This window comes from Macaca mulatta, chromosome X (genome assembly GCF_049350105.2).
Source record: "Macaca mulatta isolate MMU2019108-1 chromosome X, T2T-MMU8v2.0, whole genome shotgun sequence".
NCBI classification, from domain to species: domain Eukaryota; kingdom Metazoa; phylum Chordata; class Mammalia; order Primates; family Cercopithecidae; genus Macaca; species Macaca mulatta.
Window position 1 is genome coordinate 30657340 of NC_133426.1, and position 144179 is coordinate 30801518.

Below are 144179 nucleotides of genomic sequence, written 5' to 3' on the forward strand. Positions count from 1 at the left end.
TTTGTGTTGCCTTGCCTTGCCCTATGCCTTGCTTTGTGTCTTGCCCTGTGCCCTGCCTTGTATTGTTTTGTGCCTTGCCTTGCCTTGTGCCTCGCCTTGTCTTGCTTTGTGCTTTGCCTTTCCTTAGTTTGTGCCTTTGCTTGCCTTTTGCCTTGTCTTGTGCCTTGCCTTACTTTGCCTTGTCATGCCTTGTGCTTTGCCTTGCCTTGTGCCTTGCCTTGCCTTGTGCCTTGCCTTGCCTTGTACTTTGCTTTGGTTGCTTTGTGCTTTGCCTTCCCTTGACTTGTGCGTTAATTTTCATTACCTTGTTACTTGCCTTTCCTTGGCTTGTGCCTTTCCTTGGCTTGTGCCTTGCTTGTGCCTCGGTTTTCTTTGCCTTGTGCCTTGCCTTGTCTTGGCCTTGTTTTTCCTGACCTTGCCTTGCCTTGCCTTGTGCCTTGCCTAGCCTTACTTGTGCCTTGCTTTGCCTTGTGCCTTGCCTTCCCTTGACTTGTGCGTTAATTTTCATTACCTTGTTACTTGCCTTTCCTTGGCTTGTGCCTTTCCTTGGCTTGTGCCTTGCTTGTGCCTCGGTTTTCTTTGCCTTGTGCCTTGCCTTGTCTTGGCCTTGTTTTTCCTGGCTTTGCCTTGCCTTGTGCCTTGCCTAGCCTTACATGTGCCTTGCTTTGCCTTGTGCCTTCCCTTGCCTTGTGCCTTGGCTTGTGCCTTGTCTTGGCTTGTGCCTTGTCTTGCCTTGTACTTGCCTTGCCTTGCTTATGCCTTGTCTTGTGCCTTGCCTTGCCTTCTCTTGACTTGTGCTTTGCCTTACCTTGCCTTGGCTTGTGCCTTGCCTTGCCTTGTGCCTCTCCTTATGCTTTCCCTTGCCTTGCCTTGTGCCTTGATTTGCCTTACTTTGTGCCTTGCATTGCCTTGGCTTGTGCCTTGCCTTGCCATGCCTTGTCTTGCCTTCCCTAGTCTTTCTTTGTGCCTTGCCTTGCCTTGTGGCTTGCCTTGTGTTTTGGCTTGCCTTGCCTTGCCTTGCACTTTGCATTGCCTTGCCTTGCCCTATGCCTTGCCTTATGTCTTGCCTTGTGCCCTGCCCTGTATTCCTTTGTGCTTTGCCTTGCCTTGCCTTATGCTTTGCCTTGCCTTGCCTTAGTTTGTGCCTTTGCTTGCCTTGTGGCTTGTCTTGCCTTGTGCCTTGCCTTACTTTGCCTTGTCATGCCTTGTGCTTTGCCTTGCCTTGTGCCTTGTTTTGACTTATGCCTGCCTTCCCTTGACTTGTGCCTTCCCTTGCCTTTTTTTGTGCCTTGATTTGCCTTTCCTTGTTCCTTGCCTTGCCTTGTGCCTTGCCTTGCCATGTCTTGTCTGTCCTTGCCTTGCCTGGCCTTGTTTTGCCTTGTGCCTTGCCTTGCCTCGTGCCTTGTGCCTTGTGCCTTGCCTTGTGCTTTGCATTGCCCTGCCTTGTACCTTGACCTGCCTTGTGCCTTGCATTGCATTTTTCCTTGCTTTGTTCTGTGCCTTACCTTGCCTTGCCTCATGCCTTGCTTTGGCTTGCCTTTACTTGGGCCTTGCCTGACTGTGCTTTGCTTTCTGCCTTGCCTTGCCTTATTTTGCTTTGCCTTGCCATTCCCTTGTGCCTTGTCTTGACTTGCCTTGCACCTTGCCTTGCCTTGTATTTTGCCTTCCCTTGCCTTGCTTTGTGCCTTGATTGCCTTGCTGGTGCCTTGTCTTGCCTTTTGCCTTATCTTGCCTTGTGCTTGCCTTCCCTTCGCTTGCCTTCTTGCCTTGTGCCTTCCCGTGCCTTGACTTGTGCCATGATTTGCCTTGCCTTGTGACTTGCCTTGCCTTGCCTTGCATTGCCATACCTTGCGTTACCTTGCATTGGCATGCCTTGTCTTGCCTTCCCTTGTTTTGTCCCTTGCCTTGCCTTGCGTTGTGCCTTGTCTTGCCTTGCCTTGCCTTGTGCCTTTTCTTGCCTTGCCTTGACTTGGTTTGTGCCTTGCCTTGACTTGTGTCTTGCCTTGCATTGCCTTACCTTTTGCTTTGCATTGCCTTGCTTTGCCTATCATTGCCTTGTTCCTCACCTTCCCTTGCGTTCTGCCTTGCCTTGCATTGCCTGGTGCCTTAACTTGCCTTGTGCCTTGCCTTCTCTTCACTTGTGTTTTGCTTGCCTTGCCTTTCCTTTTGCCTATCCTTGCATTGCCTGACTTTGCCTAGCCTTTTGCCTTAGCTTTACTTGACTTGACTTGTGTCTTGCCTTGCATTGCCTTGCCTTGCCTTGCATTGCCTTGCCTTGTGCCTTACATTGCCTTACCTTATGCCTTGCCTTGCCTTGTGCCTTGCCTTTCCTTCTGCCTTGCCTTGTGCCTTGCCTTGCTGGGCCTTGCTTTCTGCCTTGCCTTGACTTGCCTTGGCTTGTGCCTTGCCTTGCCTTGCTTTTTGCTTTGCCTTGCCATTCCCTTGTGCCTTGACTTGACTAGACTTATGCCTTGCCTTGCCTTGCCTTTTGCTTTACTTGCCTTGCTTTGTGCCTTGCCTTGCCTTGCCTTGCATTGCCTGGTGCCTTGACTTGCCTTGTGCCTTGCCTTCCTTCACTTGTCTTTTGCTTGCCTTGCCTGGCTTTGCCTTGCCTTTTGCCTTGCTTTGCCCTGACTTGTGCCTTGCCTTGTCTTGCCTTGCCTTGCCTTGTGCCTTGCCCTCTGTTTTTCCTCACCTTTCCCTGTGCCTTCATTTGCCTTGCCTTGTGCCTTGGCTTGTCTTGCCTTGTGTCTTGGCTTGCCTTGCCTTGTGCTTTGCATTGCCTTGTGCCTTGCCTTGCCTTGTTTTCTGCCTTGGTTTGCCTTGTGCCTTGCCTTGCCTTGCTTTCTGCTTTGCTTTACCTTGTGCCTTGCCTTGTGTGTTGCCTTGTTTGGCCTTGTGCCTTGCCTTGCTTTCTGCCTTGCTTTTTCTTGTGCCTTGCCTTACCTTCCTTGTGCCTTGCCTTGCAACTTGCCTTGCCTTGTACCTTGCCTTTCTGTGCCTTGTCTTGCCTTCCCTTGCCTTGCCTTGTGCCTTGCTTTGCCTTGGCTTGCTTTGCCCTGTGCTTCGCATTGCCTTGCTTCGCCTTCTGCCTTGCCTTGTGCCTTGCCTTGCCTTGGCTTGTGCCTTGCCTTGTCTTGGCTTGTGCCTTGCCTTGCCTTGCCTTGCTTTGTCCTTTGCCTTGCCTTGTGCCGTGCCTTGCCTTGCCTTGCCTTGTGCCTTGCCTTGCCTTGCCTTGCCTTGTCCTTTGCCTTGCCTTGTGCCTTTCCTTGTCTTTCGGCTTCCCTTGCATAGCTTTGCCTTGCTTTGTGCCTTGCATTGCCTTGCATTGTGCCTTACCTTGCCATGACTTGACTTGTTTATTGATTTGCCTTTTCTTCTTACTTGCCTTTCCTTGCCTTGTGCCTTGCCTTGGTGTGTGCCTTGCTTGTGCCTTGGTTTCACTTGCCTTGTTCCTTACCTTGTCTTGTCTTGCCTTGCCTTGTACCTTGCATTGCCTTGCCTTGTGCCCTCCCTTGCCTGCCTTGTGCCTTGATTTGCCTTGCCTTGTATCTTGCCTTGCCTTGCCTTGTAACTTGCCTTGCCTTGCCTTGCCTTTCGCCTTGTCTTGCTTTGTGCCTTGCCTTGCCCTGTCTTGCCTTGCCTGTACTTTGCCTTGCCTTGCTTGTGCCTTGCCTTGCTTGTGCCTTCCCTTGCCTTCCCTTGTGCCTTGCCTTGCCTTGTTCTGTGCCTTACCTTGTTCTGTGCCTTACCATGCCATGCCTTGTACCTTGCTTTGGCTTGGGCCTTGCCTTGGTATGCCTTGCTTTCTGCCTTGTCTTGACTTACCTTGCCTTGCCTTAATTTTTGTTTTGTCTTGCCATTTCCTTGTGCCTTGCCTTGATTTGCCTTTTGCCTTCACTTGCCTTGCTTTGTGCCTTGCCTTGCCTTTTGCCTTGCCTTGTCTTTTGCCTTGCCTTGTCTTTTGCCTTGCCTTGCCTTGTTCCTTGCATTACATTGTTCCTTGTCTTGTTCTGTGCCTTACCTGGCCTTGCCTCATGCCTTGCTTTGGCTTGCCTTGACTTGGTCCTTGCCTGGCTGTGCCTTGCTTTCTGCCTTGCCTTGACTTGCCTTGTGCCTTGCCTTGCCTTGCTTCCTGCCTTGCTTTGCCTTGCTTCCTGCCTTGCTTTGCCTTGTGCCTTTCCTTGCTTTGTGCCTTGCCTTTCCTTCTGCCTTGCCTTGTCTTCCTTGTGCATTGCCTTGCCTTGTGCTTTCGCTTGCCTTGCCTTGTGCCTTGCCTTGGGCCTTGCCTTGGGCCTTGGTTTGTGCCTTGCCTTGCCCTTTGCATTGCCTTGCCTTACTTTGTGCCTTGCCTTGCTTTTTGCCTTGCTTTGCCTTGTGCCTTGCCTTATTCCTTGCTTTGTTCGGTGCCTTACCTTCCCGTGCCTCATGCCTTGCTTTGTCTTGCCTTGACTTGGGCCTTGCTTCTCTGTGCCTTGCTTTCTGCCTTGCCTTGCCTTGGCTTGCTTTTTGCTTTGTCTTGCCCTTCCTTTGTGCCTTGCTTTGCCTTGACTTGTGCCTTACCTTGCCTTTTGCCTTCACTTGCCTTGCTTTGTGCCTTGCCTTGCCTCGTGTTGCCTGGTGCCTTAACTTGCCTTGTGCCTTGTCTTCTCTTCACTTGTCTTTTGCTTGCCTTGCCTTTCCTTTTGCCTAGCCTTGTCTTGCCTGGCTTTGCCTAGCCTTTTGCCTTGCCTTGCCTTGGCTTGACTTGTGCCTTGCCTTGCATTGCCTTGCCTTGTGCTTTTCCTCACCTTGCCCTTTGCCTGGATTTGCCTTGCATTGTCTTGTGCCTTGCCTTGACTGGTACCTTGCCTTCCCTTGCCTTCTGCCTTGTGCCTTGGTTTGCCTTGCCTTGGCTTTGCATTGCCTTACACCTTGCCTTCTGCCTTACCTTGCCTTGTTCCTTGCCTTGCCTTATGCCTTGCCTTGTTTTCTGCCTTGGTTTGCCTTGTGCCTTGCCTTGCCTTGCTTTCTGCCTTTCTTTGCCTTGTGCCTTGCCTTGCTTTGCGCTATGCCTTGCTTTGCCTTGTGCCTTGTCTTGTCTTGCCTTGTCTTGTGCCTTGCCTTGCCTTGACGTGACTTGACGTGCCTTGTGCCTTGCCTTGATTCGTGCCTTACCTTGCATTGCCTTGTGTCGTGGCTTGCCTTGCGCCTTGGTTTGCCTTGCCTTGTGTTGCCTTGTGCCTTGGTTTGCCTTGCCTTGTCTTGCCTTGCTTTGTATTGCCTTGTCTTGCCTTGCTTTGCATTGCCTTGCCGTGCCTTCTGCCCTGACTTATACCTTGCCTTGCCTTGCCTTGCCTTGTGCCTTGCCTTACCTTGGTTTGTGCCTTGCCTTGTCATGTACCTTGCTTGCCTTTCTTTGTGCCTTGCCTTTTGTTGCCTTGGCTTGCCTTGTGCCTTGCCGTGCCTTGCCTTGTGTTGCCTTGTGCCTTGGCTTGCCTTGCCTTGTCTTGCGCTTTGCATTGCCTTGCCTTGCCTTGCCTTCTGCCCTGATTTATACCTTGCCTTGCTTTGTGCCTTGCCTTACCTTGGTTTGTGCCTTGCCTTGTGCGCCTTGCTTGCCTTGCTTTGTGTCTTGCCTTGCCTTTTCTTGCCTTTCCTTGCCTTGTTTTGCCTTGTGCCTTGCCGTACCTTGCCTTGCTTTGTCTTGCCATGCCATCTGCCTTGCCTTGCCTTGCACCTCTTTACCTTTCCTTGTGCCTTGCATTGTCTTTCCTTGTGCCTTGCCTTGCCTTGCCTTGCCTTGCTTTGACTTGTACATTGATTTGTCTTGTCTTGTTACTTGCCTTCCCTTGGCTTGTGCCTTGCCTTGCGTTGCCTTGTGCCCTGCTTTTGCCTTGGTTTGCCTTTCCTTGTTACTTGCCTTGCCTTGGCTTGTGCCTTGCCTTGGCTTTTTTCTTGCCTTAGCTTGTGCCTTGCCTTGCCTTGTGGCTTGCCTTGCCATGCCTTGTCTTTTCTTGTCTTGCCTTGCCTTGTGTCTTCCTTTGGGCTTTGCCTTTTGTTACTTTGTGTTTTACCTTGCCTTGACTTTTGCCTTACCTTCCTTTTCCTTGCCTTGTGCTTTGCCTTGCCTTGCTTTGTGCCTTGCCTTGCTTTGTGCCTTGCCTTGCCTTGTACCTTGCATTGCCTTTCCTTGTGCCTTGTCTTGCCTTGTTCCGCACTTCACCTTCTCTTGCCTCGTGCCTTGCTTTGGCTTGTCTTGACTTGGGCCTTGCCTTGCTGTGCCTGCATTCTGCCTGCCTTGCCTTGCCTTGTGCCTTGCCTTGCGTTTTGCTTTGCCTTGCCTTTCCCTTATGCCTTGCCTTGACTTGACTTGCGCCTTGCCTTGACTTGACTTGCACCTTGCCTTGCCATTTGCCTTCACTTGCCTTGCCTTGTGCCTTCCCTTCCCTTCCCTTGTGCCTTCCCTTCCCTTCCCTTGCCTTTTGCTTGCCTTGCCTTGCCTTATGCCTTGCCTTGCCTGGCTTTGCCGTGCCTTGTGCCTTGCCTTGACTTGTGCCTTGCCTTGACTTGTACCTGCCTTATCTTGCCTTGCCTTGTGCCTTGCATTGCCTTGCCTTGTGCCTTGCATTGCCTTGCCTTGCCTTGTGCCTTGCATTGCCTTGCCTTGCACTTTTCCTTGACTTGCCTTGTGCCTTGATTTGCCTTGCCTTGTTCCTTGCCTTGCCTTGGCTTGTGCCTTGCTCTGATTTGGCTTGCCTCGTAACTTGCCTTGTGCCTTGCCTTGCGATGCCTTGTCTTGTCTTCTCTTGCCTTTCCTTGTGCCTTACCTTGCCTTGTGCATTGCCTTGTGCCTTGACTTGACTTGCCTTGGCTTGCCCTATGCATTGCCTTGCCTTTCCTTGTAGCTTGCCTTTGCCTTGCCTTGTGCCTTGCCTTGCCTTGTGCCTTGCCTTGCCTTGCTTGTGCCTTGCCTTGCCTTGTCTCGTGCCTTGTCCTGCTTTGTGCCTTGCCTTGTGCCTTGCCTTGGTTTGCCTTGCCTTGTGCCTTGCCTTGGTTTGTCTTGCCATGCCTTGTGCCTTGCCTTGCTTTGTGCCTTGCCTTGTGCCTTGCCTTGGTTTTCCTTGCCATGCCTTGTGCCTTGGCCTACTTTGCATTGCTTTGCCTTCCCTTGTGCTTTGCATTGCCTTGCCTTGTGCCTTGCTTTGTGCCTTGCTTTGCCTTGGCTGGTGTGTTGATTTGCCTTCCCTTTGCTTGTGCCTTGCCTTGCCTTGCCTTGTGCCTTGCCTTGCCTTGCGCCTTGTCTTGTGTCTTGATTTGCCTTGTCTTGTGCCTTGATTTACCTTGGCTTGTGCCTTGATTTGCCTTGGCTTGTGCCCTGCCTTGCCTTGGCTTGTGCCTTGCCTTGCCTTGGCTTGTAACTTGACTTGCCTTTCCATGCCTTGTCTTTCATTACTTTGCCTTGTGCCTTTCCTTGCTTGTGCCTTGCCTTGTCTTATGCCTTGCTTTACCCTGTGCCTTGCCTTTCCTTGTGCCTTGCATTTGCTTGTGCCTTGCCTTTCCTTGTGCCTTGCCTTTCCTTGTCTTGCCTTGTACCTTGCCTTGCCTTGCTTTGTTTCTTGTCTTGTTCTGTGTCTTACCTTGCCTTGCCTCATGCCTTCCTTTGGCTTGCCTTACCTTGTACCTTGCCTTGCTGTGCCTTGCTATCTGCCTTGCCTTCATCGCCTTGCTCTGTGCCTTGCCTTGCCTTGATTTTTGCTTTGCTTTGCCATTCCCTTGTGCCTTGCCTTAACTTGCCTTGCGCCTTGCCTTCTTTGCCTTTTGCCTTGCCTTGCTTTGTGCCTTGCCTGGACTTGCCTTGCTGATGCCTTGACTTGCCTTGTTCCTTGCCTTCCCTTCACTTGCCTTTTGCTTGCCTTGCCTTGGCCTTGCCTTTCCTGGCTTAGCCTTGCCTTGCGCCTTACCTTGCCTTGATTGTTCTTTGCCTTGTGCCTTACCTTGCCTTGTGCCTTACCTTGCCTTGTGCCTTTCCTTATGCTTTCCCTTGCCTTGCCTTGTGCGTTGCCTTGCCTTGGTTTGTGCCTTGCCTTGTGCCTTGCTTTGCCATGCCTTGTCTTGCCTTCCCTTGCCTTGCTTTTTGCCTTTCCTTGTGCCTTGGCTTGCCTTGCACTTTGCATTGCCTTGCTTTTGCCTTGCCTTTGACTTGAATTCCCTTGCCTGTGCCTTGCCCTGCTCTGTGCCTTGATTTGCCTTGCTTTGTGCCTAGATTTGCCTGGCCTTGTGCCTTACCTTGTGCCTTGGCTTGCCTTGCACTTTGCATTGCCTTGCCTTGCCTCACGCTTTGCATTGCCTTGCCTCGCGCTTTGCATTGCCTTGCCTCGCGCTTTGCATTGCCTTGCCTCGCGCTTTGCATTGCCTTGCCTCGCGCTTTGCATTGCCTTGCCTCGCGCTTTGCATTGCCTTGCCTCGCGCTTTGCATTGCCTTGCCTCGCGCTTTGCATTGCCTTGCCTCGCGCTTTGCATTGCCTTGCCTTGTGCCTTGCCTTGCCTTGCATTGCTTTCTGCCTTGCCTTGCTTTGTGCCTTGCCTTGCCTTGTGCCTTGCCTTGTGGATTGCCTTGCCTTACCTTACCTTGTGTTGTCTTGCCTTGCCTTGTTCCTTGCCTTGCCTTGCGTTGTGCCTTGCTTTGCCTTGTTCCTTGTCTTGACTTGACTTGTCTTGTGCCTTGCCTTGCCTTGCCTTGACTTGTGCCATGCCTTGTATTGCCTTGCCTTTTGCTTTGCATTGCCTTGCCTAGTGCCTTGCCTTGTGCATTGCTTTGTGCCTTGCCTTGCTTTGCTTTTGTGTGTGTGTGTGTGTGTGCCTTGCCTTGCGCCTTGCCTTGTGCCTTGCCTTGACTTGACTTGCGCCCTGCCTTTCCTTGCCTTGCTTTGTGACTTGCCTTGTCTTGTGCATTGCCTTGTGACTTGCCTTGTCTTGTGACTTGCCTATCCTTGCCATGTTTTTGGCCTTGACTTGCCTTGAGCCTTGCCTTGCACCTTGCTTTGCCTTGTGCCTTGCCTTTCCTTGCCTTGCTTTGTGCCTTTCCTTGCCTTGTGCCTTGCCTCACCATGTCTTGCCTTGCGTTATGTATTGCCTTGCCTTGTGCCTTGCCTTGTGCATTGCCTTGTGACTTGCCTTGCCTCGTGACTTGCCTATCCTTGCCTTATTTTGTGCGTCGCCTTGTGCCTTGGCAAGAAAAGGGAAGGCAAGGTATGCCAAGAAAGGGCACAAGGCAAGGCACAAGGCAAGGCAAGTCACAAGACAAGACAAATCAACCCACAAGGAAAGGCAAGACGAGGCACAAGGCAAGGCAGTGCAAGGCACCAGGCAGGCAAAGCAAGACGAGGTAAGGCAAGGCACAAGACAAGGCAAAGCAAGGAAAAGCACAAAGCAAGGTGCAAGGCAAAGCAATGCAAAACACAAGGAAAGGCAAGGCAAGGCAAGACACAGGGCAAGCCAAGTCAAGGCACATGAAAAGGCAAGAAAAGGAAAGGCAAGGTGTGGTAAGAAAAGTCACAAGACAAAGCAAGTGACAAGCCAAGTCAAATCAACCCACAAAGAAAGGCAAGGCAAGGCACAAGGCAAGGCAATGTAAGGTACCAGGCAAGGCACAAGGCATGGCAAGGCAAAGTAAGGCAAGGCATGAGGCAAGGTACCAAGCAAGGCAAGGCAAGGAACAAGGTGTGTTAAGGCAAAGTAAGGCATGGTACAAGGCAAAGCAAAGCCAGGCACGAGGTAAGGCAAGGCAGAATACAAGGCAAGGCTAGATCAGGCAATGCAAAGCAAAGGGCAATGTGATGCAAGGCAAGGCAGAAGTCAAAGCAAGGCACAACGCAAGGCAAGGCAAGGCACAACGCAAGGCAAGGCAAGGAACAAGACATGGCAAGGCAAGGAACAAGACATGGCAAGGCAAGACAAGGCGCAAGGCAAGGCACAAGGCTAAGCACAGGCAAGGCACAATGCAAGGCAAGGCTAAGCCAGGCAATGCAAAGCAAAGTGCAAGTAAAGGCAAGTCAAGGCAAGGAACAAGGCAAGGCAAAAGGAAAGGCGCAAGCAAATGGAAGGCAAGTAACAAGGCAAGGGATATCAGCGCACAAGTCATGGCAAGGCAAGGCAAGGCAAGCCACAAGGCAAGGCGCAAGACATGGCAAAGCAAAGTAAGCAAGTCACAAAGCAAGGCAAGGCACAAAGCAAGGCAAGGAAAGGCAAGTCACAAGACAAGGCACAAGACAAGGCAATGGATAACGTAAGGTGAGGCAAGGCACAAGGCAAGGCACAAGCCATGCCTTGCCTTGTCTTGCCTTTCCTGGTATCTTGCCTTGCCTTGCCTTATGCCTTGATTTGCCTTCCCTTGTGCCTTGCCTTGTTTTGGCTTTTGCCTTGCTTCACCTTGTGCCTTGCTTTGTGCCTTGTCTTTTGCCTTGCCTTGCACTTTGCATTGCGTTGTGCCTTGCCTTTTGCCTTGCCTTGTGCCTTGTTTTGCCTTGCTTTGTGTGTTGCCTTGCCTTGCAGTGCTTTGTGCCTTGCCTTGCCTTGCCTTGCTTTGCTTTTTACCTTGCCTTGCCTTGCCTTGCCTTTTGCCTTGCCTTGCCTTTTGCCTTGCCTTGTGCCTTGTTTTGCCTTGCCTTGTGCATTGGCTTATGCTGTGCCTTGCCTTGTGCCTTGCCTTGCTTTGCCTTGCCATTCCTTGTGCCTTCCCTTTTGACTTGCCTTGCCTTGCGTTGCTTTGCCTTGCCTTGTGCCTTGCCTTGCTTTGCCTTGCCATTCCTTGTGCCTTGCCTTTTGACTTGCCTTGCCTTGCGTTGCTTTGCCTTGCCTTGTGCCTTGCCTTTCCTTGACTTGTGCATTGATTTCCCTTGCCTTGTTACTTGCCTTCCCTTGACTTGTGCCTTGCCTTGCCTTTTGTCTTGTGCCTTTCTTTTGCCTTGGTTTGCCTTGCCTTGCATTGCCTTGCCTTTTGCCTTGCATTGCCTTGCCTTGTGCCTTGCATTGCCTTACCTTGTGCCTTCCCTTGCCTTGGCTTGTGCCTTGCCTTGTCTTTTTTTTTTTTTTTTTGCCTTGCCTTGCCTTGTGCCTTGCCTTATTCTTTGCCTTGCACCTTGCCTCGCCTTGTTCTTTGCCTTGTCTTGACTTGAACTGTCTTGCCTTGACTTGCCTTGCCTTGTGCCTTGCCTTTCCTTTTGCATTGCCTTTTGTCTTGCCTTGTGTATTGCCTTGCATTGGCTTTGCCTTGCCTGTCTTCTCCTCTCCTTGTGCCTTGCCTTTTTCCTTGCCTTGCCTTTCGCCTTCCCTTGCCTTGCCTTGCCTTGCCTTTTGTTTTGCCTTGCATTGCGTTGTGCCGTGCCGTGCCTTGCCTTGCCTAGTGCCCAGCCTTGCCTTGCCTTTTGCCTTGCCTTGCCTCATCTTGTGTTTTGCCTTGCCTTACCTTGTGCCTCGCATTGCATTGCCTTGCTTGCACGATGCCTTGCTCTGCTTTGCCTTGTGCCTTCCTTGCCTTGCCTTGCGTTGTGCCATCCCTTGTTTTGCCTTGTGCCTTTCCTCACTTCTCCTTGTGCCTTGCGTTTCCTGGACTTATACCTTGCCAGGCCTTACCTTGAATTATGTTTGTGCCTTTCCTTGCCATGGCCTTGCCTTGCCTGGCCTTGTCTTGCCTCGTCCCTTGCCTTGCTCCTACTTGTTTTGTCCGATGCCTTGCCTTGTGCGTAGCCTTGTGCCTTGCCTTGCCTTTTGCCTTCACTTGTTTTGCTTTGTGCACTGCACTGCATTGCCTTGCCTTGCCTTGCCTGGTCCCTTGACTTGCCTTGTGCCTTGCCTTCCCTTCCCTTTGCTTGCCTTTTGCTTACCTCGCCTTTCCTTGCCTTGCCTTGTGCCTTAGCTTGCCTTGCTTGTGCCTTAGCATGCCTTGTGCCTTGCCTTGTCTTGTTCCTTGCCTTTTTCTGTGTCCTACCTTGCCTTGCTCCTTGCCTTTTTCTGTGCCCTACCTTGCCTTGCCTCGTGCCTTGCTTTGGCCTGCCTTGACTTTGGCCTTGCCTTGCTGTGCCTTGCCTTGTGCCTTGTCTTGCCTTGCCTTGCCCTGCCTTGCCTTGTGCCTTGCCTTGCCTTGCCTTGCCCTGTGCCTTGCCTTGCCTTGCCTTGTGCCTTGCCTTGCCTTGCCTTGTGCCTTGACTTGCCTTGTTTTGTGCCTTGTCTTGCCTTGTTCCTTGCCTTGTTCTGTGCCTTACCTGGCCTTGCCTCATGCCTTGCTTTGACTTGCCTTGCCTTGGGCCTTGCCTTGCTGTGCCTTGCTCTTTGCTTTGTTTAGACTTGCCTTGCCTTGTGCTTTGCATTGCCTTGTTCTTTTCTTTGCCTTGCCATTCCCTTGAGCTGTGCCTTGCCTTTTGCCTTCACTTGCCTTGCTTTGTGATTTGTGTTGCCTTGCCTGGTGCCTTGACTTGCCTTGTGTCTTGCGTTCCCTTGGCTTGCTTTTTGCTTGCCTTGCCTTGCACCTTGCCTTGCCTTGCCTTGACCTTGCCTTGCCTTGCCTGGCTTTGCCTTACCTTGTGTCTTGACTTGCCTTGACTTGAAACTTGCCATGCTTTGTAACTTGCCTTGCTTTGAGCATTCCCTTGCCATGCTTTGTTTTGCCTTCTCTTCCCTTGCCTTGCCTTGTGCTGTGCCTTGCCTTGCTTTGCCCTGTACTTTTCATTGCCTTGTGCCTTGCCTTGCTTTGTGCATTGCTTTGGCTTGCTTTGTGCCTTGCCTTGCCTTGTGCCTTGTGCCTTGTGCCTTGTGCCTTGCCTTGCTTTGCATTGCCGTGCCTTGTGCCTTGCCTTGCATTGCCTTGCATTGCCTTGCCTTGCCTTGTGCCTTGCCTTGCCTTGACTTGTGCATGAGTTGCCTTGCCTTGTTACTTCCCTTCCCTTGGCTTGTGCCTTGTCTTGCCTTGCCTTGTGCCTTGGTGTCCCTTACCTGCTGCCTTACCTTACCTTGCCTTGCCTTGCCTTGCCTTGTACCTTGCATTGCCTTGCCTTGTGCCTTGCCTTGTGCCTTGCCTTGCCTTGTACCTTGCATTGCCTTGCCTTGTGCCTTGTCTTGTGCCTTGCCTTGCCTTGCCTTGTACCTTGATTTGCTTTGCTTTGTGGCTTGCCTTGCCTTATAACTTGCCTTGTCCTGCCTTGCCTTTCCATGCCTTGTCTTGCTTTGCCTTTTGCCTTGCCTTGTATTGTGTCTTGCCTTGCCTTGTGCCTTGCCTTGCCTGGTGCCTTTCCTTGTTCTGTGCCTTACCTTGCCTTGCCTCATGCCTTGCTTTGGCCTGCCTTGACTTGGGTCTTGCCTTGCTGTGCCTTGCTTTCTGTCTTGCCTTGACTTGCCTTGCCTTGTGCCTTGATTTTTGCTTTGCTTGCCATGTGGCTTGCCTTGACTTGCCTTGCTGCTTGCGTTGCCTTTTACCTTCACTTGCCTTGCTTTGTGCCTTGCCTTGCCTGGTGCCTTGCCTTGCCTTGTGCCTTGCCTTCCCTTCACTTGCCTTTTGCTTGCCTTGCGTTGCCTTGTGCCTTGCCTTGCCTTGCCTGGCTTTGCTTTGCCTTGTGGCTTGACTTGCCTTGCCTTGTCTTGCCTTGCCTTGCCTTTGCTTGTGCCTTGCCTTGCCTTCTGCCTTCCCTTGCTGTGCCTTGTCTTGCCTTTTCTAGTCTTGCTTTGTGGCTTGCCTTGCCTTGCCTTGTGCCTTGCCTTGCCTCATCCTGTGCCTTGCCTTGCCTCACCCTGTGCCTTGCCTTGCTCCTTGCCTTCTGCCTTGCCTTGTATTGCTTTGTGCCTTACCTTGCCTTGTGCTTTGCCTTGCCATGTGCCTTGCCTTTCATTGTTTTGTGCCTTGGCTTGCCTTGTGCCTTGCCTTGCCTTGTGCCTTGCTTTGCATTGCTTTGCCTTCCCTTGACTTGTGCATTAATTTTCCTTACCTTGTTACCTGCCTTCCCTTGACTTGTGTCTTGTCTTGACTTGTGCCTTGCCTTGTGCCTTCGTTTTCTTTGCCTTGTGCCTTGCCTTGCCTTGGCCTAGTTCTGCCTGGCTTTACCTTACCTTGCCTTGTGCCTTCCTTTGCTTTGTTTTGTGCCTTGATTTGCCTTTCCTTGTGCCTTGATTTGCCTTGGCTTGTGCCTTGCCTTGCCATGCCTTGTCTCTCCTTATCTTGCCTGGCCTAGTTTTGCCTTGTGCCTTGCCTTGCCTTGTACCTTGCCTTACCTTGTGCCTTGCATTGCCTTGCCTTGTTCCTTGCCTTGCCTTGTCTTGTGCCTTGTCTTGTCTTGTGCCTTGCATTGCATTGTTGCTTGCTTTGTTCTGTGCCTTACCTTGCCTTGCCTCGTGCCTTGCTTTGGCTTGCCTTTTCTTGGGCCTTGCACGGCTGTGCCTTGCTTTCTGCCTTGCCTTGACTTGGCTTGCTTTGCCTTGCTTTTTGTTTTGCCTTGCCATTCTTTTGTGCCTTGCCCTGACTTGCCTTGCACCTTGCCTTGGCTTGCCTTTTGCCTTGCCTTGCCTTGCCTCGCTTTGTGCCTTGCCTTGCCTTGCTTTGTGCCTTGCCTTGCTTTGTGCCTTGCCTTGCTTTGTGCCTTGTCTTGCCTTGCTTTGTGCCTTGCCTTCCCTTCGCTTGCCTTCTGCTTGCCTTGCCTTCCCTTGTGCCTTCCCTTGCCTTGCCATGGCCTTGGCCTTGCCTTGCCTGGCTTTGCCTTGCTTTTGCCTCGCCTCACCTCACCTCGCCTTGCCTTGTGCCTTTAATTGCCTTGCCTTGTGCCTTGCCTTGTTCTTTCCCTTGCCTTGCTTTGTGCTGTGATTTGCCTTGCCTTGTGCCTTGCCTTGCCTCATGCCTTGCCTTGTGCCTTGCCTTGCCATGCCTTTTCTTGCCTTGCCTCATGCCTTGCCTTGTGCCTTGCCTTGTCTTGCTGTGCACTTTGCATTGCCTTGCCTTGCCTTATGCCTTGCCTTGCTTCCTGCCTTGCTTTGCCTTGTGCCTCACCCTGATTTGTGCCTTACCTTGATTTGTGCCTTACCTTTCCTCTGCCTTGCCTTGTGCCTTGTCTTGCCTTGCTTTGTGCCTTGCCTTGTGCTTTCCTTTGCCTTGCCTTGTGCTATGATTTGCCTTGCCTTTTGCTTTGCCTTGCTTTGGCTTGTGCCTTGCCTTGCCTTGCCTTGCCATGTGCCTAGCCTTGTCTTGTGTCTTACCTTGTGCCTGGCCTTGCTTTGCCTTGCCTTGCCTTGCCTTGCACTTTACGTTGCCTTGCCATGCCTTGTGCCTTGTCTTGTCTTGCACCTTGATTTCCCTTGCCTTGTGACTTGCTTTGCCTTGTGCCTTGATTTACCTTGCCTTTTGACTTGCCTTGCCTTGACTTGTGCCTCGCCTTGCCTTGACTTGTAACCTGCCTTACCCTGCCTTGTAACTTGCCTTGCCTTGTACCTTGTCTTGCCGTGCCTTGCCTTACCTTCCCTTGCCTTGCCTTGTGCCTTACCTTCCCTTGCCTTGCCTTGTGCCTTGCCTTGCCTTGCTGTGCCTTGCCTTGCACTTTGCATTGCCTTGCCTTGCCTTGTGCCTTGCCTTGCGCCTTGCCTTGCCTTGCTGTGCCTTGCCTTGCACTTTGCATTGCCTTGCCTTGCACTTTGCATTGCCTTGCCTTGCCTTATGCCTTGCCTTGCGCCTTGCCTTGCCTTGCGCCTTGCCTTGCCTTACTTCCTGCCTTGCTTTGCCTTGTGCCTTACCTTTCTTTGTGCCTTGCTTTTCGTTCTGCCTTGCCTTGCTGTGCCTTGTGCCTTGCCTTGTGCTTTCCCTTGCCTTGCTGTGCCTTGTGCCTTGCCTTGTGCTTTCCCTTGCCTTGCCTTATGCTTTGATTTACTTTGCCTTTTGCTTTGCCTTGCACCTTGCCTTGCCTTGCCATATGCCTGGCCTTGCCTTGTGCTTTACCTTGTGCCTGGCCTTACCTTGCCTTCCACTTTGCATTGCCTTGCCATGCCTTGTGCCTTGCCTTGCCTGTGCCTTGATTTCATTTGCCTTGTGGCTTGCCTTGCCTTGTGCCTTGATTTACCTTGCCTTGTGACTTTCCTTGCCTTGCCTTGTGCCTCGTCTTGCCTTGTGCCTCGCCTTGCCTTGCCTTGTAACCTGCCTTGCCTTGTGCCTTGCCTTGCCTTGCCTTGCCGTGCTATGCCATGCCTTGCCTTGTGCCTTGCCTTGCATTGCATTGTGCCTTGGCTTGCCTTGCCTTGTGCTTTGCATTGCCTTGCCTTGCCTTGTGCCTTGCCTTGTGCGTTGCCTTGCCTTGCCTTACCTAGGTTTGTGCCTTGCCTTGCTTTGTGCCTTACCTTGCCTTGTGCCTTGCCTTGCATTGCTTTGCCTTGCCTTTTACCTTGCATTGCCTTGCCTTGCGTTGACTTGTTCGTTGATTTGCCTTGCCTTGTTAGTTGCCTTCCCTTGCCTTGTGCCTAGCTTATGCCTTGGTTTGCCTTGTTTTGTGCCTTGCCTTGTCCTTTCCCTTGCCTTGCCTTGTAACTTGACTTTCCTTGTGCCTTTCCTTGCCATGTCTTGTCTTACCTTCCCTTGCATTGTGTTGTGCCTTGCCTTGCCTTGTGCCTTGCCTTGCCTTCTCTTGTCTTGCCCTTTGCATTGCCTTGTCTTGCCTTTTGCCTTGTTTTGTCCCTTGCCTTGTGCCTTGCCTTGCCTTTCGCCTTGCCTTGCTTTGCTTTGTGTCTTGCCTTGCCTTGTACCTTGCTTGCCTTGCTTTGTGCCTTGCCTTTTCTTGCCTTTCCTCACCTTGTCTTGTCTTGTGCCTTGCACCTTGCCTTGCCATGCCTTCTGCCTTGCCTTGCCTTGTGACTTGCCTTGCATTTCTTTGCCTTTCCTTGTGCCTTGCCTTGCCTTGCTTTGACTTGCTTTGACTTGTGCATTGATTTGCTTTGTCTTGTTACTTACCTTCCCTTGGCTTGTGCCTTGCCTTGCCTTGCCATGCCTTGTGCCTTGCCTGGCCTTGTGCCTTGCCATTCCTTGTGCCTTGCCTTGCCTTGCCTTGTGCCTTGCCTTGGTTTGCCTTGCCATGCCTTGTGCTTTGGCCTACTTTGCATTGCTTTGCCTTCCCTTGTGCTTTGTATCGCCTTGCCTCGTGCCTTGCTTTGCCTTGACTTATGTGTTGATTCGCCCTGCCATGTTACTTGCCTTCCCTTGGCTTGTGCTTTGCCTTGCCTTGTGCCTTGATTTGCCTTGGCTTGAGCCTTGCCTAGCCTTGCCTCGTACCTTGCCTTGCCTTGCCATGCCTTGTCTTTCATTGCCTTGCCTTGTCCCTTTCCTTCCCTCGCCTTGTGCCATGCTGTGCCTTGTGCCTTGCCTTTCCTTGTGCTTTGCCTTGCCTTGCCTTGTGCCTTGCCTTGCCTTGCCTTGTGCCTTGCCTTGCCTTGCCTTGCCTTGTGCCTTACCTTGTTCTGTGCCTTACTTTGTCTTGCCTCATGCCTTCCTTTGGCTTGCCTTGCCTTGTACCTTGCCTTGCTGTGCCTTGCTTTGATTGCCTTGCCCTTGTGCCTTGCCTTGCGTTGCTTTTTGCTTTCTCTTGCCATTCCATTGTGCCTTGCCTTGACTTGCCCCTTCCCTTGATTGCCATGCCTTGCTTTTTGCTTTGCCTTGCCATTCCATTGTGCCTTGCCTAGACTTGCCTTGCGCTTTCCCTTGCTTTGCCTTTTGCCTTCATTTCCTTGCTTTGTGCCTTGCCTTGAATTGCCTTGTGCCTTACCTTCCCTTCACTTGCCTTTTCTTGCCTTGCCTTGTCTTGGCCTTGCCTTGCCTGGCTTAGCCTTGCCTTTTGCCTTGCCTTGCCTCGATTGTTTGTTGCCTTGTCTTGCCTTGCCTTGGGCCGTGCTTTGCTTGTGCCTTTCCTTATGCATTCCCTTGCCTTTTGCGTTGCCTTGCCTTGGCTTGTGCCTTGCATTGCCTTGCCTTATGCATTGCCTTGCCTTGTGCATTGCCTTGCTTTGGCTTGTGCCTTGCATTGCCTTGCCTTGTGCCTTGCTTTGCCATGCCTTGCCTTGCCTTCCCTTGCCTTGCTTTGTGCCTTTCCTTGCCTTGCTTTGTGCCTTTCCTTGCCTTGTGACTTGCTGTGTGCCTTGGCTTGCCTTGCGCTTTGCATTGCCTTGCCTTGTGCCTTGCCTTGCCGTGTGCCTTGAATTCCCTTGCCATGTGCCTAGGCTTGTGCTTTCTCTTGCCTTGCGCTTTGATTTGCCTTGCCTTGCGCCTTGATTTGCCTTGGCTTGTGCCTTGCCTTGTGCATTGCCTTGCTTTGCTTTGTGCCTTGCCTTGTGCCTTGCATTGCTTTCTGCCTTGCTTTGCCTCATGCCTTGCCTTGCCTTTCTTTGTGCCTCACATTGCCTTGTGCCTTGCCTTGTGCATTTCCTTGCCTTACCTTGTGTGTTGCCTTGCCTTGGCAAGGCAAGGTTCAAGCCAAGGCAAGGCAAGTGACAAGCCAAGGCAAATCAACCCAGAAGGCAAGGCAAGACAGGGCACAAAGCAAGGCAATGTAAGGCACCAGGCAAGGCAAGGCACAAGGCAAGGCCAGGCAGAAGGCAAGGCATGGCAAGGTAAGGCATAAGGCATGGCAAGGCAAGGCGCAAGGCAAGGCACAAGACAAGGCAAAGCAAGGCATGGCACAAGGCAAAGCAAGGCCAGGCACAAGGCAAAGCAAGGCCAGGCACAAGGTAAGGCAGAACGCAAGGCAAGGCAAGGCACAAGGCAAGGCACAAGGCTAGGCCAGGCAATGCAAAGCAAACGGCAAGGCAATGGAAGGCAAGGCGGAAGTCAAGGCATGTCAAAGCAAGGCAGGAGACAAGGCATGGAAAAAGACAAGGCACAACGCAAGGCATGGCAAGGAACAAGACATGGCAAGGCAAGGAACAAGACATGGCAAGGCAAGGCAAGGAATAAAACATTGCAAGGCAAGACAAAGCACAACGCAAGGCAAGGAACAAGACATGGCAAGGCAAGACAAAGCACAATGTAAGGTAAGGCAAGGAACAAGGTAAGTCAAGGCAAGGCGCAAGGCAAGGCACAAAGCAAGGCTAGGCCAGGCAATGCAAAGCAAAGGGCAAGGCAATGCAAGGCAAGGCAAGGCAAGTCAAAGCAAGGCACAAGGCCTTAGCAAGATATGGCAAAGCAAGACAAGACACAACGCAAGGCAAGGCGTGAGGCAGAAGGCAAGGCGAGGCACAAGCAAAGGGAAGTCAAGTTAACAAGGCAAGGAATATCAACACAAAAGTCAAGGCAAGGCAATGCAAGGCACAAGGCAAGGCAAAGCAATGCAAGGCAAGCCACAAGGCAAAGCACAAGGCATGGCAAGGTAAAGCAAGCAAGGCACAAGGCAAGGCAGAAGGCAAGACAAGGCACAAAGCAAGGCAAGGAAAGGCAAGTCACAAGGCAATGCAAGGCAAGACACAAGGTGTAAGACAAGGCACAAGGCAAGGCAATATGTAGTGCAAGGTGAGGCAAGGTGCAAGGCAAGGCACAAGCCATGCCTTGCCTTGTCTTACCTTTCCTGATATCTTGCCTTGCCTTGCCTGGTGCCTTGCCTTGTGCTTTTCCTTGCCTTTTGCCTTGATTTGCTTTCCCTTGCGCCTTGCCTTGTTTTGGCTTTTGCCTTGCCTCACCTTGTGCCTTGCCTCACCTTGTGCCTTGCTTTGCCTTGCCTTGCCTTGCCATGTGCCTTGCCTTCTGCCTTGCTTTGCACCTTGCCTTGCCTTGCACCTTATTTTGCCTTGCCTTGCACCTTGTTTTGCCTTGCCTTGTGTGTTGCCTTGCCTTGCTGTGCTTTGTGCCTTGCTTTGCTGTGCTTTGTGCCTTGCCTTCTGCCTTGCCATTCCTAGTGCCTTGCCTTTTGATTTGCCTTGCCTTGCTTTGCCTTGCCTTATGCTTTGCCTTTCCTTAACTTGTGCATTGATTTTCCTTGCCTTGTTACCTGCCCTCCCTTGGCTTATGCCTTGCCTTGCCTTGGCTTATTCCTTGCCTTTTTCCTTTCCTTGCCTTTCCTTCCCTTTTGCCTTCCCTTTCCTTGCCTTGCCTTCCCTTTCCTTTCCTTGCCTTGCCTTCCCTTTCCTTGCCTTGCCTTGCCTTGTTTTGCCTTATCTTCCTTTTGTTTTTCCTTGCATTACCTTGTGCCTTGCCTTGCCTAGTGCCCAGCCTTGCCTTGCCTTTTGCCTTGCCTTGCCTTGCCTTGCCTTGTATTGCCTTGCTTGGGCATTGCCTTGCTTTGCCTTTTGCCTTGCCTTTCATTGCCTTATTTTGTGCTTTACCTTGCCTTGCCTTTTGTCTTGTCTTGCCTTACCTCATGCCTTACCTGGACTTGCCTTTTGCCTTGCCTTTTGCCTTGCCTTGCCTTGCCCCTTGCCTTGTGACTTGCCTTGCCTTAACTTATGCATTGATTTTCCTTGCCTCGTTACTTGCCTTGCGCCTTGCCTTGCCTTTTACCTTGGTTTGCCCTGCCTTGTGCCTTGCATTATCTTGCCTTGCCTTTTGCTTTGCATTGCCTTGCCTTGTGCCTTCTCTTGCCTTGCATTGTACCTTGATTCACCTTGCCTTGTGCCTTGCCTTGCCTTGGCTTATGCCTTGCCTTGCCTTGTGCCTTGCCTTACCATGCCTTGTCTTCTTTTGCCTTGCCATGCTTTGTGCCTTGCCTTGTCTTGTGTTGCCTTGCCTTGTGCCTTGCCTTGCATTGGCTTTGCCTTGCCTGGCTTCACCTCTCCATATGCTTTGCCTTGTGCCTTGCCTTTTTCCTTGCCTTGCCTTGCCTTTTGCCTTCCCTTTCCTTGCCTTGCCTTGCCTTTTGTTTTGCCTTAGATTGCCTTGTGCCTTGCCTTGCCTAGTACCCAGCCTTGCGTTGGCTTTTGCCTTCCCTTTCCTTGCCTTGCCTTGCCTTTTGTTTTGCCTTAGATTGCCTTGTGCCTTGCCTTGCCTAGTGCCCAGCCTTGCGTTGCCTTTTGCCTTGCCTTGTGTTTCGCCTTGCCTTGCCTTGTGCCTCGCCTTGCATTGCCTTGCTTCGGCGTTGCCTTGCTTTGCCTTTTGCCTTGCCTTTCATTGCCTTATTTTGTGCTTTGCCTTGCCTTGCGTTTTGACTTGTCTTGCCTTGCCTTGTGTTGTGCCTTACCTGGACTTGGCCTTTTCCCTTCCCTTCCCTTCCCTTGCCTTGTGCCTTGCCTTTGGCCTGGCCTTGTCGTGCTTTGCCTTGCCTTGCCTTGCTGTATGCCTTGCCTCACCTTGGCTTTGCCTTGCCTTTCCTTACATTGTGCCTTTTTTTGCGTTGTGCTTTGCCTTGCCTTGCCTTGTGCCTTGCCTGATTTGCCTTGTGCCTTTTCTTACCTTGCCTTGTGCCTTGCCTTGCCTTGCCTCGTGCCTTGGCTTGCCTTGCCTTGCCTTGCATTCCCTTGTGACTTGCGTTTCCTTGCCTTATGCTTTCCCGGCTTTTACCTTTGCCTTGCTGTGCCTTACTCCTTGCCTTGGCTTGTGCCTTGCCTTATGCCTTGTCATATTTTGTCTTATGAATTGCCTTGCCTTGTGTCTTGCCTTGCGTTACATTGCTTTTTGCTTTGCCTTGCCATTCCCTTGTGCCTTGCCTTCACTTGCCTTTGCCTTGACTTGCCTTGCTTTGTGCCTTGCTTAGCCTTGCATTGCCTGGTGCCTTGCCTTGCCTTATGCCTTGCCTTCCCTTCACTTGCCTTTTGATTGCCTTGCCTTGCCTTGGTCTTGCCTTGGTCTTGCCTTGCCTGGCTTTGCCTTGCCTTGCCTTGCCTTGTGCCTTGCCTTGCCTTGTGCCTTGCCTTGCCTTGCCTTGCCTTGTGCCTTGCCTTGCCTTGTGCCTTGCCTTGCCTTGCCTTGTCTTGCCTTGTCCCTTGCCTTGTGCTTTCCCTTGCCTTGCCTTGCACCTTGCCTTGCCTTGACTTGTGCCTTCCCTTCCCTTGCCTTGTGCATTGCCTTGCATTGCCTTAGTTTGTGCCTTGCCTTGTCTTGTAACTTGCCTTGCCTTGTACCTTGCCTCACCATGCCTTGTGTTGCCTTGCCTTGCTTGCCTTGTTTTGCTTCGCCTTATTACTTGCCGTCTCTTGACTTGTGCCTTGCCCTGCGCCTTGCATTGCCTTGCCCTGTGCCTTGCATTGCCTTGCCTTGTGCCTTCCTTTCCCTTGTGCATTGCCTTGCGTTGCCTTAGCTTGTGCCTTGCCTTGTCTTGTAACTTGCCTTGCCTTGCACCTTGCCTTGCCATGCCTTGTGTTGCCTTGCCTTTCCTTGTGCCTTGCCTTTCCTTGTGCCTTGCCTTGCCTTGCTTGTGCCTTACTTGTTTTGTGCCTTGCCTTGCATTGTGCCTTGCTTTGCCTTGCCTTGTGCCTTGCCTTACTTTGCCTTGCCTGGTGCCTTGCTTTGACTTGCCTTGACTTGGGTCTTGCCTTGCTGTGCCTTGCTTTCTGCTTTGCCTTGCCTTGTGCCTTGCCTTGCCTTGCTTTTTGCTTTACCTTGCCATTCCATTGTGCTTTGTCTTGCCTTGCACCTTGCCTTGCCTTGCATTTTGCCTTCACTTGCTTTGTGCCTTGCCTTCCCTGCTGCCTTGCCTTGCCTTGCCTTGTGCCTTGCCTTGCCTTGCCTTGTGCCTTACCTTGCTGAGCCTTGCCTTGCACTTGCCTTGCCTTATGCCTTGCCTTGCATTGTTCCTTGCCATGACTTGCCTTGCCTTCTGCCTTGCCTTGCCTTGGCTTCCCTCTGCCTTGCCTTGTGCCTTGTGTTGGATTTCCTTGCCTTGGCTATGCCTGGCCTTGCCTTGTTTTGTCTTGTGCCTTGTCTTGCCTTGTGCCTTGCCTTGCCCTGTGCCTTGTCTTGCCTTGACTTGTGCCTTGCCTTCCCTTGGGCCTTGCCTTGTGCCTTGCCTCTCCTTGCCTTGTGCCTTTCCTTGCATGGCCTTGGCTTGTGTCTTTCCTTGCCTTTTCTTGTCTTTCTTTTCCTGGCCTTGCATGCCTTGTGCCTTGCTGTGCATTGACTTTGGCCTTGCCTTCCCTTGCCTTTCTTTGTGCCTTGAGTTGCCCTGCTTTGTGCTTTGATTTGCCTTGCCTTGTGCCTTGCGTCTTGCGTTGACCTGCCTTGCCTTGTGCCTTGCCTTGCCTTGCTTGGTGCTTCGCCTTGTGTTGCCTAGTGTCTTTCCTTGCCTCACCTTGTTTTGTTCTTCCCCTTTTGTTGCCTTGTGCCTTGCCGTGTTTTGCCTTGCTGTGCTTGTTCTTTGTCTCACCTGGCCTTGTGCCTTTCTTTGCCTTGCACCTTACCTTGCCTTGCCATGACTTGCCTTGCCTTTGCTTTGCCTTGCCATGTACCTTGCCTTGCACCCACCCTTGCACTGCCTTTGACATTACCTTGTCTTGACTTGTGTTTTGCCTTGCGTTGCCTCACTTGTGCCTTTCCTTGCTTTGCCTTGTGCCTTTCCTTGCTTTGCCTTGTGCCTTTCCTTGGCGTGCCTTATCTTGTGCTTTGTCTTTCCTTGCTTGTGTCTTGACTTACCTTGCCTTGCCTACCCTTGTGCCTTGCTTTGCCTTGCCTGGTGCCTTGCCTGGACTTGCCTTGTGCCTTGCCTTTCCTTGTGCCTTGCGTTGCCTTGTGCCTTGCCTTGCCTAATTTGCAAGGCAAGGTACAAGACAAGCCAAGGCAAGGCACAAGGCAAAGCATTACAATTCAGAAGGCAAGGCACAAGCTATGGCAAGGCAAGGCCAGGCAAGGCACGAGGCAAGGCAAAACAGTGCTAGGGACAAGGCAAGGCACAAGGCAAGGCATTACAATTCAGAAGGCAAGTCAAAGCAAGCACAAGGCAAGGCACAATCCAAGGCGAGGCAAGGCACAAGGAAAGGCACAACTCAAGGCTTAAGGCAAGGCAAGGGAAGGAACAAGGCAAGGCACAAGGCAAGACTAGGCACATGGCAAGGTATGACAAGACACAAGTCAAGCCAAAAAAGGCAAGGGAAGGGAAGGCATGTCAAGCCAAGGCACAAGGCAAGTGTAGGCAAGTCATAAGACTTGCTTTGGCCTTGCCTTGTCCCTTCCCTTGCCTTGCCTTGTGCATTACACCTTGCCTTGCCTTGCCTTGCCTTGTGCTTTGCCTTGCCTTACATTGTGTCATGCCTTGTGTTGCCTTGTGTTTGCCTTGCCTTGTTTTGTGCTTTTCCTTGCCTGGCCTTGCCTTGCCTTGTAACTTGCATTGCATTGCCTTTGGCCTGGCCTTGCCTTGCTTTGTTTTGTGTCTTGCATTGCCTTGCCTTTTACCTTGCCTTGTGCCTTGCCTTGACTTGGCCTTTTGCCTTGCCTTCCCTTGTCTTGCCTTGTGCCTTGCCTTGCCTTGCCTGTGTTGCTTCGTGCCTTCCCTTGCCTTGCCTTGTGCCTTTTCTTGCCTTGCCTTGGACCTTGCCTTTGCTTTGTGCCTTGCCTTGCCTTGCCTTGCCTTTTGCATTGCCTATCCTTGCTTTGCCTTGCCTTGTGTCTTGCTTTTCCTTGCCTTGTGCCTTCCCTTCTTTTGCCTTGCCTTGCCTTGTGCCTTGGCTTGCTGAGCCTTTCCCATGTGGCTTGCCTTGCCGACCTTCCTTTGTGCCTCGCCTTGCCTTGCTTTGTGCCTTGACTTTCATTGGATTGTGCCTTGCCTTGACTTGGCTTGTGTCTTTTCATACATTGCCTTATGCCTTGTCTTGCCTTGAGCCTTGCTTTGCCTTGCCTCGTGCCTTGTCTTGCCTTGCCATGTTTTATACTTTGCCTTGGCTTGTGCCTTGCCTTGTTTTGCCTTATGCCTCATCATATTTTGCCTTATGCATTGCCTTGCCTTGTCCCTTGCCTTCCCTTGCCTTGTGCCTAGCCTTGCCTTGTGACTTGCCTTGCCATGGCCTTGCTTTGCCTGGCCTTTCCTTGCCTTATGCCTTGCCTTGCTTCAACTTGCTTTGTGCCTCGCCTTGCCTTGTCTTGTGCCTTGCTTTTTCTTGTGACTTTCTTCTCTTGCCTTGTGCCTTGACTTGCCTTGTGCCTTCCCTTGTTTTGCCTTGTGCTTTGCCTTCTCTTGTCTTGCCTTGGCCTTGCCTTGCCTTACCTTGCCTTGCCTTGTCTTGCCTTGCCTTGCCTTGCCTTGTGCCTTGCCTTGTTTTGTTCCTTTCCATGCCTTTCCTTGTCTTGTGCCTTGGCTTGTCTTGTGCCTTGCCTCGCCTTGCCATTTCTTGTGTTTTGTTTTGCTTTGTGTGTTGCCTTCTGCCTTGCCATGCCTTGTGTCTTGTCTTGCCTTGAGTGTTGCCTTGCCTTTCCTTGCTTTGTGCTTTGCCTTGCCTAGCCTTTCTTTGTGCCTTTCCTTGTCTTGTACCTTGTTTTGCCTTGCCCCTTGCCATGACTTGCCTTTGCTTTGCATTACCTTGTCTTGTGCCTTGCCTTGTGCCCAACCTTGATTTATCTTTCACCTTGCCTTGCTTTGTGTTTTGCCTTGCCTTGTGACTTGCCTTGCCTTGCCTTGCTTGTGCCTTGTTTTGCCTTGGCTTGCTGTGCCTTATCTTGTGTTTTGCCCTGCCTTATCTTGTGCTTTGCCTTACCTTGCTTTGCCTACCCTCGTGCCTTGCTTTGCCTTGCCTTGCGCCTTGCCTGGACTTGTCTTATGCCTTGCCTTGCCTTGCCTTGCCTTCTGCCTTGACTTTCGCCTTGACTTTCCTTGGCTTGTTCCTTGCTTTAAATTGCCTTGTGACATGTGTCTTGTCATACCTTGCCTGTGCCTTGCCTAGTGCCTTGCCTTGCCTTGCCTTGTGTGTAATCTTGCCTTGCCTTGCCTTGATTTGCTTTGTGCCTTGCCTTGCTTTGCCTTGGCTTCTGCCTTGCCTTGACTTCCCTTGCCTTGGTTTGTGCTTTCCCTTGCCTTGCCTTGTGCCTTGCCTTGCCTTGCCTTGCCTTGTGCCTTGACTTTCCTTGACTTGTTCCTTGCTTTAAATTGCCTTGTGCCATGTGTCTTGTCATACCTTGCCTGTGCCTTGCCTAGTGCCTTGCCTTGCCTTGTGCCTAACCTTGCCTTGTCTTGCCTTGATTTGCCCCGTGCCTTGCCTTGCTTTGCCTTGGCTTCTGCCTTGCCTTGGTTTGTGCTTTCCCTTGCCTTGTACCTTGCCTTGCCTTGCCTTGTGCCTTGCCTTGCCTTGTGCCCTGCCTTGCTTTGCCTTGCCTTGTGCCTTGCCTTGCCTTATGCCTTGCTTTGCCTTGCCTTGCTCTGTGCCTTACCATCCCTTCCCTTGCCTTGCCTTTTGCCTTGCCCTGCCTTACCTTGTGCCTTGCCTTGCCTTGTGCATTTGTGTTACCTTGTGTTGACTTGTGCCTTGCCTTGCTTTGTTTTGCCTCTTGCCTTGCCTTGCCTTGTGCCTTGATTTGTCTTGCCTTGGTTTCTGCTTTTCCATGCCTTGCCTGTGCCTTGCCTTGCCTTGTCTTGTGCCTTACCATGGCTTGACTTGTTTTTCTCCTTGCCTTGCCTTGTGCCTTGCCTTGTTTTGTGTTTTCCTTACCTTGCCTTTTCTTATGCCTTTGCTACACTTGCCTTGTGCCTTGGCTTGACTTGCCTTCCCTTCCCTTGTGCCTCACCTTACCTTGCCCTGCTTGTGCCTTGTCATAGCTGGCCTTGTGCCTTGACTTACCTTGCCTGTGCTTTGCCTTGCCTTGCCTTCCCTTGTGCCTAGCCTTGCCTTGCCTTGTGCCTTGCCTAACCTAGCCTTGCCTTGCTCCTTGTGTTGCTTTGCATGGAGCCTCACCTTGCCTTGCCTTGTGCCTTGCCTTGTTCCTTGCCTTGCCTTGACTTGTCCTTGCCTTGCCTTGCCTTGGCTTGCCTTGCCTTGCGACTTGCCTTGCCTTGGCTTGTTCCTTGTCTCGACTTGCCTTCTGAATTGTAATGCCTTGTGCCTTGCCTTGCCTTGCCTTGTGCTTTGCCTTACCTTGCTTTGTGCCTTACCTTGCCTTGCCTTGTTCCTTGCCTTGCCTTGCCTTGCCTTATTCCTTGCCTTGCCTTGTTCCTTGCCTTGCCTTGAGCCTTGTCTTGCCTTGTGCCTTGCGTTGTCCCTTGCCTTGCTTGTGCCGTGCGTTGCCTTGCCTGGCCTTGGCTTATGCTTTACCTTGTCTTGTAGTGCTTTGCCTTGTGCCTTGCGTCGTCTCTGCTTGTTTCTTGCCTTGATTTGCCTTCTGAATTGTGATGCCTTCCTTTGTGCCTTGCTTTGCCTTGTCTTGTACCTTGTCCTTGCCTTTCATTGCCTCCTGCCTTGCCCTGTCTTGTTTCTTGCCTTTCCTTGCTTTCTCTCTTGCCTTGACTTGCCTTGCCTTGTGCCTTACCTTGTTTTTCCTTGCCTTGTGTATTGCTTTGCATTGGCTTTGCCTTGCCTGGCTTTGCCGCGCCTTGTGCCTCGCCTTTCTTTTGCCTTGCCTTGCCTTTTGCTTTGCCTCGCCTTGCCTTGCCCTGCCTCACTTTGCCTTGCATTTCCTTGCCTTGTGTCTTTTGCCTTGTTTGCCTGGCTTTGTGTCTTGCCTGCCCTTGTGTCTTGCCTTGACTTGCTTTGCTTTGCCTGGCTTTGCCTTGCTTTGCTTTGCCTGGCTTTGCCTAGCCTTGCCTTGCTTTTTGCCTTGCCTTGTGCCTTATTTTGCCTTGCTTTGTGCCTTGTTTTGCCTTGTGCCTTGCCTTGGCTTGACTTTCCTTGTGCCCTTCCTTGACTTGCCTTGCTTTGCCTTGCCGTGTTCTGTGCCTGGCCTTACCCTTTGCCTTGCTTTCCCTTGCCTTGCCTTGCCTTGCCTTGCCTTGTGCCTTGCCTTGCCTTGCCCCTTGCCTTTCCTTGCAGTGCCTTGCCTTACCTTGACCTGCCTTGTGCCTTACCTTGTGCCTTGTCTTGCCGTGTGTGTTTTTGTTTTGTTTTGTTTTGTTTTGTTTGTTTGTTTTGAGACGAAGTCTTGCTCTGTCACCCAGGCTGGAGTGCAGTGGCGCAATCTTGGCTCACCTGCAAGCTCTACCTCCCAGGTTCACACCATTCTCCTGCCTCAGCCTCCCACGTAGCTGGGACTACAGGTGCCTGCCACCATGCCCTGCTAATTTTTATGTATTTTTTAGTAGAGATGGGGTTTCACTGTGTTAGCCAGGATGGCCATGCCTTTTGTAGTGTCTTGCCTTTCTTTCCTTGCTTTCCCTTGCCTTATGCCTTGAATTGACTTGCCTTGCCTTATGCCTAGCCTTTTCTTACCCTGTGACTTGCCTTGCCTTGTCTTGCATTGTGCCTTGCTGTGCCTTGCCATGCCTTGTGCCTAGACCTGCCTTGCCTTGTGCCTTTCCTTGCCTTGTTTCTCCCCTGCCTTGCCTTGTATCTTCCCTTGCCTTGCACTTTGCCTTGCCATGCCTCGCGCCTTGTTTTGCCATATGCCTTGTTTTCTGCCTTGCCTTACCTTGCCTTTTGCCTTGCCTTGCAATGCCTTCTGCCTTGTCTTGCCTTGAGTGTTGCCTTGCCTTTCCTTGCCTTATGCCTTCCCTAGACTTTCTTTGTGCCTTGACTTGTACCGTGTTTTGCATTGCCATGCCTTGCCATGCCTTGACTTGTGCCTTGCCGTGTGTTGACTTGTGCCTTGCCATGACTTGCCTTGCCTTTGCTTTGCATTGCATTGCCTTGCCTTTGCTTTACATTGAATTGCCTTGTGCCTTGCCTTGCCTTTCTTTATGCCCAATCTTGCCTTTCCTTCCACCTTGCCTTGTGTCTTGCCTTGCCTTGCCTTGTGCCTTGCCTTGCTTGTGCCTTACCTTGCTTTGTGCCTAACCTTGCCTAACCTTTCCTAGTGTCTTGCCTTGCCTCGTCTTGCCTTGCCGTACCTCGTCTTGCCTTGCCGTGCCTCGTCTTGCCTTGCCATGCCTCGTCTTGCCTTGCCGTGCCTCGTCTTGCCTTGTCTTGCTCCTTGCCTTGCCTTGTGTTGCCTCGCTTGGGCGTTGCCTTGCTTTGCCTTTTGCCTTGTCTTTCATTGTCTTATTTTGTGCTTTGCCTTGCCTTGCCTTGCCTTTTGTCTTTTCTTGTCTTGCCTTTTGTCTTTTCTTGTCTTGCCTTGTGCCTTGCCTGAACTTGCCTTTTTCCTTGCCTTGTGCCTTGCCTTGCCTTGCTTTGCCTTGTACCTTGTCTTGCTTTGCCTTGTACCTTGCCTTGCTCTGCTTTGCCTTGCTTTGCCTTGTGCCTTGTCTTGCTTTGTCTTGTACCTTGCCTTGCTCTGCCTTGCCTTGTGCTTTGTCTCTTGCCTTGCTTTGTTCCTTGCCTTGTTTTGCCTTGCCTTGTATCTTACCTTTCCTTTCCTTGACCTTGTTTGTGCCTTGCCTTGCCTTGTGTGTTTGTCTTGCCTTGTCTTTTGCCTTGCCTTCCTTTGTTTTGCCTTTTGCCTTGCCTTGCCTTGTGCCTTGACTTGCCCTGCCTTGGTTTGTGCTTTTCCTTGCCTTGCCTTGTGCCTTGCCTTGCCTTGCCTTGCAGTTTGCCTCACCTTGCCTTGCAGCTTGCCTCGCCTTACAGCTTGCCTCGCCTTGCCTTGTGCCTTGCCTTGCCTTGCCTTGTGCCTTTTCATGCCTTGCCTTGTTTCCCTCCTTGCATTGCCTTTTGTTTTGCCTTGTACCTTGCCTAGCCTCATGCCTTGCCTTGTCTTGTTTTCTTCCTTCCTTGCCTTGCCTTTTCTACATTTGCCTTGTGCCTTGGCTTGACTTGCCTTCCCTTCCCTTGTGCCTTGTCTTGGTGTGCCCTTCCTTGTGCCTTGCCTTGAGTTGCCTTACTTGGCCTTGCTGTGCACCGTGCCTGGCCTTGCCTTTTTCCTTGCCTTCCCTTGCCTTGTGCCTTGCCTTGCCTTGCCTTGCCTTGCCTTATGCCTTGTTTTGCCTTGCTTTGTGCCTTGTGCCTTGCCTTGCCTTGGTGTGCCTTCCCTTGTGCCTTGCCTTGGTGTGCCTTTCTTGTGCCTTGCCTTGAGTTGCCTCACTTTGCCTTGCTGTGTGCCATGCCTGGCCTTGCCTTTTTTCCTTGCCTTCCCTTGCCTTGTGCCTTGCCTTACCTTGCACCTTGCCTTTCCTTTTCATGCCTTACCTTACCTTGACCTGCCTTGTCCCTTGTCTTGCCGTGCCTTTACTTATGTCTTGCCTTTCTTGCCTTCCCTTGCTTTGTGCTTTGACTTGCCTTGTCTTGCTATATGCCTAGTCTTTCCTTGCCTTGTGATTTGCCTTGCCTTGTGCCTTGCCATGCCTTATGCTTAGACCTGCCTTGCCTTGTGCCTTGTTTTTTCCTTGCCTTACCTTGTGCCTTGCCTTGCCTTGTGCCTTACCTTGCCTTTGCTTGCCTTGTCATGCCTTGTGCCTTGCCTTGTGCCTTGCTTTGTGCCTTGCCTTCCCTTGCCTTCCCTTGCCTTGTACCTTGTCTTGCCTTGAGCATTGTCTTGCCTTTCCTTGCCTTGTGCATTGCCTTGCCTAGCCTTTTCTTGTGCCTTGCCTTACCTTGTACCTTGTCTTGCCTTGCCATGTCTTGCCTTGCGCCTTGCCTTGTTTTGCCGTGTGCCTTTCCTTATATTGCCTTGCCTTATGCCTTGGCTTGTTTTGCCATACCTTGCCTGGTGTTTTGCCTTGCATTACCTTGCCTTCCCTTGTGCCTTGCCTTGCCAGTTTTTTTGTTTTGTTTTGTTTTTTGTTTTGTTTGTTTGTTTGGTTGGTTGGTTGGTTTTATTTTGCTTTGCCTTGCCTTGCCTTGCCTTGCCTTTTGCCTTGCTTTGTGCCTTATATTTCTTTTCACCTTGTTTTCAGCCTTGCCTTGCCTTACCTTGCCTTACCTTGTACCTTGCCTTACCTTGCCCTGTTTCCTGGCTTTTCTTACCTTGTGTTCCATTTTGCCTTGCCTTGTTTTGTGCCTTGAGTGGCCTGGCCTTGTGCCGTACTTGCCTTTCCTTGAACCTTGCCTTGGCTTCTGCCTTGCGTTGACTTGCCTTTGCTCGTGCCTTGCATTGACTTGCCTTGTGCCTTGTCATACCTTGCCCAGTGCCTTGCCTTGCCTTGCCTTGTTTTTTGCCTTGCCTTGCCTTGTTTTTTGCCTTGCCTTTTGCCTTGCCTTGCCTTGCCTTTTGCCTTGCCTTGCCTTGCCTTTTGCCTTGCCTTGCCTTGCCTTGTCCTGTGCCTTGTATTGCCTCATCTTGTGCCTTGCTTTGCGTTGCCCATTGCCTTGGCTTCCCTGGCCTTGCCTTCTACCTTCATTGCTCTGCCTTGTTCCTTGCCTTTTGCCTTGCTTTGTGCCTTATCTTTCCTTTCACCTTGCTTTCAGCCTTGCCTTACCTTGTGCCTTGCCTTACCTTGTCCTGTGTCCTGGCTTTTCTTGCCTTCTGTTCCCTTTTACCTTGCCTTGTTTTGTGCCTTTAGTGGCCTAGCCTTGTGCCTTACTTGCCTTTCCTTGCACCTTGCCTTGGCTTCTGCCTTGCATTGACTTGCCTTGGCTCGTGCCTTGCGTTGACTTGCCTTGTGCCTTGTCATACCTTGCCCAGTGCCTTGCCTTGCCTTGCCTTGTGCCTAGCCTTGCTTTACCTTGTCTTGTGACTTGCCTTGCCTTGCCTTTTTCCTTGCCTTTCCTTACCTTGCCTTGCTTTGCCTTCCTTTGTCCCTTCTCTTCACTTGCCTTGCCTTGTGCCTTGCTTTGCCTTATGGTTTGCCTTGCCTTGCCTTGTGCCTTGTATTGCCTCGACTTTTGCCTTGCTTTGCATTGCCTATTACCTTGGCTTCCCTGGCCTTGCCTTCTACCTTGCCTTGCTCTGCCTTGTTCCTTGCTTTTTGCCTTGCCTTGCCTTGTGTCTTGCCTTGCCTTGCATCATGCCTTGTTTTTTGCTTTTCCCTGCCTTGTGCCTGGCCTTGCCTTGCCTTGTGCTTTGACTTGCCTTGCCTTGTGCATTGCCTTGCATTGCTTTGCCTTGTGGCTTGCCTTGACTTCTGCCTTGCCTTGCCTTGCATTGTCTTGCTTTGTGCCTTGCCTTGCCTTGTGCCTTGCCTTGCCTTGTCTTGCACATTTCCTGGAATTACCCTGCCTTGTGCCTTACATTGCCTTGCCTTGTGCCTTGCCTTTTCTTGCCTTACCTTATGTCTTGCCTTTCCTTGCCTTACCTTGTGTCTTGCCTTTGTCTTGTGCCTTGACTTGCTTTTTCTTGCCTTGTGCCTTGCCTTGCTTGTACCTTTTCTTAGGTCGCATTGCCTTGTGCCTTGGCATGCCTTGCCTTGTCACTTTCCTTGCCTCTTTTTGCTTTGCTTTACTTTGCATTGCCTTGCGCCTTGCCTTGTGTTGCCTTGCATCGTGCCTTGCCTTGTGCCTAGCTTTGCCTTGCTTTGTGCCTTGCCTTGTCTTGTGCTTTGCCTTGCCTTCCCTTGAGTTTTGCCTTAGCTTGCCTTTCCTTGTGCCTTGCCTTGACTTCCCTTGCTTCGTTTTGTCGTGTGCCTTGCCTTGCTTTTTCCTTGCTTGACCCTGCCTAGACTTGTCTTTATTGCCTTGCCTTGTTTCTTGTTTTGCCTTGTTCCTTGCCTTGCTTTTTGCCTTGCCTTCCCTTGTACCTTGCCTTGCCTTCCCTTGTATCTTGCCTTGCCTTCACCTTGACTTGCCTTGTGATGCCTTGCCTTGTGTCTTGGCTTGCCTTTCCTTGTTTCTTGCCTCTTTTGCCTTGCCTTGCATTTTACTTTGCATTGCCTTGCCTTGTGTTTAGCCTTTCCTAGCCTTGTAACTTGCCTCATCTTACCTTGCATTGTGTTTTGCCTTGCCTTGCCTTATGCCTTGCATTGCCTTTTGCCTTGCCTTGCGTTGTGCCTTTCCTTGCCTTGTGCCTTTCCTTGCCTTGTGCCTTGCCTTGCCATGTGCTTTGCCTTGCGTTGCCTTGTGCCTAGGCTTTCCTTACCTTGTGACTTGCCTTGCCTTATCTTGCATTGTGCCTTGCCTTGCCTTCTGCCTTCTCCCTTGCCTTGACTTGCCTTGCACCTTGCCTTTTTTTTTTTTTGCCTTTTTTCTGCCTTGTACCTTGCCTTTCCTTGCCTTGTGCCTTGCCTTACTGTGCCTTGTCTTGTGCCTTGCATTGACTTGCCATGCCTTGTGTCTTGCCTTGCCTTGCCCTGCCTTGCCTTGCCTTGTGCCTTGCCTTTCTTTTCCTTGTGCCTTATCTTGCCTTGTGCCTTGCCTTACCTTTCCTCATGCTTTCCCTTGACTTGCCTTGTGCCTTCCCTTCCCTTGCCTTGTGCCTTGTCTTGTGCCTTGTCTTGTGCCTTGCCTTGCGCCTTGTATTGACTCAGCTTGTGCCTTGCTTTACCTTACCTTTTGTTTTACCTTGCCTTGCCTTGCCTTCTACCTTGCCTTGCCTTGTGCCTTGCCTTGCCTTGCTTTGTACCTTGCTTTGCCTTGCCTCGTTTTGTCTTGAACCTTGCCTGACTTGCCTTGGGCCTTGCTTTGTGTTGCCTTGCTTTGTCTTGCCTTGGCTTGTCTTGCCTTGGCTTGCCTTGTGCCCTTGAATCGCCTTGCCTTGCCTTGGAATTGCCTTCTTTGGAGCCTTGCCTTATGCCTTGCCTTGCCTTGCCTTGCCTTGTGTCATGATTTGTTTTTTGCCTTGCCATGCTTTTTGCCTTGCCTTGCCTTGCCTTGTGCCTTGCCTTGCATTGCTTTGCCTTGTGCCTTGCCTTGATCTGCCTTGTGCCTTGCCTTGCCCTGCCTTGTGCCTTGCCTTGCCCTGCCTTCCCTTGTGCCTCATCTTGCCTTGCCTTATGCCTTGCTTTGATTTGCCTTGTGTTTTGTCATGCCTTGCCTTGCCATGTGCCTTGCGCCTTGCCTTGTGTTGCCTTGCCATGTGTTTTGCCTTGCCTCGTTTTGTTCTTTGCTTTTCCTGGCCGTGGCCTGCCTTCTGCCTTGATTTGTGTTGCCTTGGCCTTGCCTTGCATTGCCTTTCCTTCTGCCTTGCCTTTCCTTGCCTTGCCTACCTTGTCCCATTCCTTGCCTTGCCTTGTGCCTTGCCTTCTCTTGCCTTGCTTTGTGCCTTGACTTGCCTTGCCTTGCCTTGCCTTGCCTTGGTGCTTGCCTTGCCTTGCCTCGCCCTGTGTCTTACCTTACCTTGCCTAGTGTCTTGCCTTGCCTTGCCTTGCCTTGTGCTTTGCCTTGCCTTGTGCTTTGCCTTGCTTTGCCTTGTGTCATGGTTTGCCTGGCCTCGCCTCATTTTGAGCTTTGCTTTGCATTGCCTTTGGATTTGCCTTGCCTTGCCTTTTCTTGTGCTTTGCCTTCTGCCTTGCCTTGCCTTGACTTGTGCCTTGCGTTGCCTTGCCTAGTTTTTCTTTGTGTCTTGCCTTGCATTGTGTCTTGCCTTGCATTGTACCTTGCCTTGCCTAACCTTGCATTGTGCCTTGCGTTGGGACGTGCCTTGCGTTGCCTTCCCTTGTGCCATGCCTTGCCTTGCCTGGTCTTGCCTTGCCTTGTGCTTTGCTTTGCCTTGCCTTGCATTGCCTTACCTAGCCTTCCTTTGTGCCTTGCCTTGCCTTGTACCTTGCCTTGACTTGCCTTGCCTAGGCTTCCATTGTGCCTTGCCTTGCCTTGCCTTCTTCCTTGCCTTGTCTTGTCATTGCCTTGCCTTGCCTTGCCTTGCCTTGTGCCTTGCCTTGCCTTGTCCCTTGGCTTGCCTTGACATCCCTTGTCCCTTGTCTTGCCTTGACTTGTGCCTTGCATTGCATTGCCTTGCTTTGTGCCTTGCCTTGCCTCGTGCCTTGCCTTGCCTCGTGCCTTGCCTTGCCTCGTGCCTTGCCTTGCCTCATGCCTTGCCTTGCCTTGCCTTCTGCCTTGCCTTGCCTCACCTCGCCTCGTGTCTTGCCCTGCCTTGCCTTGCCTTGCCTTGCCTTGTGCCTTGCCCTGCCTTGCCTTGTGCCTTGCATTGCCTGGTTCTGCCTTTGCCCTTGCCTTTGCCCTTACCCTTGCCTTTGCCTTTGCCTTGCCCTTGCCTTGCATGTCATTCTATCACCCAGGCTGGAGTGCCTGGGTGGTGTCATCATGGCTTACTGCAGCTGAGCCTCCTGAACCCAAGCAATTCCCCCACCTCAGCCCCTGAAGTAGCCGGGGCTACAGTTGCATGCCACCACACCCAGTGAATTTTAAAATTTTTTGTAGAGACAGTGTCCCACTATGTTGCCAAGGCTGGCCTCAAACTCCTAGACTCAAGTGATTCTTGTGCCTTGGCCACCCAAAGTTCTGAGAGTACATGTGTAAGCCACCGCATTTGGCTTCCCTGTTGTTAATTAATTCATGACTGATAAGAATTTATCTGGTGCTGCTTAGAGGACAAAAAATTGTAGAACAATTCTATTTTTTATCTAAGATACTTGCATGTTGAGATGCTGTCCACATTTAGCCATTTAATACATAATATTGGTTTAACATTTTATCAAGGAAAGCCTGCCCTAGTACCAACAGAAAAAAATGAAACAACAAACAGATGGGCTGTTAGATCTTTCAAAACTGTTTATGGGCCAGGTGCAGTGGCTCAGGCCTATAATCCCAGCACTTTGGGAGGCTGAGGCAGGAGGACTGCTTGAGCAAGGAGTTCCAGACCAGCCTGGGCAACATAGCAAGATCTGCCTCTGCAAAAATAAAAAATTAAGGACAGAAAACCCTAGCTGGCCATGGTGGTGTGCACCTATAATTCTACCTGCTTGGGAGGCTGAGGTGGAAGGATTGAGCCCAGGAGTTTGAGGCTGCAGTGAGCTGTGATTGCACAGCTGCATTCCAGCCTGGGCAACAGAACCAGACCCAAACCCTGTCTCAAAAAAAAAAAAAAAATGCTTAGGGAATAATGCTCATATTGTTTTATCGTTATTTGCTTGAGAGAGAATTAAAACTGGGATATTTTTGAAGAGAAATGTTGAAGGTTCACAAAAACAAGTACTATTATTCTTCAATTTATTACTATTTTCTGGGTGGTAGAAAAATAACCCGATAAATATTTCAGAAATTTTCCTTCAAACTTATTCATTATTCATTAATTCAACATTCTTTCAGTAGATATTTATTGAATGCTTAGAATATGCCAAGCACTGTTTTAAACTCTCAGGACTCGTCAGTGCAGGGTGGACATCCTGATTGTAAAAGGCTGTCAGCCTCCCTTCACACGCCGCAGCAACTGTCTTTTAATTACTCTAGATTTTATTGTTCCTTTTGCCTCAGCATAATGATCCATGTGACACTGAAATGGTAAACATTTCCTGTCCCTAATGAGACTCCAATATCCAAGACTAAATCCTCCTTTTTAAAAAAGCAGAGTGTCTTCCTTAGCTGCTATGAGAAGGATTTTATAGCTCATCCTGGTGTTTTTGGTAGGAAGAGAGCACTTCTAGAATGATTATGACTTGGAATGGGTCTTCCTTATACTCTGTGATTTTTTTTTTCCTGAATCCCACCATCAAATATTCTCTGAGCTACAGCAATCTTAGTTAAAATTTTTCCTCTTCACCAAAAAACACAAGCTGTATATCAAGTTCAAAGTGAGCAAAACTGATTGGTAAGAAAGCAATGGTTACCCTTTCTGTAGAACTAACTCAGATGGGTAGCAAAAGAGCCTTCTGAGATGCCTGAAATATTCAATATCTTGATCTGGTTGAGTACATGGGTGTCTATATATGTAAAAATTTTCAGGCTGTACATTGAGGATGTGTGTACTTCTATATATCAGTAACTTAAATAAGGAAATAGATTCTTATTCTCTCTCATTAAAATAACTCATCTGTTGCTCTCTCTCCAGTTTTTCCATTTAATCTTTTCATTTTAATTTACATGTTTATTTTCAAATATCTCTTAAACATTAAACTCTTTAGTTTTGCAGCATAAATTATTAGTAATTAAAGTCCCTGGCATGAGAAAATGGTAGGGATTCTGGTCTAAGTTGTAATCATGTGGAGAATAAAATAACGGAAACTCACATATAGATCACAAACAGAAGCCATACTCTTATGTTCTGTAAACTAGAACTCAGAGATTTCTAGTACTAAAGGGAAGATGTGGAAAATGAATCCTGAAGGACAATTAAGGGCTATACCAGACGAAGTATTTCTGGGAATTCTCAAGATCCTTTACCTGTGTCCACAGTTCTGGTGGATAGAGTTACCATGGCCAGATAAGCTGGGATCCCACTGCTGAACCTCTCTGCCCCCCAAGCTGAAGTTCACATCTGTGTCTTCATGTCCATCTGTGATGATTTCAAAGTTTCTTCAGCATTTACACACACCGCTTTAAAAATAAGAGAGCATCGGGCACCCCCTCCGTCTTTCTCAGTAGTGTTAATAGAATGATCCTAGAACAGGGTACTCGGGCCTGGGAACACTGCAGAATGGGGTTTCTGCATGCAGGCTTTGCCCCGAGGGCATAGCACACTTCCTTAGTGGCCCGGGCCAGGGCTGCTCTGGCACTGTTGGACAACCTGTGTTGTCCTCATACTGGGATCAGAGCCATCACTGCCTCTCAATCCTCCACTGAGACTGGCTGGCTGTATTAAGCTTCTCTTTCCTTTGTGACAAAATATCTCAGTGGCACTACCATTCATTCATGAAATATGACTATTGTCAGCTCCCCATCCCCACCCCCAACAATCTTCTTGACTTATTGACCCAAGTATACCAGACATTCATTCAATCGAGTATTTGTTTTTTCTTCTTCTTTTGAGACAAGGTCTGGCTCTGTCACCCAGGCTGGAATGCAGTGGCACAATCTCGGTTCACTACAACGTCTGCCTCCTGGGCTCAAGCCATCTTCCCACCTCAGCCTCCCAAGTAACTGAGACCACAGGTGTATACCACCATGCCTGGCTAAATTTTGTAGAGATAGGGTTTTGCTGTGTTGCCCAGGCTAGTCTCAAATTCGTGAGCTCAAGTGATCTACCTGCCTCGTCCTCCCAAACTGCTGGGATTACAGATGTGAGCCACTGCACCCAGCCTCAATCAAGTCTTTATGCAGCTCCCATTATTTGCCAGGTGCTATGTACAACTGTATATATGTATAGAAAAACCTCATTTGGAGACATGAGGGTTTTTTTTGGTCTTAAATTGTTCCTCAGCCATGTGTAAAACAAGGGCTAGCATTAGGTAGAAAGATGTGACTTAAATCTACTTACCAGAAGATTCAAGTCCCAGCTCCATGTCAGAAAAAAAAATGCTCAACCACTAATTTTTTTGTTTGTTTGTTTGAGATGGAGTCTCACTCTTGTCGCCCAGGCTGGAGTGTAATGGCGCAATCTCGGCTCACTGCAACCTCAGCCTTCTGGGTTCAAGCTCAGCCACTTATTTTTTATGAGAGATAAACCTAGAATGTTCCAAGTGGAAAGCCTATCTGTTGACCAAAGGTAATGTGTTTATACTAGTCCAAATAACTGGTTATGAAAAAGCCAGAGTTCTAAAGTTAAAATGGAAAAGTAAGCTTGTGTATGTGAATTTTTTTCATTTGATCTCTCGTGTCAAAAGCACAAACAGCACAAAAGCTATCAAAATTTAAAGGGTTAATGATGTAAGAGTACTTTAAGCCAAATATATTTTGATGACCATGTGACTCAACCAAATCTACGACTCACTTTCAATGCAAATATACTTAAAAATCTCAAAAAAAGCCCCACTTTAGCGAAGTTGAATTTTCATGACAATTGCTTCACATCCATGGGATCTCAGGTATTTCACCAAAGTAGATGGTGTATGGCTGGTCATGGTGGCTCATGCCTGTAATCCCAGCACTTTGGAAGGCCGAGGCAAAGGGCTCTCTTGAGCCCAGGAGTTTGAGACCAGCCTGGGCAACATGGCGAAACCCTGTCTCTACCAAAAATACAACAAATTAGTTAAGTCTGGTGGTGTGTGCCTGTGGTCCCAGCTACTCGGGAGGCTGAGATGGGAGGATCCCTTGAGCCTGGGAGGTGGAGGTTTCAGTGAGCCGAGATTGCACCACTGCACTCCAGTCTGGGCGACAGAGTGAGACCCCCTATCATAAATAAATAAATAAATAATAAAGTAGGTGGTGTTATCAGGAGGTCAAAATCCTAGTCCTCAGACATTTTAAAGTAAAAACTTTTGCAACTCTAGTCCAGTGGTTCTAATCCCTGGCTGGAGATCAGAATTATTAGGGAGTTTTTAAAACATTGATTCCTGGGTCCCAACAGCTATTAACTTCTGAGTTAGGTGGCCTAGGGTGAGGTCTGAACAAGATCTAGTCATGTAAAGCATGACTGTACCTTCGATTGGGGAATAAAAATCTGCAGCTCACATTGGCTTAAAGATAATACAGGACATAAAACAACAATCCATCCATCAACTGAAATTGTATAACTCTAGCAATCTGAGGGGGCCCAATCATCAGGCAAACATCCTTAAAGATCACACTAAAGACAAAGATCACCTGCTCAAAACGGGTATAAAAATCTCAAGTTTCTGAGGCAGAGATAGGCATCTTCCATTCCACTGCTGGAGATGATACGTGGGACTCCCTCAGAGAAGACTTAGAGACCACAAATGAAATCAGTAGGTGCTTTTGTCCAAATACCCACTTGTAAGAGTTGCATAGAGCTCAGGAGCACAAAAAAGCGCTACAGGGTGGGTCCAGTGGCTCACGCCTGTAATCCCAGCCCTTTGGGAGGCCCAGGCGGGCAGATCACTTGAGCTCAGGAGTTCAAAACCAGCCTGGGTAACATAGTGAGACCTTGTCCTTACAAAAAATTAAAAAATTAGCTGGATGTGGTAGCATGTGCCTATAGTCCCAGCTACTCAGGAGGCTGAGGTGCCTGACTTCATAGAGTTAGGAAACTCATCTGCTGCCAAAACCTGCCTGATCCTTCTTTTGTAAACAATCATAATCATTTTTAGTGTGGTTTTAAAACCATGGACTTGGCCGGGCGCGGTGGCTCAAGCCTGTAATCCCAGCACTTTGGGAGGCCGAGACGGGTGGATCACAAGGTCAGGAGATCGAGACCATCCTGGCGAACCCGGTGAAACCCCGTCTCTACTAAAAAATACAAAAAACTAGCCAGGCGAGGTGGCGGGCGCCTGTAGTCCCAGCTACTCGGGAGGCTGAGGCAGGAGAATGGCTTGAACCTGGGAGGCGGAGCTTGCAGTGAGCTGAGATCCGGCCACTGCACTCCAGCCTGGGTGACAGAGCAAGACCCCGTCTCAAAAAAACAAAAAACAAAAAACAAAAAACAACAACAACAACAACAAAAAAAACCATGGACTTTTCCCATAGTTTAAAATTCAAAACCTATGTTTTTGGTGAAACAACTCAAAAGACCCAAAAAATCTGACACATTTTAATTAGTATTTCATTACTCCCTTCTGAATCATAAGAGTTTTTCAAAACTATGGCATTAAAACCGGGGTATGGTGGCTTCTGCCTATAGTCCCAGCTACTCAGGAGCCTGGGGTAGGAAGATTGCTTGAGCCCAGGAAGTTGAAGTTGCAGTGAGCTGAGATGGCACCACTGCACTCCAGCCTGAAGGACAGAGTGAGACCCCATCTCTTAAAAGACAAAACTAAAAATAAAATGATGGAGTTCAAGTTTATGGTTAAACTTCACCAGCATGGCCAACATGGTGAAACCCCGTCTCTACTGCAAATACAAAAATTAGCTGGGCATGGTAGCAGGCGCCTGTAATCCCAGCTGCTTGGGAGGCTGAGGCACAAGAATCTCTCAAACATGGGAGGCAGAGGTTGTAATGAGCCAAGATCACACCACTGTACTACAGCCTGCACCACAGAGTAAGATTCCATCTCAAAATAAAACAAAACGAAAAACAAACCCTGCCCTGTTAACAAATGTTAAGTATATAATACAGCATTGTTAGCACTATGCTCTATAGACCTCCAAAACTTAGTTTGCATAACTGAAACTTTGTACCCTTTAACCATCACTTCCCCATTTCCTTGTTCCCCTAGCCCTGGCAACTGCTAGTCTACTCTGTGCTCTATGAGTTGACTCTTGATTCCGCATACACATGAAATCATATAGTATTTGTCTTTCTGTGCCTGGCTTATTTCTCTTAACCTAGTACCCTCCAGGTTCATCTATATGGTTGCAAAGGGCAGGATTTCCTTTGTTTTTAAAGTAGAATAATATTCTGTTGCATGTACATGCCATAATTTCTTTGTAACATTAGAAAGCTATATTTCTTAATAGCATTTGCTACATGTGTGTCTATACACACCGTTTTACATCTTCAGTATACACTGCTTCATTCATTTGAGCTCCATGGGAGAGGGTATGTGGAAGAATTTATTTCCAATTGGAGAAGTGAGGCATTGTCTGTAAGAATTTTTGTCGGGGCACACATAATTCTGGAAAAAGTGGACGCCTTAGCAGACAGGGTCCATCTGCCTTGTGCTTTATATTTCTCTAAGAATGAGCAAAGATTCATATTCCTAACGGCACAAATACTTGCAAACTTGAACTCCATTGTTTTATTTTTAGGGTTTTTTTAAGAGATGGAGTCTCACTCTGTCGCTCAGGCTGGAGTGCAGTGGTGCATTCTCAGCTCACTGCAGGTTCAACCTCCTGGGCTCAATCAGTCCTTCCACCTCAGCCTCCCACGTAGCTGGGATTCTAGGCAGAAGCCACCACACCCAGGTTTTAATGCCACAGTCTTTAGAAACTCCTATGATTCAGAAAGGAGTAATGAAAGAGTTACTTTTGGTATGATGTTGAGGAAATTTCTGTAATTGGGTTTAGAAATCAAAGTAGAAATTAGATTATGATTCCATTGTATTAACACAAGTTTCATTTAGGTCTAATTTAGATTGTTGAGAGTCAGCATTACAGAGCACTTTTATATATATATACACACCACACATACATATATATATGTGTGTGTGTGTGTGTGTATGTGTGTATATATGCTTGTGTATGTATGTGTGTATGTATGTGTATATATATGTGTGTGTGTGTATGTATGTGTATATATATGTGTGTGTGTGTGTGTGTGTATGTATATATATATAAAGGTTTGTAACAGCAACATTGTGAAAACTAGAAGGCCTAGTCTGGATGCAATATTCAACATATCACTTTTGAGAACAGGATTAACGGTTTGGGTTGCCTAAGATAACTTGATGTCCTTACAAACTTTTGATATTTAAACTTTTATCTTTTAAAATAATTGTAGATTCACAGAAGATAGCAGACATAGCACATAGAGTCCTATGAACCCTTCACCCAGCTTCTCCCAGTGGTAACATCTTTTATGACTTTAGCATAACACCATGATACTTGATATTAAAAATGGTTTAAGTTCATTCCAGGTTTGTAGCAAAGGAAACAAACGGGCCAAGTAATTTCATCTGAGATGTAATTTCATCTGGCCTCCACTGTGGAAGATTGCATAGAAAAAGAATAGTGGTATATGCTCTTTTAAGATAAATAACCATTAGTCATGTAAAAGGTGGTAATTCGTGTATGCGAGAGAACCATTCATTAGTTAGAATATGGTGTAAGACTCATCTGCCTTACATTTAATGTAGTGCATGATGGTTACCGACCAAGCTGGAGTCCCCACAACTTCATATATCCTCAAAATTGTAATTTAAAGTTTTCTATATTCAGTTGCCTATAATTAATATGACAATCCTTAAGTCACATAATATGTTCAATTCTGTAGAATAAATTGCACTATTCTAAGAGATTGTGTGGCAGTTTAAAATCTAATGAGACTCCCACACATTAATATTTCAATATAAATAATCATTAGATTCACTATTTGATATCTGCTTAATTGAAATATATATAAATATTTTGACAAAGCAGCTTATCCATGTGGATGGATTTATAAGAGCTAAGATTTCCAGTATCTTTATTTTTTTTGACTGCCTTATTAAGGTATGATTGACATCTAAAAAGCTGCACATACTTAATCTTGATGAGTTTGGGGATAAATATATATCTGTGAAAGCATCACTGTCAAGGTCATCAATATATCCAAAAGTTTGTGTGTGTGTGTGTGTGTGTGTTTTATGAAACAGGGTCTCACTGTGCCACATAGGCTGGAGTGTAGTAGTGCAAACCATACTTCACTGAAACCTCAAACTCCCTGGGCTCAAGCAATTCTCCTGCCTCACCCTTCCGAGTTCATGGGACTACAGGCACACACCACCATACCTAGCTAGTTTAAACATTTTTTTGTAGAGACAGGATCTTACTATGTTGCCCAGGCTGATCTTGAACTTCTAGCCTCAAGCTATTCTCCTGCCTCAGCCTCCCAAAGTGCTGGGATTACCGGTGTGAGCCACCATTTCTGGTTGCTTGTTTTGTGGTAAGAACAAAATATAAGATCTGCCCTACAGATCACTTGAAGATAGGAGTTTGAGATCAGCCTGGCCAAGATGGTGAAACCCCATATCTACTAAAAGTGTGAAAATTAGCTGGGCATGGTGGTGGACGCCTGTAATCCCAGCTACCTGGGAGGATGAGGCATGAGAATCTCTTGAACCTGGCAGGCAGAGGTTGTAATGAACTGAGATTGTGCCACTGTACTCCAGCCTGTGGGACAGAGTGAGACTCCATCTCAAAAAGAAAAAAAAATAAAAAACTACCATTAACAAATGTTAAGTACACAATACAGTAGTACTATGCTCTATAGATTTCCAAAACTTAGTTTTGTATAACTGAAACTCTGTACCCTTTAACCATCACTTCCCCATTTCCTTGTTCCCCTACCCCTGGCAACTACTAATCTACTCTCTGATTCTATGAGCTTGACTCTTTTAGATTCCACATATAAATGAAATCATATAGTATTTGTCTTTCTGTATCTGGCTTATTTCTCTTAAGGTAATACCCTCCAGGTCCATCTACATTGTTGCAAAGAGCAGGGTTTTTTTTTTCTTTCTTTTTTTTTTTTTTTTTTTAAATTATAGTTTATTGAGACAGAGTTTCACTCTTGTCAGCCAGGCCAGAGCGCAATGGCAGGATCTCGGCTCGCTGCAACCTCTGCCTCCCGGGTTCAAGTTATTCTCCTGCCTCAGCTTCCCAAATAGCTGGGATTATAGGCGCCCACCACCACACCTGGCTAATTTTTGTAGTTTTAGTAGAGATGGGGTTTCACCATGTTGGCCAGGCAGGTCTCAAAGTCCTGACCTCAAGTGATCCGCCCACCGTGGCCTCCCAAAGTGCTGGGATTACAGGCATGAGCCACCGCTCTTGGCCCCAGATTTGGATATGCTAGTTTCCAATAGTAAACATGAACTGCTTTCAGGATTAACATTTAGGTACAAAGAAAAAATGTTTACTTTCTGAATGGGCACAATGAATGAAACACTATATTAACTCCTCCATTTGTGTTAAGCTCATTTTAAAAAAATACCCATATTTCTGCAAGCATAAGCATACACATATACTACATCTTTTTATGCCATATGAATTCCTATGATGGTGTTTTATTTTTGTTTTAGGGTATAGCCTAGACTATTAATGGTTAAGGATTCTATCTATGAAATCCTTGTTCCACCTACCACCTACTTGCTTTGTCATCTTCTACAAATTGCTTTATTTCTCTCAAATTCAGCCACCTCATTTTTAAAATGTAAATGATAATAGCACTCTGCCTCATTGAGTTGTGAAAATTAAATGAGTTATTACAGTCAAGGCACAAAGAATAGTGCCTAGCATATCCTAACTGCTAAAAAGCTGTTAGCTATTATTATCATTATGCTATAATTACTATTTTAAAACTATCATTATTACAAAACATGATGCAAACTGACAGAATTGATGGGCGAAATACAGTTATGCAATAATAGTTGGAAGCTTCAGTACAACACTTCAAATCTTGGATAAAACATCTAGACAAAAGACCAATAAAGAAATAGAGGCCTGAAACATTAAACCATCTAAGCCTAACAGACATATATAGAACATTCCATTCAACAACAGCAGAATGTACATTCTTATCCAGTGCACATGGAACATTCTTCAGGATAGACCATATATTAGGCTTTACAAGTCTCAATAGATTTAAAAAGAGTGAAATCATACAAGGTATCTTCTCTGACCATAATAGAATAAAATTAGAAATCAATAAAAGAAGGAAAACTGGAAAATTCCCAAATATGTGGCAATTAAACAACAAGAACAACCAACGGGTCAAAAAAGAAATCAAAAGAAAAATTAGAAAATACTTAGAGATGAATGAAAAGTAAATCACAACATATCAAAACTTATGGGATGCAGTGAAGGCGCCCTCAGAGGAAAATTTATAGCTGTAAGTGCCACTACTTGGCCCGATGTGGTGGCTCATGCCTGTAATCCTAGCACTTGGAGAGGCCAAGGTGGGTGGATCGCTTGTGGCCATGAGTTCAAGACCAGCCTGGCCAACATGATGAAACCCCATCTCTACTAAAAATACAAAAATTAGCCAGATGTGGTGGTGCATGCCTGTAATTCCAGCTACTCAAGAGGCGGAGGCATGAGAATCGCTTGAACCCAGGAGGCGAAGGTTAAAGTGAGAGCCAACATGGTACCACTGCACTCAGCCCAGGAGACAGTGAGATTCTGTCTCAAGAAACAATAGCAAAAACAAAACAAAACAAAAAAACAACCACACAACGAAAATCTTAATAGCTAACTTTACACCTTGAGGAACTAGAAAAAATAGTGAATTAAACCAAAAGCTGGCAGAAGGAAGGAAATAATGGTTAGAGCAGAGATAACTAAAATAGAGTATAGAAAAACAAGAGACAATAAAAACAAAAGTTGGTTCTTTGAAAAGGAAAAGAAAATGGACAAACCTTAAGCTAGACTGACAAGGAAAAGATATAAATATCTAAAATCAGAAATGAAGTTGGAGACATTATTACTAATATTACAGAAATAAAAAGGATTGTGAGAGAATACTATGGACAATTACACACCAAGAAATTAGATAACCTAAATGAAATGGACAAATTCCTAGAAACACACAAATTACCTAAAGGACTCAAGAAGAAATGTAATTTCTTAGACTTACAGCAGATTGAATGAGTAATCAAAAACCTTCTAAAAAGGAAACATCCAGGACTACATGGCTTTAGTGGTCAATTCTACCAAACATTTAAAGACAAATTTACACCAATTCTTCTCAAATTCTTCCAAAAAATAGAATTGAAGGGAACACCTCCTGTCTTATTCTGTGAGGCTAGCATTACCTTGATACCAAGCCAGACAAAGACATCACAAGGAAATTACTGACCAGTATCCTTATGAATATAGATGCAAGAATCCTCAACAAAATACTAGCAAATTGAGTCCAAGAGTGTGTTTAAAGGATTGTACACCATGACCAAGTGGGATTTATCCTAGGAATGTAAGGTCTCAGGTAGTTCTCTTTTTTTTTTCCCCCAAGTTGGGGGACTTTTTCACTAGAATCAATCTCTCTCTCTCTCTCTCTCTCTCTCTCTCTCTCTCTCTCTCTCTCTCTCTCTCTCTCTCTCTCTGTGTGTGTGTGTGTGTGTGTGTGTGTGTGTGTGTTTTAAATTTTTATTTCAATAGATTTTGGGAGAACAGGTAGTATTTAGTTACATAGATAAGTTCTTTAGTGGTGATTTCTGAGAGATTTTGGTGCACCCATCACACAAGCAGTGTACACTGTATCCAGTGTGTAGTCACCCCTCACAGCCTTTCCCCTGAGTCCCCAAAGTCCATTGTTTCATTCTTATGCCTTTGCATCCTCATAGCTTGGCTCCCAATTATGAGTGAGAACATACGGTGTTTGGTTTTCCATTCCTGAGTTACTTCATTTAGAATAATGGTCTCCGGCCGGGCGCGGTGGCTCAAGCCTGTAATCCCAGCACTTTGGGAGGCCGAGACGGGCGGATCACGAGGTCAGGAGATCGAGACCATCCTGGCTAACACAATGAAACCCCGTCTCCACTAAAAATACAAAAAAATTAGCCGGGCGTGGTGGCGGCGCCTGTAGTCCCAGCTACTCGGGAGGCTGAGGCAGGAGAATGGCGGGAACCCGGGAGGCGGAGCTTGCAGTGAGCCGAGATCGCGCCACTGCACTCCAGCCTGGGCGACAGAGCGAGACTCCGCCTCAAAAAAAAAAAAAAAAAAAAATAGAATAATGGTCTCCAATTCCATCCAGGTTGCTGTGAATACCATTATTTTGTTCCTTTTCTTGGCTGAGTAGTATTCCATGGTGTGTATGTGTATGTATGTGTGTGTGTGTGTGTATATATATATACCACAGTTACTTTATCCACCACAGTTTCTTTATCCACTCATTGATTGATGGGCATTTGGGCCGGTTCCATATTTTTGGAATTGCAAATTGTGTTCCTATAAACATGTGTGTGCAAGTATCTTTTTCACATAATGACTTCTTTTCCTCTGGGTAGATACCCACTAGTGTGATTGCTGAGTCAATGGTAGATCTACTTTTAGTTCTTTAAGGAATCTACACATTGTTTTCCATCATGGTTATACTAGTTTACACTCCCACCAGCAGTGTAAAAGTGTTCCCTTTTCACCACATCCATGCCTGCATCTATTATTTGATTTCTAGAAGTATGGCCATTCTTGCAGGAGTAAGGTGGTATTGCATTGTAGTTTTGATTTGCATCTCCCTCATATGTAGAAGCTAAAAAGGCAAATTCACAGAAGCAAAGCGAAGAATGTTGGTTATTTAGAGGCCGGGGAGTGGGAAGATTGGGGAGATGTTGGTCAAAGGATGCAACATTTCAGTTAGGAGAAATAAGTTCAAGAGATGTATTGCACCACCTGGTGACTGTAGTTAACAATATATTGTATTCTTGGCCAGGCGCAGTGGCTCATGGCTGTAATCCCAGCACTTTAGGAGGCAGAGGTGAAAGGATCACTTGAGGCCAGGAGTTCAAGACCAACCTGATCAGCATAGTGAGACCCCCCCCACCACCCATCTCAAAACAAAGCAATATATTGTGTTCTTGAAAAATGCTGGGAGAGTGGATGTAAAGTGTTCTCACCATAAAAATAATGATGTGAGGTAATGCATATGTTAATTAGCTCAATTTAGCCATTCCACAATGTATACATATTTCTAAGCATCATGTACATAAGACAATTTTTATCAATTTAATAATAAATTAGGGGAAATAGGATGCGGTATGAGGTGCTTTTACTTTGGTGAATGAAATTTTTACAAGAGATATTTATGTCTACTATCAGATATTTTAGTCATTTCATACTCCTCACAAAGTCAGTATAAGTTATTGCAAAAAAAAAAAAAAAATTATCTCTGGTTCCCAGCTAACCATGAGAAGGATCTGTTGTAAGAGCCTGATTATTGATAACAGGTCCTTAGTCCCAAGAGGAAGAGTCAGTGTTAAAGCCTTTTCAGAAACTTTCAAATCCATAGTTTCTGATTCAGGACTTTTCTGTATGGAATCTTATTCACTCCAAGCATGATATGATCCTCTATACTGAAATCTAGAGCTTTGTCTGTTCCAGAATGAACTTCTGTTTTATTCTTTATATTTTTTAATATCTTTGTAAGAATTTTTGCATCATAAATGGTCTGTCTTATTGATGGGATTCAAAGTGTTTGACTTCTGAAGAAATAGAAGTTTTCCCACAAATGCTTTGTATATGTTTTCACCTGTTTGTTTCAAGTATGCGTGATAAGAATTAGGGGCAGGAAATACCATCTTCTGGGTGTGACACACGTAAGGCTTCCTTTAATATGCATGCAAACCTGACAGGTCAGTTTGCTGCTAGGTTAGGCAAATCTCCGTCCACTCCTCTTTCTTAGGCATATGACTTCTCTCCACTAGGTGTCTGTATTAGTCTGTTTTCACACTGCTACAAAGAACTACCTGAGACTGGTTAATTTATGAAGGAAGGGTTTGATTGACTCACAGTTCCACAGGCTTAACCGGAAGCATGGCTGGGAGGCCTCAGGCAACTTACAATCATGGCGGAAGGCACAAAGGAAAGCAAGCACCTTCTTTACTTGGTGGCAGGAGAGAGAAGAGAGTAAATGGGGAAGTGCTACACACTTTTAAAACACATCAGATCTCTAAGAACTCACTAAATGAGAACAGCAAGGGGGAAATCCACCCTCATGATCTAATCACCTCCCACCAGGCCCCTCCTTCAACACATGGGGATTACAGTTTGACATGAGATTTGGTTGGGGATATAGAGCCAAACCATATCAGTGTGTTTGCGTGATACTGAGACTGCTAGCGGTTGCGAATTGTAAATCGCATATATCACATTTACAGGTTTTTTTTTTTTTTTCTTACCATGATACATGTGACTATGGGTGATTACCCGGCATGTTTGAGCTAAGCCTTTATCACATAATTCACATTTGTAAGGCTTCTCACCCGTATGAGTTCTTACATGCGTTTTCAGCTAGTTACAATGCATACATACCTTTCCACAGACGTGGCAGATACAGAGTTTGACTCCTTTATGTATACTCACATGCATTCTTAAGCTGATGGCTTCTAAAAACACTTTCTCACACATGTTACACATCAGCTTGGCCTTGGAATACTTCTGATCCAGCTCTTTCCCCAGGGCTCTCCAGTTCATGAGGATTCTTGACACCGGCCGTATTGACAGAGTGTTCTCTCAGACTATCGCTGGGCTGCAAATTTTGACATGATTTCATTTCATTGTTAGAGTTTGCATAGAGACATCTTGTGTTGGAAATGTATTTCCCACAAGTGACATCAGCTACGGTTCTGAATTATTGCTTTGTGCAACAGCTTCTATTATGAGTGTGGACAATTCATTTACATCTAGAAATAATTCAACATTTGCACAATATAAAACATCACTGGGATATGGCACTCTTTTATTTTCTCCTGTTCTTTGGGAGCTGAACATCTTTTTAGTCTATGAGATAATGTCTTTGCCACAGGCTCTTGTTGAGTCACCTGAACTAAATCTGACAATTATTTTTTATTCCATTTTTGAATTATTTGGAAGAGCTTTTTCTTTTCATTTTCAGGTGGCTTGATTTTAGTTATTTTTAGATTTGATGCCTTACAGTCAGAAAAATGTGGCCTGTATAATTCCGTTTTAGGAATTGAGGTTTTCTTGATTTTTTGGGGGGTAAATGTTTGGACATTTGAAAGAACAGTTGGTTATTGAGAGGTATAAAGTTTTATTATAGTAGATTTAACTAAACTGATAATATTCACTATTTGTCTATTTTGCACGTGAAAATCAGACAATTGTGTTCCTTTATTTGACCTTCATAGGTAAGATTTTTTCAGTCCTCCTGTCCCATGTTTCTTGTATCTTCATTGCTTCTCTCCTATCTGCTGTGTTTGTTTTTTCTGGTATTCCTTATTGCATCTCCTGAGTCTAGTTTCACGTTTATTTCTTCTCTATGTCAGCTCTTCATCTCAGTATCTCTTTCCTCCGAATTCTAGAATCTCTATTGACTCAGTTTTCTGAACTTCACTACCTGTATTTGTATTTTAGAGTTTTAGCAAAAATTAGTTTTCCTTTGAAGGAAACCTTTTTTGATCTGATTGTTCCTTTTTGAGAGATACAACATGGTTGTAAATTTTGTTTGGAATTCAATTTAGAAATTAAGGTTTTCTCTTTCCCTTCTGTAGAATGAGATTCTTTTTTCAGAATGCTACATCTTCATGTACATTTGATTTTTAAAGAATTGTAAATACCATGTGGGTCACATTGTTTAACTCTTTTAATATCTTAAGCAAAAATTTGTCTACTTCTGTAGTCTAATTTTTCTTGGTTGGAAATTACTAAAAGTATTAGAAAGATCGGGAAGTTCAGTGCTTTGCTAAGCATTTCTTTTCAGCCACTCAGTAACAGGCATCAATGGGTGCTGTTTTAAGTATTCATTGCGGGGTTGAAAACTGCTCCCTGGAATCCTCAGCTGGGCCAAGCAAGCTTTTCCTCTATGTTCATTGTGGCAGCTTGAAGTTACTTGGTGCCTTATGCCCCTTAACTAGGTGGCCAAACCACTCCCATTAAATGCTTTCTGTAGTGAACTGTGGTGCCAAGTGAGCCAGAAAGCAAATGCTGCAATCTACATGCTTCCTGTCCAGCACACAGATCCCTTCCCATTTGCCCACTGCTCAGAGTTTGGGGGTCTTCATGGGTTCTTTTGAGGAGTCCCATAGACTTGATGTGCAGGTTGACTTTCACTGATGGCTAGAATTGTGGGCTGGCTGACACTGGTTGCTACTGCCCTCCATACATCCCCATCTGCTTCCTGTAATTTCTGACCCTGAGAGCCTATTCTCTAGTCCTTGAAAATGCTTTTGTTAGTTACACCAGTGGAATTTGGGAAGAGAATCTCAAATCATAATCTTAAAATCAGAGTCTTCCTGCCACATGTGACCATTTGATTCACTGTCAAAGTGTATAGAGAATGCAAGCTATTTCCATATGCTAACCCAATTTTCTCCTCTCCCAACCCCAAATACCTTCCATATATCTTTTTTTGAATCTTGCACACCCAAATCAGACTAAATGATTTGAAAGAAAACAGAATTGGGGGATAGGATTTAGAAATTGCTGTAAATGTTAGCAGTTCTTGATCAAGGGAATGGAATTGCCTGAAAACTGCCTCAGTCCCCAGGAATAAATGCACAAGTCAGTCAAAAGAAAACAAAGTAATATAGAATGTAGTAACTGGCATTTTGTTCCCACCGCAGTGCAAAACTCTAGAGAGCTAGGCAGCACCACTTTTCTTGCACAATATATTATCACTGTCATGTTATGAAAGGGTGGTCAAAAGCACACCCACCAATGTTCACGAGGCAGGACAAGTGAGATGGTTTGACTGCTCTGAGAATAAGGAACTTGCAAAACAAAATCTCACTCACATATTCTATTAATATCTTTGAAATCTCCATCATAAAACATTACCTGGTCAATGTTCTAGAAAAAAGGCCAAGAGGACAAAGTCAAGTCAGGAAGTCTTCGGAGGAATGCAGGTGGGATACACACTGTGCATCTCCTACACAACAGTCCTCCAGTCTTCTGTGTGGAAAACTGAGCTGGGCAATACCTGAAATCATCATAGTGATAGTGGGATTAAAGACTAATTATGGGCCAGGTGCAGTGACTCACACCTATAATCCCAGCACTTTGGGAGGCTGAGGTGAGCAGATGGCATGAGCTCATGAGTTCGAGACCAGCCTGAGCAATATGGCAAATCCCTCTTTCTACTAAAAATACAAAAGTTAACTGGGCATGGTGTCACACGTATGCAATCCCAGCTACTTGGGAGGCTGAGGTGGGAGGATCATTTGAGCTTTGGAGTTTGAGGCTGCATACTCCAGCCTAGGTGAGAGTAAAACCCTGTCTCAAAAAAAAAAAAAAAAAAAAAAAAAAACCAGATATGTCTCTGAAAATGAGCACCACAGTGAACCATTGTTGTGGTAACCAAACAGATTTGAAGTACTTTTCTATTTAAAAATCAGTCGTTTAAAAGGGACAACCCAGGGTGCAGGAAGCAAGGGGAAGGGAATACTGCACACACTATTTAAAAAGTTGTCTTAAAAATTATCTTTCACATTCTATGCATAATTGAACTATAAGATGTGGTGGAGGATAACTCAATAGTAGATGAGGGAATTCCCCTGTAAAAATATTCCGAGACTGGGCAACATAGCAAGGCCCCATTTCCTAAAAAAAAAAAAAAAAAATAAGCTGGGCATGGTGACACCACTCAAGCCTGTGGTCCCAGCTACTGAGGAGGCTGAGGCAGGAGGATCACTTGAGCCCAGGGGTTGGAGGCTGCAGTGAGCTGTGATCGTGCCACTGCACTCCAGCCTGGGTGACACAGTGAGATCTTGTCTCAAAAAATCCAGTTAACACATGACTGGGCTTCTGACAGAGACTATGAGAATGCATATAGACTTAAAAGACATAATCAATTTCATGTACTCTATTTAGACCCTAATTTGGATAAGCTTGTTAAAAAATCTTTGAAACTGTTAGAGAAACTTACCACTGGATATTCAGTGTTTAAATTATTTTGTAAGGTGTGATGAGTGTACTTTGCTTATGTTGAAAGTTTATTTACCAGTGAATTGATATGATGTCTGGGATTTGTTTCAACATAATCTAGGGGGAGGTGGAATGAAAACATAGATGAAATAAGAACGCTTATACATAGATAATTTTGGAAGCTGGGTAGTAAATGGGGGATCATTATATCTCTACTTGCGTATGTTTGCAATTTTTCATGTATTAAAACAGTGTAGTGGAAATGCCTTTTTGAGACAGTTTCGCTCTGTTGCCCAGGCTGAAGTGCAGTGGCACAACCAGGGCTTACTGTAACCTTGACCTCCTGGGCTCAAGCGATCCTCCCACCTCAGCCTCCCGAGTAGCTGGGACTACAGGCCTATGCCACCATGACCAGCTAATTTGCATATTTTTTGAATGGACAAGAGTTTCACTATGTTGCCCAGACTGGTCTTGAACTCTGGGTTTAAGCCTTCCTCCCACCTCGACCTCCCAAAGTGTTGGGATTACAAGCATAAGCCATTGTGCCCAGCCTGGAAATGATTTTGAATTTAAATGTGCTTAATCACTGAAAGTGTTACCTACTATAATTCATTTGTGGTAATTTCTGTGTAAAAGTTGTAAAGGTTTACTACAGACCCTAACAAATTATCAGAACGTTATTTGCCTCTGAAATGACAAAGATTTTTTAAAAAAGAAAACTACGTATTCTTTTGTAAATAACATTCTAAAGTGGAATGAAAAGAAGTTCCTAACATATTCCAACTTTTATATAAAACCTGCTTATGTATAATTTTACCAATTTTTCCAATTGGAGTAATGTGCACTTAATACCCCAAATCTAACATTACATGTTCTAATAAAGGAAGACAAATGTGATGATTAGGTTTGTGAGACAGCATATTTCAGTCCAGACATATGAGTGCTGACACTAGAACTAATTTGATACTGTAAATTTCTAACTACACAGAAAAGATGCAGAATGTAGTGTTTGCTTTTAGTTTATTTATTTTGCAGGAATCTTTGACTTTCCGAATATGTACTGTTTGGAGGTACGATGCATGCAGAGCCTTTTAAAATGCCTTTGTACAATTTCATCTCAAAATGATTTCATTCACAGCATACACAGAAATCTAAAAGAGACATGGTATTTACAAGATTTAATAAGTTTTTGCTGCTTTAATGAAGAAACTGATCAATTCTTTTACAGTAGGGAAAGAAACATGGACATTTGGTATCATAAATAATTCAGAATTGTTCAGTCTTAAAGTAACTTTTCATGGCTTTAGAATTAAAATTGAGTCATCATTCTATTAATCTCTGAATGCCCAAGCCATGCAGAATCTACTTGTATTAAATATTTGGGGATGCAAATAATAGAGGAAAAGAAGTCTGGTGAATGTGAAAGCGTCATCAGAATTAACTTTTACAATAGGCAAATACTGTTAATTCTTTCGAAAAGATACAGTAGTGGCGCAACACAGGCAGTGCCCAATTTATTCCGATTTTAAAAAGTAACATTTCAGTTGTCATTTTTCTTTCTCTACAGATATACAGACACACACGGTAACATGGACTCATTCAAGGTCTAACAATGGTACAATATTAAAATAATTCGATTTTTAACTCTAAAGAGACATCTTCACATTCCAGGATACATCATTGATATTTTTAAAGGACAATTCGTCTATGCCTTATATTCTTTTTGTTTATACTGTCAGAAATACATTACAATTACCTCTTAAAAGACTATATAAAATTGAATTGCCACAGAAGGTTGGATATGAACCCTAGACAACTGTGACAAAGCAATGACAAAATTTAAGGAAACATTGATTTATTTGCATAATTAAAAAGTACTAAAATTGAGACCAGCTCCTTAAAAATTAAACTGCTTATCACACTTCCCATTTCTTCCAGGGAAATAAACAAATTAGCAACACTTTCCCCACCATCATTATTAATCTGCTCTAAAACTACATTTTTACAATGCATTTCTTTGTTTCTTTAAAACCCCCTGCCTCTACTCTCTTCCAAACAAAGTCAATATCAATTCAAAACATTTTACAATGCTTAGAAAGTTTCTGGCTCCTCTATTACCATTTTAAACTTTTAAAAACTACTCCAAAATTTAAGGGGCAATGTACTTTAACAAAATGGCAAACGTGCTTTCTAAAATCCCAGTTTACAAAATAGTGAAATAATGTAAAATGTATAGTCAGGTCTATATGTTACCAGATACATCAAACTAGTCATTTTAAAGAAGCAAACCTCTTACAGGAAACAAGAAGTGCACCAGCTGATCCAGAGAGCACAGGCACCTCAGCAGCCAGGCATCATCCGATTTATATCCTACCACTTTCATGCCAATTGTCTGTACATACCAACTGATTACAAGATCCTTTTGAAAAGGCACCTTGAAAGTTCGGTGAATTCTTGTTCAAACTGGTCATAGGCAAAAAGCAGTATACATACGGGACACAGTTAAATATATCAGATTTATCAGTGTCAAGTCATTTTGCCTGTTTTAAAACTGAATACAGCCTATGTTGGCATATGAAACTTATGCACAATTAAAAATTAACATGTACAAAACTTCCTTAAAATCAATCTGATACTGCATACCCCACCCTTTACACCTATCCAATAGACTGTTTGCTCTCTTTTCCTGGCAGGTGAAAACAATGATTGACTAGATATATCACCAAAGAATTGAAACCATGCATCTACTGTATAACAGCTAATTAACCTTGATGTATTTTCATGCAATAGTTTTAAAGTCATCTACGTGGTTTTATAAAGCATCAGACTGTTTTCAGACATGCTACTTTCATTCTCAACTGACAACTGCCAAGTTAATTGCCTCCACTTCAGCATATCACTATGAATACTGGTAAACCTTTTAGCTAGGACACCAAGCAGTATATATATATATTTTCCCCTAAATTGTAACTTAAAAACAAGTGGGGTTGACCATCACTAAAGAGATATGAAACCATACAAAGGCAAAGGCATATTACAGAACAGTAGGACGGCTAGACTGTTATTGGAGACAGAGACCAGTGTTACAAAAACCTTTAAAGAACATTGTTTTGGGGACCATGCTTTTGAGCCCATCTGCTTTCTCACCGTTATTTTCACAGTTTTGCCACAGTTGTTGTATGAGAGATGTTTTATCAGTGTAATTACCACGCTTCCTTTGGGAGACAAGTGGATATATTTTGGGGGAATTTTTCACATATGAAAAAATGTTTTCAAAGCTGTAGGCAGAGTGTGAAATGATGATTCTGATGGAAAACTATGATGAGTTATTACGCCTTTGGTTTCATTATGCTATTAAGAGCAGCTTGCTTTTCCAGGTCTGCCAGAGATTACTGCTAAATTAGAAGGGGGGTGTGTGTCTGTGTATGGGGGTTCGGGGAGATACCTGATGGGAGAGTCTATGGATATTCCTAAGATGATATCCTCAGGTAAAATCTTTTAGGATGGGAGAACCTACTAACTTTATTGCTGTTTATACTCACCAAAATGAGGGGAAGATTCCAAAACTCCAATTCTGAGCTAAGAAGGAACTCCAGCAATGGCAGAGACCTTAATGAAACGTGCTATTAAGTTTCCAGTGATGCGCCTTAGTGAGTCACATGATTTTATATCTCTTCACTTATCCACACCCTGAAGTTCTATTTCATAAATAAGGAGTGCTTTAAAATGACCTGAACTGCCTGTAGAAACTCAACTGACCTCTAGATACAGTTATGTTAAATTTTAAAAGTTCTGTTTCAAAGTCCTCTATATTCACCTTTCTCTTAATAATTTTTGACAATCCCTCTCGTTTCCCAAATAATGCAGTGTGCAACTTTGTCATTGGCCAACTGTAATTCCCCTCACATTGGTTTATTAACATGTGCAAGTAAGTTTTTATCCAACAGTTAATATTGATTTCTTTTCAGCTAAATTAGGATTATGGCACAAAGTTTTATCTGTGCTGTAAACATCATGAATTTATCACAAAATTGGAAGGAGGAAAAAAAAAAAGGCCCTATGGACTGCCAAAGTGTAAGAACCACAGCTGAGTTCAAGATTTCCAAATGGATTTTGGAATGGACTTGCATTTGGCATACATTCTCTGTGCTACTGGCAAAGCGCAGTGTTACGAGAATATCATTTATAAAATCATACTTTGTAAGGACTTGTTATTTTGAAAACCGGTGGCCTTAATAAAAACATGCAGTAACTTAAAAAATGCATCTCTTATGTGGCATAAGTAGGTCTTAGTTACCAGTGTTGATAGAGCTTGATGAATCGCTGTACAAGCCAAAGGCATCTTACCACCTCTGATTGTACTTTTAAACAAAGGCATGATATGCCTAGTTCCTGACTGCTACAAATCACATTTTAAAACATTTTGTTTGTGTGCATGTATGTGTGTTGGAAATAACCCCTGAAAAAAGCAGCAATTACAAATACCCTTAATTAATTTGCCCCCCGCCCCCCCAAAAAAATATTCTAGGTGCTTTTTCCTGTTGTCCTCTTTAGTAGGAAGCAACCGGAAGAAGCACGGGGAGCCTTGGTTTTCCAGAGAGCAGCGACCAGGTAAGTCTGCTCTGGGAATTCACAGTTTGCATAAACTGTAACATTTTATACTATGATTCAAAGTTCTAGTTTGAAAAATAAGGGCCACTCAGCAGTAACTTTAACAATTGGGATTCCACCACAGAAGAGCTCTTGACTTCTGTGTGTACATTCTTTCACAGAGTGAATCCTTTCCCAGTTTCAAGTATCCCTTCCTATCTCTCACACTGTAGTGAGTTAAGAAAGGAGAAAAAAAGACCTCCCCATTTTTCCTTTCGTGAGCACAACGACCACAAAGCCATTCCTCCTCCCCGCTGTGCAATCGAAAATGAAAAGGCTGGGTGGATGAATAGAGTCCCGAGGTTTCCTTTTCTTCTGGTGGTGCTCAAAGTTTCACTTTCAACCTGGCGCAGACTTTTCTGAATTCAAGTGTACCGTGGCATCTCGCACTGCTCACAGCGATTTAGTGCTGGGTGGTTAAGAAAGGTGCAGCTATCACAATTCCATGGAGCCCCTTCGTAGTCTTCATCTCGAGGTTGTGTCCGAGGACTTTGTGTGGAGCCGGTTCGATGCTCTGAGGGAGGTTAGGATTAAGGGGGGCGGGGGAAGGTAAATAGATTAACCTTTTTCCAAGTATAATCCCAAACTGAAAAGAAAAATACCACAAAAATCAAGGGAGTTAATTGCCTACTTTAATATGTAAGCCAATTAGTAAACATATCTACTGGAAATGCATAGTTGAACAGAAAGTTGATCTTTTACTTTGTTCTAATTACTTTTTTTTTTTTTTTTTGGCTATAAGAAGATGGATATATGTCCAGAATAGACTGCCTTCCTAGGTCATTACCTGTAAATAGTGGAGAGTTATGCTTTATTCCAGCCAAATGAAAAAAAAAAGAGAGAGAAATGTTTTATAGCATGTTAAATTCTGTCGCCTCTGTAAGTTTTCCCTGACGTTCAGCCCACCTTGACTTTTCCTCTCTATAGTATAATACTATCCATACTATATTAAACATCTGACTAAATGTGTGCCTTCTTCCATGACAACTTAAGTTCTACAATACGCATGTATTTTATATTAATGGTTCATAAATAGCAGTGGCAGTTCATACCAAAGTTTTCCCCAGAACAGTGAAAAGAGAAAGATTCTACAGTTCATTTTTCATAAAGCTAAATTCATTCAGTATAAAAGACTTTTATTCTCATATTCTTTCCTACATTTTTGGCATTAAAAATCCTTCATATATCAGTTTTTAAAAATGCCCATACCTGGCAACCTTATGTTGGTCCCCAGGATTTGATAAAGAAATCCAAATTTACATTCCTCGTAGGTCCTTAGTCCCTCTGGCTTTGTGCTCAAAAAAGCTCTTTGCATCTAGAGTTAACCTGTAATTTCTGTCTTTTAGGTCCCTATTGAGACTGAGGTCAATGAATAGGAGACTAAAGATCTCCAGATGGAATTCACCCTGGAATCTGGGGTAACTGGAAATGGTCACTATGAACTGGAAATGAGATTAAGATCTAAGGTAAGCAACACCTTTTTAAATAGGTAACAAAAGAAACAGATCTAGGGAAGCTTTGTCAGTTACTATTTTGGGCTAGGCATATCTTCCACTGGAAATTAACAAGCTGACTTCTAGTTTATCAATTTGCCTTATATGACAAATGTCATAACATTCCCCAAGAGGTAAAGAGAACTGAATTTTAGACCCTGAACCTTACCCCAAGGTATGATAATGCTCAGCCTCAAACAGGAAGGTGATCTTAGCCTTACGATGTAACAGAAAATTACTGGGTTCTTCAGTCGCTTTCTATGACTATAAATAGGAGATGGGCTTGTTTCTCTTGCTTCAACTATTGCTTTTTAACTGCCAATATCACCCACCTTGTGTCTTTTGTTTGGCTCATGACTCTAAAACATGTAGATTTAATACAGTTTTCTTTTTTGTCTCATATGGAGGAATAAAGCCTTCGGTTGGAGGAAAAATGTTTACTATGCCATTTTCTTGTTTTTTTTTTGTTTTTTTGAGACAGAGTCTCGCTCTGTCGCCCAGGCTGGAGTGCAGTGGCGCTATCTCGGCTCACTGCAAGCTCAGCCTCCCGGGTTCACGCCAGTCTCCTGCCTCAGTCTCCCAGGTAGCTGGGACTACAGGCGCCCGCCACCACGCTCGGCTAAATTTTTGTATTTTTAGTAGAGACGGGGTTTCACTGTCTTGATGGTCTTGATCTCCTGACCTCGTGATCCACCCTTCTCGGCCTCCCGAAGTGCTGGGATTACAGGCGTGAGCCACCACACCTGGCCTACTATGCCATTTTCAGAAAAGGACCTCTTTTGTCTTTACCTTTTAAAAGAACAATATGCCCAAAAACCTAACACTTAAAAAAATTTGTATCTTACTGTTGTTGGTTTTTAATAGACATGCTCTAAAAACTCAGTGTTGCTATAAGTGTAAAATATACACCAGATTTCAAAGATTTAGTATAAAAAGGATGTAAAACATCTCCCTGATAATTTTATATTGATTTCATATTGAAATAATAGTTTGTATATACTGAATTATATAAAATGTTAAAATTTCATCTTTGCTACTAGAAAATTTTAAATTATATATGTGGCTTACATTATATTTCTATTGGACAGCACAGCCTTAGAAACTTGGTAATTTTTTAAAGCAGAAAATAAAGGTATGGTTTTACTTATAATTCTACACAGATTAACATGTGTCTTTGGACATTCTGCACAAACTCTGGACACACAAGTACAAACCATCTGCAGCTGCTGCATGGGTGTCATGGATGTCTGCCTGTACTTTGGAGGTCACGCTAATTCTTCGGGCTTTTCTCTCAATTGTGCAGGGGTCTGAGGAGTCTGCATAAGAAGAAACAACGCCAGAAAGAAGTGATCCAGTCTTTCAACTCCAAGAGTGAACAGGCTCACAAGATCTTTCATGCAACCCACGCAGCTGAGTGCATTTACCCTTCCTATTACTTCATGTTACCTTTTTAGCAAGGGCAAGTACCATATTTAATACTGTTTTTACAACTTATACAGAGCAGTGGTTCTTACGACTTTTTCCATCTTCTCCAATTACATCTTGTCCCATTACTTAGAACAAATGCCCTATTTCACTGTTTTCTACTTTTTAATGGATTAAGGGTACAAACTCAGTGATAGCAAATATATGTCAATGTGAAAGCAAAATTTGGGAAAATATACTTTAGCAAGTATCTGATTAAGCAATAATTATTTAAAAATTATGGGTACTATCCATACAGTAAGGCTATTAGAATGATGAAATGTGATGAAAATGACAGTTTTTTTTTTTTTTTTTTTTTTTTTTTGAGACAGGGTCTTGTTCTGCTGTCCAGGCTGGAGTACAGTGGCACAATCATGGCTCACTGCAGCTTTGATCTCCTGGGCTGAAGTGCCTCAGCCTCCCAAGTAGCCAAGACTACAGGTGCATGCCACTACCACGCCCAGCTAATTTTTTTAATTTTATTTTTTGTAGAGACAGGGTCTCACTATGTTGCCCAGGCTGGTCTCAAACTCCTGGCCTCAAGTGATCCTCCCACCTCAGCCTCCCAAAGTGTTGGTATTACAGGCAACTGTGTCTGGTGGATTTTTTAAATATAGCAGTACTTGAAAAATCAGAACCAACTCGATATTATATACTGACAACCACGTGCTCCCAGATCATTTCCTGAATTCCAGTTACCTATGTGTGCAGAAGCCCAGCAGACACTTTGCAACACAGACAAGAACTGTAGGCATCCTAATATCTTGCTAGAATATTGTTTCTATAAATTTATAGTTTATTAGTAAGCAACCCTTTGTATTAAAAATGAAAAATGGCAGCCTTTATATTATTTGCCCTTAGGAACCAAAGAAAGATCTTGCATTTTCTAATCAATTCTGAGCTGACAGTACAACTCATCTTTGGAAATCACTGCTCCAGAATCCAAAGCATGGTGCTCAGGTACTTAAACACTCCATTGTCCAAGTAAACAAAAGCAGAGTTAATGTCTCCTTAGGCTCCAAAGAATAAAGTAAAGTTCTGTTTCTTAGATTTGCAAAGTACTTCTACAGAGTCACATACCTTATCTCACTAACTCTTCCAACCTTGGGAGTACTTGGCGGGATTGTCCCTCTGTGGTGCTCAGATTGAGTTTGAACAAGGTCAGGTGGCCAAGATGACCAGGACCAGTGCTCAGATTGTGGGACACCAAGGTCAGTGTGCTTGCTTGCTTACTGATGAGGATTGGGGGAACTTTCTAACTTTCTAAGCCCACTGAAGAGCACACATACCCACTGTATTGTTTAACTACAAAGTCCAATCTGCCACTGTTATGAGTTACTAATAAGGGTTGGGAGACTTTCTAAGCCCGCTGAAGAGCACGTACACACTGTATTGCTTAACTACAAAGTTCAATCCAAAAAGGCTTGTTCCTCTGTCTCTTTCTCTTTCCTTCTGTCTCCCTCATATTCTTTCTCTAATTATCACACTTACTATTCAGATCAACTATATTCCACTTGGATTTCTGCTATATATCTGTAATAACTCCAAGACATTTATTCAAACCAATAAACCTATTCTACCAGTAATTTGTGTTTTACTGGTTTATCTTTTTTTTTTTTTTTTTTTTTTGAGTGGTATTGCAAGCCAATCTGTGCTAAACTATATGTACTTTTAGAAAAGGCCGATTTAGTTTCAAATACAAAATGAGAATCTGCAAGTGCTTAATGGAAAACAAACTTGATTTTATGGAGAAAACTAAATAGCTTTTATAAATCTGATAAAAGCCTCACCAAAAAATTATAGAATTTAATCAAGTTCTACTGTTTCTAAGTTTTAGCAGAAAAAGATAAAAAAACGGGTTAAAGACAATTTGGCATATAACAGAACCATTTATACTTTTACCAATAATATATATTATTATAGAATTACAACTACTAAATTTCTAAAATAGAAATTCATTTATAGCAAAGAGGACTATTTGAGATGGCTTCCTAGTCTCCTTTTTATTAAAAGGGTATATATGTAGAGTATAAACTGCTTGGGGTAGGAGTCATGTTTTCCCTTTGTAACATCAAGCATCTATCTACATAATACATAATCGAGATACGCACTGAGCATTCAATACATATTTAAGAAATTGTAACCGAAATCCCATTATAACTAACTCTAAGGGACTATCAGTTTTAGCAAATTGTATTTGAGTCAAATGAGCCATAGAAGAGAGTCTTTCAGACCAGGAACAGTGACTTATGCCTGTAATCGCAGCACTTTGGGAGGCCAAGGCAGTAGGATCGCTTCAGCCCAGGAGTTCGAGACCAGCCTGGACAACATGGCGAAACCCTGTCTCCACAAAAAATACAAAAATTAGCCAGGTGTGGTGGTGTGCGTCTGTAGTCCCAGCTACTCGGGTGGCTGAGGCAGGAGGATGGCTTGAGCCTGGGAGGTCGAGGCTGCAATGAGCTATGATCATACCACTGCACTCCAGCCTGGGCGACAGAGCGGGACCCTGTCTCAAAACAAAAACAAACAAACAAAGTCTTTTTAGTGTAAAGGTACCTGTAGAGAGCTAGATGAAGCTTGATATTAATGGGACCACATCATGGAATATTAATGCAAGCCTTGTTCAATTCCCAGCTAAGGAGGATACCAAACAGGAACCTCCCACCTCGAATACATGGTGTTGGTCCCAAAGACAGAAGGCAAAATGACTTTTTTTTTTTTTTTTGGAGACAGCATCTCGCTCTGTCACCCAGGTTGGAGTGCAGTGGTGCGATCTCGGCTCACTGCAACCTCCACCTCCCAGGTTCAAGTGATTCTTCTGCCGCAGCCTCCCAAGTAGCTGAGATTACAGGTGCACGCCACCATGCCCAGCTAATTTTGGTATCTTTAGTAGACACGGGGTTTCACCCTGTTAGACAGGCTGGTCTCGAACTCCTGACCTCAAGTGATCCTCCCTCCCTGCTGGGCCTCCCAAAGTGCTGGGATTGCTGGCCTCAGAATGACATATTAACACGAACATCACCATTGCTAGAAAACCACAATCTGACTATACAGGATCCTGGCAGCAGATCCATTTCATAACCCCAGGAAAATTTCTTCATATTTCTTTTTTCATCGTCTTTCATATCTATTCCTTTGTCAAGTGTCTGTTCAAGTGTTTTACACTTTTTTTTATTGAGTTGTCTTTTTATTACTGTGTTGTAGAAATTCTTTATATAATCTGGATACCATCCTTCATCAGATACATATTTTACAAATACTTTCTCCCAGTCTGTGGTTTGCCTTTTCATTTTCTTAATAGTGTCACTTGATGAGCAGAAGTGTAAAACTTTAATGAAGACTAATCTATCAATTGTTTTTCTTATTGCTTCCTGCGACCTGTCTAAAAACTTTTATACCTATATTGCAAAGATATTCTGTTTTGGAAGCTTTATAGTTTAACTTTTATACTTAGGTGTATGATCTATCTCAAATTTGTGTGTATGATGTGAGGTAGAGATCAGACTGTGTGTTTCTTCCACATGGATATCCAGTTCTTCCCAGCTCTGCCTGTTGAAAAAATGTTCCTTTCTCTATTGGTTGCTTTGGTGCTTTTGTCAAATATCAAATGACAGTGTGACTGGGGGGTGTAAACCTGGGCTCCCTATTCTGTTCCAGTGATCTATGTCTTTATTCCTATACCAATATCACTCTAAGTCCTGAAGTTGGTTAGTCTAAGACTTTTTTTTTTTTTTTTTGAGACAGGGTCTTGCTCTGTCACCCAGGCTGGAGTATGGTGCTGCAATCACGGCTCACTGCAGCCTCAACCTCCTGGGCTCAAGCAATCCTACTGTCTCAGCCACCAGAATAGCTGGGACTATAAGTGAGGCTGCAGTGAGCTATTTTTAAATTAGCTCTACACTAATACACTTTTAATACACTTTTAATTATACCATGTCTGGCTAATTTTTAAATCTTTTTGTAGATGAGGTCTCATTATGTTGCCCAGGCTAGTCTCGGACTCCTGAGCTCAAGTGATCCTCCTGCCTTGGTCTCCCAAAATGCTAGGTTTACAGGTGTGAGCCATTGCACTGAGCCAGTCTAAGACTTCTGGCTGCTCTTTTTCGAGATTGTTTTGGATGTCCTAGGACTTTCTGTATTTCCATATGAATTTTATAATCAGTTTGTTAATTAAAAATGCACTACCACCTAATGGGGTTATCATTGGTATTACACTGTATCTATACATAACCTTGTAAGAACAGGTATCTCAAAAATATTGATTCAGTCAGTTATGAACATGGTATATCACTCCATTTACTTAGGTCTTCTTAAATATCCTTTGACAATGTTTTATAGTTTTCAATGTATACATCTCTGGATAAATTTATTCCTGTTACATGGTTTTTGATGGCATTGTAAATGAAATTCTCTTTTAAATTTTATTTTCTAAGTGTTTACTGATATTGTAAAAATGTTTATATATAGACTTTGCATCCTGAGGCCTTGTTAAATTCACTTATTAGTTCTAATAGTTGTTGTTAGTATCCTTAGGATTTTAAAAATAATTATGTCATCTGTAGTATATATAGTTTTATTTCTTCTTTTCCAATATTTATTTATTTATTTATTTATTTCTCTTACTGCATGGTCTTGGAACTCCAGGTACAACGTTGAATAAAGGTGGTGAGAATAGACATCCTTGCCTTGTTCCCAATGTTAGTAAGTTCAGGATTGCATTATTTAAGTAATAATGGTAGCTAAAGGTTTTTGAAAGATGCCCTTTATGAGACTAAAAGAGTTCTTTTCTATTCTTAATTTGTTAAAAGTTTTTGTCTGTCAGGAATGGCTGTTGAATTTTGTCAAATGTTTTTCCTGTATCTGGTGAAACGATCACATGCTTTTTCTCCCTTTGTTTAATATGGTAAATTACACTGGTTGGTTTTTTAATGCTTTTATACCAAGATTACATTCCTAAGCTAAACTCAACTTGATCATGATGTATTATTTTTTTTTAATATATTGTGACTATAAGTCAATGAGATAGAAAACAGAATTATGGATTTTTTGTTTCTATGTTCATGAGGGATATTGATCTGAAATTTTGTTTTCTTTTTGTGAGGGGCAGATACATAATGTCTTTACCAGGTTTTAGAATCAGAGTTCTGCTAGAGCCATAAAAAAAGATGGGGTACAACACCAACAGCGAACCCTAATGTAAACTATGCACTCTGAGTGATTATGAGGTGTCAATATAAGTTCATCAATGGTAACAAACGCACCACTCTGGTGTAGGATGCTGATAATGGGGCAGGCTTTGAATTTGGGGGGGCAGGAGGTATACGGAAAATCTCTGCAACTTCCTCTCAGTAATATGAAAAAAGAAAATGAAAAAACAAAAAAGAAATATGGGACGCATTCCCTCCTGTATTTTCTCAAAGCATTTGTGTAAGACTGGTATTTTTACTTTCTTAAATATTTGGTAGGATTTACCCACCAGTGAATCTATCTGGATCTGGAGTTTTCTTTGTGGGAAAAATTTTGATAGTAGATTCAGTTTCTTTTATATATATATATATATACACACACACACACACACACACACACACACATACACATACTTACTAATATTTACTGTTTTGTTTTCAGTTTGGGTAGATTATATGGTTCAGGAAATTTGTCCACTTTATCTAAGGTGTCAAGCTGACGGGCATAAAGATGTCCATCACTTTCCCTTATTATCATTATCATTGTAATGGATAACCCATCTTTCACTTTTGATTATCATAATTTGTGTTCTCTTTTTTTTTTTTTTTTACAGATCAGTCTACCTTGAAGTTTATTGATTTTGTTTACCTTTTCAAAGATCAAACTCTTGCTTTGTTATCCTTCCTTTCTTCTACTTTGGTTTTACTTTGTTCTTGTCTTGTTTCTTAAGGTAGAATTTTAGATCATTGATTTTGGATATTCCTGTCTTATATGAGCATTTAAAGCTATATGCTCCCTTCTAAGCACTGCTTTATTGCATAGGAAAGAATTCTGCCTTGCCCAAAAAGAGGTCTGGCTTTGTCCCTGGCTCAATACCTTGACATTTCCTGAGTAACGACAGTGTCTGTTATTTATGGTGGGTCCCTCAGACCACATGATATGGTTTGGCTGTGTCCTCACCCATATCTCATCTTGAATTCCCACGTGTTGTGGGAGGTAACTGAATCATGGGGGCAGGTCTTGTGATAGTAAGTCTCACGAGATCCGATGGTTATTATAAGGGAGAGTTTTCCTGCACAAGCTCTCTTTAAGATGTGACCTGCTCCTCCTTGCCTTAGGCCTCCCCAGCCATGTGGAATTGTAAGTTAATAAATCTCTTTCTTTTGTAAATTGCCGAGTCTTGGGTATGTCTTTATCAGCAGCGTGAAAACAGACTAATACACCACACCTATAGGGAGTTTATGCTGAGGGATGGCTCATGGTGCATGTGTATTCCACCATTTCTAATCAACTTGATCCTGTTTCCAGGGTAAAAACTTTCCAATGCACTCCCTTAGATAGGGCAATTCCTCTAAGACAGCTCCTTGAATCAATGAACTAAAGTTTGTCTGGCGATACTTCTTTAGTAGACATTCAGGCAAAATCAAGTTTAAAGACTCTGATTTTATGAACCCAGAAGACTAAATTGATCAATGATAACTATACACTTCAGTGACTTTCAGCAAGAAACTGCATATAATGCTGCCAAAGTGCCAAATCTGGCACTTGGCAGTCATCCACTAAGATGATTCTTTGTATCATTTTTAGAAATCAATAAAACCATTTTTTGGCCAGGTGCGGTGGCTCACACCTGTAATCCCAGCACTTTGGGAGGCTGTCACTTGAGGTCAAGAGTTCAAGACCAGCCTCGCCACCATGGTGAAACGCCGTCTCCACTAAAAATACAAAAATTAGCCGGGCATGGTGGTGGGTAATCCCAGCTACTCGGGAGGCTGAGACAGGAGAATCGCTTTAACCCGGGAGGTGGAGGTTGCAGTGAGCTGAGATCGCACCACTGCATTCCAGCCTAGGTGACGGAGTGAGTCTCCATCTCAAAAGAAATCAATAGACTGTTTTTAAATGCAGATCAGATGAAACAGCCATGGTAATATTAAACAAAAGAAGAACAGATACTGTGTTGCAACTTATAAATGAAAAAAAAAAAAAAAAACCACACTGTAATGAGCTTAATACACGTAGAAAACTATTCAACCAAAATTTAAATAATTAGGTCAGGTAGTATTTAGATAGAATTTATATATTCTTTAATTAAAAGTAAGTCTGATGAGATGTTAAATGTTATACTCTCTGGTAATTTTTTTTTTTAAAATAAGGCATTCTCCACTATTCTATGTGTCTTCACGATCAATCTACCTGGAGTTGCTTAAGGCAAAAAGAATTAAAATATTAAGAATGAGGCAGAAAGTTAATCTACATTCAATGACTACTTATTTATGAAAGAATGAATAAATGACAGGGTCTCTGTCACCTAGGCTGGAGTGCAGTGGCACGATCTTGGCTCACTGCAACCTCCGCCTCCCGGGTTCAAGTGATTCTCATGCCTCAGTCACCCGAGTAGCTGGGACTACAGGCGCGTGCTATCAGGCCTGGCTAATTTTTGAATTTTTAGTAGAGACGGGGTTCTGCCATGTTGGCCAGGCTAGTCTCAAACTCCTGACCTCATGTGATCCGTCCGTCTCGGCCTCCCAAAGTGCTGGGATTGCAGGCATGAGCCACTGCATCTGGCTTAAATGACTAAACGTGTAAGTTCAATTAAAATTAATTTTTTAAGATATGGAAATGCCAGTTAAACATTTGGTACATAAAAATAAGAAGAACACATTTGATATCTTTAATTTTAAATCATTTCTATGTAACAATTATCCGGAAATGATTCCTTCAAACCTTGGTTATGTAGGATTTCTTTTGTTCTTGATGGGAAAACACCTAGTCGCTACTAATTGCTATGCTCCCCTTTTGAGTACACAGGGATTCTTTTGTTGTCTGAAAAATAATCTTAAGTCTACTGCAAATCTAACTTTCTATTCTCACATTAGACCTTTAAAATCCTCATTATTTTATGAGAATTATCTTTTAGGGTTATAGTTTTTACAATGCTAAGTAAATTTATAATGTTAACTATGTAATACAGCGTTTCAACTTCTGTTTGTAAAAATTATATATTCCATCAAATTACCTCTGACAGTAATTCTAAGAGTTACTAATTTCAGTACTTTTTAAAAACTAAAGTTTGGGGACATTTCATTATTGCCACATTAACACCAATATGGTAAATTTGTTGAGACCAGTAAGCAACATGGTGACATCCCATCTCTACAAAAAATAAAAAAAATTAGCCGGGCATGGTGGTGTGTGCCTACAGTCCCAGCTACTTGGGAGGCTGAGGCAGAAGGATCGCTTGAACCCAGAAGGTCAAGGCTGTAATAAGCCAGGATCGCACCACTGCACTCTAGCTGGGCAGCAGAATGAGACCCTGTCTGAAAAAGAATAAAAATATGGTAACTTTATGGTGAATAAGTTAACCTCTAGTGGAAGTTTCTTCAGATATAAATGTGAAATCCCAAATTATTTTGATATTTATTTCTATCATATTTGTGACATTTTTCATACTCACCTTTTTTAGATGGCTTGGGTGGTACAATTGGGCCAGGTTCTATGTTGTCATAAAAATTATTCATGGCTTTTGGATCAAAGTTTCCTATAAAGGAATTAAATTCATCAGGCATTTAAGAACTCTTTTTTCCTGTTATTTGATTTTTTAAAAGAAAATATGTAAATAAAACACATAAGGGAAAAAATGTTTTCCAGGATTTCAGAACTCATTACATAATTCTATCCTCCCAATGAAATTGTGTTTTCATTGCTATGAGAAAAGAACCCAAGAAAACCACTACATAGATGTATGTCTACAATGTATTACACCTAAAGGAATATTTTTCTAATTGTAAGGCTAGTCTCCTTAGGCAGGATTAGGCGTGTGGGCATTTGGGGAGATAAATGAAGAGGAGAAATGAAAGGATGGTTGAACTGTTTTCTCTTTCTGCTTTTGATTTTTAATGAACAAACCGTGAGAAAGAACACTTAAATAATGAAAGCTTACTTTCATATTTTTCATAATTTACCTTAAAAATTCATTATAAATTGAACTATGGAAGAAGCCAAATATAAACATTTACAAGGATTAATCAAGTTATATTTTGAGACTACTGAACAACCTCAATACATCTGAAATAACATCAACAGTTTATGTATTCTTATTTTCAAGAAAAGGAGAATCATAAATGTTAAATGTTTCCTAAAGATTTATCAATGATAAAAGGTGCCAGTTTCAGAATAGATAGAACAATACCTGAGAATTTTGTCTTGCCACAAAATTTTCACCTGTCTTCAAATGTTCATTCCCTGGTCTAGTGTCTATTTCAGCCACATCTCCTGCCGTGTCTCCTCCAAGGCTGGTTTTGATCTAGTGCCAGTTTTGGGTGCTGCCTTCACTTCTGTGAACCTATCACTGTGCTCTGCTTGTTCTAAACAATTACGGTTAACTGTAGCCATACTTATTTATAGAAGATGCTGTATGGTACTAACACTGATAGTTTAAATATATGATATCTCTTGATTTCCAGATCTACTTTTTTTTTTCCCCAACACGTTTTCCTTACCAAAAATCACAAAAAAAGCTGGTTTTCATAAAATCATGCACTGATTTGCATCTATTCTAAATGCTTATTTCCCTGCCTCCCCCCTCACCACCAAAAAAGGTTTAGATTCCTTCCCTAGCTTAAAAGTTTAGATTGGGAACTCAGTATAAAAAGTTTTCTGCAGTGTGGAAGAGTAGAATTTAGTATAAAATGGATACATTTAGATTCGTTATGAAAAGAGATTTAGAAATGCCTAAGTATCCCAAAGAGCTCATTGTCCAATGCAGACAAAAAAAACACAGCTCTTTGCTTGTAAAACCTTAATAGTGGTTTCCCTTGCAGGCCCTTTCACAAATGTTTTATCCACTTGAATATGCTGTTTTAAGATAATTTTCTGAAAATAATTGCTGTGATAGCTCATAAAAGCCACAGTGCTATCTGATGTATTAATTGGATCTTTTTATGCTTTAAGAAGCTGCATATGTATTTCTTCAATTACTTGTTACAGCTCATGTTCTAATTTCTAGATCACAAAAGGCTTACTATAAGTATCCTAACCAAATGTTTCACTGTTTTGCTTCAAAGACCACACAAGTAGAAAAAATTGATGCAATCTTGTAAAATACAGTAGCAATAGTTTATGTAACCCCTACATCATGCATAGTCATTCTTTGATTGCTTCAAGTTAGTGGGCTAGAGAGTGACTAGGCTTCTGCAAATAACTTTAAGGGTACCTGACTAGATTGCTCAATTTTCACATTCAAATTTGCTTCTGTCTGTTCAGATAATGCCATGTCTTTTGGGTTCACCTGCCACTAATCTTTAATCTCTCTCTGTTTTTTAGACCAAGTCTCTTTCTGGTGCCTAGGCTGCAGTGCAGTGGTGCAATCATGGCTCACTGCAGCCTTGACCTCCTGGGCTCGGGTGATCCTCCTGCCTTAGCCTCCCACGTAGCTGGGATCACAGGCACATACCACCACACCTAGCTAATTTTTAAAAAACGATTTGTAGGGATGAGGTCTCCCTATGTTGCCCAGGCTGGTCTCTTAACTCTTAGGCTCAAGTGATCCTCTTGCCTTGGCCTCCCAAACTGCTGGGAATACATGCATGAGCCATTGTGCCCAGCCTACTGTTTGTTTAATCTTGCCTAAAAATGGCAATGAGATATTTTATTATATACTCTTAAAACACTGTAGAAACTCTTAGCTGCCATAATCAAGAAAAGTAAGTGTGGGGGATGGGGGGGCAGGAAAGCTGATTAATACACAGAATCGTTAAGAAAAATTACATGTCAACTTTAACGTAACAAAACACTTGTTTGTATATAGCTATATTTTAAAGTTAGACGAAGACCTACTTTTTATGTGTCTGTTGGCTGGGGTTCCATATTGTATTTCTTACATAAACCACACCCATGATGACCTACAGCAGAGGTTGGCAAACCTTTTCTGTCAAGGGCCAGATAATATTTTAGACTTTGTGGACCTGTGATATAGTCTCTGTTGCAAGCAGTCAACTGTGCTGTTGAAGCACAAAGGCAACCACAGACAATTTGTAAACAAATGGGCATGGCTATCGCTCCACTAAAACTTTTATTCACAGAAACAGGCAACAGGCCCTAGTTTGCTGAACCCTCATCTATAATTCTGATTGCTTTAGAATGGAGCAAGAAAGATATTAAGAACACTTATAATGCAATTTGAGTACAGAATCCTTTTAGACTTACATGATTTTCTCCCTTAACCTTTTTCAGTTGTTTTCACCAATATCTAATTCACAATCCCTATTTTTTGAGTGATCTGCCTTTGGCTTTCATAGAAAGAGCAACTTTCTCCTTCATGTCAGTTTATGAAACATTAAAATGCAGAAATACAATAACTGGTATAAACAGGTTTGGGGACAGAATCAACTCTTGGTAAGCAGACAATTAACCGATGGGAGCAATATTCATAGGCCTACCAGAATGCAGCCTACTAGTCAAAAGTATGCAGCAGCTGTGGACATCAGTCAGTATATTTTCCACAGAAAATGAAGACCATCTCTAATCTGGTGAGTTGGGTAAATGAAAGTTTAAGAGAGCTTCTGCTGTAGTATACTTCTGTAAAAAAATCCAAAAAACTAAAACTATGATTATAGTTGAATGTTTTCACATAACATAACATGAAAAATAACATATAGAGTTTATTTTAAAACTGAGAAATCTGATACTCTGATTTGGGATCCCTTTTTACAGATACTTTAGATGTCTATCACATAATATGAACTCTACTAAGTTTTAGAATTAAAACCCATCAATTTATAAAATATTCACAGTAAATGACAAAAAAAGGATAAATGCAAAGTAACAACAGAGAACAGTCTAAATGATAAGAACTTGATGAAATTGCCAAAGTAAAACTATTTTTTCATCCCCAAATCTGATCCATGACCATGGGACAGGGCGATCTCTTTACCAGGATTGTAATCTTATCATGGATAAAAACTGTCTCTTAAATCTACAAAACCAAAGTTATTGCTATTTAAGCAGCTTAAAATACCACACTATTACTTATGGTTTACCAAATAATCAAGTCTATACCTCTAGATTGAAGGAGGTCAACTTCTTTCAGTGTACAGTCAACATTTATCTGGAGTTGTCTGTTCATGCTTCTCAATCTTGTCATTTCCTCAGGCTAGTAAGAAAGGACCCAAAATAGCAATTGTGGGAAAGTCATTATCAAGCCCAACATTTAAGAACTGCGTTTCATGTTAATTGTAATGATTGGGTATTACCAAGAATATGGCCTTAGTCCATAAGAGGGCATGTTTAAGAAGTCCTATGTGTATGTTTTTAAAGGAATAGTCAGGTAAAATGGGGACATCAAAATGGCCACATATAAACAAAATCTGCATATAAAGTGGCGAGCTGCAACAGTGGACTGTGTTCTACCATACAAGATACTACCATTTTAATCACAGAGCACTGAGAATATTTTGTTTCTATGTTTTCATGGTAAGGGAAAATGTAAGAATCAACCTTTTAAATGAGTCATGTCCATGATCTTAGTCTTGTCCAGCCTGGTAAAAATTACAACAGTATGGTGTTTACCAGAATTCTCTCATTCCTTCTTCTTAACAATCTTTTAAGGTAGGTACTAATACTGTGCCCAATTTGTAGATGAGGAAACTGAGGCACAGAGAGGTTATATACTTCTCTTAAAGTTATAAAGCTAGTAATTGGTAGAGCCAGGATTTATATAAAAGACTCCTATATAAATTCATATATAAATATTTTTGTCATCTTTTTTTCTAGATTGAAGGAGGCAATTACTCTAGTGCATGAAAACTTCAGAAACAACTGAATTCCATTTTTTCCCCAACTTTGTTTTCTTCTGCCTCCACCTCTTCAGGCCAGCCCACTCCTTAGGCCTTTCAGGGGCACATATGAGGCACTGAAATGTGAAAAGAGTCCTAATCTTCCATTCAATAAAGCTTTTTGGAAGCCTTTACTTCCCATGCCATTCTTAATTTATTTTATACATACATGTGTATATATGTGTATATGTGTACATATATACACGTGTACATATGTACACGTGTATGTGTATATATATACACATGTGTACATGTATGTACAGTAAGAAAGTCAAAGTTTAGAATCTAGAGGCTGAAATACTGAAGCTTTCAGCACAGCCCAGTTATTAATGACTAGGGTGATTTTAACTATAACATATAAAGTGAAAAATTAAGTATCTGTTACTCTAGGAAGGCAGAACAAAATCCTATTCTGTTAAAAACATGTACTTTGCTGAACGCTAAATATGTTAATATGCCAGTGAAAGAAAAATGAGCAGAAAGGATATCTTAATTCATATGATGTTAGGAGGTATTATCAGAATAACTGAGAATGCCCATTAAATAAGCAGGTATCGAAGTTTAAAATAAGTGATAAAAGGCAGAATATAATAGCTACAATTCCACAGAATGCTAGAGGAACAAAAAAAGTCATTCAGAAATATTTATTATGGACTGCCTTTTCTAATTCCTATGGGCTAAAACTATGTGACATTAATGTGTAAAATGCTTTGTGCTTTGCCTATCAAGCAATATTCAAATAGTTTAAAATACATACTTGAACATTTAAATTAAAGATAATGTATTTAGTTAAGGGCTCCAGACAGTGATGCTGTCTTCCTAGGAACACATGGAAGAACCTATCAGGAAAGTCAAGCACCTGAAAAGGATGATCTTTTCCATAGGTTTTAGGGAGTTGGGGACAAGAGAGATGTTTCAGCCACAGTGGCCCTAAACAGTGAAGCGGCCACCACACATTTGCTCATAACAAAAAACATACTCTCATCAGGCCGGGCGCAATGGCTCACTCCTATAATCCCAGCACTTTGGGAGGCCGAGGCAGGTGGATCACTCGAGGTCAGGAGTTTGAGATCAGCCTGGCCAACATGGCGAAACCGTCTCTACCAAAAATACAAAAATTAGCTGGGCTTAGTGGCGCATGCCTGTAGTCCCAGCTACTCGGGAGGCTGAGGCAGGAGAATTGATTGCACCTGGGAGGTGGAGGTTGCAGTGAGCCCAGATTGCACCACTGCACTCCAGCCTGAGCAACAGAGCGAGACTCAGAAACAACAAAAAGTACTCTCATCAACAGGCTCATTTCCAAAGATAGTAGAAGCACTCGATCTTACTAAGGGTTTATCAGTAAGATTCCTATGTCCTTTTTCATATAGCTTCTGATTAAACTGAGGGGGGAAAAAAGCAGTTTCTGAGAAATTACCGCCATTTGTCAAAAGTAGTTTTTGTGGAGAAGGAATTTCAAAATTGGGTATGTATAATTCAAAGTTGTCTGTAAGATAACAGGATGTTTGTAGCTAACATTTCAAAATAAAAAACGGTAAGCTTTTTTTCCAAAGCTGGCATAGACCAGCGTCAGAGACCACTGATGTTCTTTTGTGGCTTGGCCTCAGTTATGCCTCTGGGACTCAAAGCTGTGGGAGAGTCCAAAAACCTAATCAGAACAGGAAGAATGGGGGGAAATAACTTGAGGGAGGGGGCAACTGGCAGCTTTCTGCATATTAAAATCTTATCTTTCAAGGTAAAACTTACATTTCCCCCTTCTCCTTGAAACTGTTTCATCTATAAACTTTATAGGCAAAAAGCTAACATTTCTATCTCAATACTTTGAAAGTACTTATATTTTCTCTCACACACAAATACATACAGACTCACAGATATACCTATCTCATTTCACATGCAGATCTAAGAGATGGCATCTTCATCAGCATTTAATACAATGCTTTGCAAATAACAGATTAAGGGAAATGACACCATCATGCATCTTACATGTACTTCTGCTCTCCTTAGAAAAAGATTATTTCACTGCTACTCTAAGTTTCTACAACTCCCCCTACCCCATAGCTGGTCACAAGTGTACACTGCAGTATCATTAGGCAAGCAGCTTTCTAATCAATTTTGTATACACTGCCTGATAAGCAATTTGTTTGAAAACTTGAAGGTAGCAATGTGTGCTTTAGTAGCAAAAACATCAGTTCTCTACTGGGTATTCCTATACACAAGTGGGACAATGATAAGGCTAGCCATCTACTGATTACCTACTTCATGCCAGGCTTATTACATACACTGTCTCTTTATCTTGACAATTATTATAATGTACCTGCTATAATTCTCTTTTACAGATAGGGAAAATCAGATGCAGAGAAGTCAGATATAGCCAGTGAGCACTTGAGCAATTCTGACTCCAAAGCCTATGTGGGCTCTCTTTCCACTATGTCATGGTTCTTCAAATGAGCCTTGATGAGCAAAATGGGCATTCTGACTAAATGATTTATTTCTTGATTAATTTCTTACATAAGAATAATCTTATATATGTTCCTCAAGTTCAAAGGAAGTCAAAGTACAAAATGCTTTAGATTTGTGTGTCTAAACCTCAAGCAAATTTTTCTAGTATTTTGCAACCAACACTTTTATAAGAACACTTACTATTTGTTGGGCATTGTGTAAACTGCTTCACATAAATTACCTCATATAATCCTAATAAAAATCCCGTAAGATGGGTACTATACCACACATTTTATAGATAACAAGCATAGAGAAAGTTACTTATCCAAGGATACATGAATGACACAAATAGAAGTAGGATTCAAACTGGCACCTGACTTGAAAGCCTACTCACTGTCTCAACCACCACGTACAACTGTCCCTCTGCCGTGTACTACAATTGTCCTCCATTTTACTCTAGGCTTGGCAACACATGGGAAACACACTTAAATGTCTTATCTCTCAGATGTTAGCACCCACATGAACTACCAATTTCTCAGTCTGGGGGATGGCTACATGGGGGTTCATTATACTATTTTATGTATCTTTGAAATTATAATAAAACTTTAAATTACAGCCCAGGGCAGCAGTTTCACCAACTTCTCTTTTTCCTTTCTCAAGAAGATAGACTGGGGACCAGGTGCAGTGGCTCATGCCTGTAATCCCAGCACTTTGGGAGGCCGAGGCGGGCAGATCACAAGGTCAGGAGTTCAAGACTAGCCTGGCCAACATGGTGAAGCCCCATCTCTACTAAAGATACAAAAAATTAGCCAGGCATGGTGGCGCACACCTGTAATCCCAGCTACTCGGGAGGCTGAAGCAGGAGAATCACTTGAACCTGGGAGGTGGAGGTTGCAGTGAGCCGAGATTGTACCACTGCACTCCAGCCTGGGTGACAGGGTGAGACACTCTGTCTCAAAAAAAAAAAAAAGAAAAAAAGAAAAAAAGATACGTCAATAAGAGCTCTGATATAAAATCTGGGGCTTTTTTTTTTTTTAAGTACTAACCTATGCTACATTAGACAGTTCTCCACTTCCAATGAAAAACAACAACAAAAAAAAACCCAGTATTTTATTTAGCAGGGATTATCACACAGCAAGTAGTTGCTAAATAAAATGTATATGATTAAAGAAAATTGGCCGGGTGCGGTGGCTCAAGCCTGTAATCCCAGCAGTTTGGGAGGCCGAGACGGGCGGATCACGAGGTCAGGAGATCGAGACCATCCTGGCTAACACGGTGAAACCCCATCTCTACTAAAAAATACAAAAAAAAAAAAAACCCAAAAAACTAGCCGGGCGAGGTGGCGGTGGCCTGTAGTCCCAGCTACTCGGGAGGCTGAGGCAGGAGAATGGCGTAAACCCAGGAGGCGGAGCTTGCAGTGAGCTGAGATCTGGCCACTGCACTCCAGCCTGGGCAACAGAGCAAGACTCCGTCTCAAAAAAAAAAAAAAAAAGAAAATTACTATACTAGGAAAATTCGTTTATGCTCTACAGGTACCTAAAGGTTTCCAAAGTATTCAATCACCATAGGTGGATTCCCATATGGGTTATGTTCTTCAATATCTTCCACAATCAGAGGATTCAATTAAGATTTCAAATGGAGAAAATGAGGCAGAAATTTGATTTGTAGTAACATCACCTTTCCATTAAAGATGGCTCTGTTATTTTTCCATTGCTTTAAGTAGTTAAAAATCTTCCTCCTCACTTCTAATATTGACTATACTGAGGACTATAGACGATATTACAAAAAAGTCATTAAATTAGTGAATATGACTATTTCTCAAGACTCTCTTTCTCAAAAACTCCCACTTGTTCCCTGTTACCAGCAGAATAAAGTTCAAGCACCTCGACCTAGCATTCAAGGTCAAAGCCCCACTTACCCTCTGTTAACTCTTCAGAAATCTCATGCTTATGCCAGGGAATTGTAGTCACTGTCTCCTAAAAGTCACTCTCCATCTTGACTTCAAGCCTTCATTACCTTATTATTGTTCTTTTCTAAAATGCCTTCCCCTTTTCTCTCTGCCTATTGTTTAGGGCAGTGGTTCCTCACTCTTTTTTTCCTTCAATATAATAATCTTATGAAAATCTGATGAAAGCTATAGACCCACTTCCCGTATTAGACACACTTATGAAACTCTGCATATAATTTCAGAGAATTCACAGATCCCCTTTGAAGCCAAGAACCTCAAGTAGAAACTTCTCTATGAGAGAGTGGCTGCAGACATGCTGACTGCAAGAGCCCTGACATATGCCCACTTCTCTAAACCTGTAAACTCAGAGATTGCCCTAAGTTTAGAGAGGGTAGGAAAATGAGGAAAGGCTTCATGGAAAAAGTAGAGGTTAAGTTGAGCCTTGAAGAACAGAACAGACAAGATTTACACGTGCAGAGCTTTTTAGACGGGCATTCCAGCAGGAGGATAATGTAAGAGCAGAGAAGTGCATTGAATCTGCACAGAAACGAGTTGATGTATGAATTCTCTCATTACCCATGAACATATAGAGCACTTACCACACTGTATTATAATTATCTGTTGATGTATCTATTTTTCCCACTGGTAGGTATGTACTAAGCATCTAGCATAGTATCACATTTCATAAACTATATGCACAAAACTGCTAAATGTTGAAAGGTAAAATGATAGGTTGGATCATAGCTTGTGAAGTCACAAGATTTTAAACATGTTTCAAAATTATCAGTTGCTTGGGATCGTTAGAACTCATATACATTAACCAACATGTTAAAAATATATTATCTGAATCTTTTCATTAGAGCAGTTCCCTTTAAGACTGCTATCAATCAATACTGTTACCTCAGTTTCTACAATTATTTATACTTAACAAAACTGCTCTGCCTTAAAATATTCTACAGTCAACACTTCCCCAAAACTCATATTGATCTATTCTAAATCATCTGAACTAATGTACTTATAAAAATAATTTTAAATGTTTAAAAATATATATATATCATACGCTTAGAATAATAAATGAATACACAAAGAATAATTCATCAAATTTTTGGTCAGTGTGCACTTTTCTATTTTGACAGAAAGCAATTTACAAATAAATGAGATGCTATACCTTGATTATTATCATCAGTGTTTGAAAATACTGATGAGCCTATGGAATTTGCATACATGAATTATTTTGACAAGAACTACTAAAGGAAAAAGTCCTTCATCTATTGTTTTAAAAAACAGCAACAACAACAACAACAAAAAACCCAGAACTCTGTCAGGAATAAAACCTAAAGAAAAATAAATGACCTGATAGCCAATATCCCGACCCACCTATTAACACATCTAACAGTTCACTTACCGTAGGGATCGCAGTGGTGCAGCTGACTCTTCTGAGCCGTCTCTGCATCAGGTCATGCTCCATACCGTTAACTTCAGACTTCAACCGCTCTAGCTCCTCTTTCTCAAGTTTCAATTGCTTTGCTAACCTCTCCATCCTTGCTCGTTGATGTAACAGCAAGGCTACAGCATTATAGATAACGTCATTGCAGAGAACAACACTGAACAAGTGACTGGAAAATTTCGATATGTATTACTAATGTATAAAAGACTCAATTCAACTTGGGGGTTGGCATTTACTCTCATGTCTTTATAATGCTATGCTGCCTCCATATCTGCTTCAATTTAGCTCTCTGAATGCTACCAAAGTGACATCACCTGAACATCCCTCTTGTTCTATTGTCCTAAGATTCTCTTTATACTTGTGTGTGTTTTGAACAGGCTGACTACCAGGCATACTTAATCATTACTTCCCTTCTTATATACTGAAAGAAAACTAAATTCTCAGGTATCTTGAAACAATCTGAATAGACGTTTTAAAAACTCTATATCTAATTTAGGTCTACTATTAGCTAATCCAATAATTCCACTTCTTATATATTATTTATATGTAAATATCATTATGCCCTCTGGGCCATCCTCTTTAGAAAAGATTCAAATTCTTTCATTTGATGAACTTTACTCCATTTTCCATGAATCTCTTTTTTCCTACTCTGTAGTTTGTACTTTTGACAATTTCCATTTCACTTGTATTTTTTGCTCTATGAATATTCTTTCTAAACTAAGCCTTATTAGGCCTACAATTTCATGTTTTAAAACAAAGTCTATAGATGACTCTGAAGCACTAACTTCATTCTTTTTGTTTGTTTCAGACAGTCTCCCTCTGTTGCCCAGGCTGGAGTGCAGTGACGTGATCTCGGCTCACTGCAACCTCTGCCTCCTGGCTTCAAGTGATTCTCCTGCCTTAGCCTCCCGAGTAGCTGGGATTACAGGCGTGCGCTACCACACTTTAGCAGAGGTGGGGTTTCTCCATGTTGGCCAGGCTGATCTCAAACTTCTGACCTCAGGTGATCCACCCGCCTCAGCCTCCCAAAGTGCTGGGATTATAGACGTGAGCCACCACACCCGACCACTAACTTTATTCTTAATAGCAATGCTACTGCCCAACATTTAATACTAAACATTTAATTAAAACTAAACAGCTAATATATTTGAATGGGAGATTGCTGCCTCACCACAGAAATGAAATTTCATAAAAGGGTTAAAGTTTACCTTGTGTGTAGGCATAGTCATCTGATCCAGAACTAGAACTCCTCTGATATTTATGGCTTCCCTTTTCTCCCCCAGAGCCTGGTATCACTGAAATGGGCTGAATAGGTTCTGGTGCTGCAGAGCGCTCTTCTTGGTCCACTAAATTTAAAAGATTTTCAGTCGTTGCTCGGCCTACGGTAATTTTAAAAACTGTAGTTGGGTTTGGTATCACTCGAGGAGATGGTGATGGAGTACACGAAGGTCCAGTTGGCTGTGTGTATGTAATATACACAGGATTAACACTAAACGGAGGTTTTGGTTGACTAGATATCCCTCTTGAAGGAGAACTTGAAGGTGGCGTGGTGGCTGTGTATAGTGAGTGTTGATTCCGTGGAGATGGTTGATTACTGATGGGTGAAGGACTCCTATTAATTGCTGTCCCAGGTCTTTGAGAAGGTTCAACTGTAATTTCTATCTTCTTCATGGAACCTTTGGATAAACTAGATGCTGTGTATGGAAGATAGGCTACTGAATGGCTTCCCTGTTTCTGATAGCTAGGAGGTCCTTGTTGATATGGATGGGGTGGAGTAGTTGAAGGACTAGGTGGCATAAAGATGTGGCCCAACTGGGAAGGTTGCACTTGATGCTGTGGAGAGCTGAAGGGTGAAGGACATTGAGAAGGAGGTGGTGAATGGTAAGCAGACTGAGGGATCTGCTGCTGTTTGGGAGAATACTGAGAAGGTTGATAGTTCTGTTGGTGTGGATAAACAGGTAAAGGACGCTGGCTATAGTGAGGCACTGGGCCCTGTGGTGAGGACTGCCACGGTGTATTCTGAGGAGTTTGTCTTCCTGATGAACTCTGAGATGTCTGTCTAATATAAATAGAACCAGGAGATCCATAGAGATTGCTTGGAATTTGTGGAAGAATTTGTAAAGCTCTTGGTACAGTCTGTCCAGAAGGGAGGTTCTGGGATACTGTAACAGTAATTGGATTTGTACTATACCGAGGTATGTGCATGTATGAAGGAGGTGGCGGTGGTGGTGAAGGCCCTTGCATAGCAGACGGATTCATTCCTGTTTGCATGGAAGATGGCTGTTGAGGTGGCTGTGAAGGAGGAGTAGCTGCACTTCTGTTCTGTTCATTCATAAAAAATGGATTGTAGTTGGGAGTAGCAGCAACAACAGCTGGAGCTGAGTGTGGTTCTTGAACTAAACATATCAGCTGTTTACCTGCTGCATGCTGTGGATCAATATGTCCATCACTTGAGCTATGTACCAGTGTTCGACCACCATTAAGTTGGGCTCCATCTCCTGGGTGATAGCTACTAGGAGAATGGACACCCAGGTTAATATGTAAAAGGCGATTTCTATTCATCCTATTGTCATCTGGACTATGGTACTCCATATATAAGTATTTGCTACTCTCCTGGGAAAGGGCTCGGCAACAGGCTTCAAGATTGTTGTTATTCTAGGGGAGAAAAATGGTAAAAGTAACATTGGCAACATTAACAAATTCTAATAGTGAAAGTCAGGCTTTGCCAGAGAGTTATGCAAATACTACTGTCACAGAATAAATAGAGAGCAGTATCTTAACCACAAAAAGCTTCATGGTCATCTATCCTGAAAAGGAGATACCAAACGATCCATATTACTTTACAAACATTTAGCTCACATTACTAGTACTACCACTACTGCTACTGCTACAGAAATGTAAAGTACCTACTAATGAACACTGTGACTCAACCCCAAGTTTTCTGACTCCAAATCCAGGACTCATTTTATACTTGTTGCATCTCAACAAATTAAAATGTTGGGCTTATCTCGGATTCACCACAATTGCTGCAATATAAGTATAAGTAATATCCATGATTAATATTTAAATCGATAAAAAACATAAAAATAACCATGCTTTAGTTTTTAAAAGGCACTAAAACCACAAAAGGAGAAAAAGAATTACAATAAAATTCCTCAAGAGTTAAAACAATAAAAATTCTAAAGCAGCCCTCATTTTTCTTTTACCTAAATTTATCCTTGAATAACTTCAACTGTCTGAACCATTATATAAGATTTAAGCAAAATGAATAAGTATTAAAAAAAATCCATAACTTAAACTATGGCTCCATGACTTTGCCCGAGTTAGGGTAATTTAATTAAAAACCTGGTGTCGACTGCCTTAATTAAATTCATTCATACCCTCACAGTCTCAAAAGTTTTTACCCGCTGAAAGGTGTCTTGGTATACTTTCAAAATCACTGAAAGATGTGAATTGTTTAGTTCTACACACTCACAAAGAAGGTAATAGCAAACTGACACTTTAGAAGTTCCAACTGACAGTAATCAGACTAATAAAAGGTTCCCTCTTTGTAAAATTTTAATATATCAAAAAGCAGTTTTCTATTGAAATACAGAATTCCAAACTATTTTACTAGTGTAAGACACATATTATCCACTGCTTTTGAAGTAATCCATAAAAGTTTCCCAATTATTGTGACTTTCTCTGTAGTTCATAAATATACACAGAGATATGCACATGCATAGATATTACTATATATTTTAGGAAAAATGTTTTATATAAAAACGAAAGGAAATAATTCACTTCTGCTGAGAACCAAATGAAGTTAAACCTAAAACAGGACCCATAATGTTGTAATTTTAGAGTTGGGAGAACTCCTATTAGAGTTCATCTGCTCCAATGCAACTCACATTTACAGATGAGGAAAGAGATGCCTGGGAAGTTACATTGCTTGACAACAGGCACGTAACTAGTTAACTGGAAAGTCAATTCTAGATTCTTACTCTCCTGAGTCCCAGTGCTCTTTCCACATGGTAATTTCAAGGGAAAGGATGTTTGGCCAAAAGGACATTATTAAACTAGAGCTTTAGGAAGTTTAAAAAAAAGTCAAGCAAATCTTTGCAAAATGAATTCTTAGAAATTTAATGAATTGGCTTTATTAAAACTCTATAGATCATTTTTAACCTTTTCTTTATATAAAGTTTTTGATACTAAAATTCAAATACTTTAAAAAATGAGATCATGCATGTAAAACATTAACATCCTACCCAGATGATAGTAACAAATAGTAATTATTATCAATATAGAAAATTTAAAATTCAAATACTTTTAAAAATACTTTGAGTCACAGAAAGATGTATTAATTGAAGAAGAAAATCATTACAACTCAAAGATCTGAATTATTTTTACCTTGCTTGAAAATCGTATTGAGCAAGGAAGGGAAGATATTAAAAGCAAATTTGGAGCCAAAGGATTCAAACTGATTGGCAACTAGAATGTGTCACTGACAGACATCTGAAGGAAAAAAAATATGGAAGGTGAAATAAAGTATTCTATTTTTTTTTTTTAATAGACCTATGGATTGGGGAAAACAAAAACTGGAGAGTTTTCTTTTAAACATAAAGTAGTCATGGATACTTCACCATCTGATATTTTTATTATTAATAACCCTGAAATTCCATGTTCTGTACGCTGAGTTAGATAGCCTATGTAGTATTGTCACAAAAAGTATCCAAATTCAAAATGATATAAAGTTGGAATTGTCAGCATGTCTATAGTGACAAGTTGAGTAAATTTTCCTATGAAGAAAATTTAAAAACCACAAAACCAAGATATTAAAGTATTATTATTACAGAAGTATTTTAAAAAGAAAACTACCAGAATAGATTATAATAAGGATAAAAAATGTATCAAACAGTAAACATGAAGAAGAAATCAAAATCATTTCAGAGGTAAGAATTTTTAAGACATATAATGAACACTTTTGAAAGGAATGAGGCAAAAAAGCATCATATTCCTAAAAAGTGATCCTAAATTGAGGATGATACCCCTGAGTGAGGCTCTAAGGCTTGCGCATTAAATGCAAACTACTGAGCCTCATACATTTTAATGTGAAAAAGTTTTCCAGAGCCAGTAGGTGGTAAATCTCCATACAATATATTTTATTAATCCCAAAGGAAGAAAAAAGTGGAAGACTTAGGACAGTGTAATTATCAACAAATGTTCACTGAGCTGAATGTAAAGTTCTATTCCTTCAGTTTAGTTAAATGGTCATGAGAAATGCAGGTAATAAAGGGCTAAATGAAATAAAACAAGGTCAGGGCTAGGTGGGGCCCTAAGATAGGTGAGGAAGGTGATTGCTAGGAAGTGGTTTAAACTAAAAGCTTCACCCTTACTTGGTTTCACTCTGGTGGGAAGTATCTTTGCTCTACCAGAAACCAAAATGGGGCTAAAGTAAAGAGCTGAGATTCAGGCTGGGAATGTGTGTGAGAAAAAGCAAAGGCAAGCTGTAACACAAAAACCATAAGCCCAAAGCTCTAGACTAGTAAAGGGCTTGCAAACAAAAGAAGCACCTCTGTTACCATCATTGTTCTGTGAGTCTCTATTTATAATTAACCACACCTGTATATAGGTTTAGGTTATATCCTGAGCTGCTCACACTGCCATAAGGTAGAGTTTGAACATGAGTACTGACTGTGTGTGAGGAAGACCAGTGAGCATGGTAGAAGTAGTGCTGCCCACAGTTAAGCAAATAGGTAAGTTCCATAACTCAAAACACTACGATCCTGTGAAGGATGACATAAAACACAACAAGGGGACAGTGGGACAGGGGAAGTGGTAGGCCTACTTCTCTGTTGTCCCCTGAGTGGGAAAGACACATTCTATCTTAGAGATGAGAGATTCAATGTAAGACACACAGCAAGACAAAGGTAATGTGAGTGAAAGTGGGCTTACATTTAAAGTGGGCTTACATTTAAATTAGATATCAGTAAGGATTTAGCATTAGAAAAACAAGGAGTGGATTATCTACAGACTTAAAAAAAAAAAAGACTCAAAAGTGTATAGTCTAAGAAGTTAAAACGATAAATTTGAGATTCAAAATTCAACTCTAAGGACTGAGGGACTGATAGTACAACCCAAAATCTTCAAAAAGTGAAACATAAGGAGAATCTGTTTTTCTTGTTGCTACCTGCTTTTACTCTCCAATCTGTGGTTCTCAATGGTGGGAGATTTTGCCTCCCATGAGACATCTGGCAATGTCTAAAGACATTTTCAGTTGTCACAACTGCGGGGAAGCTATTGGTATTTACTGGGTAGAGGCCTCGGATGCCTAGAATGTTTAGTAATTCTACAATGCACAAGGCAGACTCCCACAACAGAGAATTATCCAGGATAGACTGTCAACAGTGCCAAGGTTGAGGGGAAATCCTGCTCTAAATGTTCCCCCCGACCACACATACACACACACACAAAGAAAACATAACTGGGTTCTAATTACATCACACATCACCAGCTCTAATAGGAAAAACTAAAACTTAGTATCATTATCACTGGTAGGTAACTTACCTGTAACATGCACTGAGACACCACGCCCTCTGGAATTTCAGGGAAACGTTGTCGAAGATCATGGAGAACCTGAATATCAAGCTGTGGGCTGCTTTGCGCCATGCCAGAGCAAATGGTGGCCAAGTTTCTCTTAGGAAATGGATGTTAACTGGCTTTCCAAAAGTGATGATCTTCTAGCACCACAGTCATTTTCTATTTAAAAAAGAAAAAAAGTATGGTTAAGTCTAGTTACATATTTCACTTTATTCCTATTGATCCTGTACAACTCAGTAGTGGTGGCATCTCCTCTAAGGAGGCTTCCACTGACCCTCCCCGTCTTAGTCCTGCTGCCTTGCCTCTCCCCTCCATGATGCTGCCAAAGCAGGCTTTGCTTACCCTCACAGGAACACTAAACACACTATACTGAAACCATCTATGCACCTAAAGCTCTCACCTATTTAAAAAAAACCCAAAAAAACCTGAAGCCCCACCTGGAATATAGCTCATTATTACAGACAGTGAGGATGTACTCAAGAAGTGATGGGAACATATAAGGACCTGGAAGTCAACTTGAAGAGGTGCACTCACTGGCCACATTTGCAACAATTTGAATACCAAAATAATAGAAGACAGTAATGAGTTATAAACCTGTAGAAAAGAGGGAGCCGTGCATCCGTATCAATGAAGATAGCTAAATACATACATACAAAAATAGGGGAGAAGGGAAGTCCCTGCTTACAGTAAAATCCAATCGGTAAACATGCAGGAGTGCTGGAGCTGGAAAAATCATTTTGCAGTCATCATAGTATAGAGACTGCTTCAAGCAAGTATCATCAATGGATGCTAAATCTAGGGGAAAATCTGCACGAAGAGTAGGAAGTACACACAGTTTTATAATTGTGTACCCAAAGCTTATTAGTTGCAAAGGGGAAAAATTTAATTATACAGTGGACAAATTGAACAACATCTTGACTGGGTGATCAAAATGAACATCACCAATGAGGGCCAGATGGACTGCATAGGCCTCCAGATGTGACACCATGAGAAGAACACATCATTTTATAGTATTATAGTCAGGAATGCATAACCTGAAACTAATCATGAGGAAATAGAACATTTCTCATTTTGGGTTTTTCTATAAAAAAGGGTGGGGGGAGGAAATGTCATTTTAAGACAAAGGTTTGAAAAATGTCCCAGGTTAAAAAAGAGCCATGACAACTAAATCTTTTACCTGATCCTAGATTGGATCCTATACTAAAAGGGAAAACTGTTATAAAATAAATGAGTGGATCTATTAACCGAAGTGAAATGTTGACGGTAGATCAGAAGTATTCTGTATCAATAAATGTACTGAATTTCCTGTTTACTGAATTGATAACTGTGCTGTGGTTACATAAGAGAATATTCCTATTTTTAGGTATTAGACAATGAAGCATTCAGTGGTAAAGGGCATGCAACTTACTCCCAAATAGTTCAGAAAAAAAATATGTACGTGTGTGTACATACAAACGTGTACATGCACACATACCTGTGTGCACAGACAACTATAAAGCAAACAGGAAAATGTTAATAGGTGAATTTGGGTAAAGGGTATACAGTGTTCTTTCTCCTATTTTTATTCTCATAATTCCTGTCAGTTTAAAATTATTTCCAAATAAAAAGTAAAAATGAAAACAAAAACCAGCTAACCAAACAAAAGCCTGTAGCTCTACTCAAGGTCTGTGCCTTGTTCACCACTGTATTTCCAGAGCCCAACCCCATATCTACTCAAGTATCGTTAAATGATGAATCAATTTCACTATACTAAATCAATCTACCTAATAAGATAGATTTGGATAAAACAATATTCATACTCAAAAATATATAGACAAGCCTTTTAGATGAATCTTGTCCCCCCATCTCCTGCCATCCCCCACCCAGCAAATATCGAGGGAGTGGAGTCACCTATATAGGGTAACTTGTGAACGCTTAGGGAAAAAAAATTGGTTTAGGCTACTAAATCAATGGGTATATTTTTCCAGTTTGTCCCTGTTGAAAATCCCAAATCTGAAATACTAAGAGATTCTACCAGATTAACAATCCAGGATTTAAAATGTTTCAAAGTCCTTAGTGTTAATTTAACTTTTTTCTGAATGGGGTTTGAATTATCTATCTTCCATTTTCACAGTAAAGCAATTTCTAATTTCCACTGGCCAAAGGAGCCCTAGCTAGATGTATAATCTTACCAAGTCACTGAGGCTCTAAGGCAGCGTTGTCCAGTAAAAATATGTGAGTCATATGTATAATTTGAAATGTTCTAGTGGCCAACTTAAACAGGTGAAATTAATTGTAACATTTAACCTATGTCAAAAATATTGTTTTAAATGTAACCTACATAAAATCATTGTTATTTTATATATATATTTCAAATGATATCTTTGAAATCCAGTGTATATTTTATACTTACAGCACATCTTAATTCACACTGGTCCCATTTCCAGTGCTCAGTAGCCACCTGTAGTTAGTGGCTACTTTACTGGACAGTGCAGCTCTAAGGCTTTAGGATCTTCATTTAAATAATAGGCAACAACCTAGAACTCTTAGATTCCTTAATTCAGCATCTCCTTTTAGGGTATACAATCAAGTAGGCACACGGCCTAGCACAGGCTAGGTGTTCAATAAATATTTATTAGGAGAAATGGGGAGAAAAAAGGAATTCACTGAATTTAATGGTAGGGATGACCTTAACTCATCAAATCTGCTTGTATTTACAGAAATAACAGTTTTCCTAACAGGAAGTGATCCCAATATTTGAGGTGCTAAACTACATTCAGAACAGTTCATGGCTATTTAATCAAACCTTCAATAAAGAGCTTCTGAAGCAGCCAAAGGCCTAACTCCAGCTTTCCCAGTGGCTCCCAAAAACGGTTTTATTCATTTCCCAACCTTACTTACAAGCCTTTAAAATACAAGGGCAATACCATTGTCTTTTTTATGAGATAGAAGAAAAGGCAAGAAGGATCAAAACAAGGACAGACAGGCTTCACGTGTCAAAAGCATAGGCTCCATATACTTCAGAGATCTTGAGAGCGGCCAGCTCTCACCTAGCTTTGTCAGAGCCTTCAGAAACCTCAGATGCTACTGAATCCAAGGTTACCATTATTTTTATCACTATTATTAGCTACCATTTATTGGTAGCTAATAATATGCCCTCAAAGGTAGTTATGATTATCTCCATTTTACAAATAAGAAAATGAACTCAAAGAATGAACATACGGCAGAATCATGACTCAAATCCATGCCTGCCTTCTCCAAAGTCTGTGTTCTTTCTACTGTGTCACTAGTAGGTATCAGAGCATTTCTAATTATGAGTGCCTTTCTCTGACTGGCTAAGGAGCAAACCCTCATTAAGTTTATCATTCAAATAGGGAGCTAAAGGTGTGTGGTGAGGTGGACGACTGAGAGGGAAGGAAAAAATTCTTGTACAAATAAGTTAGCTGTTTAAACACACAAGAAGAAAATGCCTTTTGAAAAAATGGTTATAAATACTTGCCTTTGAAGAAACATGTGAAAGCATCTTTCAAATGGAAGCCAACAGCTTACAAAAATGGCTACCATCTGAAAAGATGATTAATAGACTGACTTTTCACAACAAATAGGAATCTAAACTGGTAAACACATATCCTCCCTTAAGGGATTATGTATGTAATCTTAATAGTGGTTAGCACTCTGCCCTGTACAAACATTCACTCACATAAGCACTAATTGACATGAATAATCATTTAGTATTTCACTGTAATATATAACACTCAAACTTAATTTTTTGATAACTATATCATGTTAAAATACTTTAAAAAAGCAATTTCCATTTTGCTCACTGGGAGGCTTTCTGTTTACAAATAGAAAATATTCCAGCCAATAAATTAAGTCAGTGATACAGTTTAGATGTTTGTCCCCTCCAAATCTCATGTTGAAATGTGATTCCCAACATTGGAGGTGGGGCCTGATGGGAGGTGACTGGATGATAGGGGCAGATCCCTTGTGAATGGTTTAGCACCATCCTAGGTGAGTCCTTGTTCCATTCACTCAAGATCTGATTGTTTAAAACTCTAGGACCTCTCCCCCACCCGCCTTGCTCCCGCTCTCGCCATGTTACATGCCTGCTCTTGCTTCACCATCTGCCATGATTGTTAAGCTTCCTGAGGCTCTCACCAGAAGCTGGGCAGATACTGGTGCCATGCTTATGCAGCCTGTAGAATCCTGAACCAATTAAACCTCTTTTCTTTAGAAATGACCCTACCTTGGGTGTTTCTTTACAGTGATGTAAGAATGGCCTAATATAGTCAGTTTCCTTTAAAAACACAAAGTTTTACAGTAAAGTATTACACTGTACTTTTATATTTAATCCAATTGAAAACACTGTCATATAGTGTCATATTATAGATGTGGCTACCATGCAGATCAAAGCATATAATCTATTCTTGTCCATATATATCAATGTAGGCAACAACTACTAAGCAAAATACACATTGAGTTTATTTCTTAACATTATAATGGGCTTAATACAATAAGCGCTGAATGATGATTTGTCACTTTAAAACCAGACAGAGGACTCAAGCAGTATCTAAACTGTACAGGCTAGGCTCAGGCATGACCAAACTCCTGGGATACCCTTGAAACACTCCCACTAAAGTCCAGATGGCCACAGCTGTGGATTGTGGAGCTGTGTAGGCGGTAACCCTAGATCAAGAAAGAAGAAATACTAAAGACATAAACCCTATGATCATCACACAGTTCAGGGGCCACATGAACCAAGAGATTCTGCAGAGTTTTAAGCCTTTAATGCATGTCAGCTTTGTGAGGATTTTTTTCTTAAAGGCAGGACACACTATGGGGCCCAGATGCTATGCTTAGCAGTGGAATCAGAGGCTTCCTTCAGTGGTGCAGCTACCTCCCTAATTCAAGACTGCTGGTAACACAAGGCACAGTGGTTTCTGTTCCTGAAAAAGCAGTTGCTAGGATGTCTCCCAACAGAATTGCTTCTCCCAATCAGAGAGGAAGCTCCCCCAGAGCTCTGCTCTAATGCCACAATTCCCCACACTCTAGAAAATGATGTCGACATCTAGTGCTTTGTTTCCACAGTTTTTTTCTGAGCTCAGCAAATAAACAGGGTGGTGCCATTATGGCCCAGAGTGTTTTACCTCTGTCAGAATTTTAGGTCACTTCCTAAAACAGTTGTATCAGAGGTAGTAAAACCAATGGTCTGTGCAATGAATTCAGCCCACAGATTTGCCTGGTTTGGCCGCCGCAGTGTTGTTTTAAGTTGAGCTACATTTAAAACTGGGAGACTGGCCTGGTGCGGTGGCTCAAGCTTGTAATCCCAGCACTTTGGGAGGCCGAGGCGGGCAGATCACGAGGTCAGGAGATCGAGACCATCCTGGCTAACATGGTGAAACCCTGTCTCTACTAAAAAAATACAAAACAAACTAGCTGGGCAAGGTGGCGGGCACCTGTAGTCCCAGCTACTCGGGAGGCTGAGGCAGGAGAATGGCGTAAACCCGGGAGGCGGAGCTTGCAGTGAGCTGATATCTGGCCACTGCACTCCAGCCTGGGCAACAGAGCGAGACTCCATCTCAAAAAAAAAAAAGCTGGGAGATTTCACATAAAAATTTACATATCTAGCTTTTCTCTGAAAAATCACATGATCTAGCAACTGCAGGCAACAACTGGCTGAAGCTAAGGTACCACTCCCCTTTTAGAAAGGACAGTTTGCCTAGTTCCTATACTCCCTAGCTGGTCCCAAGCACTGCAGCCTGGCCTTGCTTCACCCATCTAGGTATCTCCTGGGTTTGTGACACCCAAAATGTGTTCTGCAGAAAGGTTCAAAGATACAACGGTAAGTATCAGTGTACTCTAGTGTGTCTCAACGGCATACTATTGATGCAATAATTTGGGGCACAAGAATTCCTTGTCATGCAAGACTATTCCAGGCAATGAAAGGTATTTAGCATCCTGGCCCCTCCCATAAAATCTCAGTAGCACCCCCAAGTGGCCTCTAGAGAGGTAATACTTTCGTGGGCTGACAGCCACTGCTAGCATATTAAGGTAATGAGGTGAGTGAGCATTTCCCAGGTTTGAAGAAAAGTTAGCCTTGTCTTGAGAGGAATTTTAGGATTGCAAAATAAAAGAATCATTAATTTTTCTGGTTGGTCTGGCCCAGTAATAATTGTTGAACAAAACACAGTATGTATATGAGTATAAAGCTTTCAAGCTTTCACCCATTTTTTTGCTGCTTTGGAGGTTTTGATTTTAGATCACATTTATTGAGCCGTATCTGTGTACCAAGTACTGTGCTAAGTGCTTTACCTCATTTAATCCCCAAAATACTTCCATGAGAGGTAATATTATCATCCACATTTTACAAATAAGTAAACTTGAAGTTCAGAGAGGGCAAATAAATTGCCTGTGGTTACACAGTCAGCCAGCAGCAAAACTAAGATACAAATTTAAGGTTATGCTCTTAACCATTATTCTTCTGTACTACTGGCTACCTGGTAAGACTCTGATGATGTCATAACTCTTAACAACAGTTTAAACCAAACCTTGCTTTTAAAACAGAAGTTTTTATACTAGAGTGTGAATTATTCAAGTTAAACAGTAATAAAAAGTGGCTAATATTGAGGCATAACAAATGATATTTTACTGGCAGAGATAAGAGTTCCATTTTTCAAGATTTTTAATGCATACATGTAAAGGTGCTACCAAATAACAAGGGAGAGAGGAATACGATAGTTATTATTTCCCCTAAATTAAGCCTTCTAAATAATTTATGAAACAGTCATCCTATAGGATTTTTATTACAATAGAAACCATTTTGAAATAGTCACATATTCACTGCATCTATCTCATATTCTGTTATAGTCTCAAGAGATATACTATAAGACTGAAATATTTATATTAAAATAATCCTCAAAAACATTTTCAATTTAAATATGGCCTCCAGAAACAATATATTCATATTTAATTTAAACTTAACAGCTCCCACAAAGAATGTTTGTTAGCTGCCACATTAAACTTATACACAAGAATATTTATAAATATGCATAAATATATAGAGACTACATACGCAGAAATTTCAGCTGAGAGGACACAGAGGCAACAATACCCCAGGAGTAATGAGCACACCCAGAATCCAGATCTTGATTTCTAATTGCATTCTCTCTTTAATAAAGGGAACCAAGGCCCTGTGGAGAAATGGATGATTCTAAAACTGGGGCAGGGAATATATAGGATGAGCCTGGAGCATCTTGTAGTACCAGAAAGTAAGGAAGTACTAAAAAATCAAAATCCCATGATGATGAGGGCATGTCAAAATGACACAGGAGCCAACTGAAGGCGCTCCCAATGGTCAAAGCTGGAAAATTTTGAACACCAAAATAAAGTAGTATTGTATTATAACCCAACGTATAAATTAAATAGCCATGAGCCCATGCTGATATAAAGAAATGACTGAATAAATGAATGAATGATAAATAAATGAGGGTTGGGGGGAGCCTCCCACGCAGAAATCCCAAACAATTTACATAGATAATTCACCTCAAGGAGGTGGAGCATAACCTCCCACCTCTTCAGTGTGGACTGCACACAGTGACTGCTTTCCAAAGAGCACAATACAGGAAAGAGGTGTTTAAAAAAAAAAAAAAGATTACAGTGAAGAAACCTAACAAACACGTTCTCAGCCAGGTGATCAAGGTCAACATCAACAGTGATAAGTCAAGTTGATAGTATGGACTGTTTGCATGGTGTGATGAGAATGTGAGAGTGGCACTTTATCTTTGTGGTCTTCCTCCTCAAAACCCATAACCCCATTCTACCCACGAGAAAACCATCTGACACATCCCAATTGAGTGATAGTCTACAAAATACCTCATCAGTACTCCTCAAAAACAAAAGTCTGAGAAACTGTCACAGCCCAGAGGAGTCTAAGGAGACATAACAACCAACTGTGATGGGGTTTCCTGGATGGAATCCTGAAAGAGAGAAAAACATGTTTAGTAAAAGTTAAGGAAATCTGAATAAAGTACAGACTTCAGTTAATAATAATGTTTCAATATTGGTTCACTAATTGTAACAAATGTACCATGTTAATGTAAGCTGTTAATAATAGGGGAAACGGAGTGCAGGGTATATGGGGACTCCCTGTACCATCTTCTCAATTTTTCTGTAAAACTAAAACTGTTCTAAAAAATATAGTTATTTAAAAATAGAAAAAAATATACCTCAAGATGGTTTATCAACCCTGGCACAGAAATTTTATTCACATCTCCAGCTCTGAAAGCAACTTCTTTTCAGTAGTCTATAAAATCTGAGAAAACGAAAAGATGGTTATCTTTTTGCTAACTTCCCAACTCAATATGGAAAGTAACAAAAACTAGTAGACTTCTGGTGCCTCAAAGTAACAGCAGACAGGATGCTAGACCACACTTTCAGGGCAGGTTGGCTTCCCAAGTATCCTTACAAGCTGAATCTTCTTTTCTTTAAATATCTTCTACAGCAAGTAAATTCTACATTATCCCACAGAAGACAGCAGAAGTTCAAAAAGAAAAACAAGTCCACTACTTATTTTCTTAAGTCAACACCTGGTTCTGACTTAGCATCCTGAGCCTCCATTCTATTTAGAAAAGAGAGGATTAAGCCCAGGCCTATGAAGCATGCATATAATTTTTTTTTTTTTTTTTTTTTTTTTTTTTTTTTTTTTTTTTGAGACAGGCTAGAGTATAGTGGCAAACTCACGGCTCACTGCAGCCTCAACCTCCCAAGCTCAAGTGATCCTCCCATCTCAGCTGCCCAAGTAGCTGGGACTATAGGTGTACACCACCACACCTGGCTAATTTTTTTTATTTTTTATAGAGACAGGGTTTCACCATATTGCCCACGCTGGTCTCAAAGTCCTGGGCTCGAGCAATCCGCCCACCTGGGCCTCCCAAAGTGTTGGGATTACAGGTGTGAGCCACCATGCCCAGCCTATATGATTTTTAATTGCATAGCATACAGTGTGTATAACTTTTTGAAAAATGCTACCTCTATTATAAATCCTGTTTCTGGTCTGTGAAAAACTACATATATATATATATATATATATATATAGAGAGAGAGAGAGAGAGAGAGAGAGAGAGAGAGAGAGAGAAATAGTAACCTTATTCACTTATTTTGACAGATGAGCACTCTCCCCATTTAGAGATTATCTGCATTCTCAGTAAACCTAGTAATTCAATGTTAATATTATCATTTTAGGGCATATATTGGCTTTTATCAGAGCTATCATACACACAAGTTTCTAATTGAGCTCCTGAGTAAACTTCATTTTACAACCACAGTAGAGCTAAAATAACATACCCTGTTTATATCATATATTTAATTTAGCAGTTTACCAAACTTTCTTATTTTTTAATTTCTCAGTTACTTTATCAAAAAAAAAATGAACTTCAAGTATGAGCAAGAAGCACTGTGCACTGACATGAATGCTGCTTCTACCATGTGTAATTTTTTTTCTACTTTCTGATACAACAATGCAAAATCCACCCCACATTTTTTTTTTCCTTTGAGATGGAGTTTCGCTCTGTCGCCCAGGCTGGAGTGCAGTGGTACGATCTCGGCTCACTGCAACCTCCGCCTCCTGGGTTCAAGTGATTCTCCTGCCTCAGCCTCCCGAGTGGCTAGGATTACAGGCACCCTCCATCATGCCTGGCTAATTTTTGTATTTTTGTAGAGATGGGGTTTCACCATTTTGGCCAGGCTGGTCTTAAACTCCTGACTTCAGGTGATCTGCCCACCTTGGCCTCCCAAAGCACCGGGATTACAGGCGTGAGCCACTGCGCCCGGCCTTTTGTTTGTTTTTTGCCATCCCACATTTATGTTAACCCCTTCCTACATGCCTATAAAGTTTTCTCCCTTTCGTAAATGCCTATAAAAGTCACTGTGTGTGGATTATCACTTTCAACATTTAGTATATTAACTTTTTAGTCTCCTCTAGGATTTTTCACTATAAATCTTGAGAACAAGAACCAAACATGCTCTTTTGGCTACAGTGCCTTATACACACTAAATATTCAATATAAATGAGAAAATATAGGCCTTGAAAATAACTGGAAATCTAATATGCTCTGGTTAAGGTGTTTTAAGGTCTTGGTTGCATCAATTCCTAAATGACGTTATTTTAAAAGAAAGACAGAATAACGTATTGGTGACATATGCCAGAGGCAGATCATCTGCACATTTTATTACTTAAAGAGATTACTTAGAACAGTGTATTTTAAATGGTGGGTTCTGACCTATTAATGAATTGTATAACAAATGTACTAGGTGATGACTATCAGGGAAAAGAAAAAGAACAGAAAATATCAAAGTGTTTCACACACAGTAATGGCAAATACTAATTCAAAAAACTTGTTTCAGGTATGTGCATATGTACTAGATCACGATTAAAATGTATTTCTTACTGTGGGTTTGAGAAATAGTGACTTCAAATATGGTGATATATTTTAGGTTATATAAGGAAAAATATTACTACTTTCCTTGTTACCTTTTTCTGAATAGATGGAAGCTTTCTGATTAAGAAGCAAAGTGGAGGTACTGGAGAAACCCTCTAGATATGAAAGTTGAAATGACTTAACTCTTCACGTTATGAATTTCTGTGTGATTTCTCTCAAGTGTAGCCTAGATGTGTTCATGTAGCATCCTCACATACATATAGGAGGCTCCTGCCTTATAATATATTTAAAAGATTTTTTTAAAAAATGAATAATCAGTCTCATTAACCCTGAAATCCAAGATCACAACTATGGGAATTTCCTAGTGGAAGAGTTTGAAAGATTAACAGAAATGCCATTTATAATCATTAACTAAACAATTTCTAATGCATTGCCCATTCATTTAATACAATCTAAGCTTGGCGATACTGAAGACCCATGTCCTCGTAGTGAGAGAAACACACTGGCAGTTATAATAGAGTGGGGTGAGTTCCATAATTAGTAGTCAGAAAAAGAAACAATGAAGGTAGAACAAAGAGAAGGAGAGCTGAGGAAAGCTTCAGGGAAGAGACGACATTTAAGCTTGATTACAAAAAATAGGTTTTTTTGTTTAAAATAAAAACTATAGAATAATAAAGCTGGAAGAAACTCCACATCATCTAACCCAGTAGTTCCCAACCAGGGGTGACTTTGCTCTGCAAGGGACATTTGGCAACGTCTGAAGATATTTTTGGTTGTCATACTGAGGAAAGGTGCTATTGACATCTGACAGGCAGAGTCCAGAGATGCTGCTAAACATCCTACACTGCACAGGACAGCCCCTGACAACAGAAAATTATCCAGCCCAAGATGCCAATAGTGCCAAATCCGAGAAACCCTGAACTCAACCCAAATACAAACACTTCACACAAGAAGATAACTAAAGGCTGGAGGGATTTTAAAACTTGTTAAAAGCCAAGATTATTAAACAGGTGTCACAACATCTTGCCTAAGTACTTAATTCACAGCACATACCCGTGTGTGTTATTATACTAGGAAACAGATGTTAAAAAAAGTGGGAACATTTTCATAAGGTAGAAAGATAAACTGTCTAGAAATCACAACTGATACTGTTATGTAGTCTTTCCTGATACAGATCTACCAATGGTTCAAAGCAAGAATTATGGTTACAATACCACTAACAAAATTATACCCTTATTTGTTCATAATATTGTATTTACCATCTGCTTAATTCAGTTATTCAACATGGATTTGAGAATAAGAAAGATTACAAAAACTAGGAAGTTGGAAGATTTGTATATCCCACACACATCTTGTTATTTCTTGGGGCAGATCTTTCAATCTCCACCAGCTCTAATGCTGGGGATCTGGCACCTGAGTAGGATTAGCCCCTTTTATTCAAAATAAACTGCTAAATTACCCTTCTATTTTCTGGTGAAGTTTCTAATAGCAAATGAATTGTCCAAAGAATTTATAACTCCCACTAGCAGCAGTAGTAGTACTAGCACTAGTAGTAGCAGTAGCAGCTGCTGCTCTTAGGGTCTTGACTTAGGGCCTAAATCTAAGCACATGAAATCACTTGGACATCTTTTGTCATCCTTGCTCTTAAATACACAAAGGACACGGAATATAAATGGAGGGGAGGGTGTAAACATGTTAACAGTAATATAGACTCAATTTCAAAAAAGAAATATACTCCTTACCTCCAATTTTCAACTGGTAAAAATTCAACTAAGATAATTCATCCAGTTTGACACAACACAATTCACGGTTAGAAACTTGAAGAAAAGGCTGAAGACAGTATCCTAAAAAATAAAAGGCTAATGAGGTAAGATTCAAACTGTGAAAGCTTTAAATACAACAGTGTGAGCAAGTGATACAGTGTATGAACAAAAGGTCATGAAAAAGCAGGCAGCCATTTTACTACATGAAATTTCAGTGAATGAAATTTATGTTTAATTGACACTAAGAGATAGTTTTCCTGACTGTCTGAGCCACCCTGCTCCTCTCTCATCACCTCGAGTGCCTAAGGCAGAGCTTTACAACAGCAGAGGGGATGAACAAAGCTTTCCTGAGATTTTAGCTTCAGAGAAAGCTAGCAAGAAGAGCTTTAGCTGCATCCCTGGAAAACCATCAGGAGTCCCTGCAGCTTCCCAAGATGTACTAGTCATTAAAATTAAATGAATTTGATTGCAAAACTGTGCTGAGGCCCTTTTAGGGCCATAGGTCTTTAAAATTTAAAGGACTCCGTGGTGAGTCTGATTTAGTCTCTGGTAAAGTAAAGGAACTTTTTAAAATTCCCATACCCCAAGTAAGCACCACACTCGCACTGCAAGCCCACAACAATGACCAGAGTATACAATCTTTTCTTCTGTTTTGTTGTTTGTTTGTTTTTCCCTGTTACCTTACCTCTTCTCAATAGGATTAGAACTGTTCACTCAGGATTAGAAGGCCTTCCCCATGACCCAACCCACAAAAATCACTAATCTAACATTCAGGAATAGCTTTAACTTCTTCAAGTTATCAAGTTTTCATAAACCTTAGTAAAATAATAGAGTTATACATTTAACAACTCAATAAATGACTACATATTTCAGGTTAATCAAATAGCTCTTGTGAATGAGAAAACAGTTTGTCCATATATAAATATTTCAGCTAATAATAGCAGAAGTGACCAAATTGAACAATCACAATTTTGCAACCTTTAATTACATAACTAAATTCATGCACTGGTAATCAATGGATGGTAAAAGCATTAGGTAAAAGGTTGGGCTTCACAAAGGGATCAAGCTGTCACCACTTGAACCCTCTGATGAACCTTCACAACACTTAAGGTGAAATGACCAGACAATATATGCCTCCAGGTGTAATGTAATATGAAGTGACCACAAGCACTCTTGCCCACCCCTCCAAGAAAATATATTCTGAACCTAATTAAGTACATAGATCTAATTTCCAGTCCATATGAAATAAGAGGATAAAGAAACAAGTTAAACAATACTTCACCAGAATGGGATAGTCTGAGGATGAAAAAAAGCAGACAGGATTGTTATAAATTATAAGAGAATTAAGAGACTTAAGGGGCATAACCAAATACAATGAGTAGATCCTGTTGCAAAGAAACCAACTATAAAAAAAGAATTTTTTTTAGACGATTAGGGAAATTTAAGGATGGGCTAAGTACAGGTGGCCCTTGAATGGCACAGGTTTGAAGTATGTGGGTCTACTTATATGTGGATTTTTTTCAATAAAAAAAAGTTACATCAAGTGTGCCTGTCTCTCCTTCCACCTCCTCCCCTTTTTCTGCCTCTGCCATGCCTGAGACAGCAAGACCAACCCCTCCTTTTCTTCCACCTCCTCAGTCTCTTCAACATAAAAATGACAACGATGAAGACCTTTATGATGATCTACTTCCACTTAATGAGTAGGAAATATATTTTTCTATGATTTTTAACATTTTCTTTTCTCTAGCTTACTTTATTGTAAGAATACAATAATATATGTAACATACAAAACATGTGTTAATTGTTTATATTACTGATAAGGCTTCTGTTCAACACTAGGCTAGTAGTAGTTAAGTTTTGGGGGAGTCAAAAGAAGCTCACGCCGGTAATCCTAGCACTTTGGGAAGGCAAGGCGGGAGGATCCCTTGATCCCAGGAGTTCAAGACTGGCCTGGGCAACATGAGGAGACCGTATCTCCACAAAACAACATAAAAAAGTAGTCAGGTGTGGTGGTGCATGCTCATGGTCCCAGCTATTCAGGAGGCTGAGGTGGAAGGATCACTTGAGCCCAGGGGATTGAGGCTGCAGTGAGCCATGATCATGCCACTGCACTCCAGCCTGGGGGACAAAGTGAGACCCTATCTCAAAACAACAACAACAACAACAAAAGTGCAGGTGGATTTTTGACTCTGCAGGCAGTCAGCACTCCTAATTTTGGCTTTGTTCATGGGTCAACTGTATTGTATATGCTATTAAGAATTCTTATTAGGTGTGCTGTATAAGATAATAACATTGTAGCTATATAAGAAAATGTGTTGTTTCAGATATATTAAATTATTGAGGAGTGAAATTATGTGTTGGCTATGCCTTAAATTCTTGGAAAAAAGAGAAGTAAGGAGATGAAACTAGTATGGTAAAACGTACATAACTGTAGCATCAGAGGTTCATTGGACTTTTCATTTGTGTACATTTAGAAATGTTCAAATAAAACGTTCAAATGTCAAGTACCTACAAATGAACAAGGGTATTTGACATTCACAGGCCTAACGTAAGATAATTGTTCAAGGCTATCATTATAAGTGAGTAGCAAGGATGTTGCTGGATGCTGAAAACAATGATTTGAAAATGAGATATGAGGGGGATTCAGAAGCAGAATCACCACTAGAAGTATCGGAGCACTGACTCTATTGCTGGGAAAGAAGTACAAGGCAGATAAGCTTTTTGCCCTTCTTAAGATTCAGAAGGATAAGGCAAACACAACTGGCTAGGATTTCATCAAGAGTGACTGGAGAAGCAACAAAGGAAGCCTTGAGTGCCAAGAAAGACGGCAAATGAACTGGAAAGCAAAGACGCATCTTTTTAGAACTGGAAAAATTGAGGCATGTCTAAAAAGAGATAAAGGGACTGTATGTGTAGGGATGAGAAAGGACTAGTGACACAGCAAGCTTTCTAACAGGGCAGAGAGGTTGCTAAATTTCAGAGCTGGTGGTACCATGTTCTAGAAATGGGGTGGGAGGCGGTGAGGATGAGATATGAAGGAGTAATCTCCTAATTGTCTCAATCTTCAGGACATGAGTCATGGGGTCAGGATATTATATGACTTACAGAAGGAAGAAAGCATAACATGATAAAACTGGGAAGTCAGTGAACATCTGCAGGCAAGAGTTACCTGGCCATTATAGCTGAAACACAATGTTGTAATAGTAACAGACAAAGAACATATGCCATTCACCAGGTGTGGGACTACCGACAAGTTACTTAACCTCTTGGGCCCTGTTTCCTAATCCTTTGCTTAGTATCACACCTAACTATCACATACTTACCTCACAAGGCTGCTGTGGGTTATTAATTTACATAGAAGGAAAAAAGTTAGTAAAACACAATGTTCATTGATTAGGTTGTTTGAGGGTTCTCATATGGCAGAAATCTAAGAATCTCAGCAGAATTGCCTTTTTTTTTTTTTTCCTATTTCACAAGGCAGATACATATTATACCAACATACAGGTATGCTAAGACAGAAGTTGTGACTGCAAAAGTGTAACTAGAAAAGTATTCTCTTCCATGACAGGAAAAAACTTTAGTTGGTATTATGCATGCTAATTTCAATAGCAATTAAGAGGGATTTCATATTTTGAGCCATTCCAGACATAGCTGAAATTTAAATAAACCTGTCCATTGTCAAGGTCTAGCAACTGACCAAGGTTGAAGAAACTTAAAATATTGTTGAGTGTTTAGTAAACAATTTACTTATATTTACGCACATACAATGTAACCTTTCAATTTAAAAATGTATATAATTATACAAGTGAGTACAGCTATATAAAACAAAGCTTAAACAGAACTAGGGCTGAGTCTGAAGTCTTAGAGAAAATGATAGTCTCTGCCACTTCTAAGAAAATCCTGCCCATAAAGAGCCAACAAAACACCTCCCTATCTGAAGGCAAGTAATAGGGTTGGTTAAAATATAAGAAATGGCTTTCTTAAAAGGGTCAAAGAGCTAAAACAGAAGGACAAAAGGGAAAATCCTCTTCACCCACTTTCGGGCTGGGACCCTGAAGGGGCTACACCTTAGAAATAAGGGTGAACCACAATAAATCAGTTCATACACTGAATGCAGTGTGGCCTTGAGTCATCTGGTTGGCCCAGGAAGGTCTCCAAAGCTGAGATTTGATTAAGCAACTCTGGATTTTCTGGATTCCCTTAAGCAGATGTACACACACACATATACTCCTTTCTGAAAAACTATCATCCTTGGTCTCAAATGATTTTTCAAATAATTTTTCAAATACAATGCCCAGCATGCAATTAAAGACAATCAGGTACACGAGGAAACAAGATAAGATGACCACAACGATTCAGAAGGACTCCAAGTATTGGAATTATCAGACATGGATTTTAAATTATGCTTGTTATGTTCAAGGAGATGAAAGCCAAACTTAAAAACCTCAGCAATGACCCAGAAATCATAAAATGTGACACAGCAGAATTTGGGTGTTTTTGAGACCAGGTCTCACTCTGTCACCCAGGCTGGAATGTGGTGGCGTGATCACAGTTCACTGCAGCCTTGACCTCTGGGGCTCAGGTGATCTTCCCACCTCAGTCTCCTGAGTGGCTGAGACTACAGGCATGCACCAGCATGCCCAGCTCATTTTTGTTTTTTTTGTGTGTTTTTTTTTTTTTTTTTTGTAGACATGGGGTTTTGCCATGTTGCCTGGGCTACACAGCAGATTTTTAAAAGAAGCAAAGAATAATTTTATTACTGACAAATGCAAAAACCGAAATTAAGAATTCAATAAACAGGTCTAACAGCCAATAGACACCGTTGAGATAGTGAACCAAAAGATAGGTCGGGGAAAATAAAACGCTCAGAATGAAGAGAGGGTAAGAAACCTGGAAGATACAGTGAGAAAGGTCTAATATCCAAGAGTTAATCAGAATCTCAGAAGGAAAAGAGACAGAATGGGGCAGAGGCAATATTTGAATAAATGTTCCAAAAATGATGAAACCTGTCAAACCACATGTGTAACAATCTTAATGAATTCCCACCAGACAAAGGAAAGTTTTAAAGCATCCTGATGGAGGGGCAGCGGGGGCAGGGGTGGGGAGATTACTTTCAAAGAAGCAACTGTTAGATTGACAGCTTAGTTTTCAACAACAAAAATGGCAGCTAAAAGACCGTGTATCTCCAAGGAGCATGAAGAAAACAACTGCCAACCTAGTATAGGAGAAAATATCCTTCAAGAAAAAAATTAAAATACAGACTCAGACAAATAAAAACAGAGTTCATCTCCAGCAAACCCTCACTACGAATGAAGCAAAAGAAAACTGCCTCAGGATGGAAGGTCACAGATAGAGAAAGGAATGAAGACCCATGAAGTTCAAATAAGCATGTGAAATCTAAAGGAATATTGACTGTATAAAATAATAATGTCTTGTAAGGTTTCAAATACATACAGAAAATTAAATTACAGGACAACAATATGTATGTTACAAGGTAGGTAAATGGAACTAAGGTGCTTTAATATTCTTGCTTCAACTAGGAGGAAGGTAGAAGTATCAGTTAACACTAGACTTTGATAAGTGAAGAATACATGCTATAAATGCTAGGGTAATCACAAAAAGAATACAAATGAATAAGTGATATCTGAAGTAATAAAGGAAAAACGATATAAAAATACTCAGTCAAATAAAAGAAAAATACAGGGGGAAAAAGAAATACAGAGTTAGTAGAATAAAAATGTGATGTTGTACTTAACCCCAAAATGTCAATAATTATATTAATATAATATAATATAATTATATTAATATAAATGAATCAAATGTTTCAAAAAACAACGATTATCAGATTGGGTTAAAAAATAAATCTACAAATATATGTTGCTTTCAAGAGACCCATCTAAAACATGAGAATACAGAAAGGTTAAAAGTAAAAGGATAAACATATATCATGCAAACATTAGCTAAAATAAAGATGGTATTGCTATATTAAAGATGGTGTTGCCGTATTCGTTTCAGACAAAACAGAATCAAAGAAAAAGGATCACTAGAGTTAAAAAGAGTCCCTTCATAGTGATGAAATGCTTAATTCACCAGAACAATATAAAGAACTAAATCTGTATGCACTTGATAACATGGACTCAAATTATATATAAAGCAAAAGTTGACAAAACTTCTCAGAGAATTAGACATGCATTAGTATCTCAGGGGTAAATTTTAAGATATCTCTTGGCTGGGCGTGGTGGCTCACGCCTGTAATCCCAGCACTTTGGGAGGCCAAGGCAGGTGAATCACTTGAGGTCAGGAGTTCGAGACCAGTCTGGTTAACATAGTGAAACCCCGTCTCTACTAAAAATACAAAAATTACAAAAACTAGCCAGGAGTGGTGGTACGTGCCTGTAGTCCCAGCTATGTGGGAGGCTGAGGCAGGAGAATTGCTTGAATCCAGGAGGCAGAGGTTGCAGTGAGCTGAGATTGCACCACTGCACACTCCAGCCTGGGCAACAGGGCAAGACTCCAGCTCAAAAAAAAAAAAAAAAAAGAAAGAAAGAAAGGATATCTCTCTCAGTAGTTAAAAGAATAAGAAGACAAAAAAGTTAGTAGGGACAGAGATACAATATGATTACCAAACTTGATCAATGGGCATATATAGAATGCTATATCCAATAACTGCAGAATATATACTTTTCAAGTGCTTACATATTTGCAAAAACTGACCACAAGCTGAACCATAAAGTAAGTCCCAGGGCATTTTAAAAGATTGAAATCACTCAAAGAAAATTCTCTAAGGAAAATGTGTTAAAGCCAGAAACAAAATACAAAAAATACACAGAAAATTCTCATATTACTGGAAATTAAGAAATATACTTGTAAAAAACCCATGGATCAAAAAAAGAAATTACAGTGAGAATTTAAAAATATTGTCAAATAATTAAAATATTACATCTCAAAAATGATGGGATGCAGGTAAAGCAATACTTGAAAATGAAATGTATAGCTTTAAATATGTATGTCAGGAAGGAAACAAGGGTATAAACACCTACCTACCCATCCCAAGAAGTTAGAAAAAGAGCAAAATAATTCCTTAAAAGGTATATAAAATATAATGAATATAAAGGCAGAGATTAACAAAATAGAAACACTTGAAGAATACTATTAGTATTTTTAAAACTGCATCTGTAATTAAAAGCTTTCCCACAAAGAAAATTCTAGGCCTAAATGGCTTCACTGCTAAATTCTATCATGCATTTAAAGAAAAAATAAAACCAAATTTAACCTAAACTCTTCCAGAGAATCAAAAAGCAGGTATCTTCCTTAGCTCATTTTACAAGGCTACTAAAGCCTGACAAGGACAGCACAAGAAAAACAAAATTTCAGGCCAACCCCACTCACGAACAAAGATCTAAAATTCCAAAGTAAAATTAGAGGAAAATGTGATGTTGACCAAGCTGGGTTTATTTCTGGAATGCAGTTTATTTAGCATTAGGAAATCAATCAATATAATGTAACTTGAGGAATATCCCATGGCTATATTAACAGTAGGAAAAACATTTGATAAAATCCAGTATCTATTCATGATGTAAGCTCCTAACAAACTAAGGACAGAATAAAACTTCCTTAATCTGATGATAGCTAGAAAAAAATTAAACTAAACATCATATTTAATGGAGAAATGTTCAAAGTTTTCCTTTCAAGAAAGGAAACAAGACAATAGCGCCACTATTACTACTTCTCTTCAACATTATAATCGAAATACTAGCCAGTACAGTAAGATAAGAAACAAAAGTATAACATTTCAAAAGGAAGAAACAAGACTTTATTTGCAGATAAGACTGAATACATAGTAAAAGATCGAATACATACTCTAAAGATACATAACTAAAAGTTTAGCAAAACTGTTAGATACAAGGTCACTATAAAGATATAAACAAACAAAATAATGGCTATAAAAAACATTTACGATATCAAAAATATCAAATATCTACAAATAAAACTCTCAAAAGTTGTGAACAATCTTCTGGAGAAAATCACAACCATTACTGAAAGAAATTAAAGACCTAAATAAATGGAGTAGTGTATCATGTTCATGAATCAGAAAATGATAAAGATGTCAGTTCTTCCCAAATTGCTCTCTAGATTCCATGCAGCTCCAATCAGAGTAGCAACAGGTTTTGTGGGTGTGTGTGGAAAATGACAAGATGACACTAAAATCAAAGAAATGTGCGAAGGGTCAAGAATAGCGAAGATGCTTTCGAAGGACAATGTGGAAGAACTTGTTCTACTAGGTATCAAGTTTTATGATAAAACTATAATAAACAAGACAATGTGGCATCAGTACAAGTAGAGACAAACAGACCAAAGGAACAGAACAGAGAGCACAGAAACAGAACCACAGATATATGGACATTTGATTCCTGAAAATAGCAGGGAAATAGTGTGCTGGGACAATTAGCTATCCATATAAGAAAAAACAGTATTATCCCCTACCTCACACAATATACCAAAATCAATTTCAGGTATATGCTAGATCTATATGTGAAAGCCAAAACAATAAAGCTTCTAGAAGATGAGAGAATACCTTGAAGTAATCTTATGAGAATACCATGAAATAGAAAAAGCATGCCACACAGTGGGAGAAGATATTTACAACCAGCAAGGGCTCATTTCCAGCATATAGTAAAAAACTCCTACAAATCGGCAAGTCAAAAAGACAAGGAAGTACATGACACATTTTTGAAGGAATTCCTCCCAAAATAGTCATGAAAGCACAAACCTGTTACCTGGAAGATTTAGTTAAAAATACTAACATTCTCCCTGAGATTTAGAGAGTATTTTTAACTATACATTAACATTAAAAAAAAAATTAACTGCTCATATTTCAATAAACCAGTTCTCCCATTCCTTATCCAATCTAAACTGTAAAAGAAATAATTACTCTTGAAAAGTCCTGTTGAAGAAATCTTTGCCTACTCCAAGGTCACAAAGACATTCTCCACAAAATGAGATCTACCTACATATCCATCAACAATGATATATAATGATCTATTCATACAGTGGAATGATATACAGTAATGAGAATGAACAGTCTACAACTACATACAATATAAATACATCTCAAATTCACAATGTTGCATAAAGGAAGTCAGAGACAAAAGAGTCCATTTAGATAAAGTATAAAAGTAGGCAAAACTAACCTGTGGTGTTAAAAGTTAGGAAAATATGCGGAGGTGGGGCTGGAGGGGGGTAAGGTGGTAAGAATTTCTTGATCTGGGTGCTAGTACACAAGTGTGCTCAGGTGGTGAAAATTCACTGAGTTGTTCACTACCATACTTTCTGCGTACTTTCTGCATATTAAACTTCAGTAAAAGGTTATTTGGGTTTTTTTTAAGTGTAAAGGAGTACATTTTTCACAATTGTTTAGGGAATATGAGAACAAAAATGTTTGAAGTTCATTGCTTCAGGGTAAAGCACAAAAATCAGATAATAAAATTTTAAAAAGCAACATACTAATTACCAAAAATATATAAGAGGTGTCAAACCAACTAGTGACTCTCAAACTTACAGTAATATTGGTTTGAAACTATTTGAACCCAACTGATAAACTGACTTATATCTAGACTTAGTGACTCGTGTTGATTCATAAAGATTTCAGATAAGCAACTTGATCTTGCAGGTTTTTGTTAAACAAGAGGGTTTTTACATCTTAGAAGTTAACTAACAACTAGATTTACACATCTAGTCAAACTCCCTAATTTTACAAATGAAGAAACCAAGGTCCTTTGAAGTTGGGTGATTTGTTCAAGGTCATAAGAAGCTCTGAATACGTCTAAACAATTCAAGTTATTTAATTAAGTTAACCTCCTCCCAATTTTCTGTAACTTCTAGGGGATTTCCACCTACCAAGAGTTTGTTTACTGGCAGTGTCCCTCAATACACACTATAGTCAACTGAAACATTTTTATCCAAACAACTCAAAATTAATTTCTTTGCCATCCATGACTAATAGCCAAATGCTATTTCTGTGGCATAAAAGATAAGACTTTCTAAAAGTAAAGTTCATGATGTGCAGCCTAACAGATAACTTGCTGTTTACATTAAATGACTTTGACATCAAACTGAAGGCATGTGCAAAAAGTTAGAGTAACAATGGCACCTATTACATATGGTATCCCTGAAAAAAACAAAAAGACTCTATTGTTATCACAAATTGAAACCAAGGATTTTCTAAAAGCGCATATAAACAAATGTTCTAAATTACTGAAATTTAATTATACTAACTTAATATTAATTTATTAAGTCAATCATAACTATGATGAGTACTAAAAAATTAAATTCTCCAATTCATTTCAATTAGCTTCTATATCCAAGAAGTATGCTTAACACTTTTGAAATCAAATCCATCAAAAGTGAATAGTGCATAAACGAACTCATTTAGTCCCATGAAAACACAGTTTTAAATTATAAAAATGCTTTAGCCTAAACTCCATCACCATAGTGTTCTTTCCACTATAATAGGACTCTCTCCTTTTATTTCAACCTATAAAGTTCAGTGCCAAGATAAATCCCTGGACTTGCCATCCCTAGAGGAAACACCTAGCCCTCGAGTATGTGCAGAAAACTTCAAACTAAAACAGAGAATGGTTTTATAGCCACAGAAATCTATTCACTAAAGAACTGGCGGTCTCCATGATATAAATACAAATAATTAAAAATGACTTAACAACTAAGTGCAACATGGTATTCTGGAACAGAAAAAGGACATTAGTGAGATTCTGGTAAAATCGAGTAAAATCTACAGTTTCGCTAACAATAATGTACCAATGTTAATGTCTTAGTTTAGACAAATGTACCAGGGTTATATATACTTGGGTATATGGGAATTCTGTATAATCTTTGCAACTTCATTGTAAGTCTAAAATTATTGCAAAATAAAAAGCTTATTTAAAAAGAAATGACTTAGCAAAAACTACTAAAAGTTGAGAAATTTGTAACTCAATTCTGACTCAATTAAATGCCCGCAGTCAATATCTTTCTTAAAATAATGGTCTCCATCAACACAAGGCCTAAATGGGGAAACAGAGTGGGTTCTCAGAAGGGACTCTTTAAATGCTATTTCTCCAACATTAAAAAATAAAATAAATCCCCCAAAACTCCTTAAAAAATACTTCAGGCAGGAATGAAAAGTCTGAAACCATTCCAAAGTGGAAAGGAAAGAGAAGAATCCTGTTTAGTGCAGAAGATGTGGGCAGTGGACAGCCAAGCAGACAAAGGTATTCTAGAAATCCTAGACCAGTAAAGCTTAATAATTAAAAAATACATAACATTTCTTATGCACTCACTTATGGGTCAGGTGCTATTTTAAGTGCTACACACGTATTAACACATTTAATCCTCTTAAGAACCCCATAAGGGAGGCACTACTTTTACCTACATTTTACAGATGGGAAGTTCTGTAAGTAATGGAACAGAGATTTGAAGATAAGCACTCTGAGTGGACAGTCCATGCGTTTAACCACTATACTATACAGCCTTTTGAGGAGCCAAGCCAGAAAAAAGCTACTGCCTTCTAGAGACCAGTCTCCACTACTTACCCTCGGCCTCTACCAGAGGAAAAAGTTCTCTTCCCGAGGCTTGACGGTCCTTGCTAGAACTGCAAAGGAAGATAGCCCTACTGCCATATCTGCAAGATTGTGGTCATAATCTTTCAGTACTTGATGTACTCAGTGCATGTTCCTGCTGAGACACTGTTACACATAAAAGTTAGTTTTTATAATACTATCAGTATTCAAATTCATATATGTTGGGCTGGCTTGGGAATATGAACACTATTACGTGACATTTTTCTGTGGGAAAATGATGCTGCTTAAAAAAAGTCTTACCAATGGATCATTTAGAAATTGAGGCTCCCCCTACACAGACTCTAGCCTGTAGATACCAAGATAACTGAATTTTAATAAAGACATTGCAATCACTCAAATAATCTAGTTTTGCTCAAACATCAAAAAGGCATAGTTCTTTATACCTAAAAAAAGGAATGGTGTAACTGAAAAAAATAAGCTTAATATTCTATGAATTTCCTGCACTATGGCCAATTGTGGATGTATCCAGCAGTTAACATACTGCTCTCTCCCTGAACCTCTCAAATAAACTCTGCATTAAAAAATTGCTACCAGGTAAACAAATATATCTTTCATGCCCACACCGCAGAACAGAAGGCATATCATCTTAGAAAGTAGCTAAAGTAATAACAGTAATAGTAGTAATGATGATGACAATGTAATAATAAGAACTACCTCTTTTTGAATATTCACCATTGCTAGGCATGTTTTAAATATGATACATCCTCTGGCTCATTTAATCCTTATATGAGGTAGATACCACATTATCCCCACTTCAAAAATGGGGGAAAAGGTCAGAGATTAATTTGCCCACGAACACAGAGCTAGTTAGTGTCAGATCTGAACATCTGAGCATTTTACCGCTAGAGATCATATTTTTAACCTCCGCACTCTGTGTGTAATTAAATAACTTGGTAAACGCTAAAATGTCTTAAAATGAACAGAGCATGCTTACTGAAAGTCATTTTTCAAACAGAAGAGTGGTTTGGAAACTAAAAAAAAAAAAAAAACCCATCTTGCCTTTTATTAGGAGTATTTCCTTCAACCAAGATAAGACTGAACACATTTATGGAAAACAAATTTAAAATGTACTTAGTTTTGTTTTTATCACCTTCAAATCCCTCACTTAATTGTCTGAACATCACAAACAGTGGTAACAGTATGTAACCTCAACACACTCTTTATTTTAAAATCTTGAAGTAAAACAAACACACTGTCCCATGTTATTTACTCACTAAATAAACGAGGGTAAAATAACTGCAAGAGATCCAATACTTTTGAAAAGTTTCAAATCAGCAGTAATTCACGGTGGGAACGAGATATTCCTTTTATGAAAAACCAAAACTATGCTCTTTCAACAAAACTTCAAGATATGCCTGCTTTAATGACAATATTAGGCTGAGAGGGACTAACTTAAATTTTATTTCAAAACATGTGCCTAAATTTAGAAATTCTTCATTGACAATCTAAAAAGCCTATCAGTTTATCTCCCAGAAGAGTCATCTGATCCACATAAATCTAATTCCGGACAGCTAAAGGTGTACTATTAATACCTACCATTTCAGTGAATAATTAACAAAAAGCAGGCAGCCCTCAACAATTTCTGGAGCACAAGCTGATTTTTAAAATCATCTATTTGAAACTCAGATTTTGCCTTTCCAGGAGACAGTGATCAATATGCTAGGTTTCCAAGCCGGCTCACAAAAGCCTAAATGTCCAAAAGGTTACAGAAGTATAACAAAACACAGAACCCGTGCAGGCAATGTTTCTACAGGAAAATCAATTTAGCATTCCAACTGAGGATAACAGCAACTACTCCTGACCCATTTAGCCCTGGAGGTAGAAAAAGGAAATCTTCCCTTCCATAACTGGAAGTCTGAGGTTCTCTAGGACCATAGACTTCGGCTTCCACTATGAAGGAGGGCAAAAAGGCAGAGCTGGGGTGGGAGGAGATCCAGGGATGAGGAAGGCAAGACCAACTGGGAAAGAAGGATGGAGGGGGGGATGGCAGCTGAAAGGAGTGAGGAAACAGTGCGAAGATGGTGGGCTGCTGAAGAGGATGAGTGTACAGTGCCTGTTCCTGCAGCACGTGGGCTTTTACCAACTTTCCTCCTTGATGCTTAAGGAGAGGGAAGAGGAGGAGAAACCATTGGAGGGTCTTGACAGTGCCTCCCTCACTCTGGCTATTCTCGTTCTCCTTTTCAAGAAAGAACAGGGTGGGTTAAGAGGTCTTATCCACATCCCTCTTGACCTCCTAGAGCACGGGAATGTGGAGAAGGGACTTGGAGGAGTTTTGGTGCCTTCCTTGTTAGTATCCACCCTATCAAAGACTTCAATGTCAACGGAAAACTAAGGGTGCCAGGTAAATGGCAGGAACAGCATCAGAAGGAGAGGATGGAAAGTAGAGAAATTTGAAGCAGGGAGGGAAGTAGGATGTTAGAGTTGGACAAATAGAACTGTCCATGAATTAAACTATAATAAATGTTCTTATTTAGGATTAATTCAGTTCGATAGTTCCAAATATTTCGTCAGGTCCATTTCACTTTTAGAGAAATAAATATTTGTGGCCATGGTAATCATTTGAGGTTACTATATAGAAGGTATGAAAATAAACTTATAAGTCGATATGAGGCAATTTCCCAATGTTTTATCTTTATACAGTGGCAATATAAATCATTTCAGAAAGGCTTTGTTTACTTGGTAAGCATTCAGTTACATTATCATTTGTTGATTTTTTTCGCCCTAATAAACAGCCCAAATACCATGAGTAATTACTTTCACAAGTAAGGAAGTATATTTTATTTAACTCTTTCTTGGGAGTATAACTATATTTAAAAACTTATTCAGATCAAAGATTGCCCATCAAGATGCCAAGGGATTATTTAAAACAGTCTCTAAAGCCACATAATACACACACATGCTGATGTGTACTGAGGAACACAAGACTTCTTTTTCTGTTTCCATGAAGACAGGACTACTTAACTGAAGGCCCCCGAACAATGTACTTCTTAAATGAAGCAGCAAATCCCAAATTTCATAACTTTTCTAGAACTTTCAGCCAGAGATAATTAACTAGGCAGCTAAACCTGACCAAATGACTTGGTGGAGGATGAGTACCAGATATTTAGTATCTTTTTCTCTTTTTTTATGATTTCTGTGGCTGTTCTTCCACTTCAACTCTACTCAGATGTGGAGCCCTTCTCTTGAGCAGAGATAAGGGCCAGGATGGCAGGCTCTGCAGCACATAAGAAATGCAACAGCAGAGACAGTGGGAGATAAAAGTGACCACCGGCAAGATGTTCACGCTGTTTCACCAACACCTCAGATACTGCCTGGGAACCTGTTAAGGTCTTTTCATTCCCTTGCCCCATAGCAGATTATGGTAGATCCCAGAAGAGCTGCCGTCTTTTCTGCAAATCATGAATAGGGTCCAAAACCTTTGTATCAAATTTTTAAAGAGAAGAAAAACAGGGTCAGCTGTCAAGTACTCCACTTGCTGGAGAAGGCTGGGATGTGTATGCGTACCTCCAGGCTCTGATAAAGCAAATTCAAATCCCTATAGATAGTTGCCATTTTAATAATGTAATTTGAAATACTATTCAGGACCAGAATAAACAAAATATTTGTTCTTTGAAGTATCTTGGGCATGCTGACGCAAGAGGCAAAGTTGCTGAAAATATCTGAATTTCAGATAGGTCACTACCAGCTATTAGGAATCTTTACAGATTAGCAGACTTCTAACTCAAATATTACCTCTGGCTAGAAAATGGACACATCCGAAAAGAAAAAAAAAAAAAACCTTGAGATTATCTGGAGCCAAGGACACTGAAAGCTTTCAAGATTACCAACAGAACTGAAAGGTTTCTTTGTAACACAAATTTCCATTTTCATAAAGTTTGTATCAGTCAGCACAAAAACTTATGCAGAGTACGGTGAAAGAACACACGCTCTAGAATCAGACCTACATGGGTCTGAGTTCTAGCTCTGCAATTTAAGGGCTATATAATCTCCTCAGGGAAGTCACCAAAGAATATTCGAGGTTAGTATTGTTCTGTGCAATCGGGATAACATTATCTTTTTAACACGGGGTGGCTGTGAGGATCTACAGTGCCTGAATATAATCGACGTTAGCTCTGTTTGCTCCAACAAACTGTACACAGTGTGGTATCTATAACTGAAGAGAAGACTCCATCAAATAAACATATGGAAGAAAATTCAGGGTGATTGAATGCAGATTATGTTCTTTCGGATGTGAAGATGAAAATCACATATTTAATATTTACCTTCACTGAAGTCTAACTTTCCCTTGATTAAGCCAGTTGTAAGCAAATGGGGGCGGGGGCTGTCCCTAAGGTTGTAAAGATTCATATCACACACTGACTAAAAAGCATGTATATGTATATGCCTGCATTCTTCCGGTGTTCATAAAAACATACCATCACAAAATTTGCCATGGGTGATGAGGCCCCTTATAATTTAACACTGTGCAAAATTAAACTCTCATCTCAAAAAACCCTTTCTTTCTTCTTCCACGTGTTCTTGTATACTACTGCAAATCATTGCTAAAGCAAAGAAAAAAGTAAATTCTCTTATCCTTTCAAAATGAAAAAGTGCGCAAAGAAAGCTCAGTTTGCCAAACCGTTCCCTTTTCTCATTCATTCTTGTTCTTTTAGAAACCAGAAGTAAATATACTGTAGGCCAAAATGACTGCCTGATTGACAAACGTCACTGAAGAAACACACCGAACTGACAAGCCCGGTCTGGACCAAAGGTGGCAAGTTTTCTTAAATAATTCAAGTAAGTTACATTTCAGTAGAAACAGAAGGCTTTACATTTTAACACATTAACAGTGTTAATTTTAACACATTAACAAACTTCGGATTTTTTTAATGCAGCTTACTTTATGCCTCACCTGTCCCTCACCGTTCAAATCCTGCTTTTACGCACTTTATGAACTGGCACACGGTAGGAAGCTACAGAACTCCAACTGGGAATAACTAATCTGATGTTGGACCTCAGAGGACTGCTTGTGTGATCTTTAAAGGAAAGCAATATTGTCTCCTTACTCAACACCTACCAACAGTCATCTGTAAACCTTCTCTCCAACAATTCTTACTATACTGCTACTAACCTTCACATCTCTCAACACCCTCAACGGCCCCTACGCTGGTGCTGCTAGTCCTCATCCTCAAACACCTTCCTGGGGGCTTAAAGCCGGTCCACAGAGGCTCACTCTCCGCAATGCCTAGGGTCCGGCGAGGAAGGGCATCTTCCCCTCCGTTGGGGGGACCAAGGCCAATAAAGTCGACACCCCACCCCAGCCACTCCCTCTCCCCTCGGCCTCTCAGGGCGTCTGGGGCGGGCGCGGACGCGCCAGGCCCTGCGCAAACCTCCCGCAGCCCAGCAGTTCCCGCTGTCAGCCGCAGTCCCGGGCCGAGCTGAGTCCCCGGGACACCAGCAGTTGCGCACACGCCCACTGTCTCAGGCACAGGGTCACTGGGACGATCCCGGGGGCGCCTCCGACGTCCCAGCTCCGGCAGGTGCCGGGCCTCCCCGCGGACACTCACCAAGCGGCTGCTGCTCTCTGGTCGCCGCCGCCGCCGCCTCGCCCTCACGCCCGTTGCCTGCTCCCGCGGGGGGTCCGGGCCGGCGCCGCTTCCCCGCCCGAACCCCCAGGGTGCGCGCCGTGCGGGGCCGGGATCCGGTGTGAGCCGCCGCCGCCCCCTTTCCTCCCTCCTCCCTCAGTGCGTCCCTCCCACCGAGGCCCGCCTCGTATTTCCTAGATCCGGTCTGAGCGAGAGCTTGGCAAGCAAGCTCTGGCTTCAGGGCTTCCGTCGGGCGCCGTCGCTCGCCAGGTACAAAGATGGCGCCGCCGGGTACCGCCAAGGGCGATCTCGCGAGGCTTCCCCCACAGGAACAGGAGGGCGGGGGCCCAAAGGAAAGGTGATAAATTAGGGAAGCCTGAGCAAACACTTCCCATATCGGAAATGGGCAGTACCAGTTACCGAGGAAGTTACTGCGCCTGCGTGCGCGGGTAATGACGCATGCCCGGAACGGCCCCTAAAGTAGGACCTGGTTCTCCAGGTTTTACCTGTTTCCACTAGTGGCGCGGGGCGGGGTAATGAAACCCAGTCAAGAAACCCAGTAAAGGGCTTGGCAGGACCAGGCACCAAGTGAGAGGCGTCCCTTAAGGTTTGGTCATCCCTCAGGAGCCCGAATGGCCAACACACTTTTGCGTCCTCGGGAGTCTTCCAACCCTTTGCTTGTCCTTATGGGTTCTGTCACCGAGTATTCTTTGCAAAGCCTCAGCTGCACCTTCTTCATCCTGTTATGAGTTCACATTATTGATCAAGAGCTTCTTGCTGTGTGCTTGCAGATGGCCTCACAGCTGGCAGCCACAGTCCTGTCTCCCACATCACCATCTAACTTTCTCTTTCATTTTTAGTGCTACATGAGCCATCTGATACGAATAATTCTTTTTCCTATTTTATTTTTTCTTGCTCATTCATTCAAACGTGTGTTGTTCAGTTTCCTATGTGCTAGCTACTGAGGAAATGCTGTAACCTCAGGGAGCTATTGGCCTGGGATGGAGATGAATGAGAAAAAACAATGATGACACTTGAGCACAGTAAGTTCTGTGATAGAAATGAGTACAGAGAGGAGTGACAGATATGGGGGGAGGATATCATAAAATACATCAAAGAGGAAATCCCTTTTTTTTTTTTTTGAGACCGAGTCTTCCTCTGTTGCCTAGGCTGGAGTGCAGCTGTGTGATCTCGGCTCACTCCAACCTCTGCCTCCCGGGTTCAAGCAATTCTCGTGCCTCAGCCTCCTGAGTGGCTGGGACACTGAGTAGTGTGTACCTGTAGTCCAGCTGATTAGTTTTGGTAGAGACAGGGTTTCACCATGTTGACCAGACTGGTCTCGAACTCCTGACCTCAGGTGATCCACCCGCCTCGGCCTCCCAAAGTGCTGGGATTACAGGTGGTGAGCCACCGCGCCCAGCCAAAGAGAAAATTCTTGAGAGGTGTCTAACAGGCATAAGATTTAGTCCAGTGAATCACTCGGGGTGATAGTAGGAAACAAACCACCCCAATTATTTCAACCAATAGAATTTAATATCAAGAATTGATTATTAGGCAACTGGTAAGGTCAGAGAGAACTGTTAATGTACCACAGAGGTAGCAACTGCAGGAAGCAGCTACTATGCCTAGAGCTAGAAGGAGGACGGGAAGAGGTTGGGATTATTACAATTTATACATTTAGAGGAGTTGCCTTGTGGAGGTAAAACTCAGACCTCTGAGAAAGGAACAGCATCCGCTGGTGTTATGTCTCTGGGCAGGGCTCAAGGCGTTGCCTCTGCAAGTGTGGACAAACTGCAAACGATCCAACTGCTGCTATGGGAAGGAAGTTCTCCTGTCCCTCTGGGAGCTTCCAATCTCCCTCTAGCCTGGGGATGAGAATGTAACAGCTGGACTGGAGCTGAATTTGACCCACATCCTGAAGTAGAGCAGCTGCAGTGTCAAGAGCCACTCATTTTGGAAGCTGGATGTGGTCAGAAAGGGGTTCATTCACTCCTATCACACACCCCACACAGTGGGGCCCATCGTGCTGAAACATTTGTAGAAAACCTGCTTCAAGTTCAGGTTTCGGACCAAGGAGAGCAGCCCCAGCCAAATCACAAAACCATGAGTGAGAAAAAAAGTCTCGGTAGCATGGCACTGAGACTTTTGCTTATTACGTGGCAAAAGTGGACTAACACAGCAGCTCTGTTCTACAAACTGAGCCATGGTTTAGTCTCCCTATGTCTTCTTGCTCCACCATTCCTAGACTGTTGTCCTAGTCTACATGGTCCAGAATGGCTCAGCACCACATCACATTTCAGTCATCAAGGGGGAGAAAGCCTACCCATTTCCTTTAAGAGCATGACCCAGAAGTTGTTAGCATCAACTTATGTTCACAACCCATTGGTCAGATCTTAATTACGTTACTGCATCTACCTGCAAGGGAGACTGTGAAACGTGGTCTTATTCTAAGCAGTCCTGTAACTAGCTAAACATTCCATGACTTTGGAAAAAACATTGAGGGGACAACCAGAAGACCCATAAAATAATCAAAACTCGGACCTTATTTGAAATTATATCTTGTCCTCTCTCCCAGTTGGATCCTGCCACCGATGAGGGGCTTCGAGTCAAGGAAGCAGGTGTAACCCTTCTCTTTCTGTCCCTTAGGCTTCTACTTCTCCTACCCCATCTTGCTAACCATAGCTGTATCTCCTCCGGGGGTGATAGAAATGGAGGTGGCAAGGTGTTGCTTTACTGATCCTTTCATAACATGGCTTTGTCTTTTCTGGACATGGAAAATGCTGAAAATTGGCTCTCTGTTGATTTCTTCTGTGACTTCTTCTTAGGGTCCCACTGGGAAGATTCAGGAGTACCTGTCAGGACACAAATGAAGCCCTTTCTTCCATCTAGCCTCTCTTTTCTCAGCCCTTTGTCTCTCTTACTTTTCAGTGCTGCTGTAAGTCCTCTCTTGGTTGTCAATGCCTTCTATATGACTGGCATCCGAATGCTGGCTCTTATAGGGTGAGTATGATTGTTCAGGACCCCCTTCACTGCACATTTCTTAAATATGGACTCAATCCTTTTAAACTTCTCCTCAGCCCCTGTCTCTTGTGGAATACCCATAGTTTCTTACTGCCAGTGTTACTTCAACAACTGGCAAGCCCTTTGGCAGGCACAAGCAAATAGCTCAAGCTATTTTGCCTTCTGAGACACTCACCTGATCCATGAGAAGTTCACATGTCCTTGCCTTACTGAACAACAGACATGCTGCCTTGTCATTGCTGCTCCAGCAAGTTTTCTGCCTTTAGAATTCTGACAAGAGGCAGTGTCAGTGTCTATACTGACATGGGCCTCCAAACTCCAGGGATACATAGCAGGCTCTCCCTAAAACTTTCTCTCTGGGTTGGACCTACAGATAGCTTCAGTTCAGTGACCAACCATCTGGAGGGTGATATGTCTTGAAGACATTCTTAATCAGCTCTCAGAGGCCACCTCACTCTCATTTTTCTCATTGGCTTCCCCCTTTTCAGTGGGAGAGAAAATCTACAACACCCCCTTGAAGATAATAACTAAGATACCTCTCCCTTGTAGTCTTCTCTTATTTAGGCTGGAGGAAGTGTTTGAGTGAGGTCATAGAACCGGTTTTGTCACCTCTGCAGTGAGTCCTGTAGAGAAGTGCCTAGGAGCTCTCTTTGGAATGTGGTAGTACTTAGTATGCATTCTTTTCACCTGTATCAGACACATCTTATGTATCATTTCAGATATTTCAGATATTTTTGGCCTCACCTGTTGTATCAATATTCTATTGTCCTGCAACAAACCACTTCAAAACATCAATAGTCTAAAATCATAATCATGTTATTTGCTCATTATGCTGTGGGTCAACAAATTGGGGTGGGCTCAACTGGGCAGTTTTTCTTCTGGTCTCACATGGGGTCACTCATGGTAAAAAGAATAGAGGCTATTCATGGGACCAACGACATTCGGTGTCACTTCCAACTCCACAAGGTATGGTCTAAAAGCTAAAAAGTTAGCTGGGCCTTTCATGGACCATTTCATGAGGCCGTCTGCTTTTACATGATGAGGTATATGATGCCAGCAGTTCTCATTGTCATATGCAACTCCTTTGCAGCAAAATGGGTCCATTGGTTTAAGGCAATACTTTGTGGGATACCATGTTACTATATGACCATTTGTAAACTTCTGAATGGTGGTGCTCATGGGAAAACTGTGGATAGGTAAGCCAAACTCATATTCAGAGTATGAATCAGCTCTGGCAAGAATGAACTGCATGCCCCACACCCCATGTGGAAAGGATCCAAAGTAATCAATCTGCCAAAGTGGCTGGTCTCCTTGAGAAATGGTGCTGTACTGTGGGCTCACTGTTGATCTCTGCTGCTGGTAGATCAGGCCAGTAATAGCTAATTGAGCCTTCGTAAGAGGGAGCCCTTGCTGGGCCTGAAGGGTAACACTGGGTTCAGTTGAGAGAATCCCTTGCCCCTTTGCTTTCCCTTCTTATAGTGCAAGTCTAAGAGAAGCCTTGTCAGTGATGGACTACTCAGGCTGCTTGATGCCAGGCAATCTGAAGTTGCGGTGCCAACTGTTTATAGGCATTGTCTGGGACCTTGGGGTTAATTAGATATTACAATTCTTCTATGAGGGGAAGAAGTCCTATGGGAAGCTGAAATTGGGTGCAGCTTTTCTCTTTGGTAAAAGGGCAGATCCCTGGTTCCAGTTAGCTTTTTGCCTGTAACCCAACATGAGTTCTCAGGATCACATTTAGACAAATCTGCTCTTTGTACTAAAATACCCTATTTAAACTATGTTAATGTTCTGTGTAGACCCCTTGATTTTTACTTCGTGATTTAGTGATTCTCAATGGAAAAGTGGTTTCTTATAATCTAATTTTTTTTCTGTATATTCTACCCCCTACTCTGCTTCCCACCTAACCTTCATTTAGTACTTGCCCCTGTACTGGCCAGTACCTTAAATAACAAGTGTAAGAATGCCTTCTGAGCTTGCTAGAGGAATTCAGAGCAACCTACTCTAATTTTCCCTATCATAAGCACAAGAAACAACTGAATTGAGCCCTCTTATACCAAGACACTGAAAGAGGGAATATAAAATTATTAATTAGTTCTATATCATGACTATAGTGGGGACTCTGTCTAAAGAACAGTACCAACCCAAAGGTAATGAACTGAGGGATAAAGAGAGAGACAGAAGAACTAGATTTGGGGGATATCATTTGTACTCCTGCATCATGCAGTACTTAAAACCAGTCCTATCTTCTATACTATTAGTTACATGATCTCTTTTCCTTTTGCATAAGCCTGTTTGGGATATGTTTTCTGTCACTTGCAAAGAAAAGATTCTAAATGAATATATCATGAATGAAAGAGTTTAAGAAATGAATGGTTTGAATACTCAAGATCATGACTGAGTATAGGGAAGGTGATAAGGTTTGGCTCGATGTCCCCACCCAAATCTCATCTTGAATTGTACTACTATAATTCCCATGTGTTGTGGGAGGGACCCAGTGGGGGATCATTGAATCATGGGGGCGGTTTCCCCCATAATGTATTCCTGGTAGTGAATAAGTCTTCCGAGATCTGATGGTTTGATAAGGGGAAACTGTTTCGCTTGGCTCTCATTCTCTCTCTTGCCGCCACCATGTGAGATGTGCCTTTTACCTTCCACCATGATTGTGAGGCCTCCACAGCGATGTGGACCAGTAAGTCCAATAAACCTCTTTCTTTTGTAAATTGTTCAGTCTTGGGTATCTCTTTATTAGCAGCCTGGAAATGGACTAATACAGAAAGCAAAGTGACCAAAAATATTTATATTGTTTCAATAAAATGAATCCAATTTTTGCCTATTGCTTAGGGCTCAACATGTAATAAATACTCAAGACATAAGTGCTCAATAAGCATGTGTTAAATTAATTGTAATTCTACAAAAGGAAACACACCTGGAAAACCTAAGGTGACACAGTGAGTGGACAGGGGCAGGATTTAAACCCCTCCCCACCCAAAGTAAGTGATTTATGAATCAATACTGCTTACAAAATATTGTAGCTGAGAGTATTCTTGGCTTTTGGGAAGACTATAGACTACCCTTCAATACACATTAAAAAATGGCTTGTTTTAGCAGCTTTTTTTCCTGATGGTTTTGAGGTTTTCCTGAACCACAGAGTTTCCTTTTCATAGTAAACATGTAATAGTACAAAGAGACATTTGACAGATGAAAACTGAGGTTAAGAGAATTGCCCAAGGTAATAGGTAACTGGTCCAGCCAAGATGGGAATTCAGCCCTTCCCTTCCCAAATGCAATGAGCTCTCTGCCAGGAACACCAGAAACAGTAAGTATCATTTATTCACAGCCTTAGGGATTAATTCATCGTTCAACATACATTTATTGAGCCATGTTCTGAGGATACCGAGATGAATAAGACAAAGTCCATGGCTTCAAGGTATTTGCAGCCTATTAGAAAGAATGTCACATAAACAAATAAGCATAATGGAATGTAGCAAATGAAGCCATAGCTCATGCCTTTGGTGTTCTAGAAGCTATGGGCCTGGAGGAAGTGTTTGGGAGAGTGGGGGTTGGGAAAAGTTATGGGTGGGACAGAGTTGTCTGCAGTTGTCCTGAAGGAGGTCATGTGTAAACTTATAATAAAAATGAGTAAATATATGTCCAGTTGTTATAAATAAAATAACAAAATTCAAAATTAAGGTTTATTATTATTTCCATCTTACCTAGGAGAAAGTTAAAGCTTTTTAACTTTTTTTTTTTTTTTTTGAGATGGAGTCTTGCTCTGTCACCCAGGCTGGAGTGCAATGGCTCCGTCTTGGCTCACTGCAACCTCTGCCTCCCAGTTCAAGTGATTCTCCTGCCTCTGCCTCCTGAGTAGCTTGGATTACAGGCGTTAGCCACCACGCCCAGCTAATTTTTGTATTTTTAGTAGAGACGGGGTTTCACCATGTTGGTCAGGCTGGTTGGTCTTGAACTCCTGACCTCAGGTGATCTGCCCTCCTTGGCCTCCCAAAGTGCTGAGATTACAGGCGTGAGCCACCATGCCCGGCTAACATCTCCTTTTGCTACTTAAAAAGATGACTTGCTTCTTCCCAAAGTTCTGAGATTACAGGCATGAGCTACCATGCCCAGCTAATGTTTCCTTTTGCTACTTAAAATGATGATTGGCTTACTCTCAAATCTCATGCTCTCAATCAGAGAGTGATGACACCATAAGAACTCTTTCTAACTTCTCTTTCTACAATCTTCTGACTCACTGTTGTGAGCTCAGAGATGTGAGAGGGAACAGTTGGGAGATGCTAAATCATGGTGCATGCGAGTGAGTCCTCTTGATATTCCTTAGACAAAGAATAGTCTTGGAGTAGCTGATAAGGTGCATGCATAGATCTTTCAAACCCAGATGGGTTAAAAACCAGTTTCAGGCTGGGCATGGTGGCTCACACCTATAATTCCAACACTTTGGGAGGCTGAGATGGGAGGATCACTTGGGCCCAGGAGTTCAAGACCAGCCTGGGCAACACAGCAAGACCTTGTCTCTACAAAAAATTAAAAACTTAGCCAGGCATAGCGGCACTTACCTGTGGTCCCAGCTATTTGGGTGACTGAGATGGAAGGATTGCTTGAGGTTGGGAGGTTGAGGCCATAGTGAGTCATGGTCATGCCACTACACTCCAGCCTGGGTAACAGAGCAAGACCCTGTCTCAAAATGAAATTCCAAAAAATGAAAAAACCCCACTAGTTCATATTATGATTCATGTGTGTAATGTACAAAAGACATGTTGAGGAATAATCATTGATAATACTTAATTTGGCATATTTGATTAGAAAATTATAAATAAAGCATATTAACTTATAGCCAAAAGTCAGTGGATGATTATTTAAAATATTACATTTAATCGTCTGTAATTCTATTATTATAAAACAATTACTTTCCTTTTTACTCATTCATTCATTCAACAAATATATAAGGAGGCTCTGTGATGTTATGTCTTATGCTAGAAGCCAGGATCATAGCAGTGAACAAAGATCTGTGGTTATAGCTTTCCATTTAAAGGGATGGATACACAAACAAGTACAATAAAGTGTAATAAGGGTAGATATGAGGAGCACCTAGTAGAGATACCTAATTTGGACTGAGGGACTCATGAAAGGCTTCATGGAGACAATGACATCTAAATTGAAGGAAGTGACAGGATCATTTACTTTTACAAATGCAGTAATACTTGTATCAGTTAGAGTAGGCTAATAGAACTCAAAAGAAATCCTCAAAATTTAGTGACTTAAAGAACACAATTATTTCTCCCTAACATAACAGTCTAGGTCAGGTATTGTAGGTTGACAGGTGTTCTCCTCCACATGGTGATCTAGGGACCCACGGTCCTCTTGCTTTGTGCCTCTATAACTTCTATAGCCTTGTTACCTACAAGGTTGAGGTGGGATTGCCACAAACAGATATCAGCTAGTAGATGACAAAAAATGTGTAAAGGAGGCACCTGGCCAGGGAGTATTACACATCTCTTCTACTCATATCTCATTGACTAGGACTTAATCATATGACTACATCTAACTTTATATGCCTAGGAAGCAGGTTAGAATGGATTTTGGTGAACAGTTACCAGAATTCACCATGATGGTATACGTAAACTCTTTTTGTAGATTCTTACTTTACTTTTCTTCATATCAAACATTTTCCATGTTTCTTCATAGTCTTCATTAATGTGGTAGGTTTTATTATTCTTCAACAAATTTCCTTCCCTTCTCCTCTGGGTCCATCTCTATAGAACCTCTTCCGGGGGAGGGGCCTCCCTGAAGGAGTAGTATCTGTCCCATTGATAGCAGGCTTGGTCATGTGACTTTCTTTGGCCAGTGGAATTTGTCCAGAAATGAAATATTCCACATCTGAACATAAGCTTTAAGAGCTGTTACTCTGTCCATACTTTTTGTCCACTGCCATGAGACCAACATGGGGACTGGTCCTTCCAACTGGGTCCTAGGATGAAGCAGAGCTATAGCTAACCTGCAAAGGGTAGGTAATGTGAATGAGAAATAAATCTGTGATAAATCACTGAAATTTGGGAATCATCTGTTACCACAGCATTTAATTTTTTTAATTTTTTAAGCCATTTAAAAATATTGGACATTTAAGTGGTTTCCAATTTTCTGCTATTATATGTCATGCTAAAATGGACATCTTTATGCAAATATTTTATTTCTTTTATATTATTTTCCAAAGCCACTTTTTTTCAGATTAAAAAACTGAGTCAATAATGATATGACTATCATTATTGCTCTTGTTTCTAAGAGGGTTATATTGTCTGTGTATTAAGACAGGGCACAGCAATAAGCACAGAAACTACTCTAATACTGTCAAAAAAGGAAAAATTAAAGAGGAAATTGATTTCACAAATAATGAAGAAGCTGAGAAGTCAGTGATGAAACTACCCTGAGAATGGCAACAGCAGAAAGATGCTGCCATCCCTAGGGATGGGAAACATTTATTTGGAGGAGGTGGTTTTACCAGATCCCAGAATCCAGGGCAATTTAAAGGGAACCTGAACCATGGCTATGTCTGCCTGGTCAGAATTGTCCAGTAGTAGCTTGGACCATCAAGGGAGGTTTGGTTTGGCAACAGCTAAATCCATGGAAGAGATGCTTTAAGAATCAGAAAAAGAGGGAGAAAAATACTGCAAACTCTTCCCTCTTGCTCTCCAGTCTCTCCAATCTTCTGCCTGTACCATTGCTATAGTTTGGATATTTGTGTCCCCTTCAAAATTCATGTTGGGACTTAAACCCCAATGTGGTAGTATTAAGAAGTGGAGTTTTTAGGAGATGATTAAGTCATGAAGACAGAGCCCTCATGAATGGGATTATCAACTTTATGAAAGGGCTGTAGTGAACTAGCTAGCTTTTGCTTATCTATCTCTTCTGCCATGTGAGTGGGGAACGTTTGTCCTTTTTGCCCTTCTGCTCTTCCGCCATGTGAGGACGTAGCAAAAAGGCCCTCACCAGGCACCAAATGGCAGCTCCTTGATCTTGGACTTTCCAGCCACACGTAGAACAAACTCACCAGTTACCAATGAAGAAAACTCCAAAATACAAGTCTGTTACCACATACATCTCAAAGTCCAGGATCTCTGAATGATGTGCTGATGTGTGATCCTCTATATCAGGCTCAGATGTGTCTCCTTGTGATCCTGTGATTTATAAAAAGCAAGACAAGTTATGTGCCCCATTCACAACATAATGGTGGACTAGGAACAAGGTAATAAGAACAGAAACACTGATGTTGGAAAGGGAAAAGGGGAACCACTGAGCAGTCATTATTAGTTCATGGTACTTATTAAGTCCTACTGGCTTGGAAATGCAAAAGCTCCTTGTCCTAACATTGGATTGAATTTCTTAGTTAGCTCATCTGACAGCCCTTAGCTCTGCTCTCTTAAGAAAACTCCTTGTCCATTGTCCTTTATGGACCTTGACTCTGCTCTCTGGAAGGTTCATTTTCATTGATTATTATGGCCATATTTGCAGTGGGCGGTTCTTGGGGATTGCTCAGCTTTCACAGCCTGTTTCCTACTGAGAAGTTTGGGGGTTCCTAACACTACATGAGGGCTCTAATCATGATAGGCATTTGCAAACCAGCCTTTTGGTTTCTGTGGCTTTTGGATTCCCTCTACTACTCAATAGGATTCTGGTCTATTTGCTACTTGCCAATTACATATAGAAGTAACCATAGTCGGCCGGGCGCGATGGCTCACGCCTGTAATCCCAGCACTTTGGGAGGCTGAAGCGGGCAGATCACGAGGTCAGGAGATCAAGACCATCCTGGCTAACATGGTGAAACCCCCTCTCTACTAAAAACACACACACAAAATTAGCTGGGCATGGTGGCGAGTGCCTGTAGTCCCAGCTACTCGGGAGGCTGAGGCAGGAGAATGGCGTGAACCTGGGAGGCGGAGCTTGCAGTGAGCCACGATCACGCCACTGCACTCCAGCCTGGGCTACAGAGCGAGACTCTGTCTCAAAAAAAAAAAAAAAAAAAAAAAAAAAAAAAAAAAAAAAATTTACCATAGTCTAAGATCTCTTCCAGGTAAATTCTTTTGCTGTCACTGTTCTCTGTGCTGATTCATCTTCCTCTCATTGAACTTAATAGTTGTTTCCTTAGGTTCTTCTGAATAGGTTTGTGTGAGAAGTTGGCATACTTAACATGATCTCTACCTCTGCTCTGGTTCTGATTTACTGGTCAAGAGGAAGATGTGTGAGGAGCCACAATATTATTTCCTGCCAAGTCTTCCTTTATCTGCAGCCTCTTTAAGCTGCTTTACTGTGAAGTTGCAGAAAGCAGATGGCTTTTTCAATCGCGTAGGACTCTGAAATTGCAGGCCACGGGCAAAGAACGTACTCTTGACAGAGCTATGTTCCCTTCCATTTTTTGTTGCTTTCTGTCTAACTCTCACCAGGGTCCATCACTCTATAGGATGTTGTTATAAGTACTCAGATACAGCATACACTCCCCAAACATTTGGAATCTTTCTTATCATTTACCCCAATGCCATTGCTTGCTATGCTCATGAGTTATCTTCTAAGATCTTGCTGACCTTTGTTAACACTGTTACTAGCTAAAATTTCTATTTCCATGGAAGAAAGAGAAAATGGATGTTGGGGAAGAACTTGCATGCTCACACAAATGCCTATTGATTTGGACAGGTTCTTAATTCCATTCCATAAAGTGAGTCAGCAACTTGCAGAAGGCATGGGGCCAATGAAATAGAAAGCTGGCACCCTCAGATTGCCATACAATACAGCATGAAAGGACTCACTGTAAAAAGGAAACCCAGACAGCCTCCTCCTCACCAAAACAAAAAATTGTGGCTAAATTTTTGCTAGTTTTGATATGACTGGTATAGATGCCTAAAGATTATCTCATAACTAGCAAATCCTGACTTTCTGGGTCATGTCAAAAACTAAATAAAAAAGAACTTAATTTTGAAAGTCTAACAAAACAGCTACCTGCTGATTTTAAAAGCTACAAAGGTGAGAAAAGCCATGCACTATTATAATTTTTTCAATATGGTTGTCGGATTGCTGAAGTTACTTCTGAAATTCTTTTGTTTCCTTTTAGAAATATTCAATGTTGATTTGGAGCTTATAACATATTCTAAATACCTCATGATATTTCTTTCCTTCTTACGTTATAAAATAAACCTTTAAAGAGAATAAAAAATGAATGATTGTCACAGAGATTTTTCCTTCTCTTCTCAGCATGTTCATATTATTTATTATGTCATTTTCTTGATGTTCATTTCATCCGATAACTGCACTCCAGATTCCCTCATTTCTAGCACAAAAAATACCTTCATTAGTTTGCACTGTCAAAATACAAATTAAATACCAATTTTATTTAAAAATGGGAATAATGGCTATTCTAAGAAGTTCTGAGACAAAGCCAATAGACTTTGAGAAATGCATATTGCTATAGTTTTTTATACCAATAGAAATATAAGAAATTTTGCCTATTTGTTCACTGCTACATACCTGGTGCCCAGAACAGTACTTGGTGCACACTCAATAAATATTTATTGAATTAATACATTGAAATCAATGAATTTCGTTTTAATAATTCTAAAATACCAAATGTCCATCAGTGACAGATTGGATTAAGAAAATGTGGCACATATACACCATGGAATACTATGCAGCCATCAAAAAGGATGAGTTTGTGTCCTTTGTAGGGACATGGATGCAGCTGGAAACCATCATTCTTAGCAAACTATCACAAGAACAGAAAACCAAACACCACATGTTCTCACTCATAGGTGGGAACTGAACAATGAGATCACTTGGACTCAGGAAGGGGAACATCACACACAGGGGCCTATCATGGGGAGGGGGGAGGGGGGAGGGATTGCATTGGGAGTTATACCTGATGTAAATGACAAGTTGATGGGTGCAGCACACCAACATGGCACAAGTATACATATGTAACAAACCTGCACGTTATGCACATGTACCCTACAACTTAAAGTATAATAATAATAATAAATAAATTTTAAAAAAAAATTCTAAAATACACTGGAAATATTTAACTAAAGTAGTCAAAAGAGAATTAGGTCTTTTCAAGTCTAAAGAGGAGACAGCATGATGTGAGTATTTAGTGATGGCCGTCCAAAACTCCAAGTGGACATCTTGGCCCAGGTAACATAGACTGGATCAGTATGGCATTGAGCACTGTTTTTGCCTAGACTGGAAACTAGCCTAAGGGGCCTTTCCTATGTGTCCTTTCCCCTGAGCCCAAACTTAATTTCTTCTCAAGTGTCTAAGGGGTACAAGTAGGAGTAGAGGTCTTTTTCTTAGGCGAATGAGTGAGGAAAAGAAGGAATATGGCCCATTTGTCATCACCAGTCACAGAAAGAGGTCATGAGTAAGGCTGGGCGTGGTGGCTTACCCCTGTAATCCCAGCACTTTGGGAGGCCAAGGCAGGTGTATTACTTGAGGTCAAGAGTTCGAGACCAGCCTGGCCAACATGATAAAACCCCGTCTCTACTAAAAATACAAAAATTAGCCAGGTGAGACTGAGGCACGAGGATCGCTTGAACCTGGGAGGTGGAGGTATCAGTGAGCCAAGATCATGCCACTGTACTCCAGCCTGGGTGACAGAGCAAGACTCCATCTCTAAATAAATAAATAACAATAAAAAATAAAAGATTCTGAGCAAAAAACCTCCAAAAAGGGAATTCAGAGGGAGAGGAATCCCAATGGCTTATATACCATTTAAGTTACCATTTAACTTCCTAGCTTATCATGCAAGCTGAGATCATTGATTTGAGATCTTTGCTTTTTTCTCAAATAGGTGTTCAGTGCTGTAACTTTTCTTCTAGGCACTGCTTTAGGTACATCGCACAAATTTTAATTTGTTATATTTTTGTTTTTATATAATTAAAAATTCTTTCTAATTTCTCCTTTGATCTGTAAGTTATTTAAAGTTGTTATTTGAGGATTTTCCAGAGATCTTTCTGTTATTGTTTTCTAATTTAATTTCATTGAGGTTATAGAACACATCGCAAAATTTGGATCCTTTTAAATTCATTGGGACTTGCTTTGTGGCCCAGAATATGGTCTATCTTGCTAAATATTCCATGTGTAATTGAAAAGAATGTGTATTCTGCTCTTGGTACACAGAATGTTTTATAAATGTTAATTAGGTCACTTTAGTTCATAGTATTATTCAAGTTTCCTACATACTTGCTGATTTTTTGTTTACTTGTTTTTTCTGTTTACTCTGGATTGATTATTGAGAGGGCTGTTTCAATCTCCAACTGTAAATGTGGAATTATCTATTCCATCTTTCAGTTCTATCAGTTTTTGTTTCATGTATTTTGAAGCTCTGTTATTAAGTTTATAAATACTTAGCATTATTATGTACTCCTCATGAATTGACTCCTGTATCATTATGGAATGACCATCTGTATCCCTTATATGCTTTGCTCTGAAATCTACTTTCATGTTAGTATAGCCACTCCAGCTTTATTTTTACTAGTGTTAGTGTGGTATATATTTTCCCACGCTTTTATTTTGAACCTTATTTACATCTTTAAATTCAAAGTGGATTTCTTGTAAGCAGCATATTTGGGTCTTGTTTTTTCATCCCATCTGATGATCTCAAAAATTATCAGAAGTTCTTTTCATATTTAGTTTGTATTACAAACTTTTAAAAGTTTTTTTAATGTGTGAGTATGTATATATTGTATCTGTGTATGTATATGCAGATGTATATATTTTATAAATAAAGGTATGCATATATATTGGAAAGTGTCATCAAAAATCTTATTTATTCACAGGGTAAACAGTAAACAAGGCATGGAGACCACAGCTTTAGGGGGAATGTGAACAAGTGACCAGTACTTATTTCAGGTGAAGAAAAATAAGGACTGAGGGGTGAGACAGAGTCTGGACATCACACAACTCTAGTTGAGTGGCATCCCTCTATCATATACGTGAATGATATTCACTGGAATTGTGTTAAGCTATGGCTTTTGCTAGAGGATCGATTTGGAGGAAAGAATAACAGAGCCATGTGTGAAAGAGGCTTTGAAGGGTCTGTTCCCAAGTAGACTCAAGGCCAAGCAAGCTGTCCCAACATACATCATTGGTCATGAGTCCAGAAGGATTGTCCAGTGGAGGGAGATATGCATATTGGAGAAAGGACTGGAGGGAAGAGGGCAAGACAGAAAAGATCCAGAAAGCTGCATAGGGGGCCCTTCTAGTCTGTGGCTAAATCTAAGTTATGCATGTTCATTGTTTAAATACATAGTGTGTCCAAAAGTTGGAAAGGCAAAATGTTAAAGTACCATCTCTGAAAAGGAGATATTTTATAAAAGCTCATGCTTACAAAACATGCTGTTAAAATAGTTCACTTGGATAACAAGTATATTCTGCTGAAGAATATTGGTAATAATAGTTCTAAGGACTAAATGTGTACGTGAACTGTCTAAAGATTACTTCACTCAACATCAGATTTCTTGAATTTATTTTTTGAACTTCCAAAAGCAATCTAAAGCCTGCTATCTTCCAAGTTGTGCACTGAAGGTGTGAATTTCCCTCAGCCCTTATAGGGAAGCACTTTGGAATTCATTTCCCTGACATGAGATTGCTTTCCCCAAAGCAATTTTGGAGGGAACATTAAGTGCTATAGAACTAGAATAGGAGAAATGAGCCCCACAAAATGTTTTTAATCAGAGTAGAAGCACATTTAATCACTGTATAATAGAAGACTTTAAAGGAACAACACTTTAAGAGACTTATTGACTAGGAAGTTAATTTAAACTGGTCGTCGTCTTCTCTTTCGCTTTCCATTTTGGAAATGTTTGGCCAAGGTTGAGCTCAATATTTTATTTCTTTTTGGTAGTTATTCTACAGCCCACCATTGCCACTCCCTTTAGCATCTTCATCCTTTGAACTATAAATGGGAATTCTCATGTTTTGGTTTTTGTTTTTGCAAGTTATACTTGTCTCTGACAATTCCCTTTTCATTTGATAAAAGCCAGAGTGGCACTGTGTATTTTCAGTCATATTCCCCCTGGTATCAAATGTCACAGCTGGGTTGCAAGAAGGTTTATTTGTATTATCATAGCATTTCCTTTAGATCTCAAGGGGCCTCTATCTCTAAAATCACTTGTCTACAGGAACTTCAGGGAGAATAATTTGACCTTTTAGAAAGTAAACTTTCCAACTGAGTATCTCCCTCTGGATCTTGGTTCAGATGGTTGTGCATGCGCGAGCGTGCATGTGTGCCTTGAGCTTTTAGGTTAATATAGATTCTGACTTTTCAAGGTGATATAGTGTGTCTTTGATTTCCCAAACAGAAAGAACTTTTGTTGATTGTGATAATGAGTAAACTATAAATATTGTGGCAGGATAATGTATTGAGATCATAATGTATGTTCCTTCTTCTTATTTTTTCCTCCTTCATTCCAGAAAGTTAGTAATTTTTTTTGTGCACCTTCCCAGAGGATAGTTTGTATTTTATTTGTAGGCAGAAATAGGGTAACTAACTATCCCAGTTTGCTCAGGATTTGTAGGGGGGTTTGAGAGGGGAACAGTTCCTAGCACATGAGACTTTCAGTACTGAAACCAGGAAAGTCCCAGGCAAGCCAGGACAAGTTGGTTGCCCTAAGCAGAAGTCATGTACGAGATCCTTCCCATCTGGATTTTTTTCTACACCCTGAGCTCATTGAGGAGAGGTGCCCTTAAAGGTAAACGGGGAGAGGAATGCCATGTTTGTGTAAATTTCTTATTGAAATATAACATACAAATTTAAAATGCACAAATCATAAGTGTGCAGTTCTACAAATTTTCACCAAGTAAACACACATGTAATATCCAGATCAAGAAAGAGAATATTTTCAGGATCCCTGAAGCCCTCTTTTCTTTTAGTCACCACCCCCTTGAATAACCATTATCCTTACTTAAAACATTTTAGATTAGTTTTACCTGGTTTTAAAATTTATTTCAATGGAAACACACAATTTACAATCTCATTTCCAGTTTCTTTCATTCAACATTATGTTTGTGAGATTCATCCATGTTGTTGTATGTTATCTAGTTTGGTCAATTCTTATTGTTATATATATCCCATTATATGACCATATCACACTCTTAATCCTTTTCTGCTACTATAATAGAATGTCACAGACTAGATAATTTATAAAGAAAACAAGTCTATTTGGCTCACAGTTCTGGAGGCTGGAAGTCCAAGATTAAGGGGCTGCTTCTGGTGACGGCCTTCTTGCTGTGTCATATCATGGCAGAAGGGCAAGCAAGCATGTGAGACAAAGGAAATCAGGCCAAACTTGCTTTTGTAACAAATTCAGTCTCATGATAACTAACCCACTTCCATGATAACAGCAGTAATCCATTCATGAAAGTATAAACCCAAAATAAAATTGTAAGTTCTACAAATGGCCACCCCCCACCCCCTTGGCCAAGAGCATTTCAAAGTAAACGTGAAGATCTAATTCAGGCCATGATGGGAAGTGAGGGTCAGGCATATTATACCCTCCTCCCTTTGGAATTGAGGCACAACTGACCAGTGCTAACATTAAAACAGAGATCTTAAGACTGACCAAACAGACTGTAGCGATAAGGTACATACATGACAGATAGAGGATCTGAAATATATTTCTTTGACGTATTTAAAAATGGTTCTGCAAAGCTGTCTGTTGTGGAGAAAATCTACATTCTGTAGAGAGTCCCCTTCCCTTTCCAGGTCTTTTCCTGACCCAGGAGAGATTAAAAAAGAGTCTGGCACTTCTTTAAGTCTGATAAGAAACATTTATCATGTTCTCTCTCTGAAGCCTGCTACCTGGAGGCTTCATCTGCATAATGAGAACCTTGATCTCCACAACCCCTTACCACAACCCTGACATTCCTTTTTATTGATTCCAGGCCTTTAGGTGAACTCAACCATTTGCCAATCAGAAAATCTTGGAATCTACTTATGACCTAGAACCCCCTCACCCCCACCCACCCCACCTCCCCTTCAAGTTATCTCACCTTTCCACACCAAACCGATGTAAGCTATACATGCATTGATTGATGTCTGTCTGTAACTCCTATCCCCCTAAAATGTATAAAATCAAGCTGTAACCCCACCATCTTGGGCACATGTTCTCAGACCTCCTGAGGCTGTGTCATGGGTATGCCCTTAACCTTGGTAAAATAAACTTCCAAATTGATTGAAACTTGTCTCAGATACTTTACGGTTTACAAAGGCAGAGCCCTCATGGCCTAATCACCTCTTAAAAGTCCCACCTGTGTTATAATAGCAATTAAATTTCAATCTGTGTTTTGGAGGGGATATTCAAACCATAGCAACCACAATTTACTTATCTATGCTATTTTTGATGAACATCGTTTCCACTTTGGGACTATTATAAATAGTGTTACTGTGGATATATTAAAATCAGGAAAAGATGCATAGGGCAGAGTGTGGAAGGATTCCCAAGGATTCCAAATGTGAAGCTCCCATTGTTCTCAGGATGCATTACTCTCATGACATCAATGTGTAACAATACCCACAAAGGATTGCCAACAATATTCTGTGCAAACTGTCAACCGAGGAAGCTCACTTCAGCTTTTATATCCAGAGTTTTTATTGGGGCTTCATTGTGTAGGCTTGAGTTGTGGTTGAATTCAATCTCCAGCTCCCAACCCCATCACATAATTAACCTTTCTGGTATATCTAGCCTCCACCAAAAGACTATCTAGTGTGGCTTGCCCCACCCTTAGCATGCACTGTTGGGTGTGGTCCAAGTGGCTGACCATGGATAACAAAGACAGTCCCATTTCTCCAAAAATTCCAAGGCTTTAGTGGTTACCTTCAAAAGCCAGGACAAAGGCCAGAACACTCTTTGAACAAGGCCAAATTCCTTACTACACAGGACCCTTCCTTTCCCCTTTTTCTATAAGACTCTTGGATTCTGATATAACAGTGAGAGAGGAGCTAGGCTAGTAATGATTGGGATCATCTGCCCAGTGGGAATGGAGACCCAAAACAGAATTTAAGGTGATTTATAGAAAACAAAGCAATACCATATTTCCTATATGTGTGATATTGCAGAATAGTATTTTGCAATATAAACCAATGTGTTTTTCATTATTGGTAATTACTTTTTACCCCCACAGCCCTCCCCTTACTAAAATGAACAGAAAGAAAAGAGAATCATTTACTTTTGGGCTACGAAATAGGTTTTTGAAGCTCTTTGTGGAACTTATATTTATGAAAGAAAAGGTTTTGGGGCTACAAGAGCCTGAGTAGTTTGAGTATCAAAACCCAAGGTCCTGAAGGCTTCAGGATAGACACAGAAAGATCTGGAAAAAGACCAGATCAATAATAGCTGCCTAAAGCTGTATAAAGTTTTCCCAGGACTAGCAGAGAGGAGACTCATGGGAAAAAGAACCCTATAAATGTGTTCCTAAGAAGGGGCTCGATTCTCTGCATGCACTCTCTCTACCCCTACCTAGGTTCTCTAAATAAAGGTGGGAACTAGGAAGGGTTTTTTCTGTCCTTTGTCAAAGAGTAGAAGTAGAACGCACACAAGTAGTGTACCCACCCTGGGCCATTGGCAAAAATAGAGCTACCTGCAAGAAATTGGAACCCTGAATATGATCTCTGCCTGGGAGTGAGTACAAATTTGTAATACCTTGGACTGTGAGTATGGCAAAGAGAATGAAAGGGCAGAGACACAGTCAAAAGTTGCTTGTAGCAGACACTCTCAGTGCCCCATCCATGGCCCCTTGACCTTCATCATTTCAACGTGTTCTCTGTGACTTCTGCTGGCCAGTACCTGCATCTCTGGACCTACAAGCCCTTCTCCCTCCAGCAGGACTACTCTGTTTGGTGCAGCAGATTAGGAATGCCAGGGAATCAACTCTCTGAGGGCAGTCCTCAGCCAAAAACTCTTATTATAGTTATTATCACCCATTATAAATTATATCTCATTATTAATACCCCAGATCCTTCACCCCTTGGGTAGTATAATTCTGATGTGTGTATATTTTACACTTTTCCTCCATGGGGTTGTCCTGTGCGGTCAAGTTCCAGGTGCCCATAGTAGTTGACTTAATAACATATCTGCCTTTCCTTCTCTGCATTACTCCCCCTACCCCTACTCCCACACACAGGTGATTTCTTTACCTCCCAAAGAACTACTTGTACTTGAATTCTTATCTCAGAGTCTACATCAAACTAAGGCACAATTCTTCTTAATGTTTGTAAAGATGCAAAGGTTTTTTTGTTTTTGTCTTTTTTTTTTTTTTTTTTTTTAAGAAGAATAAGAGAAAAGGGAGAGGATTGTTCCTCCTACACCTATTAGATTTCTTTGGTGGTTCCCTGCAATGGATTCGCTGATTAACAGCGTCTGCTAATACTCAGGGAAGAAAATATCCTCATGTGCTTTGTGATTTTTTGCTGTGAACTCATCTTCCATGGAAATTAACTTCCATGAGAGTCCTCTGTGTGTCCTGGGTTGAGGAGGTGTTATAATTGGATGGTTTAACATTTGCCTTTGCTCTGGCCTTGCAAATTTCATAAATTCAAGATCAGTTTTAAGTAAATTTCTCAGCAAAGGATATTCACCGTCCAAGGTATTACAAATATGTACTCACTCCCAGGCAAAGATCATATTCAGGGTTCCAATTTCTTGCAGGTAGCTCTATTTTTGCCAATGGCCCAGCGTGGGTACACTACTTGTGTACATTCTACTTCTACTCTTTGACAAAGGACAGGGAAACCCCTTCCTAGTGCCTACCTTTATTTAGAGAACCTAGGTCCAGTTTTCCGGTTTGACTTGTTCCTTTAGCCTGAATTCCAGTGCTATTCTTATGTTAGAAACCTGTGCACCTTGAGGTGCATATCTAGGGCCAATACTACAAAAGCCGTCTGACCTCAATTCCTTCTCACTGCTTTGACCCCTGCAGATTTGCTTTTGAGCTCAACTATGTTTTAGAGTATTTTTTCATATCACTTATGTAGCATGTCTTTCTTTCATTTTTCTTTTTTTCTTTGGGATATGGTCTCACTCTGTTGCCCAGGCTGGAGTGTCATAGTGCAATCACGGCTCATTGCAGCTTTGACCTCCCGGGCTCAAGTGATCCTCCCATCTCAGCCTCCTGAGTAGCTGGGACCATAGACACGTGCCACCATGCATATACATATATATACACACATATGTGTGTGTGTGTGTATGTATATATGTGTATATACATGTATATATACGTGTATGTGTATATATATATTTATTGTGTGTGTGTGTATATATATAGAGAGAAACAGAGTTTTACCATGTTGCCCAGGCTGTTCTCAAATTCCTGGGCTCAAGCAGTCCTCCCACCTCAGCCTTATCTAGCCTTTCACTGAGGTAGGAGTAAAAGGGACTTTAACATCTTTCCAGACAACAATAATTACTGTGAGTTAAAGCACTGTAAACTCTCAGCATGTCACCCTGCCCACAATGAAAACAATTTTTCACATTATGCAGAGTCCATTCAGGCCTCCCAAAGCAAAAGAGCCCTCAAAGAAGAATTTTAGCCTCTGTTTCAAGCACTTAGGCTTTGTTTCAAGATTTCAACAATCTCTGTAATAATTTTTTTAGGCAGATTTCATGGTCAATCTACCTGAGCTGTTCCTTTCACCAGAAGTCTTGGCAAGAGGAAAACTCTTCCCCAAAACATGGTCCAAGATGGAGGCATAGCCTTAACATAAGGAGAGACACAGCATAGGATTTCTTTCCCAATTCCAGAGAAAATTAATCTCAGGGAGCATGGCTCTTCTCCTAGTCCCATATATATTGGCATGCTCATCTTGAAAGGTAATCTAGTATAGGAAAAGACCAAGGACTTTGAAGTCAAACATTATAGCATCAAAGAGTGATTTTCAAAAGTTAAAAACATGACTCTCATACAAATACAAAATGGAAATATGTCAGAGATTTTATTCAATTCATGAATGAGCGAATCAATAAGATGGTAAGTGAACCAAAATGCTCTTCTGTGGAAATTAACTTCCATGAGCGTCCTCTGTGTGCCCTGGGTTGAGGAGGTGTTATAATTGGATGGCTTAACATTTGTCTTTGCTCTGGCCTTGCAAATTTCATAAATTCAAGATCAGTTTTAAGTAAATTTCTCAGCAAAGGATACTCACAGTCCAAGGTATTACAGTTTTGTACCCACTCCCAGGGGTGGTTCAAAGAGCATTTTTACTACTGGCATATTTATAGTCACGGGGAAAGCCACTTTGAAATAAATGTACTAAGTTAGAGACAAAACGTGTTAATATCCAAACAGCAATGAAATCATTCCTTTGGGGTTATATTTTCTACTGGACATAAAAATTAACATAACTACAGAGTCTGAGCCCTTAATTAATAGTAAATGGCAAAGTTGCCCACAGATACATCTCCCTTGAAAATTAAATAATGCTTAGGTAATCCTGTCAATACTGCAGGGTGACATTAAAACATCATATAATCCAATTTCCTCCCTTATTTCACAGGTTTTAAATATGTATCTTAACTATAGCTAGGATATCTAACTATGCAATATACTAGCTTTTGAACAATTACCTAATTTCTCTGGGACTCAATTTCTTCATCTGTAAAATCGAGATAATAATATCTGCCTTGCCTGATTATCTTTTCTTACTCTTCAACTAACGGGAGACTAAGTAGAGATAACCCCTGGGTAGTTGGAGTTGGGTAACTTTTACACTCATGACTAGGAGTAGAAACCTTTGGATCCTAGGGTCAGGCACCAGAGCCTAGGTCACCATATCTGGGGATGGGAAACTTTGAAAGAAAACAAAGTAAAAAGGAGTAGCAAATCTAAAGAGGAGTCAAAAGGAGAAGAAACCCAGAGATAAAGCCAAGAACATGTGTCAGCCAAAGTCATACACAAGTTTGGAGTTCAAAAAATAAAATGCTAAGAGAAAGGAGACGAAGATGAAATGTGAACCTGACTCACAGAATGTGGCAGCTTTTGTACTATTCAGTGTTACCAGTGGTGTGGGATGGCCTATCCTTGAAGATTAAGGTTATCCTTGGACAGTGAATAGTGTAAAGGTTAAAGATAATTTATGCCAGCCTCCTTGTTTCGTCTCTAAAAATAGCAGGTGTTTAATAAATGGTAGTGATTATACTTTTTATCTGCTTTTCTCTCAGTGGAGGTTGTAGGTGAAGCAGTTATCTTTAAAAATAATCTATGAGAATTAAAGTCTCTGCGACTTATTTGTTTAGTATAGAAGAGATTCATACTACTGATGAAAATGAGGTGGACATCTGTTGTTTTTGCCTGCTGTGGCAAACAAGGTATGCCATTTGCATCTTCTTTAAAGAAAAATCTTGTTAATCAGCTGCAGAGTGCAGTTATCTGACAGTCCCCAACTACAGTGTCTTCAGGATCTGCCTCAGCACGTAATTGTGAGGCCCTGCTCTTCCTGGGCAAGCATAATGTGGTCACAATGACGTGGCCATTTCTGCCGAACATAGGTCTTCATTAACAGGCAATCTTTTTTCAGAGCTCCCCACTGGGTTGGCTGAGCCTTTGTCAGATCTGCATTGCAGTCTGAGGCTTTCTCTGCCTATTTCTACTTCCTCTCTCACTTTTTTTTTTGATAGATGTCAGATTTGCATCACCATCTTAAGGCTTTGTATGTTGATCCTGCTTTCTACTTCTTCATTTTTTTCTGTTAAACCCCTCAATAAACTTTTTGCACTCCTCATTCCATCTTACTATTTACTTCCCAGGGGACCTGAACGGATGCAGTTGGTACTGGAAGTGGTCTGAGAAATCAGGAGAAAAGATGGGGAATTGTGACTGAGTCACTCACCACCTGATTGGCAATGAGGAACCCATGCTGGGAGGTATGATGGACCCTGGCCTAATCTTGCAGTCTAATTGCTATAACTTCCACTGGTAGTGATTTGAGAAAAAAAATCTGATGGAGGGAAATGCTCTGGCTGGTGCAAGGATTGAAAATTCCATGGTGTGGGGAGGTAGGAGTGGAGGCGTGGGGTCGTAATACATATAAGAGCAGTGGAATTGCCTGGTTGTTATTGAGATTCAATGACACCCTACAGAGAGATAAATAAATACTGAGGGAACTGAGTAAATAATTGAAAAACAGGTGTGAAGGCAAGAAGTCCTCTTTGGTAGTTTACAAAGAGGCCCTTACGTCCAGGGGTGGGATAGCAGAAAAAGCTGAGGACAAAACTCAATAATTAATAGTTATATTCATTGACCTTCAGAAATGATTGAGTGTTCAGCTGAGGGAGTTTATTATACAAAAGTTGGAGCCCTGTTTGGGACAAACTTGGACTCTGGTACATGGGATCAGGACATGTGGGTGAATGCTCTTGATGATTTTGGCTCCCCAGTCTCTTTAAACTCTGAGAACCTTCACAGGGGCCCACCTTTCCCTATTACAATTTAGCATGCTCCCTCTTACCCTCCAGTGTAGAAAAATACACCAGCACTATCTTCTTCCCCACAAGGCTGTAGAGGCTGCTCTCAGGATCTGTCTCCACTGTATCTCCTGATTGCCATGGCAATAACTAGGATTATGTTATGTCTCCATTGGGAAAGTGCTGAGTCTGATAAGGGAGGAAAGGGAATTTACCCCAAAGGGGTAAGACCATGCAAGACCTATCAAGCATGCACTGACAAGAGCTGGGGAAGTACTTACCAATCGGCTGGATTTTGAGGGTAATTGATTAATGGGGCTGAAAACTATGACTGGATAAGGGAGGGTTTATTGACTTGATGGTACTTTCTTGGGACATGCTGGCAAGGACCTCGGGCGTGGGGTAAAGTCACTGCTGGGTGGTTCCAGAGAAAGTGGCAGCCTAAATTGAGCAAAATTGAAGTATCTAAATTGCTATAACAAACTGTAGAGCAAGGAATAAAGAGTCTGAGATAAGTGGGCAGACAGGAATGCATATATTATGCAAGGCCAAAAGGTCCACCAGTGGATTATGCCCATGGAAATGCCCAGAGGACACACTACTTGCCAAGGCCATCAGAAATGTGCTGGTGAGATGGTCATCCATCAGCATCATTAAGACATTTAGTGGTGGCTTCTGCTGCATGTCGGCCTGGGTTAAATCAGGGAATCTGTCACAAAACTTGGTTTGTTGATAGCAATAGGGATGATGGGACTCAAAAGCAATAGAGGCCAGGTGGTGGTGGCTTTAATCACCAGAAGCCATGGGGGTGCAATTATCATTATGACTAGAAAGATTGAAATGACTGCCAAAGGGCCTTAACTAGCAGAGAATTGTGAAGAGGGTTAAAAACTACAGCTCCCTAAGGGCAAAACCCATGAGCATACAACCAGGATGCTGGTTAATCAAAAAAATGCAAAAATGTACGCATAGAAGGCTTAGAGTGTTGATTCAATAGAAAGTCCTGACACATTGCCCATTTCCTGGGTCTGAGCCAGATTTTAGGACCAAAACCCATCGACTACAGAGATGATCAGGGAACCAGGTCTCCAGGTCCCCAGGAGGAAGGACACTGAAACACTATGACAGTGTAGAGTGTGACAATTCCCCTAGTCCTTTCCCAAAGGGACTGTTATTAACTTAGATGACTGTTACATTGGGGAAAGGGAAATATGCAGACAATTTGAGGACTATTGGATCCTAGTTGACATTGAGGTCTAGACACACTAAGCATCATCGTGGCCCCCTGCTAGAGTGGAGGCATATGGGAGCCAAAGTCTAGCTTACCGATTTTTTGGACTCACCTGGTGGTTATTTTCCTAGTCTCTGTGTAATTGGGATGGATATACTTGGCAATTGATTTAACCCCCACATTGGGTACTTGGCCTGTGTAAGGCCAACAGCTATCATAGTAGGGAGGGGCCAAGTGGATGAAACATACCTCTTTCTCTATCACTTACCCTAACCCCCAACCTGCCAAGGCAGTAACTCAAAAATAATATCACATCCCGGGGAGTTGCAAGAATTAGTGCTGCCCTTAAGAATCTAAAAAAATGTCATGAATTATTTTATTCGCTAGTGTGGCCTCTGCAGGAACTGAATGGATCCTGGGGCATGATCACAGATTGTTCCAAGCAATCAGCCCATCCACAGCTGCCAGACTGAACATGGTGTCCATGTTAGAACAGATTAATGTGGCTTCAGGTAAATGATAGGGAGTCATTGATTTGGCATGTGTTTTCTTTTCTATCCCAGTCAGGAAAGAGGATCAGAAACAGTTCTCATTTATCTGGAATGTACAAACTATGCAGTCACAGTTTTGCCACAAGGCTTTCTTAACTTGCCTGTCCTCTGTCATAACATAGACCAAAGAGATCTGGGCAGTCCCACAGAATATCACACTGATCCATTATATTGATGACATTATGCTGATTGAGAAAAGTGAGGAAGAGGTGGCCAGCTGGAATTTTATACTTCAGTAAAATTTTTAAGGGTCCAGTGCTTGGGCACACTGGGACATCCTCCATAAAGTAAACTAATTGTTGCATCTTATATCCCTCCCACAAAGAAGGAATCATAACATCTGGTGATCTCTTTGGGTTCTGGAGACAATACTTTTCATCCCTAGGAATAGCATTTTAGGCATGTACTGGGTGACACAAAACACTACCAACTTTGAGTGCATCTAGAGCCTGAAAGGGCTATGTAGCCCAGGGTACAGTGCAATCAGCCCTACAGATCCAGTCCACCCGGTGGCATTGGAGGTGTTGGTGGTGGAAAAAGATATAGTATGGAATTTATGCCAAGACAGATATGATCCCCAAGACTATGAGGTGGATGCAATAACCGGATAGGACTTTGGATTTATCTTTCTTAGAGAGGGTATGTATATGTGTGTGTGTGTGTGTGTGTGTGTGTGTGTGTGTGTGTGTGTGTATTTGAAGATTATATAGTCATGTGTCACTTAACAATGTGGACATATTCTGATAAATGTGTTATAAGGTGATTAGTGTACTTACACAAACCTAGATGGTACAGTCTACTACACACCTAGGTTATATGGTACAGCCTATTGCTCACAGGCTACACACCTCCATGGCATGTGACTGTACTGAATACTGTAGTCAGTTATAACACAATGGTAAGGGTTTTTGTATCTAAACATAGAAAAGGTATAGTAGAAACACAGTATAAAAGATAAAAAATAGTACCCCGGTATAGGATACTTACCATGAATGGAGCTAGCAGGACTGGAGTTGCTCTGGGTGAGACAGTGAGTGAGTGGTGAGGAAATGTGAAAGTTTAGGACATCACCGTACATGACTACAGACTTTATAAACACTGCACACTTAGGCTACACTAAATTTATAAAACATTTTTCACTTTATAAACTTAATTTTTAAAAACTTTTTGACTCTTTTGTAAAACACTTAGCTTAAAATACAAACACATTGTACAGCTGTGCAAAAATACTTTCTTTATACCCTTATTCTACAAGCTATTTCTATTTTAAATTTTTTTTTTTTTTTTTTTTGAGACGGAGTTTACTTCTTAAACTTTTTTGTTAAAGACAAAGACACAGCACACACATTAACCTAGGCCTACACAGGATCAGGATAATTAATATCACTCTCTTCCACCTCCACATCTTGTCCCACTGGAAATTCTTCAGAGGCAATTAACATGCAGGGAGCTGTCATCCCCTATGATAACAATGCCTTCTTCTGTACTACCTCCTGAAGGACTTGCCTGAGGCTGTTTTACAGTAACTATTTTTTTCACAAGTAGAAAGAATACACTGTAAAATAATAATAACAAGTAAGCACATAACCCAGTTACATAGTCATTTATTATCATTATCAAGTGTTATGTGTTGTACGTCATTTTATGTGCTATGCTTTTTTTTTTTTTTTTTTTTTTTTTTTGAGACGGAGTCTTGCTCTGTCACCCAGGCTGGAGTGCAGTGGCCGGATCTCGGCTCACTGCAGGCTCCGCCTCCCGGGTTCAAGCCATTCTCCTGCCTCAGCCTCCCGAGTAGCTGGGACTACAGGCGCCCGCCACCTCGCCCGGCTAGTTTTTTGTATTTTTTAGTAGAGATGGGGTTTCACGGTGTTAGCCAGGATGGTCTCAATCTCCTGACCTCGTGATCCGCCCGTCTCGGCCTCCCAAAGTGCTGGGATTACAGGCTTGAGCCACCGCGCCCGGCCTGTGCTATGCTTTTATAAGACTGGTACGCAGGTTTGCTTACAGCAGCATCACCACAAACACATGAGCAATGTGTTATGAAAGCTGAGAAGTCACCAGGTGATAGGAAGTTCTCAGTTCCATTATAATCTGATGGGACTACTGTAGAATATGTGGCCCATCATTGATGAAAATGTCACATGACTGCACATTGATATCTACTCTACTTCCTCTTTACTAATAGAACCTACAACAATTTTTAGGGAGGCACATGGATGTCTGAAATAAAGACTAAATTTTTCAGCCTCATTTGCAGTTAGGTGAACTTTTGACTAAGTTCTGGTCAACAGAGTACAAGTTTAAGCGCCATTATAAAGGGGAGAGTAAATACCTTCCATTCTTCTGCTGCCTGGAAAGTGGATGTGAAGACTGAAGCTGAGGCAACTGTCTTGAGCCATAAATGTGGTAGCTTGTTTTAAGGATGGTCAAACAGCAAATTACACAGAGCACAGGTCCATGATAATAGTTTCCCTGCCAGCTCAAGATTGCTTAGGATTCCACTTAGGTGAAAGAGAAATAAACTTCAATTGGCTTTAAGCTAATGTTA

The 144179-nt window shown here is 41.9% G+C and overlaps 1 protein-coding gene across 12 annotated transcripts; it reads right to left on the bottom strand.

The window, feature by feature from the left end:
• Nucleotides 1-53970: 53970 nt before the first annotated feature.
• TAB3 (TGF-beta activated kinase 1 (MAP3K7) binding protein 3) lies at nucleotides 53971-115681 on the bottom strand. Of its 12 annotated transcripts, XM_015127137.3 has the most exons (11): nucleotides 115365-115681; nucleotides 98162-98263; nucleotides 94209-94294; nucleotides 93856-93959; nucleotides 85972-86163; nucleotides 80634-82080; nucleotides 79384-79544; nucleotides 72816-72909; nucleotides 69214-69297; nucleotides 60323-60424; nucleotides 53971-58129 (listed from the first exon to the last, which is right to left on the bottom strand). In XM_015127137.3, exons 5-11 carry the CDS (start codon nucleotides 86071-86073, stop codon nucleotides 57981-57983), a joined length of 2139 nt encoding a protein of 712 aa, XP_014982623.1. In that variant the 5' UTR covers nucleotides 86074-86163; nucleotides 93856-93959; nucleotides 94209-94294; nucleotides 98162-98263; nucleotides 115365-115681; the 3' UTR covers nucleotides 53971-57980. The 12 variants fall into 12 exon arrangements, with proteins under 12 accessions (XP_014982623.1, XP_014982625.1, XP_014982627.1 ...); XM_015127139.3 differs by lacking the exon at nucleotides 94209-94294; XM_015127141.3 differs by lacking the exon at nucleotides 69214-69297.
• Between the last annotated feature and the right edge of the window lie 28498 nt (nucleotides 115682-144179).

Bases quoted from the DNA above. Each gene is read 5' to 3' on its own strand.
- TAB3 (XM_077988303.1), bottom strand. From the start codon at position 86,073: ATGGCGCAAAGCAGCCCACAGCTTGATATTCAGGTTCTCCATGATCTT. The intron at 82,081-85,971 runs GTAAGTTACCTA...TTTCTCCCCTAG, and splicing joins TGTCTCAGTGCATGTTACAG to AATAACAACAATCTTGAAGC. The intron at 79,545-80,633 runs GTAAACTTTAAC...ATAATGCTGTAG, and splicing joins TGACTATGCCTACACACAAG to CCTTGCTGTTACATCAACGA.